The sequence below is a fragment of the Caretta caretta genome, chromosome 8 (assembly GCF_965140235.1).
Source record: "Caretta caretta isolate rCarCar2 chromosome 8, rCarCar1.hap1, whole genome shotgun sequence".
NCBI classification, from domain to species: domain Eukaryota; kingdom Metazoa; phylum Chordata; order Testudines; family Cheloniidae; genus Caretta; species Caretta caretta.
Genome location: NC_134213.1, coordinates 7,922,438 through 8,036,745, shown reverse-complemented (window position 1 = coordinate 8,036,745; position 114,308 = coordinate 7,922,438). Strand labels below are relative to the sequence as shown.

At 43.0% G+C, this 114,308-nt stretch overlaps 4 protein-coding genes across 8 annotated transcripts; 2 read left to right on the top strand and 2 right to left on the bottom strand.

Moving 5' to 3' along the window:
- Window positions 1-622: 622 nt before the first annotated feature.
- CBY3 (chibby family member 3) lies at window positions 623-1,757 on the bottom strand. Its single transcript, XM_075131962.1, has one exon. It carries the CDS (start codon window positions 1,444-1,446, stop codon window positions 961-963), a length of 486 nt encoding a protein of 161 aa, XP_074988063.1. The 5' UTR covers window positions 1,447-1,757; the 3' UTR covers window positions 623-960.
- A 14,950-nt stretch (window positions 1,758-16,707) lies between these two features.
- Window positions 16,708-81,713, top strand: CANX (calnexin). Of its 4 annotated transcripts, none has more exons than XM_048859973.2 (15): window positions 16,708-16,945; window positions 62,268-62,453; window positions 62,913-62,986; window positions 63,803-63,861; window positions 64,116-64,257; window positions 65,157-65,238; window positions 66,947-67,139; window positions 69,528-69,717; window positions 72,004-72,117; window positions 73,870-74,026; window positions 74,519-74,734; window positions 75,459-75,578; window positions 75,684-75,828; window positions 76,013-76,104; window positions 78,301-81,713. In XM_048859973.2, exons 2-15 carry the CDS (start codon window positions 62,271-62,273, stop codon window positions 78,334-78,336), a joined length of 1,803 nt encoding a protein of 600 aa, XP_048715930.2. In that variant the 5' UTR covers window positions 16,708-16,945; window positions 62,268-62,270; the 3' UTR covers window positions 78,337-81,713. The 4 variants fall into 4 exon arrangements, with proteins under 4 accessions (XP_048715930.2, XP_048715929.2, XP_048715927.2 ...); XM_048859972.2 differs by lacking the exon at window positions 16,708-16,945 and adding an exon at window positions 50,187-50,331; XM_048859970.2 differs by lacking the exon at window positions 16,708-16,945 and adding an exon at window positions 50,920-50,940.
- LOC125640880 (leukotriene C4 synthase) lies at window positions 24,284-32,328 on the bottom strand. Its single transcript, XM_048859975.2, has 5 exons — window positions 32,109-32,328; window positions 27,644-27,743; window positions 26,253-26,323; window positions 25,931-26,012; window positions 24,284-25,280 (listed from the first exon to the last, which is right to left on the bottom strand). Exons 1-5 carry the CDS (start codon window positions 32,164-32,166, stop codon window positions 25,154-25,156), a joined length of 438 nt encoding a protein of 145 aa, XP_048715932.2. The 5' UTR covers window positions 32,167-32,328; the 3' UTR covers window positions 24,284-25,153.
- Window positions 81,714-86,271: 4,558 nt separating the features above from the next.
- MAML1 (mastermind like transcriptional coactivator 1) lies at window positions 86,272-113,882 on the top strand. 2 transcript variants are annotated; one of them, XM_048860781.2, is made up of 5 exons: window positions 86,272-87,019; window positions 97,700-99,118; window positions 103,455-103,715; window positions 107,508-107,619; window positions 111,034-113,882. In XM_048860781.2, exons 1-5 carry the CDS (start codon window positions 86,645-86,647, stop codon window positions 112,020-112,022), a joined length of 3,156 nt encoding a protein of 1,051 aa, XP_048716738.2. In that variant the 5' UTR covers window positions 86,272-86,644; the 3' UTR covers window positions 112,023-113,882. The 2 variants fall into 2 exon arrangements, with proteins under 2 accessions (XP_048716738.2, XP_048716736.2); XM_048860779.2 differs by having other exon boundaries at window positions 97,697-99,118.
- Window positions 113,883-114,308: the final 426 nt, after the last annotated feature.

The following is a 114,308-nucleotide window of genomic DNA, read 5'->3' as shown; positions in this document are numbered from 1 at the left end:
GCAAATGGATCCCTGAATCTGGAGGATAGCCAAGAGGGTGGTCTGGAGGGAGAGCTCCAAGGGAACTCTCCATCTTACTGCCAGGCTGCTCAAACTGCACTGAAGACAGTAATTTGGCCTCATTTTTATATATATATTACAGTGGACCTGCTATGGTTCCTGAAAATGCCTCTGAACTCAGAAGATGACAGGGTTTTTTTTAATTCTGAAATAATTCTACTTGGGGCTTGATAACACCCAGCAGATCCTAAGGGAGAAGAGATGGTACCACTGACCCAGACCATCCGCAGGTGATTCAGCCTGAAGAGTATCATAAAGGCTGAGCTCCCACTTCTAAGGAATCCTCATTGCCTTAGTACCTCACCATCTTTAAAAGACCTCACAACCCACTGAGAGGAAGGGAGGTATCACCCCCATTTATGTAACTGAGACCAAGGTCATCATGCACAGGAAGCCCCTGGCAGAGTAGAAAATTGAACATAGGTCTCTTGATTCTTAGGCTAGTACCCTAACCACTGGACCATCCTTCCTCTCTATCTGCCATCAGTTTTGCAACTGTAGTATTGAGGTAATGATATTTCCTTTAAAGTTCTTTGAGGTCTATAGATGAACAGTACCATAAAAGTGCTAAGTTTTATTTTATTATACTGTTAGTTAAAAATGATTTTAAGTTCAAGAATATTTTTAAATACCAATTTTGGCATTTGAATAATGGGTAAAACTGCTTTTCTGTTGTTTTTATGACACAATCCATGAACAGTCAGGTTTGGTTTTGAAGTGTAATGAACTGTAGTGACCGATTTCTTGCTGTCTATTTGGCAGTCATAAAATATATTCTAATTTACTTAATACATACAATTAAAGCAAAAATCACTCTACAAGTTAATTTGATTCAGGAATTTTTTAGACTTCTGGAACCAAGCAAGTGTAAACTCCCTGGTCTTGCATCCAAGGTTCCTACTAGGACTTAAGCATCAACACCTTATTTGGCTTCTTCATCTTGGTATGCCATGTGGGGATGTCCATCTTTTTCTCCACCATGTGTAGTTGGGCCGTGGTCTCTGTCAGCATGTCCATCAACAGCTCGAGCTGCAGCTTCAGGTAATTGTTCTCCTCCAGGAGAGCCTTGTTCTCCTTCTTCATGACCTTACAGGACTGTTCCCGGTCATGAGAGGAGAATAACTGCAGCAGTGGCGGCCGATGAGAGAGGCGACTCTCACCTTGCCATTTGCCATCCTGGAAGACAAACTTGGTATCACTCAGCTGAGCCCGTGGAGGGCCATAATCCAAACCCAGTTCAGCCTGCCGGGTTCTGTAGTCCAGGAGGTAGAAAGTGGAAATGGAGGTGATTCGGCGAAGGGGAGGTCTCTTCGGTAGAAATCTGCGTGAGAAATGGTCTGCCCAATAGTCACGCAGCTCCTGTATTATGTTAGCAATGGTATTCATGGTGAGGCGGGTTAAAAGCAGGGGGATCAGTCAAGAGACCTAAAGCAGAAAGTTGTGGAATACAAATCCAACCTGCAGCGTGAGTTACAAAGCTGAGAGGACAGACAGGATAGCACTGAATTAGAACCAGTAGTTAAAACGTAGGCTCGAGAGACTGCCATCTGGCCAAAGTAATTGTGTCTAGGATAATCATAAAATTATATCTGCTAGCTTTTTATTTGTCTCTTTACTGAGCATGAAAATCATACAGGAACCATGGAGCTCTGGTGCACAGGTTGATTAGGCATCCAAGCATATGGTGTTCATATTCATAGATTCCAAGGCCAAAAAGGACCATTGTGATCATCTCATCTGATCTCCTACATAACACAGGTCATAGAACTTCCCCAAAATAATTCCTAAAGAACATATTTTAGAAAACAGCCAATCTTGATTTTAAAATTGTGAATGATGGGGAATCCACCACCACCCTTGGTAAATTGTTCCAGTGGTTAATTTTTCTCACTGTTAAAAATTTATACCTTATTTCCAGCCTGAATTTCTCTAGCTTCAACTTCCAACCATTGAATTGTGTTATACCTTTGTCTGCTGGACTGCAGAGCATGGGCAGTGGGTATAACAGACCAAGGGAGACTCTCTGCCGGGGCCGCCCCAGTTGCGGGGTTTGGCCGCAAAGTTTTTGTTTTATTATGCCCCATGCAGGTTCCAGGGCGGCTGAGGAGGCACTTATAGACTGTAATCAAGTCACCCCTTAACCTTCTCTTTGTTAAGATGAATAACTTGAGCTCAAGTCTATCACTATATGACATTTTTTCTAATCTTTTAATAGTTTTCGTGGTTCTTCTCCGAACCCTCCCCAATTTATCAATTTGAATTTTGGGCATCAGAACTGGACCCAATAGTCCAGCAGCTTTCATCAGTGCAAAATATGTAAAATAATCTCTCTGCGCCTACTCAGAATTCCCTAGTGATATCTTCCAGGATCACATTCGCCCTTTTGGCCCAATGGGAGCTCATGTTCAGCTGATTATCTACCACGATCCCCAAATATTTTACAGAGTCTCTGCTTCCCAGGATAGTCTCCCGTTCTGTAAGTATGACCTCACTCTTTGTTCCTAAATGTATACATTTACATTTAGCCATATTAAAACACATATTGTTTACTTGTGCCCAGTTTACTTAACAATCCAGATCATTCTGTATTAACGACCTGTCCTCTTTGTTATTTGCTACTCCCCCAATTTTTGTATCATCTGCCAACTTTATCAGTGATGATTCTATGTTTACTTTGAGGTCTTTGAGAAAAACGTTAAATAGTATAGGGCCAAGAACTGATTCCAGTGGGACCCATTGGGAACATACCCACTCAATCATTCCGCATTTACAATTACATATTGAGACCTGTCAGTTTTTAATGTGTGTCATGTTAATTTTATATCATTTTAGTTTTTTAAACAAAATTTCATGCAGTACCAATTAAAAAATTTTACAGAAGTCTAAGTATAGTTACGTCAACACTATTACCTTTATCAACCAAACATGTAATCTCATTTAAAAAAAAATCAGATTAGTTTGTTCAATGTCTATTTTCTGTTAACCCATGTTGATTTGCATTAATTACATTACCCTTTTTTAATTCTTTATTAATCGAGTTCCATATCTGACGCTCCATTATCTTCCTGGGATTGATGTCATTCTGCCAGGTCTATAATTTACCCTTTTTAAATATTAGCACATTAACTTTTTTCTACTCTTCTGGAACTCTCCCAGTACTCCAGGACTTATTGAAAATCAACATAAATGGCAAGCTCCGCAGCCAGCTCTTTTAAAACTATTGGATGCAAGTTATCTGGACCCGCTAATTTTAAAATGGCTAACTTTAGTAGTGTTTGTTTAATATCGTCCAGAGATACTAGCAAAATGGAAATAGTGTTATCATCATCATATGATGAGACTATATCGTCTGTTTTTCCCCAAATACAGAACAGAAATATTGAACATTTCTGCCTTTTCTGCAACTGCATTATTATTGATAATTTTACCATATCCATCTAGTGACAGATCAATATCATTGTCAGGATTCTTTTAGTTCTTAAAATATTGAAAAACACTCTTTGTCCTTAACTCTGCTGGCCATAGATTTCTCCTTTTGTCCTTTGCTTCCCTTATCAATTTTCTACAATTCCTAACTTCTGATTTATATTCATTACTATCCACTTCCCCTTTCTTCCATTTGTTATATATAATTTTTAAGCTGCTTTCACTTCCCCAATGAACCAGCTCTCTTTTTTTTTAACCAGTAAGGCCTTCTTCCTCGATTCTGAAATTGTGGCTTTTGGGGCATCTAGTAAGATGCTCTTAAATGATTCCCAAATAAATTTTTCTGATTAACTTCTTCCCAGCTCATTTGGATCATAATTGTTTTCAGCTTTGTGAAATTGGTCCTATTAAAGTACAAAGTGTATATATTAGTGGTCTGAACTTTATTCTGCTTGCAGACTATAACTGTGATCAAGTCGTGATCACTTGTACCTAAGCTACTATTTTATTTTGCTGATCAGTTCCTCTTTATTTTTTAAGACAAGGTCTAGTATAGAATTCCCCCCATGTTGGCTGCGACACTTTTTGAGTCAGTAGATTGTCATCTATAATATTTAGAAATTTCAAGAATGTTTTAATACTGGCAGCATTAGATGTCCATATGGTAAGTATTACACAGACTGCACCTTGAAGTTAGAAATCACATGCCCAGATAATCCCCCCACTCCAACATCCACAGTCAGGGGGAATCCTCCATCTGTGGATCTCCCCCCATCAATGTGGAAGCAAGGGTCAGCAAAAGTGGCAGTGCGCCCCTCTCCTCTGGAGCTAACCGAGGGTGCTGTGCAGGGCTTCACTGAGGAAGGGAAAGGCATGTGTGGACAGGCATCATCCATCCACTGTCTTTGTGGTGATTGCCTGGGAAAGATAATTCAGCATGAGGCTGTACTAGCTTTTCCATGGAGTTTCTCCATTTCCCAGAGTTGCAGTGGAAACCACTGTGAAGTGGAGATCCTTGGGACGATGGCTGCAGTGAAGCCGCACTGCCAGGAAACTGGGGACCAGAGAGGCAGTGATGAGTAAGCAGGGCATCTGAGCAAATACCCTTGGCCTGCTCCCAGACACTTGGAGATCCACCATGTTCAGGGGGAGGCCTCATGGTGGAGGGATGGGGAGGGTATGCCTTGCTGCCAATGGAACAATCACATCAGAACATGATGGGGAATCTTCGCAGCTATTTCCTCTCTCTAGGGAGAGGTGGGCAAACTACGGCCCATGGGCCACATCCGGCCCCCGGGACTGTCCTGCCCTGCCCTTGAGTACTCAGCTGGAGAGGCTAGTCCCCGGCCCCTCCCACACTGACCCCCCTCCCATGCAGCCTCAGCGCTGCCAGCACAGGAGGGGGCTGCACTGCAGGGGCAGGGGAGAGCAGGGAGGGAGGCTCACTTGCAGCCTCAAGGGAGCAGGCGGGTGGCAGGAGTGCAGCTAACACAGGCGGAAGATTCAGGAGGAGCACTGGGCGGCTGTGCAGCCAGCCAGAGAGAAGTGGCTCTTTGAAGGGGAAACCCCCACTTCTCTCCGGCTGCACGGCTGCCCCTGTTCCTCCTGAGTCCTCCGCCTATGTTCGCAGGGCCGCATTCTGAAAGGGGCTTTAGAGCAGGGGTTGGATAGGGGGTGGGATCCCGGGGGGCCTGTCAGGGGCGGGGGTGTGGATAGGGGTCGGGGCATTCAGGGAGCAGGGGGGGTTGGATAGAGGGTGGGGTTGGGGGGCAGTTAGGGGCAGGGGACCCCTGGAGGGGGCAGTCAGGGGACAAGGAGTAGGAGGAGTTGGGTGGGTGGGGAGTTCTGAGGGGGGCAGATAGGGTTAGGGTTTGGGGAGGCACAGCCTTCCCTACCCGGCCCTCCATACAGTTTTGGAACCGCGATGTGGCCCTCAGGCCAAAAAGTTTGCCCACCCCTGCTCTAGGGTTTCCCATGGAAGAGGGAATGTCTGGGCCAGGACTTGGTTATTAATAGTATCCACAGCGTTAGCACTCCCTTATTAGAAGGTCAAACAAAGTCAGTATAAAACAAGAAGTGAATAAAATCTCACTGGCAGTCTGTCAGCCTAGGGTTGTCTTGAATTAACTAGCAGCTCTAGCAAATCAAGGCCATGCTACAAGTAATAAAGTATTGTTATGTGTAAATCCACCACTCTTCCAGCTCCCTCCTAAAAACCTGCCTCTGCCATGATGCCTTCACATCGTGGCCCTGTGGCTTAGACTGGGAAAAAGGCGAGCCCAGACTGCTATTTTTCTACTAAAACCTGTTAATTTTATTACCTTATCTTCGCACCCCACACCGACTCTGTCTGTTTTGTCCATCTGTCCCACCCTGTCTGACACCTAGACTGTATGCATTCTTGGGGAGGGACTATCTCTCTGTACAGTGCCTGGCATAATAGGGCTCTGATCCTGGACTGGGAATCCTCAGCCCTACTGCACTACAAATAATACATAATGTGTCAGCAACCACCCTTTTGAGGAGAAGAACTGATCAGTGTTCAAAAATCTGCTCCTTAAAAGATGATGGGATTCATTATCTGTTGTCCCCCTTCCCTTTATGTCTTTCTTACATAGCTTCTACCAATTGACTCTCAGTTATGAGAATCATCCCACCACTTTTCAGCTGTGTGCACTAAGTGGTTTTCCCCATTGCTGGGCATCACTTCTAGATTGTGTTGCTTGTTCCCTCTGCTCCCTGCATTTATGTATGAACACTTATGCACAGTTAAACCTCATTAACTCTCAATTAGGGCTGGTCTACACTAGAAAATTAGGTCAACCCACCTACATTGTTCAGGGGTGTGAAAAATCCAAAAGCCGACCCATGGGCCTGTGTAGAGAGCATTTGGTTGACAGAAGAATTCTTCCATCAACCTATCTATCACCTCTCAAGGAGGTGGATTACGTACCTGACAGGAGAACCCCCACCATTGTTGTAGGGAGTGTCTGCACTGAAGTGTTACAGCAGCACAGCTGTGCTGTTGTAGCATTTTAAATGTAGACAGACCATTAGTTAATCTGCAAACCAGATTAATTCTCACCAGAACACTGACAGTCTCACATTGCTCCATCTGTCATGAGAGGATTAAAGCAGAGAGAGACAGGGAGGTCTCTACTCCCGATGCTTTGGGATTTTTCTTTAAATGCTGTGGGCTTGCCCCAATGTCAATGAGTGTCTTTTCACTGAGGACAGTGGGCTTGGATCAAGCCCCAAGGCACATTGTCATGATTAATAAAAGCAAAACCATACTCATAAAAATGTGTATTGTGTGATAGTCTTTTTTTCTTGTTGCTAATTCACAAAACTAGATAATCCAAAATGAGCCTCCCATTCATTTTGTGCAAATGATGAAGGTTCAAGCGTCCATTACATCTTTGTATTCTTATTCTTCCCCTTTTCTTACAGAGTATGTGTTCTTTCTTATTAATTACACTGAAAGTAGTTGTCTGCTTACTGAAGCTGGATGAGAGCTCCCCTGCCCCAATAGTCCTAACCTGAAATTCGCTAATAAGCTAGGCTACTTTTGAGGCTGTTTTCAGGGGGTGACACTCAAATGTTGACTAGTTTATCCAGTCATCTCTCATCTCAGAAACCATTCCTATGCTTGTTGAACCCACAACCCTCCTCTTTACACCATCAGCTTATCTCCAGGGTTGTCTCCAGCATCAGTCTTCACTTGGGACCTGAAGCATCTGAGAAGATCACCTCTATCCACCATGTTTTTTCCCAGGTCTCTCTGCGCTTATTTGGGAGCTCATCTCTTTGGTGCTTCTCTGTTCATTAGTTAAACTGAGGCCTGATCTACATACACATTTTGTACCAGTGTAATAGTTAAGGGTGGGACTTTTTTACTGATATAGTTATACTGGTTCTGCTGCTAGTGTGGACACAGTTATACCAATATAAAGCTGCCTAATACAAGTATAGATTATTCCCCTTCCCATAGGAGAATAAGGCCATGTCTACACTGCACTTTCATCGTTAACACTTTTGTCGCTCAGGGATGTGAAAAAAACACTCCCCTGAACAACAAAAGTTTTAACGACAAAAAGCATCAGTGTGGAGAGCACTTCATCGGCAGGAGCCACGCTCCCATCAGCAAAGTTACAGCCCCTCGTTGCGGGTGGTTTTATTTGGTCACCAGGAGAGCTCTCTCCCAGCAATAAAGACTACACTGCGTGCCTTACAATGGTGCGGGTGTAGTGGCACACCGTGCTGTTGTAAGGTGCACAGTGGGCACATAGCCTAAGATATAGTGATATAAGCCCATTTATACTAGTGTAACCACATCCACGCTGGGGGAGAGGAGCTGTATCACTTTAACTATACCGGCATATATTTTGTGTGTAGACGAGGCCTGATCTCATGTTGTTATATGTAGGTGATCTCTCTGCCGGTGACTCATAAGTGCCTGGTTACTCTGGCAATCCATATAGCAAGCTTTCAGAACAAACCTGTGAGGTCACCAGTCAGCTCAAAAAGGATCCTGAACACACTGAAGTCAATGGGAAAACTCCCAACGACTCCATAGGTGCAGAGCCAGACCTAAAATGCCTTGTTCTAGTTCTAAACACATTCTGTTCAGTAACCAGCCCTTTGCTTCAGCCACTCACCAAAGTACAGAATTGATTCTCGCTTCAGTAAACCCTCAGGAAGAGCTAGCTCAGGAGCTCACCTGCTTGGGGCTTGCTTGTTCGCTGACACCCTAGATGTTTGGCCAGGCTCAACCTCATCACCTTGCTTGCAGTGACTCACAATTGCCCTGTTTCAGCTAGCCATATTTTCACACATGAGGGATATCTGAGTGGTCACTTTTATACATCCCAGTTACCAGCAAGTAACTCAGAGCTTTAAATATTTAGGATTAAGGATGTATCTAAACTAGGTAATTTGATACCAAATTAATGTTTCTGATACAAACAACATGTCGGTGCCTTGAACATCTGTACTTTTGTCAGGCTAATGGAGGCTCTTTCCTCACCCCATTCCCTCTCCTTTACCCTTTTCTAAAAGAACTTTTCTGTAAGACTCTTAATTCTTGCTTAGTGAGTCCTGGTTTGGCAGTTTTGAAGTAATTATTACTTTTAAAGCATTTTTAAAAAAACTAGAAATATAAGAACCCACAGTACAACAGTGATGTTAACTGCGTGGATGGGGAAAAGACAATTTTTCCTAAATTTTAGTGCATGGCTAATTTTAGTGCATGGCATTTTAGTGAATGGCTAAGTTGTTTCAAGGTTCTCTCTCTAGAGGAAATTCACCCATAAACAGAGAGTTCACTCTTTGGTCTTGTCTTTACTAGGGAATAAGATATGTTCATTCTGACCTTATGTTCACTAATCATCATAACTAACATGAAGTAAAATCCTAGCAAAGGCCAGGCAATGCCAGCTACAGTAATAACACATTAGCAGGTCAAGGTAAACCCTGTACTCCCATATAATCTCTACCTTGATCTGCTAACTAGTGTGAAACCTATAAACTGCCTTGTCCTCAATAGGATTTTATCACGTTTTAGCTAGCAGGAGGTAAGAACATCCCTTTTTCCTTGTGTGGTTATACCTTATGTTAAGGGGAGAGCTCACCTGAAAGTGATGGTATAGCCCTCAGCAAGCCTATCTGAAACACTCGGGTTTTAAATCTATAAAATTGATATTGGAATGTGTCTCATAACAGTACAGAGAGTTCAAACCAAGCATGAGAACATTGAAGCCAATATATGACACAGAAGGAAATAAAATGTACATTGCATAACTTCAGCGTGACTTCCTTTGCTTCCTCTGCTCCTTGAAGTAAATTTGATTTAATCAGATAAAAATAAGGCAAAGTTAATAACTAAATTTGGGGGCTAGTCTGCAAAATTTGGGTCCAGATCTGTACTTTATCATCATTTCATGGAGCTGGAGTGTGGGAGTTTTGATTTGAGCCATTAGAGAAATAAAGACCAGCTGAGAAGTTGGGGTCCAAAGTAGCATCCAAATTCCCTTATAGTTTGTGCTCAGGTTTCTGGTGTTTGATTCAGGCCCATCTCTTGTAATAACACAAAAGATATAAATAGCTTTAAAAAGTAGCTCATGGTGTATTTTTCTGATGAAGAGAAATGCACTTTTCGAAGCCATGTATTTTAATCTTGTCTCTGGATTTCTTTTTCTTCCCCTGATCAAGCTGAGGTTGAAACTGACATGTCTGGGTATTATTTAGACCACACTGACCTACTTCTTCCAGCCTCTTGGCCCTTTTGATATGGATGCTGCTACTATGGTAACCTGTGTAACATGCAGGCATCACAAAGGAAGGTCTTCATTAAATGAGCCCTATGCATCAGTTACTGCTTTCAGTTTCACATCAGGCTTCTTTCACAAACACACCCAGTTCGAAAGTTAGCAGTTCAGTTTCCAGGGGAAGCACAGGGATATGCTCATTCTATCCCAGCCAGCTGTGTCTTCAGGGTCCTGGATTGCCGTCCTTTGTTGCTTAGATATAGTCCATCACTAAATCCTGTAGCACAGCATTAGGTAATTGTGTTGCTAGTGACTGTTTATCAACAGGCAGCTGACTGAAGGCTGACAAGTTTGTGTGCATGTGTATATCTGCCTGTTTACACATGCACTTGCATGTTAAATCATATGGGCGTATGAAAATATACACGCACACACATTTTTGAGGTTGAAATTAGGCCCTAGCCATCTCTGAAAACCTTGTGTTAAGTGTTTATGGGGACTGTGGTTGGTGTGTAACAAAGAGATCACAGCATAATAGGGCCTTTCGCAAGCCCTCTGCACTTGGATGAATTTAATCCTCAATGGCAAAATAACCACATTTCCCCTGAGTCAACATGACTAATCATGAAATGCTTTTTACAGGAACATATTTGTCAATCTTTCTTCCCATACACAACAGTAGCCCTTGTGACTTCGTAAACAGCGCCACCTGGTGAGATGCTGGCCCTAACGCAGCCCCAGAAAGGAAAGAGCCGGCTTTGGCCAGAGCATTTGTTGTTCAAAGCAGACACACAAATGCCTTTTGATCCCACCTATCTCATCCCCAAACAAGAGTAGCAGAACCAGCATAAGTAGATTTCTACTGAAACTGAACATGTCCTTTGTGGAGACATCTGTAAAGCAGCTTTTGGCAGTCAGAAGCTGTAGAGTTGGAAGTGTGCTCCCATGGTAAGAACAGAGAATCCTGGGTTTTATTCCCAGCTCTGTCACTGTGCAAACTATTTCTGTATCTCAGTATCCCTATCTGCAAAATGAAGATAATGCCATGGGCAGATGCCTTCCCTGTTCTAAAATGAAGGACACACACTGTGCAGAGTACAAATCTCACCTCAGGCGTTGGCTTTATTATAAGATTGTGTCAGTGTTACCAACACCAGACATTCAAAAGTCGTGAATCTGGCCCCAAAAATCATGAGACTGTTTATTTCCCTTCTGGTCTTTGAGCCTTTAGGGTGCACTTGGGTCACATTTTCAAACTTTTTTCTGCAACCACGAGAACTAGAAACTTCCTTATTTTTAAAATGGAAGCTGAGTTTCTCTGTAATCACTTGACTCTGGAAACTGCAGTTTCGGTTAAAACACCAAACACTACCAGACTCTCAATAAACTTGTGAGAACTGGCAACATTGTTGTGTATCATTATTAAATCCTGTTACAATTTTCAAACACCACTATGTTCCAAGGGTAGAAAGGGCCAAAATGGGGTGAAAGGTCAAACACTCCAGTTCAATCTCTGTGACTTTTTTACATTTTCTGGGGAGAGAGAAGGAAAGAGGGGTTATGCCCCACAATTGATTAACAACATAAAGCCATAAGGAAGGAAGGAGAGGGATGGAAGTACAAGAATGCGTTAACAGATTTAATGCAAAATCTTGATCCCATTGAAGTCAATACAAAACTTTGACATCAGTGAAACCAAGATTTATCCCTTAATGTTCATCATAGACCATCCAGCTAGTCACCCTAGGGCAAACAGTAAGGGCCTGATCCAAAGCCCATTGAAGTGAATGGGAGTCTTTCCAGTGACATCAGTAGGCTTTGGACCAGGCCCTGAGAATGTGCCAAGGAAAAGGTCTGTCCCAAACCCTCAGTGGAACATAGTTTTATTTTTCACCTGTATTCTAATGTAGGCAAATGTCACATTCTCAGAATGCATATCAACTATGATTGGGTAACTGGCTTCTCCTTTCTGCCCTTGTGCTCTCATACCTACTTCTAGCCTTCTAATTCTCTAGATACTGCAACCTGTACAAAGGCTTTCCCTAAAGTCCCTGTATGTCTGTTAAAACAACAAGCAGTCCGGTGGCACCTTAAAGACTAACAGATTTATTTGAGCATAAGCTTTCTGAAGAAGTAGGGTTTTTACCCACAAAAGCTTATGCTCAAATAAATCTGTTAGTCTTTAAGGTGCCACCGGACTCCTTGTTGTTTTTGTGGATACAGACTAACACAGTTACCCCCTGATGTATGTCTGTTGGTGCAGTGTGTAAAGCATGCGGTAAAATACATTATAAAACAAAAAGAAAAGGAGTACTTGTGGCACCTTAGAGACTAACCAATTTATTTGAGCATAAGCTTTCGTGAGCTACAGCTCACTTCATCAGTGCATCCGATGACGGGAGCTGTAGCTCACGAAAGCTTATGCTTAAATAAATTGGTTAGTCTCTAAGGTGCCACAAGTACTCCTTTTTTTTTTTTGCGAATACAGACTAACATGGCTGCTACTCTGAAACCTATTATAAAACAACTTTATTTGATATCAGAGAGACAGGATGGGTGAGGTAATATCTTTTATTGGACAAACTTTTGAGCTACACTGCACTCTTCTTCAGGTTTTGTCCCTTTTAGGGATGGGAGGTGAACCCAGGTGAATGCACTTCTAAACTCTGGGTCTTCGCTGACCAAGAATAACCAACTGTGAGTGGGGTGCAGCAGAGGGCATGGGGAGTGGCATGTTAAAGGGATATTCCTTTGTCAGACTTTCACACCACAAGGTGGGAAAATGAGTAAAGAACACCACCCAACATATTGCAGGATGGGTGTTTGCTTATGGATACATGCTTTCGAATCATGGTTGTGTTTTCGCAGATGAATGCTGGTTTCGCTTTCCCTTGTAATAGAAGTTTTATTTTGTTATATGTAGATTCAGTGCTTGTGAGTGGGGAAGTCTGGCCTCTTAATGGCACCCAAGGTTGTGTTAATTTTTCCAGATTACTTGGTGGGGACTCAATCTGGTTCTGTTTTGTATTGTTAAGAGGAACCCCTAGATATTGAACCCAGCCCTTGTAGTTGCCAGCTCCACCTGAGTAGTTTGATAGCTTGTCTCTTTCACCAACAGAAGTTGGTTCAATAAAATATACTACTTCACCCACCTTGTCTCTCTAATATCCTGGGACCAACAGGGCTACATTGCAAAGAACAATGGAAGATATAAAATTTTATTTGATATAGTGAGTGTCCCGTAATGCTGTACCTAGCTATTAAAATTTACAAGCCAGCAGTTTATGGCATAAGTGAGTGAAAACAGCTCTGAAAAGATATTGTAGATTAAATAGTATTGAAGCATTCAGTCAGTGATAAGACCAACAGCTGAGGAGAACAGACATTTAAACCATGGCTACGCTAGAGATTTTTCAGTGGTGCAGCTGTCCCAATGCAAGCCGCTGTAAGATCTCTAGTGTAGACACTCTAAGCTGATGGGAGAGAGTTTTCCTGTCAATTTAATTAATCCACCTGCAATGAGTGGCGGTAGCTATGTCAGCAGTAGAAACTCTCCCACTGACATAGCACTATATACACCAGCACTGAGGTTGGTGTAACTTATGTCACTCAGGGGGGTGGCTTACTCACACACCCCTGAATGACATAAGTTATACTACAAGGAGTCCAGTGGCACCTTAAAGACTAACAGATTTATTTGAGCTTGAGTATAAAACCCACTTCTTCAGATGCATGGAGTGAAAATTACAGATGCAGGCCTTATTATACTGACACATGAAAAGAAGGGAGTTACCTCACAAGTGGAGAACCAGTGGTGACAGGGCCAATTCAATCAGGGTATGGATGTAGCCCACTCCCAATAATTGATGAGGAGGTGTCAATTCCAAGAGAGGGAAAGTTGCTTTTGTAGTAAGCCAGCCACTCCCAATCCCTATTCAAGCCCAAATTAATGGTGTTAATTTGCAAATTACTTTTAGTTCTGCATTTTCTCTTTGAAGTCTGTTTCTGAAGGTTTTTTTGTAGATCATTGATGATGTGCTGGAGAGGTTTTAGCTGGGGACTGTATGTGATGGCCAGTGGTGTTCTGTTATTTCCTTTGTTGGGTCTGTCCTGTAGTAGGTGACTTCTGGGTACCCGTCTTGCTCTGTCAATCTGTTTCCTCACTTCCCCAGGTGGCATTGTTGTTTTAAGAATGCTTGATAAAGATCTTGTAGGTGTTTGTCTCTGTCTGAGGGATTGGAGCAAATTCGGTTGTATCTTAGGGCTTGACTGTAGACTATGGATCATGTGATATGTCCTGGATGGAAGCTGGGGCATGTAGGTAAGTATAGTGGTCAGTAGGTTTCTGGTATAGGGTGGTGTTTATGTGAACATCACTTATTTGCACTGTAGTGTCCAGGAAGTGGATCTCTTGTGTGGACTGGTCCAGGCTGAGGTTGATGGTGGGGTGGAAATGGTTGAAATCCAGGTGGAATTCTTCAAAGGGCCTCCTTCCCGTGGGTCCAGATGATGAAGATGTCATCAATGTAGCACAAGTAGAGGAGGGGCGCTAGGGGACAAGAGCTGAGGAAGCGTTGTTCTAAGTCAGCCATAAAAATGTTGGCATACTGTGGGGCCATGCGGGTACCCACAGCCGTGCTGCTGACTTGAAGGTATAAGTTATCCCCCAAATCTGAAATGGTTGTGGGTGAGGACAAAGTCACAAAGCTCAGCCACCAGGTGTGCCGTGGCCTCATCAGGGATACTGTTCCTGATAGCATGTAGTCCATCTTCATGTGGAATATTGGTGTAAAGAGCTTCTACATCCATGGTGGCCAGGATGGTGTTTTCAGGAAGATCACCAATACATTGTAGTTTCCTCAGGAAGTCAGTGGTGTCTCGAAGATAGCTAGGAGTGCTGGTAGCATAGGGTCTGAGGAGAGAGTCCAAATAGTCAGATAATCCTGCTGTAAGAGTGCTGATGCCTGAGATGATGGGTCATCCAGGGTTTCCAGGTTTATGGAGCTTGGGTAGCAGATAGAATACCCCTGGTCGGGGCTCTGGGGGTGTGTCCATGTAGATTTGTTCCTGTGCTATAGCAGGGAGTTTCTTGAGCAGATGGTGTAGTTTCTTTTGTACTCCTCAGTGGGATCAGAGGATAGTGGTCTGGCAGCCTCCTGTTCATAATCCGACCTGTTCATTATGACTATAGCACCTCCTTTGTCAGCCCCTTTGATTATAATGTCAGAGTTGTTTCTCTGACATTCTCTGTTGATAAGTTATACTGACATAAATGGTAGAGTAGTCATAGGCTAAGAGTTGTAGTTAAGGAGGAAAAGCATAATGATTCTTATTGCCAATCTCAAGGGCTCAAAAATGTCAGGTTTTAAAAAAAAATTAGATTGTCTTAAAATTAGGAGATTTTAAAAATAATTAATGTTGGGTTCTTTTTATTTGGCTTCTGACTTTTGAGCTTTTAAAGGGTCACATTTTCAAGCTTTCTTCACATCCATGTGAGGTAGAAATTTTTTTTTTTAAATGAAAGCTGTAATTCTCCCATAATCACCTGACTCTAGGAGCTAGGGCTTTAACAAACATCAGCTCTTGCAAGACTTGCAATAAAATTGCAAGTTGGCAACACAGAACAAGTAGATCTTCAAAATACTTTACAAACTAGAAAATCCTCACACCTATGTGTAAAAAGAAAAGGAGGACTTGTGGCATCTTAGAGACTAACCAATTTATTTGAGCATAAGCTTTCGCCTACGTGTGTTAACAAATAAGTCATGATCTTGCTTTACAGATGGGGAAACTGTAAGCCATTAAGTAACTTGGCCACAGTCATACTTCAAGTCAGTGGCAGAACCAAGATCAGAATTCAGGAGTTGCTGACTGTAACCCAGTTCCATGCTCTAACCACTAGGCTTTACGGCCTCTCTATTTTCAAGTAAAAGAACTCAGTGAGGCAAAGAGATACAAGAAAATTATCTTCCAGCTAACTTGTGTCAGGAACTGCAGGGGAGAAAACTCTTGCCCCACCAAATTTGAAGGCATCACGAGAAGGGACAAAGGGAAGACTGGCAATAGACGAGCTTAGGGAAGCAGGAAAGAGATAGGATGCATGCTGTTAAAACCATTTTAAACTGTGGAAGGATGGTGAAGTGGGGAGAATGTTAACTTGGGACATGTGAGAGCTAGCTTGAATTCTCTGCTTTGCGACAGATTTCCTATGGGACTGCGGGCAAGTCACTTGGACCTGATTACTACATGCTGATTTTACTGGTATAACTATTTTGGTTACTGAAATAGTTTTACGTGAAAAACCCTGAGTGTGTATGCAATTATATTGGTATAAAGCATCTTTCTAGTGCTATAACTATGTGAACACATGTATGGGTTGTATTGCTTCAATTTTACCAATACAGTACAACTTCTTTGAGTAGATAAGGCCTTTTTCTCTCTGGCCCAAATCCTCAAAGATATTTAGGCACCTAACTCCCATTGGTCTCAGGGGAATTAGGTGCCTAGATACTTTTGAGGATCTGACCCTCTGTGCCTCAGTTCCCCATGTGTAAAATGGGATCAGTATATTAAAGACTGAGAGGTGCTCGGACAGGCAGAAAGGCCCAGATAGATGCCTAAATACCTTTGAGGATGTGGGCTGTTGCTCCTGAAATGAATGGGGCAGGAGCCACTGCAGTAGCTTGTGAATGGTGCTAAAACACATATTGGTCGCATGATAGCAGGGAGACTGTGTTGCTTTGATTGTACTTTTACATCTATTGGCATGGTGCCTGTCATGCTTTTAGATTGTATCTCAGTCTCATGCTGAGTCCTATGGTTTGATTAAAGATCATTAAGCAGCAGTGGGATGAAACATCACTGAATGACAGGTTTCAGAGTGGTAGCCGTGTTAGGGGGAGGAGCTTTCGTTTTGCACAGAGTACTTAATACACAGGACAGTAAGACACAAATTCCGAGTCACAGCACCTTTAAAGGGAGAATGGGTTAGAAGGTGTTTCCATGGGATTCAGAGACACTCGGTACTTGGTGCCAAAGCCCCTCAGATTCTTATGCTCCTCCAAAGGCGAGAGAGGAGAAGAAGAAAGCTTGCTGTAGTCCCTTCCTATTGCTGAGTCATTAACTTCTTTTTGCTGAGTCATTCTGCAGCTGTGTCTGACAAACCAGGAGACAGACAAGCAGGAAGGCTCAAGGTAGGTAGCATCTGCAGACTGAAATGGCTGGGTTGTAAAACTGGCTGATTATGTGAAAAATGGAACTGGCCTCTGGAGGAGTGGTAAGCACTGCACCTTGAATTTAAATCAGGCAGCAATGCTGTGAACAAAGAAGGGGGAGCTGCAGTGGCAGTCTGGAATTGGCTATTTTGTTTTAACTCTAGAACTGGTAGGTTATTTTGGTTACAATGTGGGGGCGGTGGGATAAAGTTTAAAATATTATGTAGTTTGTTGGTATAAAGAATTAAGAAACATCTCGCCATGTGACAGATGGTGTGAAATGTCTGTTCACCACTTATGTTAAAAAGACACTGTCAGTGTTAACGTCAAGGTCCATCTTGTTTAAGATTTTTATAAAAACTGTTAGAAGAAAACTATCTTGTTGTTTATATTGCTGTACCACCCATTGATCTCCCTCAGGATGGGGATATTGTGCCAGGTCACTGTGCAGCTGTTTTTGTTTGCATTTGAACCTTGTTCTGCAAGTGTTTGCTACCCCAGACACTGCAAGGAGGCGCATGAAAGCCAGGAAGTGAAAGTGATTTATCATCTTCCATTGTTGTATGCAGTGTTGTTTTCACCATGTTGGTCCATGGATATGAGAGAGAGAGAGACAGCTTTCAAGCCACACAGAGCTCTTCTCTCTCACCAGTAAAAGTGGGTCCAGTAAAAGATATCACCTCACACACCATATCTCACTAAAGTGAGTCAGTTTTACCGTTCAAACTGAGTGAAATACAAGAAAGCAGGGACTATAAAAATTTTGAAATGAGTCATTTAAAAAAACCCTTTTGATTTTCATAATCTTTGGTGTTGCATGTTACACAGTCAGGAAAGTGGTTTGGTAGGGGTTTTAGGTAAGATTTATCATTTGGTAGCATGCTATGTTAATGGCTTTTTGCACTGTGGAAATGAGGTGGAGTCCCCCTTGTAACAAATAATATTAACACATATATAGTGCTTTTGTTTTTTAAAGCCACAGTACTGAGATTCAGGGTCTGGTTTTCAAAAGAGCTCAGCACACTGGATGCGGAATTCTTTTGAAAATCTGGCCACTAGTATGAGTGCTGAGCTCTCCAAAATCTGATCCTTTGGGATTCACTTTTAGAGGGGCTGAGCCTCCAGAACTCCAGATGAAGTCAACAGCTGCAAGTGCTCAGTGCTTTTGGCAATCAGGCTGTAATTTATAAAGCCTCACAAAACCCCTCCTCTGGGAGATAAAAAGTAGCCCTGTTCTCAGGTAGAAAAAGGAAGGCAGAGATGTCATGTGTTTTGCCCAAGACCAAACAGCCAGTCACGTTTTTTTATTCTGTGTGCTGCAGGTGGACTTGAAGAATGCACCACAAATTATTTTATTTTTTTCTCCTCCTGTATTTTTATTGAGGCTGGTTTACATACATATGGTTGCATGGTAATGTTTGAAATAAACACAACATAATTGCTATAGTGTTACTCAGTCTGATTTACAGACCTTCCCACCCGGGGATAGGGGTTATTAACTGATGGGGTTATTGTCCCTCTAGAGGGATATTTGTAAACTTACCTTTGGTCTCCTGATATGTACAAGGAGAGGGTGTTCTATTAAAGCTCTGAACACACCATTTCACAGCCATAAATATGCCGATCACCACCTGAAGTGTTCAATATAGATTTTTCTCATGAGCGCACAAAGCTTTTTTTAATCTGTGAGCGAAGGCATTTTCCAGGAAAAAGAAAGGCATTCTCCTTGTGGTCCTTGAATGGCTTTTCTCAGGTGTGGTCCTGGGAGAGAACATGGCTCTCAAGAAATTAAACAGTAAATGCCTAGCTGAAAAACATTCAAGCGACAGCCTCCGCGGAGGAGTAAGAATGTACTGTACTGGTTATTACAGTGGGGGGGGCGGCAGCAGCACTGGAGGTGAGGTTGAGCTTAGTTTACTTTTTGACAGCCAATTTTTCAAAGTGCTCTAAAATCCACACGCTTACTTTGAGTCGCCTTGAAACTTGCTGTGCTTCACCAAGGTCCAGGATCGGGTTAATGGTACAAAGTTTAGATTGTTAGGACAAAGGTTTCCTGATGTAAAACCTTACTTAAATCATGGGACATCAAAATTTTATAGTTTTTATATATGCACACACACACACAAACACACTTTCTATATTATTTATTTAGTAAGGAAGGATTAATAGATTTACAAATCCTTGCCATGTATAAATCAAACAAAACAGCATTACAACAGTGAGCTTTTGTTTAAAGAGACATTCAGGAATGCAGTCACCAGATCTCTCTGGATTTAATATTTTTTGCCTACAACTCGGGCTCACCTATGGCTCTGATCTTCCCCAAACATATGCCAGCTCAGATCACCCTCCTGAAGCTGATCTCAGCTTGCATCTGGCACCCACTGCTCCTTTGGGGAAGCAATATTTTAAGAAGTTATTCAGGGTAGAGAAGTTGGATCTACAGTGTGGTTCAAGCCAAGTGGATGAGCCAGAGTAACAAGGTGGCTGAGGTAATATCTGGTGTCTCTCACCAACAGAAGCTGGTCCAATAAAAGATATCACCTTAATCACCTTGTGTCTCTAATAACCTTGGACTGACATGGCTACAAGAACAATGTAAGAGCCAGAGTAAGTCATTTGTGCACATGCAGCAAGATTGGGGCTCTGTCGCAAGCCAGATGTTGGAGTATGTGGGTGGCTCATGGTGACATACTGTGGCCATTGAACCCACCTGGCACCCACATAAAACAGCAACTTATGTTTATCCTGAAAAATACTCAAGCAGCATATTTAACTATTTATAGGTTTCAGAGTAACAGCTGTGTTAGTCTGTATTCGCAAAAAGAAAAGGAGGACTTGTGGCACCTTAGAGACTAATCAATTTATTTGAGCATAAGCTTTCGTGAGCTACAGCTCACTTCATTGGATGCATACTGTGGAAACTGCAGAAGACATTATATACACAGAGACCATGAAACAATACCTCCTCCCACCCCACTCTCCTGCTGGTAATAGTTTCTCTAAAGTGATCACTTTCCTTACAATGTGTATGATAATCAAGTTGGGCCATTTCCAACACAAATCCAGGTTTTCTCACCCTTCCCCCCCCCACACACACACAAACTCACTCTCCTGCTGGTAATAGCCCATCCAAATTGACCACTCTCTTTACAATGTGTATGATAATCAAGGTGGACCATTTCCAGCACAAATCCAGGTTTTCTCAAACCCCCCCCCTTTTTTTCCAAAAACCACACACACAAACTCACTCTCCTGCTGGTAATAGCTTATCCAAATGGACCACTCTCCTTACAATGTGTATGAAAATCAAGGTGGGCCATTTCCAGCACAAATCCAGGTTTTCTCACCCCCCCACCCCCCCACACACACAAACTCACTCTCCTGCTGGTAATAGCTCATCCAAACTGACCACTCTCCTTACAATGTGTATAATAATCAAGGTGGGCCATTTCCAGCATAAATCCAAGTTTAACCAGAACGTCTGGGGGGCGGCGGGGGTGAGAAACAACGGGAAATAGGCTACCTTGCATAATGACTTAGCCACTCCTGGTCTCTATTTAAGCCTAAATTAATAGTATCCAATTTGCAAATGAATTCCAATTCAGCAGTTTCTCGCTGGAGTCTGGATTTGAAGTTTTTTTGTTTTAAGATAGCGACCTTCATGTCTGTAATTGCGTGACCAGAGAGATTGAAGTGTTCTCCGACTGGTTTATGAATGTTATAATTCTTGACATCTGATTTGTGTCCATTTATTCTTTTACGTAGAGACTGTCCAGTTTGACCAATGTACATGGCAGAGGGGCATTGCTGGCACATGATGGCATATATCACATTGGTGGATGTGCAGGTGAACGAGCCTCTGATAGTGTGGCTGATGTTATTAGGCCCTGTGATGGTGTCCCCTGAATAGATATGTGGGCACAGTTGGCAACGGGCTTTGTTGCAAGGATAGGTTCCTGGGTTAGTGGTTCTGTTGTGTGGTATGTGGTTGTTGGTGAGTATTTGCTTCAGGTTGGGGGGCTGTCTGTAGGCAAGGACTGGCCTGTCTCCCAAGATTTGTGAGAGTGTTGGGTCATCCTTCAGGATAGGTTGTAGATCCTTAATAATGCGTTGGAGGGGTTTTAGTTGGGGGCTGAAGGTGACGGCTAGTGACGTTCTGTTATTTTCTTTGTTAGGCCTGTCCTGTAGTAGGTGACTTCTGGGAACTCTTCTGGCTCTATCAATCTGTATCGGGCATTGGCACCCTGACAGCAGGATTGTCTGGCTATGTAGACTCCCTCCTCAGGCCCTACGCTACCAGCACTCCCAGCTACCTTTGAGACACCACTGACTTCCTGAGGAAACTACAATCCATCGGTGATCTTCCTGATAACACCATCCTGAACACTATGGATTTAGAAGCCCTCTACACCAACATTCCACACAAAGATGGACTACAAGACGTCAAGAACACTATCCCCAATAATGTCACGGCTAACCCAGTGGCTGAACTTTGTGACTTTGTCCTGACCCATAACTATTTTACATTTGGGGACAATGTATACCTTCAGATCAGAGGCACTGCTATGAGTACCCGCATGGCCCCACAGTATGCAAACATTTTTATGGCTGATTTAGAACAACGCTTCCTCAGCTCCCGTCCCCTAACGCCCCTACTCTATTTGCGCTATATTGATGATGTCTTCATCATCTGGACCCATGGAAAAGAAGCCCTTGAGGAATTCCACCATGATTTCAACAATTTCCATCCCACCATCAACTTCAGCCTGGTCCAGTCCACACAAGAGATACACTTCCTGGACACTACAGTGCTAATAAACAATGGTCACATAAACACCACCCTATACCGGAAACCTACTGACTGCTATTCCTACCTACATGCCTCCAGCTTTCACCCTGACCACACCACACGATCCATCATCTACAGCCAAGCTCTGCGATACAACCGCATTTGCTCCAACCCCTCAGACAGAGACAAACACCTACAAGATCTCCATCAAGCATTCTTACAACTACAATACCCACCTGCGGAAGTGAAGAAACAGATTGATAGAGCCAGAAGAGTTCCCAGAAGTCACCTACTACAGGACAGGCCTAACAAAGAAAATAACAGAACGTCACTAGCCGTCACCTTCAGCCCCCAACTAAAACCCCTCCAACGCATTATTAAGGATCTACAACCTATCCTGAAGGATGACCCAACACTCTCACAAATCTTGGGAGACAGGCCAGTCCTTGCCTACAGACAGCCCCCCAACCTGAAGCAAATACTCACCAACAACCACATACCACACAACAGAACCACTAACCCAGGAACCTATCCTTGCAACAAAGCCCGTTGCCAACTGTGCCCACATATCTATTCAGGGGACACCATCACAGGGCCTAATAACATCAGCCACACTATCAGAGGCTCGTTCACCTGCACATCCACCAATGTGATATATGCCATCATGTGCCAGCAATGCCCCTCTGCCATGTACATTGGTCAAACTGGACAGTCTCTACGTAAAAGAATAAATGGACACAAATCAGATGTCAAGAATTATAACATTCATAAACCAGTCGGAGAACACTTCAATCTCTCTGGTCACGCAATTACAGACATGAAGGTCGCTATCTTAAAACAAAAAAACTTCAAATCCAGACTCCAGCGAGAAACTGCTGAATTGGAATTCATTTGCAAATTGGATACTATTAATTTAGGCTTAAATAGAGACCAGGAGTGGCTAAGTCATTATGCAAGGTAGCCTATTTCCCGTTGTTTCTCACCCCCGCCGCCCCCCAGACGTTCTGGTTAAACTTGGATTTATGCTGGAAATGGCCCACCTTGATTATCATACACATTGTAAGGAGAGTGGTCACTTTAGATAAACTATTACCAGCAGGAGAGTGGGGTGGGAGGAGGTATTGTTTCATGGTCTCTGTGTATATAATGTCTTCTGCAGTTTCCACAGTATGCAGCCGATGAAGTGAGCTGTAGCTCACGAAAGCTCATGCTCAGATAAATTGGTTAGTCTCTAAGGTGCCACAAGTCCTCCTTTTCTTTTAACTATTTATAATCGTTCATCCAAATGACAACACAAAGGTTTACACTTGTCACTGTCTCCTTTCTAAGTGCTCCAGTTCCTTGGAAAAAAAGGTGTGAAGGAGGATAGAGCTGGTAGCTGAGGGGCAGTGGGGTGATCCCAAGAAGCCTCCTCATGTACCATCCCTCCAGCGCTCCCTCGCCATGCCCCCTACTACTACCACCACTTCTTCAAAAAGGGGGAAATTTATTCACATGGAGTTAAGGATGACCAACAGTGCCTCCCACCATTCCAGGCATTGAGTGCACCTCTGAAAACCAGGGAATACAGAGTTATGGTACATACCAGCCCCTGCCCCACAAATTTAAGTTTGCCCTCTCTGAGTGGTGCCCCAGACACCCCAGCACTGTATCACTCTGCTGCAATGTACTCCTTGCACCAGTCATTACAGCTGTCCCTAACGCAGTGAAGGGTAGCTGGGGAGTGCCTCTGAATGAATGAGTGAAAACACTTCTGTAGGACACCATACTACATGAAATGCCACATTCCTCTATCATTCCTCACATCTACTTATTATAGAACTGCTCTGGCTGAAGCCTACTTACAGTCAATGTTCCCTCTAATTTTTGACAGGCCGTGTGCGCAAAAAATTTCTTCTGTGCAAATTATTGTGCATGCGTTGTTTTGCTGTGTGTGCAGGGTTTAGGATCTGTGTGCGCACGCACACACGCACAGCTTAGAGGGAACAGTGCTTACAGTATATCTCCAGTGACTCTTGCCAGCTTCAGTGGGCAGAGTTAAGGTTGTAGGGTGGGGCTGGTGTGTACCACAGCTCTCTATGGGCTGGTTTTCAGAGTTTAAATATAGGTTTACTCAACGCTCAGGAAGGGTACAGGCACGGCCAGCCAGTTACCCTTCACTCTGAATTAATGAGTTTTTAGGTAGTGAGTAACAAGTAGCACTTAGCCAGCGCTTTATGTTTTTAAAGCATTGCACAAATATTAAATAATGAAGCTTCACAGCACAAGTGGAAAGTAAGTACATTTTAGGCAATAGCCCCATTTTGTTTATGAGAAAATACGCCTGAGGAGAATAAACAATTTGCCCCAAATCCTGGAGAGTTATTTGGAGAGCAGGTACTAGACATTGGGACTTTGTATCTCAAAGTCCTCAAGACTGAGCCACCTCTGGAGAAACACTCCACAATGAAAAAGGATCCCAAACAGCTTCCAAAATAGCAGTGGATTTGGTGAACTAGACCCAAAACAGAAGAGCACTGTGCCTGATTTGTGAGACTGTAGGCACATAGTAGCCATCTGGGGTTGCAGCCATTACCGTCCTCAGCTACTCACATAGAGTGTTTTCACCCTGGAGCTGGGGTGTGATTCCCAGCTCCATGAGACATACCTGTGGTAGCTCTGATCAAGCCAGCGCTCTAGAACTAGAGAGTAGCTGCCACTAGTAGTGTGAGCAGTGAGAGAAGCCAGCCATCCTGAGGACATAGCTATGGGTCTCTGAAGGACACACACTCAGGATAGCTAGTCCCTCCTGCTGCTTGCACCACCCTGGCTACATTTTAGTGCACTAGGTCAGTCAGAGCTTGTATGGTATGTCTCCTCAAGTTGGGAATCACATCCCCCGCTCAAAATGTAGACACACCCATAGATGCAGAATGCAGCCATGACCATTAGCTGCCACAAACAGGGACACAAAACAGCTCCATTCCCTTGCCACCTGGGGTCAACTGCCATGGATGTTAGTCACAAACTTCCATTGATTTCAATAGGAGCAGGACTGGGCTCTTGGTCAGGAGAGTGAAGTGCTTAGAATGTAGACACTGATTGTGTCTGACATTACACCACTAGAGGGCAGTACTATGCACAGCCATTCAGTTAAAAGAAAAGGAGTACTTGTGGCACCTTAGAGACTAACCAATTTATTTGAGCATGAGCTTTCGTGAGCTACAGCTCACTTCATCAGGTGCCACAAGTACTCCTTTTCTTTTTGCGAATACAGACTAACACGGCTGTTCCTCTGAAACCAGCCATTCAGTTAACACCTATAGGAGGCATGCAGGAGACCGATTATGTGGACCTAATGAAGGGGACACATTCAGAGAGGCCAGGAAGGGATGGTGCTGTCCAAGGAGCTCCTTTCACAAGCTAATGAACAGAAGGACATTCATCCCCACATAGTGAGAGAGCAAGAAATGCAAGATCCCAACTGCTGCGAGTCCAATAAGAATCCAGCGAACTCCAGTGCTGAAATACATTGGGGCTAACCTGGAGGGAGACAGAGTGCGCAGACTTAGAAGCATTGGCCTCTCATAAGGGGAATAATATACCCCGAGAGAGAGAAGTGGGGAGAGAGTATAGTGAAACCCATCAGACTCCCATTCACACCTCCCTATGGCCCCTAGAAGGGAAGGTGAGGTTAGAACTCTCCCATCTGTACTAAGTTCCTTCCCCTTGTGCTAGCTTGCCCCAGGCGCATGCACGCACACACACAAATACCGCATGTGATCAGGGGAAGCTCAGAACCCCACGAAGCAGAAAACTCTCCTTGTGTCTCTTCTGTACACTTAGCCCTAATCCTATATCCAAGCTCATATTAATGGCTTCTGGCTCCCTATAATATTTAACACAGTACTCATCAAACACCTGCCATGACATCGTGATGTTAAAGAGGCCCCTATAAATATCTGTGGGCTCTAATTCCCTAACTGTATTTTTATATTCCAGGGAAGAGAACTCTTGACAGTTCTGACTCATGCTGATCTTTCTAACAGAGGTAGGGATCCTGCTGCATCCTGAATAGGCAGCAGGACAGCAGTCTCAGAAACCAAACTCTTCCACACCCCAAGTGCTTTAAATCCCATGCCCAAGACCCCAAAAGAAGAAGTCCACGCCCCACCACAGCAGGGCTCCATTACCTTCCCAAGGAGGACTCCTTATACCCCACAAAATAGTGGTAGCGGGAATAGAGATAAAGCAGGCCCAAGGCAGCAGTCAGACCTGCAATCGAGAGGAGGAGACAAATTACAGTAGCTGACACCAAAGGCTTTTTGGAACTTTTTGACCAGCCTGTCCCTCTAAGGCTAAAGCCTCTAGGGAAGATCCTGACTGTTCCCTCTCTATTGCGGGTGCAATCTTGCCAGAGAGCTGAGGAAGCAAGTCCTGTTGACTCTGCCCACCGGGCCGGCACAGAGCTAAACAGATCCAGCTTCCCCCACGCCCCCCATTTAACCAACTCACCTTGATGGAAGAAGAGGCCAGCCTGCCAGAGAACAGCCAAGAAAATGGAGAAATACTCAGAGCAATTCACCCTGGAGGAAAAGAGGAAGAATAAGGTCAGCATGCTGCATCTCTCTGGGGCTTTCCAGTGGCTCCAGACTTCTGCTTTTCCATAGACTACTTCTCTGTAAAGCAGTGCTCAGTGGCTTGCACCCATTCCTTTCCTGCCACCGTCTTCAGAATAAATCTCTTATCTAAACCCAGCTAATGGGGTTCTATGGAGTAACTCAGAGCAGAATCTGGGCCATAATACTCAATTACTGTGATTTCTTCCCATAAGTTTTCAGAGTGCTTTTCACTCACCCAGCACCCTGGGCAGTGGTGAGCCTGGTGCCTGAGATTTCTGATACATGCATCCTTCTCCTCACCTTCCCTTATATTTTCCTTGGCAGTTTGGTTCCAAGTTGGTAGAATGGTTGTGTGCTCTGTTCGCCATTGCAGCCATCTTCACGAATGATCTAGTCTGAGATTACAGATCTGAGGACTATCTCCTGCACTGTCAGGGAAGTGGAATAAATGATCCCAGTAGGGTTTTCCCATGTTTCGGATCAGATCCTGCACCCCTGCTCTGGTGATGCAGAGGAGATGGAAACTGGCCACGTCTCCTTAACTAGGGATTACCCCGGTGAGCATAGAGCCTCCTATGCCATTCTCCCTCCCCACTACAATACCTGACACAGGGGCTATGTCAGGGGCACTGTACTCTGGCTATTCCCAGTTGACGGATCTCCCTGGGAGCTGTTACCAGCTGATGGAGTTTAGCGCTACAATTAGGCTATTCTAAACTCTGTTAGGGTTGGTGTAAAACCAGTCTGGGATCAGAGATCTAGATCTGGATCCCCATCATCCTCCCTACTCCATTCTGTGTGCTGTGCCCAAGGCTGGTTTCTGTCATCTATAGCCGAAAGGTATATAAGTGAAAGTCTTAAACTGAACCATAGTGGCTAACTTCTAAGCAGTCCTAACACCGACACTAATAAATGCAAGTGAGTCTGGCATTGTGGGGTCCTCCCTGAGATGAAACCTTGGCATCAGTGCCAAACTGAACCAGCCAGAGTAGGAAGGATGTATAGCAATAATCAGTCCCCTCTGTTTAAAATGCGGCAAGCCTTCCACCAAGACAGCAGGCTGATTGACAGAGCAGGGAGATGGGCAGCATGATTAGTCATTGCCATTCTGTCAGCCATATAGCCCCTACAGCTCCCTCTCTCTGGCCTCCCAATACTGTAACCACCTGCAGTCCTGGGAGAAGTCTTGTGAGCAAACTGTCTGATCAAACTCTGTCAGCAAAGATGACATAGGAGGCTACTATGGCCCCATGAAGCAGGTCATAACAAAAAACAACGTCTTACTGTGCTCGAAAGACCCTCTCAAAATCAGGTGGCCCTGAGACTTTTGGAGGAGAGATCCCGTACGCCCGCCTGGCATAGATCACCTGGAGGGAGAAGTAAGCTGCAAAGAAAGAAACAAGAAAGCATGATCTCGGCAGCCTTCATGGAGACCAGGAGACTGTCATAGATGATGGAGCTCAGTGTTGTGCTACAAGGGCTTGTTAACATTCCACCACCACATGAAAGAAAAGGTTGGTGTAACGTCCCTGCATGCAGTGGAGTCATTTCCCCCCACACCTTATACTGCTATTGTTATATTAGCTCTACCATAAAAGAGTTATACCCAGGACTCAGACAAATATTTCTGAAGAAAAAAAAGTGATGCCTTTGGAAGGGACCAGATTTCTCCACTAGTGAGAGATTTTCAAGGGTTTCCAGAGAGAGGATCTCTCCAGCTCTGACAAAGCTCCACACACATCATCCAGATTTCACAGGACAGACTTACATTACACTAGCCACATATTGGTCTAATTTCAGGAACATGATACAAATATTTCCAGCCTGTGCACTTGATATAGTGTCAGTTACCACTTACATCTCCCATCTTAGTTCTGAGGATGAGAAAAATATTTTTAAATGGAAGACAAATCAATTTCCTAATCCCTCATCCTTCCTTTCTGCAACACATGCACCTCTTGAACAGGTGTTTCACAGACCAAAGAATGAAGAGACCTGATTCTCATTTACATTAAAGCATCCCTGCACGTCTCTGGTTCTGGAAAACGGGCCTTCTAATCCGATTGTAACCTTTAAAGTGGGCTTACAAGACCCCTTTCCATGATAAACGTGGTATAAATTGCTCTTAGTGTAAATAAGAATCAGGCCCAATTTTTTGGTGAGCTGCATACTGGAAATTTGGCAACGTATCAGTGACAAATCTGGAAGGAATTTCCTAGACAGTAAAGTCCAAACCCATATAGTAATGTCCCGTGGACTACTTCAGCATGCTCTTGGTGGCTGTTCCTTTGCCTAATCACTCTTAGGAAGGCGGTTCTTGTGTCCAAACTTCCCCTTTCTCCAGTTTCAGACCTGTAATACACCACCAGCCAAGTTTCCTCCACATCTTTCTGATTACCCCACTCTGCCTCTAGACAACACCCTCTTTGTTTCTATATTAGATTTTTTATTTAGAATGATCAATGGACCAACATTTTTAGGGGCAGGTCCGCCAATCAGACTTGTCCATTGTGAGGTCTGAGGGGGCATAATTTCCTGTGGACTTTCTGGTCTTGGCTATAACTTTTTGCCATGTTTGTCACCTGGTTCTAATATGGTTGATTACCATCATGATGCACATCTATGTCTACAACATGGTAATGGATGGCTCACAATGAGGTGAGCGTAGACGATGCTCAGACTTTGAGACCAAGGCTATACTGTGATTTTTCTGGGAGTAAGTTAAACCATTTTCTGGAGTAAGTGAGACTGTCTTTGCTCTGTTCTTCTGCAGCATACATAGGAGCACCTATGTCTCCATAATTGGGTACAACATTCCACCTTCCTTCCACACAGAGGTGTGGGAGGATACAAAGTGCTTAGCACTATGTGTCAAGACTCAATATGAAATCAGATTCTCCCAGGACTCACCCCCTATGCCAGCTATGTCAGCACAGCTACCTATGTAACCAGAAAGAACCAGCGTGACTCAGTCTCATCTCTTGTCTCTAACCCAAATACCTTGCACTGTGAGAAACTGCCTAGAAAAGGTCACCTGAATTTGAGGCAGTCTTAGGAATCAGTGGGTAGCCACTACAACAGCTACTTTTACAAAGTCTGGACTGTTCATACAACCAGAAGTTCTGAAAGCACTGAGGGACAGCCATTAGTGAAGGAAGCAAACCCGACTATGCAGGCATGGATAAGTGGCCCCAACCACACTGCAAAAACACCACTGTAGAATCCAGTTACTCTTAGACAATCAGCCTGGCCACCAGCAAGTCAACTATGTTCACAAAGGGGACTCATTACAGTCTACTTATAAGCAGACCAAAGAGTGATTATATAGACCAGGCCTGTTATTTTCAAAGGAAAGAGAAGACACAAACATATCTCTCTCATTTGCATCATAGTACCAGATTTTGAAGTCCCAGATTTCCTACTACTGAGGAATCTGATGGAACACACTATTACCTTTTACCTCCTGAGTCACACCACAGCAACCACACACACTCGTGACTCTCATGCTCCCTGGGTCCAGGGAGCTGGCTTTAGGAAGAAGTAATGTGTGTATATGTGTGTGTGTGTGTGTATCCTATGTAGGAGCCATTGAAAGCCTAGGGTCATTAGAAAGCATGTAAAAATGGCCAATGGCAGCAGATAATCCTACGTACTGTTTGCAAGCGCCCGGTCAGACCTGCCAGAAAACCATGCACACGGATTTCTGAAAACCTTTCCAGCCACTCGGTTTTTTACCATGTAGTGCGGAACCAGATCTAGAGAGATTCCCTTCCTACCAGAACCCCTTGCTTCCTGTCTGCCGAAGGGTTTTTTTCCATTGCTTCTGGTCACTCTACTCTTCTGCAGTTGTGACATTGTTTGGTTTTCTTTTTGTTTGCACTGTCCATGGACTCTTTTGTTTGAAGTCCATGGACCCTGCAGGAAAGAATTAGCCTATTTGTAAAATGGAGAGATTCTTCTGTTTCCTGGGGAGCTTTCTACATTTGTAAAGTGAGATGTATCAAGAAATGCCCAAGTGAGAGACTGGGTATATTTGCACTACAAGTACTACAGCTATGCTGTCTCGACATTTCCTATGCTGATGGAAGGGTTTTTTCCGTTGATGCAGGTAATCCACTTCTCTGAGAAACAGTAACTACTTCGACAGGGGAATTCTTCCTTCGACATAGCTGCATCTGGAGCAGGTCAACCTAACTACGTCGCCACAGGCCACAAAATTTTTCACAGACCCAAGCAACGTAGCTAGGTTGACTTAAGTTTTAGGTTTACACCAGCCCTGAGAAAGATGTCCTTCCCTCAGACTCCCCCACCCTATTACTCTGGCATCACTGACAGCCCTTCTGGTAATGCATTTAGAAAACCAGCCCAAATACTCATTCAGCATCTGAAGAGCTACAGGAACAATGGCAGAAATTTAATATACAAAGCAGGACTGTGACAGGGTTTTCTCTACTCACCACTTGGCTCGTTCCATTAGACTAATTCCAGCTAATTCCTCAGATGAGCCACAAGCCTTGTGGCTCATCTGAGGAATTAGCTGGAATTAGTCTGATGCCCCTTCCTGTAGTTATTCAGCCAGGAACTGCAGCAATTTCCTCTTCATGGCTTAGCCCTCTGGCTAAGTCACATTAAAGTTCTCCCCACTTACAGAGTATCATCAAAGTCTGCTTCCAACCACCACCAAATGGGCTATCCCTAGTGTGTCACTGTCACTCCAGCAGTGACACGTAGGGGAACCTAGGTCCATCCTTTACACCTAGGGTTGCCAGGCATCTGTTTTTTTTACCAGAATGCCCGGTCGAAAAGGGACCCTGGTGGCTCCGGTCAGCACTGCTGACCAGGCCGTTAAAAGTCCAATTGTCAGTGCAGCAGGGCTAAGGCAGGCCCCAACCCCGTACCCCAACCCTAAGCTTCCTCCTGCACCCCAAACCTTTCATCCTCAGCCCCACCCCAGAGCCCACATCCCCAGACAGAGCCTGTACCCCCCTCTCACCCCAAGCCCCTGCCCTGAGCCCGTGCCCGTACTCCAAACCCCTCGGCCCCAGCCCTGAGCCTCCTCCCACATCCAAACTCCTTCCTGGAGCCTGCACCCCCTTCCACACCCCAACCCCCTGCCCTAGCCCTGAGCTCCCTCTTACACCCCAAACCCCTCATCTCCAGCCCCACCCCAGAGTCTGCACCCCCAGCCAGAGCTGTCACCCCCCTCCTGTACCCTAACCCCATGCCCCAGCCCAGTGGAAGTGAGTGAGGGTGGAGGAGAGCAAGTGATGGAGTGAGTGTAGGGGACAGGGGTGTTCTGTTTTGTGCGATTAGAAAGTTGGCAACCCTATCTACAATAGGTTTCAGTTCAGGGACCCTCAGCCCAGTAGCTCTCAGTTTGTACTCTTCCAGCCCTTACTGCTCCTTCCTTGGCCTGCTTCCTACAGCATCACTACCGCTTCCTGCTCTTTCCCCTTTGCATCAGGGAGTATAACTGCAGATCTTCCTACCCCCTCAGCCTACCAACTTCCTCTCTATAGATCCTGTCCAGCTCCTCCCGCACCTGGACTTCACCAGCAATTAGGACCTAGCATGCCCTGCTTTTCCTCCAGGTGTAGCCTAAAGTTAATTCTCCTAATTTACCCCTTCAGGCCTTGTGTGGGGTAGACACCCCATCACAGGAGTTATTAATTAATGCAAATAAAAGGAGCGCAGCAATGATGTAAACTGGCTAATCCAATTGTGGGGAACGCATGTTCAATCACTATACCTTGCTCCAGGACTCCCAGGACCGTCACAGCAGCCAGCAAGTGAATCTGATCCAGCATGTTGTCTCTTCCAGATTATGGAGTGTCCGTTTTGTGCTAGAATGGTCTGCTGGTTAATTTCACTCTCCTCTGATCGGGAGGGCAGTATGTGTTATAGAAAGCAGGAAGGGTTGGCTCCTAGTGACCTTGCAAGCTCCAGAGATTGATGCTATCAACTGGACGTTGCTGCCTTTCCTTTTGACTGACACACACACACACACACACACAAAAAGTGAAGCAACAGGATGTTATAGGAGTCTTTAACCAGGTCAGAAATTTCCATTCCCACTCTCTTCCTTTTGAGAATGTATGGTAGGGAAATGGGGGAAACGTGTGGACCAGCAGCTGGGAGCAGAAGATAAGCACTATCAGCCAACAATCAGCTGACTAGAAAGTGTCTGATTAAAACTAAAAATCCTGACCACGTTCACACATACACCCAGGGGTGGCCAAAAGATGCTTTTCTGACTGGTATCACAGATGAAAACGCCGCTCTCCGTGGGATGTTATGTGCATGTATCTTTCAGCTTATTGGACAATAGTGACCCAGCACTGCCAGTGTATTTTCACTATACTAATTAATTTCAGATTACTCATCCTCAAAAATAACTGTCAAAACAAGAACTTCCCAATGGCTGTGACACCAGCATAATAATAATTAATAAATAAAATACCCATGTGATGATTCTGCCATAATGGTGGCATTGGATGGTGGGGGAAGTTCAAAGACAAACAGAATCTATTCTGCAGGGTAATACTTTACTTTGGTCCTGCCTCAGTGCAGGACGTATGTGGACTAAATGACTTCTTGAGGTCCCTTCCAGCCCTACATTTCTGTCATTCTGTTAAAACTTGCAGGCTGAGATTTTTCAAAGCCACTGAGGAGCTTTAGACACACAATTCCCAGTGAAACAAATGGGAGTCAGTCATGCACCTAAATCCTCCAGTCAGCTTTGGAATTCTCACCCACAGGTTTTACACTTTTGGCAAAGCTCCCATTGCCATCAATGGGAGTTCTGCTTGAGTGAAGGTTGCAGGATGCATTGGGACACAGCAAAAAACCCACTGATACTTGCTGTAATTTCCACCTGTGTAAATCAGGAGCAGCTCCACTGAAATGAATATCCTCCCACTAATGTAAAATTAGCATATGTAAGAGCTGAATTCAGCCCTTTGTTTCCTTCCTCTGTGTTATTGCTGAGTAGTTTCCCTTTAATCCAAACACAGAAAGGAGAGAGGAATAAGATAAAATGGTCATTAAATATGACTATGGAAGAAAACAAGGCCAACCCATCCTAGCTGACAGGAATTAAACAAAAGGTCAAGTGACATTAACAGGCTTCTCCTTTTCTAATACATATATTTTTAATGATAGAACTGCAAAGGAAACAAATAAGCTGGTGCCCTTTTTTGCTGCTTTATGATGGATAAAGAATACCAGAGGAATGTCCTTGCTTGTTTTTGTTTTTTTTTAATTTAGAAGTATTATTGTCTTCTAATCTCTGGCTTTTCTTGAGGATACAAGAAGGGGTAGGCGTTTTCTCAGACCTCAGTCCAAGGGGTTGGAGTCTTTTAATCTTTAACAAGAATTTTTCTCCCAAGTGTTGATCACATTGGAGCCTACTAACAACAGGAAATAAAAAACAAATACCAAAAATTGTAGAGCCCTGGTTCTTCTCTCACTTGCTTTGGTGTAAATCATGACAATATGCACTGCAATCAGTGGAGTTCTACGAGCATAAATTCAGTGTAAATGAGAAGAGAATCAGGTCTGAAGAGTTTTAAAGAATCTGAATTAAAAAACCTTTCTCCTCTCAATATCATGTGACATCATAATCCAGTGGTTCTCAAACTAGGGCCACCACTTGTTGAGGGAAAGCCCCTGGCGCGCTGGGCCGGTTTGTTTACCTGCCGCATCCGCAGGTTCGGCTGATCACGGCTCCCACTGGCCGCGGTTCGCCGCTCCAGGCCAATGGGGGCTGCGGGAAGCAGTGTGGGCTGAGGGATGTGCTGGCCGCCCTTCCTGCACCCCCATTGACCTGGAGTGGAGAACCACAGCCCGTGGGAGCCGTGATCGTCCGAACCTGCAGACGCGGCAGGTAAACAAACTGGCCTGGCCTGCCGGGGCTTTCCCTGAACAAGTGGTGACCCTAGTTTGAGAACCACTGTCATAATCCCTCCAATTGTCCAGTCATCCAGCAAAAACAGGGTCTGAGATTTTAATATTAAACAAAAGCAAAATCAATACATTTCTGAGTAGACAAAATTCTTCAGGCCACCTTTATTCTCAAAATGGGCATTACCCCTTTCTTCCCTTTGCAGGTAAACTTTAGCATTTTATTCTTTTTCAGTTCTCACTGTACAATTCAATAGTACAAAGGTCATGCATATAGGGTCTAATAAGAATTTCTGCTACAAACTGGGGGTCATCCCTTGGAAAAGATAAAGGAGGAGAGAGACCTGGGTGTGTAGGTTGATCACAGGATGACTACAAGCCACCAATGTGATGTGGCTGTGAAAAAGGCAAATGTGGTCCTAGGATGTAGTAGGCGAGACATTTCCAGTAGAAGGAGAAGTATTAATGCCATTGTACAAACCACTGATAAGACCTCATTTGGAATATTGTGTACAGTTCTGGTCACCCATGTTCAAGAAAGATAAATTTAAACTGGAACAGGTGCAGAGAAGAGCTACAAGGATGATCAGGGAATGAAGGACTTATGAGAGGAGACTGGAAAAGCTTGGCTTGTTTAGTCTAGCAAAAAGAAGGCTGAAAGGAGATATGATATCTCTCTATAAACACCTCAGGAAGTAAAATAGCTCGTCACCCTCCCTGATATCTAAGCTAAAGGACAATGTTGGTACAAGAACAAATGGATATAAATTGGCCATGAACAAATTCAGGCTGGAAATTAGAAGGTTTCTTATCATCAGAGGGGTGAGATTCTGGAACAGCCTCCCAACAGGAGTTGTGAACGCAAACAATTAGTTTTAAGAGAGCTAGACAAATTTATTAATTCAATTGTATGACAGGGTTGCTTGTGATGGTAGAGGGCAGGGCTCAACAGCTCTGTGGCTTACTTCTGCTTTATCTCTTATGTTCCTAAAGTTCATGCTTCAGGATTTCAGCCAGCCACCAGCAGGGGTCAGGAAGGAATTCCCTTCCCCTCCACCCCAATGTATTGTTGGAGGGTTTTTCATCTCCTTCTTCTAAAGCATCAGGGCCAGCCACGACTGGAGATGGGACATTGGGCAGGGCCGGCCAGGGCTCTGAGGTGGTACCAAGCATTCTCTGTCTCTCAGGTGCTTGGCTGGCTGGTTCTTGCTCACATGCTCAGGGTCTGCCTGAACACCATATGTAGGGTCAGGAAGGAATTTTTCCTCCAGGTCAGACTGGCAGTGACATTGGGATTTTTTGTTGTTGGTTTGGTTTAGTTTTTTTACCTCCCTCTGCAGTCGGGAATTTATAGGGATATGAAACTTTGGGCAACTATTTAGAGACAATCCATATAGATCAGTTGATGAAATACAACAGCTCACAAAATACATCAAAATTGCAGTATATCAGTACCTACCATTGAGACATACCCCACTCCTACAAAAAGGCAGAAAGTTGAAAGAATTTGAAAAACTACTTATAACATCCATGAAACAGAAAGGCTTACTGTCCATTCTATACAAAGTCATCTCTAACTGTTATTTAGAGAAAACAACCTATGTTTATGAAAAGAAGGAAAGTTGACCTGGGCATAGACAAGCAAAACTGAAAAATGTGAGAACATATGGAACAACGGTCCCCCACACCTCAATAAACACATTAATAAAATAAAATTATGTTAAAATTCTTTACCAGTGGGCCCTAACTCACCTTAAAATTAAACAGATTTATGGTACTGTACAGGAGTGGTAAATACAGGAGAGAATGTAATGAAATTTGGAGGCTTTCTCTATATATGGTTGATGGGCCCAAAATGAAGACCTAAATATGAGATTATGAAAGATTTCAATCGACACTGTCAACTGACAAGACAAAAGATGAAGAGTAGAAAAGTGTCAACCGCACAATATGTGATCAATATGATAAACTCTTGAAGAAAGTCACCGATAGCCGGTTTCATCAATACAACTTTAGAAACTTCCTTGGGCCAATTTATAGTTGTGTATATACTAAGATGTAAAACAAGTTTTGTACAATTTTTCTTATTAGAGAATACCTCAGACAATAAATACAAATTTTAAAAAGGGGGCTTGTTAGTTAAAATGTACATGTGTTGTTCTAATCCCATTCATGAGTAAGGATTTGCAGCATTATACAAACTAGAAGGGGTGGGGGACTGATGCGAAATTAAAAAGACAGATAATATTCATGCTTAAAGTGCATTTAATTCAAGCAGGTGTTTGTTTAATTAAGACATCTGAGTTCTCAAAATTATTGTTCCTCTTTAAATAAATCTATAACTTTTACCAAAAAAAAAAAAAAAACCCTAGAAAACACCTAACAAGTCTTTCTGCAGGAAAACTGGGAAGACTTAACTCTAGTAAAAGGTTATGGAATAAAGCATACTTTGTGCATTTTATGAGACAACAAAACGAATAGAACCCCTCACTGCCTGCACATAACATGGCTGAAAAGTCAAAATACAATGTTGAAGTTACTTATAGGTTAAGAAGGATTGTCTGCATCCTTTGAGACATACAGTAAAAACAGTGTTCCCCATTCAAAGCTTTTAAAAAAGCCAAAGTTGTTGTGCCATCAAGAGGGTTTTACATGTATATAGGAGTTTTTGAAAAGGTATGGCAAAGAAAAGGCAGCCTATCTCCAGAGTGCTACAGCTCTACTGGCTAAGTTTTCATAGGATTTTATTCTCTCAGGATAGCAAAAGCCCCTGCCCCCTTTTCCTCAACCAATCGGGAGGCTTGCTTCTCTCCTGGAGGAGTGTGTGGACACTACTACTTCTGGGCTTGGCTGTGTGTGGTAGTGGAGGGAGAGAGTAACTTGCCAAAAATGGGGCAGGGAGTAGGTTGAGCTATGGCTCCATCCCCTACTCACTACCCAGTGAATGTGAGAAGTTTGCTGCACTCTTGAAAGAATTGTAACAAATTATTCCCTCTCCATCCCCATCAGCATTACCAGAGTGTGACAGGTTGGGTCACAGAAACCCCCTTGGGAATTGCCACCTGATGTGCTGAGACTACCTTTCAGCCCGTTTTCCCTGGTAGCCTGGGACTTCAGTGCCCTGCTTGGTTGTGACAGACACACTAGCCTGGCTACAAACACAGACCCAGGTCTGAACCACATCCCCCACCAGCTGCAGGCTTAACAGAAAACAGCTTAAGAAGTGCTCCTGTCTCCAGCACTCAGATACCCAACTCCTAATGGGATCCAAACCCCAAATGAATCCGTTTTACCCTGTATAAAGTTTATACAGGGTAAACTCATAAATTGTTTGCCCTCTATAACACTGATAGAGAGATATGCACAGCTGTTTGCCTCCCCAGGTATTAATAGATACACTGGGTTAATTAATAAGTAAAAAGTGATTTTATTAAATACAAAAAGTAGGATTTAAGTGGTTCCAAGTAATAACAGACATAACAAAATGAATTACCAAGCAAAATAAAATAAAACACGCAAGTCTAAGCCTAATACGGTAAGAAAGTGATTACAGATGAAATCTCACCCTCAGAGATGTTCCAATAAGCTTCTTTTAGTTTGGGTCCAGCAATCACTCACACTTCTGTGGTTACTGTCCTTTGTTCCAGTTTCTTTCAGGTATCCTTTGGGGGCGGAGAAGCTACCTCTTGAGCCAGCTGAAGACAAAATGGAGGGGTTTTTCCAGGGGGTTATATAATTTCTCTCTTGTGGGTGGAAACCCCTCTCTCCCCTGTGTAGGATTCAGATAAAAAATGAAGTTTTGGAGTCGCATGGGCAAGTCACATGTCCATGCATGATTCAGTTTTCTGCAGGACTTCCCCGGAAAGCTCAGATGTGGATTGGTGTCTATGAAGATCCATTGTCAGCTTACGTGTTTCTTGATTTGTCACTTACTGAGAATAGTCTTTTCTCAAGAAGCTGACCAAATGCTTCACTGAGGCTACTTAAAATCAACAAGTACACAGCCAATATTCATAACTTTGAATACAAAAATGATACATGCATACAAATAGGATGAATATATTCAGTAGATCTTAACCTTTGCAGAGATATGTTACATGGCATATGTGGCATAAAACATATTTCCGTTATGTCATATTTATATTAAAAAGCATATTTCTATAAAGCATTATGGCGTGCAACGTCACACAGAGAACTCCTGAAAGCACAGTGCCTTTTCATGCTTCCTCTGAGGCAGTGTGGCTCCAGGCTGCCCTTAGCCTGGGCTCTGTGGTAAGAACATGATCTTGCCCTTTATTTTTAGCAATTTAAAAACTGGGCCTATCCTTCAGCACAAGTGCTTGGTGAGTTGGTGTCCTAGCATACTGCTCTTTCAGATGGGGCATGGAGTTATTCCCTTTCGAAAAGGACATCAAAGTATGCCCTGGCTAGCAACCATCCATACGCTAAAGAATGTTACATAAAGAGAACATTTGTGTAGCATAGAACATGTCTGAGGAATGAGTTGAGTTAGTTGACTCCAAATGATTTAAATAGGTATCCCTGTGACTTCTTGATTCATGACATACTGAAGAGGTCAGATATAGAGTCCATGGTTCTAGAGATTTGTTATGGTCAATTTAAAAAATCCATATATTTTTATGAAACAGAACAGCTTTTAAAGGAGCTGCTACAACCCTCTGCTTGGAGTTGCACCCTCTGTGTGGAAAAGTAGGCAGTGTATGAGCAGTTTGCATGAAAAAGGTAAAACCTGGAACGTCCCTCTGCTAATGTTCTGGTTTGTCTTAACCAAAGATGAAGACCTCCGGTGAAACAGAAATGACAGAGGAAAATAAAGTCTTTAAAAATTATGGAAAAATACACTCATCCAATCTTTTAAAAATGACATCAAAAGCCAGGGTTTTGGAGAAAGAGAAAGATGGGGGGGCATTTAGGGAGCACTTGGAAAGTTTTCTGAAATCTTTTTCTTTAAGCAGTTTTGTATCCTGTTTAAAATTTATATATATTTATTCACATATTAATATTTATTATATAAATTTATATATATTTATTCACATTTGGCATGGTCCATTAAGGATGATGGACCTTAATGGACCGTGCCAAATGTGAATAAATGACAAGTGTTCTATTGATTCAGAGGATATTAAATTAGACTGTTAATGTCTGCTTAAAAAAAAACAGGCAACCAAATGTCTTTCTTTGTTTTGCCCAGTTTCATTATGACATCACATAGGAGGACATCTTCTTTCCCTTTGTTTTTGTCAATTTTCCTATTGCGTTTTCAGCAGGTACCAGAGAGAGCAAATCAAAAATAACACAGTGGTAGCTGCACTTCTGGCTAGGAAGAAACACCCAGTAATATAGTTAAAATGCATCTGCATAATTTTTAGTGATATGTTGTATATGGAAATGAAAAGCAACAGCTTTTTATTATTGTTTTATTTTCAATACAGTGAAGCATCCTGCATTGGTGCTTCGCTGAAGAATTTAACTTTGTCTTTGACAGCTTCTCCCACAGAAACTGCACTCCCAAAATGCACTACAGATTTAAATAAGATAAGACTGCAGCAGTCAATAAAGTGTTATGGTGACTATTCAGAAAAAAAAGTTCTTATACAGAGGGAGTAGGTGAGCATTATAAGGTAGGTGAGGTAGAAGGGGGTGGTTTAAGGTGAGATTTGAAGGTAAGTGCTTGTAATGAGATCCAGAGAATTTCATGTCTGCTGTAGAATGTGGGTCTGAGCCAGGTGTAAACAGAGGGCCAGATTGTGGCCTCTGCGGCTGCCTTTGTATGTAGATCCAGGACAGAGAGAGGAGACAGAGCACACCCCGGGGGAATTCCCCAAGCACAGAGGCAGTGTAGGGTTGTTTGGTGTTACACTGCACCCCTCGGAGCTCCAGTGTAGGGGCATGCTTCAAGCAGCCACATTGCTGTGTGCTTTTGTAGTTCTGAGCTGCAGAGCAGCCCGTAGGTGGCTGGGTAAGGCTGCTGTAAATTAGAACAGCCCACATATGCCAAGGTTTGCATGGGCCCCCAGAGGAAGCCCAGAAACTGTGAGGCACAATGTTGGCTTAAAACTACATTTTTCTCCTACCCCTCCCAAGGTGTGCTGTCTGTACTGCACCTCCTGAGGGGTACAGCACAGACCCTACAGCTTCAGAAGGAAGGGGAATCTGCAGAAGTCCCAATTGTGTTCTAAGTCTGGAAGGCCTGCTTTAGGGTTTCATCCCGTGAGGCTGGATTTTGGGCCTGGTTCACCATCTTAAAAATTACTCCACCCACTGATGGAAAGATGCTAAGTTTTGAGACAAGATTTGAATTGGGAATCAAATGGGAGCAAGCATGGATTCATCCAAGATGCCTGAAGGACCCAAGATGCTCAGCTTCCCACAGTGAGTGCTGAAAGCGACCCATACAAGACCATATACCAGCATCTATCTCTACGACAAAGCAGTCCATGTGTTTAGGCCTGTGTTTGAGCCAGAAGAATGTCAATGAGAGATACAAGGGAGAGCCCACCAGTGTCACAGTCAGCAACCGGGGAGGAAAAGGGGGAATATGTGAGCACCAACCAAGTTCAGAGAGAACTCTTGCTTGCTGCAGAACAGTTCAGTGAGATGAACAGGTCTGAACTGGGTTGGGTGATGAGGTGGATACTGAGGAAAGGCAGACTTGGTCATTTTAAAAGCTGTTTAGAAGTTTCTATAAAATTGCACTGAGCCTAAATGTATTTATATTATTTTTTGATAGAGCAGAAGTGACAGCCTACAAATGAGAGTATGACCATGGGACTGGCGTAGGATACTGAAAGCATGAGCCAAGTGATTTCCATTGAGGCTTCTGGGTGAAAGAGGGGTGTAGACCATATGATGGCTGACAAGCTGATGGTTCAGAGCAACTAACATACCAGATGAAGGAATGACTCAGATAGTGGAACTGAACGTTGCCTCATGCCCCTCTTTTAAAAATTACTGCAGTGAAGGATCTAAATTGTGCATTTATTTTTTTTGCTCCTACTAGTTTCTCAGTAGATGAAATGGACTGAGAGAGCTGGCCCTGCATGAGAACAAAACTTTTGTGCATCTGCTGCTTTTGCTCACGCCTGAAAAAAGGGATTGTAGCAAAGCGTAAGAAGCCCCTAGACCTGAAAACTCAGGGGATCTAACACAGTGAAATGAACAATGTGTTCAGAAGTCAGGGACAGAAATTGCATGGGACCATGAGAAAATGACTGAGAGATTGTGCAAGCAGTTGTGATACCATCGTTAGGTTCTGCTAGAAGGAGACAGTGTTTCAGGCTTGCCGTGAACGTTCAGTAAGACGTTCAGTCCCAAAACCGTTGTGGCTCTGTATTGGGAGGAGTTGTGGACATAGATGTGGCAGTTAGTTCAAAGTTATGCTTGGAGCATGTGTTTAAATGTCACTACGCTCATGGGGTACTGTCACAGGGTGGACTAACCCTATTAGGGAGTTGGGCTCAGCTCAACGTGGGTAGCTAGTTATCTAGCCCCAGAGGAGGGGTTTGGGTTTGTGGCAGTCACAATGGTTGGGTAAAGTGACCAGGATCACCTGATAGCCTCGTGTGTAGGACTTCCTATGAGAGGGAGCCTGCTCCATCAGTGAGAGAAGAAAGACCTGCAGGGAACTCAGGGTTAGAGACGATGGGGCTCTCTATGCCAGCCAGATGAAAATGTCTAGTTAGAGCAGGGGCTCTCAAACTGGGGTTTGGGACCCCTCAGGGGGTCGCGAGGTTATTACATGGGAGGTCGTGAGCTGTCAACCTCCACCCTGCTTTGCCTCTAGCATTTGTAATGGTGTTAAATATATAAAAAAGTGTTTTTAATTTATAAGGGGGGTTGCACACAGAGACTTGCTATGTGAAAGGGGTCACCAGTAAAAAAGTTTGAGAGTCACTGAGCTAGAGTGACATGCAGTGAAGGGCAGCAGCAGAAACTGTAAGAGGAGAAACAGCCTGAAGAGGCTTAAGGAATTGTCAGGCAGAAGGACCTGTGGTTTGGGGAAAGAACTGTTGAGCCCAGCCAGGAGCTGAAGAAACGGTGGAGCTGGGAAAAGACTTGGTTTGGCTTAAGTTATGCATCTGATGAAGTGAGCTGTAGCTCACGAAAGCTCATGCTCAAATAAATTGGTTAGTCTCTAAGGTGCCACAAGTACTCCTTTTCTTTTTGCGAATACAGACTAACACGGCTGTTACTCTGAAACCAATTAAACTGTGTTGTTTTAATAAACCAGACCCCACAAAAGGACGTTATTTGCACAAGAGTCTGGGGACAGTTGCTTGAGAACCCCAAGATGGGGAAACTGAGGCAGTAGCCGAGTCTGATATCTGTTAGGTATGTTTTTATCACAGGTACAAAATGCAATGCTTGTGTTTAACTGAAGAAATGTAAATGAATTGATGGACTTGATAAACAATACAATGTAGCCAGCTTTACCAGCAAATGCAATATCAGGGAGACATTCTTCTGCACCCTGTACCTAACTCTGCTGGCACCCACAGAGACCGAGGGCAGATTGGGACCCTTAGAATATACAAATAAAAAGGCTTGATGCTGCCCATATTCCTCTTACTCACATTGAACAGTGCCTTATTCTGCAAATAATTAAACTCCTTGAGGAGTAAAGGACCACTCAACACTGGCAAAGAAGGCAGAATTAGGCCCAAAACCACATAGAGAAGCATATGCAGTAGTAGATACTGAGGGGGGAAAATGCTTCTCTGGTAGGGAGACATAGGCACATTCTTGACACCAGAAAGCAGTAAGGGGCTGCAAATTGAAAACATTTGGGAGCTGTAGCAGGACCAGTTTGATGCTGATTTCCTAATAGAGAAATGCTAGGAACAGGTGAAGGCCATTCACCCCACCACACTTTGCCCTTCTATTGGCATCTAATTATTTTTTCTCTGTTCAATCCCTCATTTTCCAGAACACCCCTCTAGCCCCCCCCCCCCCCCCCAAGAACTACTAGGGGTTGTAGTTTACAGAGAGAACTTTTTTTATTGTTGTTTGATAAATAACTGTAAAAAAGCCTGCTGGGGCAATCAAACACATAGTTCCTGCCTTGTAAAGCTAGATTGGGTATTTCTGACCCATGTGTCCAAATGCCCCAGTGATCTGCTTTACCTTACAGACACATGCTGCAGGGGGTGAGATGTGCTAGGCGCAGTAAAACCCTCTGCAAGGTACTTCTAGCTTGTGTACATTGCAGCCCCAGAGAGGGTAGCAAATTATGAATGGCTTGAATAGGGAGGGAATCCTAGCCTGTAACAATCTTTCCAAAGATGTTGTGGCCACCAGTTAGAGCAAAATGATATTACACATGGAACCTTCCCTTCAGACTAGATGAATTCAGGTGACACACTGAAAGTAGTGGAACAGAATGAAGACAACACATACCACTTAGGCATTTAAAAGTAAACCTAACAAGACACTGGAAAACAAAAAACTCTGCCCAGGGATGGGGAGGGTTGTATAGCACCAGAAAGAGCTTCCCCACCCTCTTTCACTTTTGTGAAGACGACAATGATACTGGCAAGGTGATGCTAGTTAAAAATAAAAGACTGCAAATCATTCTTTAAAAATTCTGATTTGCAGGCAAATATTTGCACCTCTTCACCAGGAAATATTAAAACATAATAACATTTGATACAAAATGCAAATAAACAAATTTCCCTTGCTGATGGCCAGAACTTTAATCAAGTTAAAAGAACCCACCCAAATCCAGTCTTCCACTTCAGCTGCTGAAACCTCCTCTGGCTGGACTTGAAGTGCCCTGGCCAAATGTATATGCTAGAAAATGTGAATTGTGTCCTTCCTTGAATCTCAAGCTTGGTGGGGAATAGGAGTGTGCAGCTTCAAATTCTGTGGCCTAGAAGGTCCACTTCATTGGGACTGAGTCCCTTCTCCACATTAGTGATTTCCTGTAGGTCCAAAATGAACCACTGCAGAACCTCAGAAACCTCTCTCTAATCCTCCAGCACTAACCACATTTGGTTATCTGTCTTCTTTAGAAGGAGGAAGTGGTTGACAAGGTTTTGATTGGTTTCAGAGTAACAGCCCGTGTTAGTCTGTATTTACAAAAAGAAAAGGAGGACTTGTGGCACCTTAGAGACTAACCAATTTATTTGAGCATAAGCTTTCAATGCATCCGATGAAGTGAGCTGTAGCTCATGAAAGCTTATGCTCAAATAAATTGGTTAGTCTCTAAGGTGCCACAAGTACTCCTTTTCTTTTTGCAGATACAGGTTTTGATTTGTCACAGAGAGCTATGCTAGACAGAAGGCTCAGGGGAATTATTCAAATCCTTAAGTTCTCTCTAAGGCCTTGTCTATGCTGGCAAGTTACTGTGCAGTAAAGCAGCTTTCTGCGGTGTTACTCCTGAGGTGTACACACTGCCAAGCTACTTTGTGTGCAGAAACTCCTCAGTTGCAGCATTGCAAAAAAAGCCACCTCGACAAGAGTCATAAGCCTTAAAGCGCAGACGATCCGGCACTGTATTGGCAGTGTAAACACATTACAGCACAGAAAGCAATCAACTGGCCTCCGGAAGTGTCCCATAATCCCTCAAGTGGCGACTCTGCTCCTCGTTTTGAACTCGGCTGCCCTGGAGACGTGTGCCCCTCCCCTTTCAAAGCTCGTTTCTGACAGCCTTTGGGTGCTGTGCTGATCTGCTCCGGGACACAAAGCAAACCATTCATGTGGAATGCGCCTGCTGTTGAAAACAGAGGGGTGTGTGTGTGTGTGTGTGAGAGAGAGAGAGAGAGAGAGAGATTGCTGTGCAGAGAGCTGGGAAGGGAGGTGGGCGCCTCCCCCTGCCTCAGGACTGGTTGCTTCCTGCCGCTGTCTGAACTTACAAGACAGCATGCTGACACACTGTTCCCCCAAAACACACTGTCTCTTCTCCCCCCCGTACACACACGCACTCCCTGTCACACACTCTGCCTCCCCCCACCCCCACTTCAGTTGAAAAGCAGCTGGCAATGTAGTAGGATGCCCATGGAACAGTGGGAAACCTGCATCATGGGATGCTGTGCCTGCCCCATGAGGCATTGCAAACCCTTCCCAAAGCACCCTGCTGCCAGTTGCACAGTGAGATAGCTACCACAACGCACTACTGTCTTTGCCATTACAAGAGCTGCTACTGGGGATGCACGCCACCGTCACAAGAAGCACAGTGTGGACATGCAACAGCAGTTTAATGCCAGCGCTTTAATAAAAGTGGTATAACTTCTTGTGCAGAAACTTGCCAGTGTAGACATACCCATAGGGCGTCTACACTGCCCACGTTACAGTGCAGCCACGGCAGTGCTGTGACGTGCGCACTGTAGTCACACTTTATTGCTGGGGGAGAGCTCTCCCGGCGACGCAAAATAACCACCCCAAACAAGCTTTATTGCCAGGTCCTGTCTATACGGGCACTTTTCGGCGCTAAAACTTTTGTCGCTCAGGGGTGTGTTTTTTTTCTACAACCTCTTATGACAAATATGCTAGTACAGAAGTACAGTAATGCAGGCATAAGGCCCTCACAGGGAATACCACTGGCCCAGAGGGCATTCTGGAGCAGAACAAGGATGGGCCAGAGGAAGAAGGAGGTGGGAAGGGACATGGATGGAGCAGTCCAGTGCCTTGGGTAGTCCCATGCTGCCACAATGCCCAGAGGAGTCATGAAAGCTAGGGTGTAATTTAGGGGAGTGTTCAGTACTGCCCTAGCGTATGTCTGGGCCAAACTGGCCCCTGGCAGATACAGATTCAGATAGGCACAAAGCAGCCCCCTCAACTCAGTCCCTATGCTAGCCAGAGTGTCTCTGCCAGGATGAATTCCCTTCCTTGTCTCTACATTTGGAAGTATTTAGGATTGTTTTTGTAAGTGTTAATACAACAACTTGGCCCCATTGTTTATTTTAAGCTTTCATATGGCTTGAGTTTCAAGGAGCTGCCAGTTTCATGTTAACTGCAGTGGAGATGTCTAGCTTCAGGGTACGGGTGTTGTAATGACTGCGTTCCACCTCATCCAGTTGCTATATCTGAATATGTGCTCAGAGAGCTGCAGCTGCTGTCAAGAGGCATTGGGGGCAGGATGAGGAGATTAAAAAGGCAGCAAATGGTGATATTCTCCCAGGAACTGATCCCATCTCTCTCTCCCCTCTGCTTGGGTGAGTCTGAAGCATTATGAGCCTAGTGTGCTCTGGGCTGTAAAGTTGTTATTCTTGGGGGTGTCCCTGACCCCTTTAATTATAGTGATTTTTAGACGAGAGTCCCCTATTTCCACCCAGCTGCAGTTGACGACTGCTTTTCCCTATCTCCGCATTTCTGTTCACTGGTGGTTTGACCTTGGACCTCAGTTGCCTCTTCCTTTTAACATCTACCCCTTTCCCTCCATTCATTGTAACTAATCTATAAAATTCCTTGCATCCATCTTCACTGCTTTTAAAATGTCAACTCTTCCTTTCCTTTAGACCTTGTCCATATCTCTTTCTGCCTTCCTGGATCTCTGCCCTCTTCTTGCAAGTAGCTGTCTCTATATTTGCCTGACTTCCTTACAGAAATAGCATGTCATCATGCATTATTCTACATAGAATACTTGCTGGAGCATATGATTATTGCCCAACACATGGAAAGGGGTTTTTCTCCGCTCTCCCAGAGCAAAGTTCAAATGAGCAAAAGTCACTTTTCTCCTCCTGTTCAGTTGTAATTACTTCCTGCTGCCTGTCAGTGCACAGAGCCATTGGTGGCCCCAGAGCTCCTGATCTGGTTTATTTTTCATTTGCTGCCTGCTGATTAGCTGTGGAGTGAATGAGTCCAGGCAGCTTTGTTTCTATCATCTGCAGTGAAAACAGAGCTCAAAGTCTGTGAGGGTGCAGCAATGGTATTGCATATGGTGGGCAGGACACAGGAAATTTATATCGGTAGGAGATCCAGACTTGTAGAGAACTGAAAATAGGAGGCAGCTGAAGGAAAAGAGGTGCTGCTGTTCTCTTTCTGATCTTGGAGGCAGTGCTAGAGAAGAAGTAGTATCAGATGGAGAACCAATTATTCCAGGGGCTGGCTAATCTCTTCTTGCTTTTGAATTTCATGCATTTACAGGAAGATTCTGAACTTTCTGACTCATCCTCAGTTGTGCTCATCTCCCCTCACGACATTGTGGTGTTGCACTACTTATGCTCCTTAGAATTTACTTTCAAAACCAGCAATGATTCCTTTAGACAACAGTTTATCAGTGAACACAGATAACCTTCCTGATGGAAGCATTTAAAAACACTGGCAACGGCCTTATGTCACAAAGTTGTGTTTGCCCTGTGGTCTCTGCCATCTCTCTCTTTCACCACCCTTCTCCCTAGCATTCTTTGGGCTGACCTCAATAACCTGTGCTTGCTTAACCACCAACTCAGCCAAAACTCTGGTGTGTGCTTCTGTTTTTCCCTCCTGTCTTGTCTGCTGCAGCAGGCTTTTGTGTCTACTTTGCATCCATCTTGCCTAAACTCTAGCCTCTCCACTATCATGTCTTGGCAGGTCTCTGAGGATTTGTCTCATATGATTCTGATGGGTGCTCCTTTCTATCTTGTGCTAAAAGGATTGAGCTGGAAGTTTTTTACCTTGGCATTTAAGGCCCCCTAATCTAGAATGCGATCATATTTGTGTGATTTGTTTGCTGCTGTTTCTCTGCACACCTATCAACAACTTGCACTCAGTTTCTGGGAGTAACCACAATGAGGTTTGAAACCATGTTAGTGCCTTTCTAGAGAACCTGGCTTTCTAGAAAAATTTGATAATGAATTAAAATTTTGATTCAGATTGGGATTTGTTGATCTCATTTATGTTGAGCCTGAGCTCTAAATATTGGGCCTTTGCTCAGTGTGGTGGAATTGTCTCCCTGGTGACATTCATCTTGCTGATTCATTATGTCATCCTAAAACAGTTTTACATTTAAAAAAATCATGTTACACCCTCACCTGGGCAATAAAATTAGAGACTACTAGTATAGAACCCACCCTTTGTTAGAACGGACCATTAAATGTTATCTGCCTAGAAGGATTAATGATGCTAGCAGTCTGTGTCAACTCTCCCTAATCTGAGATCCCTATTTGCCCCTGGCCTACACTGACCTTATTATAAGTTATGGAGAGGGAATAGGAGCCAGAGACTCCTTGGTTTTCATCCTTGCTGTGCCAATAATTTGTTGTGTGATCTTGTGCAAACTGCTCACCCTCTCAGTGCCTCAGTTTCCCAGTCTAAACAATGGGAGACAGTACTTCCCCCACTTCACAGCATTGGGAAGAGAATTATGAAGCTATATTTGCAACGTACTTAGCATTTACAAAACATTTTACATCTGCAGTGTTATCTCATTTCAGAGAAATTAAGACAACATTGCTTAGCTTTTTATATTATGCAGCAAAACCTATCTAAAGCAACCAGCAAGAGTTCCAGCACTGTCTCAGTTGCACTCATGACGATAATAAACTGGCCTGTGTATGTACGTCACTGCCATCTACTGGATAGAATCAGAACTGCTCAACTGTGTGTCACAGACCCTGTGTTCTGCTAGATTCTTCTTTTAGTTCATACTCGTGGAATAGAAGGGTGGGAATTCTGTCCTTGCTGTTACAGTAGTGTGCAGCAGTGATACGTGTGGAGTGACAGTGTTGCCAAATCTGGTAATATTTGCAGGTATAAAAATGTCATTTAAAAAAAAAATCACACCCCAGGCCTCAGGTGTAGTTCTAGGATGGCCACTGACAGATCCCCAGAATCTTGGCCATTTAGGTACCTCCAGAACACTGTGGGTGTGCCCTCCACCAGCATGACCTCTCAAGCACAGTGTGCGCTAGCTCATGCTGCATAGAGGACACCGTTTTAAAGAGCACGACCCTCTGTCAGTACTGAAAACAGGACTGTCTGGCTTAAAACGGAATGAATGGCCTGCGTAGGTCATGCACGTCCTCTTTTCAGTCTTGCTCTCACAGTTGGTCACAGCGCTATGCGTTGATGGGCAGGTCCTGGGCCATGTACAGTCCTCAGGATGGAAGGGGAAGGTGTGAAAGACGCAATGAGAAGTGCGTTATCAAGCTGCTATAACTGCCCTGCAGTTATAGGGTGGCAGACTTGGGTCGAGGGAATAGACCATGGACGTAAATGATTCCTTGGTTGTCCCTCCCCAGGCACTAGCCCCTGTGCTGGCCTCTGCCAATCCCCCCGCCCCTGGCTCCCATGCTGGCTTCTGCCACCCCTCCCAGCACTAGCCCCTATCCTGACCCCTGCCAGCACTGGCCCCTATCCTGCCCCCCCAGCACTGGCCCCCTGCCCGCCCCCCACAGCACTGGCCCCCTATCCTGGCCCCCTGCCCGCCCCCCCCAGCACTGGCCCCCTATTCTGGCCCCCTGCCCACCCCCCCCAGCACTGGCCCCCTATCCTGGCCCCCCCCAGCACTGGCCCCCTATCCTGGCCCCCTGCCCGCCCCCTCCCAGCACTGGCCCCCTATTCTGGCCCCTGCCCGCCCCCTCCCAGCACTGGCCCCCTATCCTGGTCCCCCCAGCACTGGCCCCCTATCTTGGCCCCTGCCCAGCCCTCCCAGCACTGGCCCCCTATCTTGGCCCCTGCCCAGCCCTCCCAGCACTGGCCCCACTACTATGGATCTCCCAGGCTCAGGGAGGTCAGGACCCAGGCGCTGCTCCTTTAAGAAGCGCGACACTTCCTTACGCAGGAATCTGACTCTTCTTCTCTCGCACTCCACCGCCTCTCTCCGGTTAGCCAGTCGGAGCATACTTCCGGCGTAGCCGCCCAGCCTATCGCTGCGCTCCACGAAAGGCAGCGCCGTTAGGGCGTGATTTAAGGCGTGAGAACAGGCGAGTGGCAGCTCCGCTGGCCAATCAGAATGCGACATAATCTCCGGCGCGGGAGGTCGGTTGCTGGCTCAGTCAATGGGGATGTCGGGGTGGGGCGCAGCTGGCGCGCGGTAGATAGGCGGGCGGGCGGCTGACCAGTTCTGGTTAGGGCACGTGACGGGGGAGTTGGGCCTGAGGACGGCGGCTGCGGGGGGCGCGCGCGGCGAGGTGAGTGTTGTAACCCGCGCCCGGTAGAAGTGGGGGGCGGGGCAGGGCCTGCATTTCCCCCAAGCCCCTCGGGAGGCTGGGCAACGGTCGGGGGTGCCGAGGGAAAGGGCTCGCCCGCGGGGCATGCTGGGGTATTGGCGGGGTGAGGGCAGGAGGGGCCTGGGTGTATGCGGAGGGGGTTGTATTAGTGGGGCAGGCAGCGGCTGGGAGAGGGTTTGGGGAGGTGTGGGGCGTGGCAGGGCCTGGTATGAGGGGAGCGCATGGGCGGGGGGCAGGTTAGGCGCAGCTTGGGTGGGTCTAGGCCCCTTAGAGAACTGTTGCGGTGCGGGGGGCCTGGGCCTGTAACGGGTGTGCGGGGTGTGGCTAGGCACGCGGGTTGGTGAGTAGGTGTGGCTCAGCCCTGGAAGCATGGGGCCCTGGGCGGTATGGGGAGGGTGTGTGAGGCAGTCCTGGGGTGGGCATGCCTAAATGGGAATACCGTGGTTGGGTACACACTGACTGAGCCAGGGAGAGGCCAGGCTGAATTGGGAGTCCAGAAACGTGAGGTGAATGGTGATTTTAGCACGTGTAGTCCAGTCCATTGTGCTCACAGGACTCTACGCAAGCAGCGTAAGTGACCCATGCACTTCTATTAAACCCTGTTAGACTTAAAACAATTGTGGCGGACAACTACTAGTCCATTCTGGTAGATTCTGAGATTGTCTACTCACCCCAGCCATGAGAACAGGCAGTGTGACTGACACAGACCGTCCAGGGAGAAGCTAATACGGCATTTAGTCGTCCCAGTGTGATATGCAACAAAGATTATGGGTTTGGGTGAGAGGGATGAAAGACAGATGTAGAGTTGTTGGGTTTTTAATATTGGTTGAAAGTGGGAGGTGAAGTCACTAGGATTAGATCTCTTGTAAAAATCAGGATATTCAGAAATGGCTCTTCTGAACAGACAGCTCTGCAGAGGGGGATGTAGAGAATGAAAGATAATATCAAGACTGTGGCAATATGAATGGAGCTAGGGTGAGAAGGGAAACAGATGGAACTTACTGGAAGGGAAGAGCTCAAACAAGAGAAATAAGAGCCACCAGGTGTGGAGGAGGAAATGGAAATTAAACAATATACCTAGTAAAAAGCATGGGAGAACAAAAGTGACCTACAAAGTGCAGACTATTCAACCGCACCTCCTTAACATTTGCAAAATTAAAACGTATACTTCCTGAACTTAAACAACTTTTTTAGCTGCGTTCATCTTTTTCGAAATAGTATGTAACTGGGACCCTAGCTCTTGTTCAACATTGGGTGTGCCCTCATACAAACCTTGGATTGAAGCAGATGCTTTCTATCTTGCTCCCCGCTAATCATTCTGAAAAGAACAAACTTCCCATTCAGAGTTGAGGGAGAGTTCTCTGGACCGTACAACAATAAATGCTACAGGTGATTGGATTATGGAGTAAGCAGTCATCTGCTTTTAGAGTAACAGCCGTGTTAGTCTGTGTTCGCAAAAAGAAAAGGAGTACTTGTGGCACCATAGAGACTAACCAATTTATTTGAGCATAAGCTTTCGTGAGCTACAGCTCACTTTATCTGGAACTTAGCTGAGCTGACAACTGCCTTTAAGTGTCTTGTTTGGATATAGCATGAATTAATTTCTCATGGCAAATACTAGATAGTAATAGTAAATATTCTCTAAAATGTGGAAGGTAGTTGGGTTATCTCTGTTAGCAGTGCTCTTTAGTTGCTGCAGATATTCTTTGCATGTGGTTATATTAAACTGCAAATCATTCTAGCATGAAGATATTTGTGTGCACTTGAAAATCAGGCTTAGGAGTGTTCTTGAATAGAAGACTGTTTTTATTAACTACTCTGATTTGGCAATAATCTTGTTATCTGCCTCTGGGTGTGGTGCCCCAAAGCACTTGAGGCTTGCTTTGTAGGCAGAATGACAGTGACCATCTGTGCTCTAGTGAAATTGGAGAGGTAACACTAAATAGGATTATACATTTTTTTTCTGAATAGCAACCACTGAGAACAATGGAATATTTGACTTTGTGTACAGCCTGATGCAATTAGAACTGACTTGCAAAACTCTCATAATGGTCTCTTCCAAAGAAAAGGTGAAGTGAGCTGTAGCTCACGAAAGCTTATGCTCAGATAAATTGGTCAATCTCTAAGGTGCCACAAGTACTCCTTTTCTTTTTGTGAATACAGACTAACACGGCTGTTACTCTGAAATCTTCCAAAGATGCTACTGTTGGAATCCAGCCATGATATCACCTGGATTTAGCCAAAGCACTTTAACATAATTTTAAAGTAATTTGGACTCAGATTCAGGATGTATGTATAAACTTCTTAAAGAGACTCAATAGAAATTAAGTTTACAAAATAAAACGTATTGAAATTTCTCTGCAGCATCTGTAATCGAAATATGGCAGTAATGGGGTAGGGTCTGAGATGTTCAGTAAAATCGACCTGGTTTCTCATTTTAAGATGAATAATGGTAAATAGAAACCCCAAACTTTCTTAGCAGGTATAAAATCTCTCAAAAGTACTCCTTAATGTGACAGATCCCTACGTTCCTTTTAAAACCTCATTTCAGCAGATTTCTGCTCTTAAGAATTCACTTTTATTTAATATTTCCCAAATAGACTGTTAATGTCGTCACCCCCCCCCCCCCGGTCTTGATCTGTGGCATTTGTCCTCTTGTCTCTTCAGTGCTTGTCTTCATCTGTTTAACTTGGCACCATACTGGAGGAACTCTGTTGTGGCTGGAAGGAAAGCTGTTGCTTTTCATCCCAAGACAAATTTGAGTTGGTTTGTAGACATGACAGCCGACCGTTAAGAATGCTTTTCCCACTAAAGATTTCTTGTATCTTGAGATCTCCATAATTTTTTTTTTAAGTGCTACAAGCCTGTCTGCCTTGGTTTAATGGTCAAAAAGCCTGCAGTTCTGCCACTGATCTCTAAGGGCTTTCAGGTATGCATGAATGACTTTTTTTGCTGATGCAGTAGTGCATAATTCCTTTCCTTTCCTACATCTCCATTGATGCAGCTTATTTTTGGAAGCTGATGTATCTGAAACACTCCTACTAAAAACAGACTTTACTTGGGTGTTGTAGATTTCTTTTTAATAGTAATTTCTGAACTCATTGGTAGGCTCATGATGGCCCAAGGGAAATCTTTGAAGATTCCAAGTAAAGCTCTGGATACCTGGCAGTACTTGTGAAGTTTATTGGAGCAGAACAGCTCCGAAACACATGCTAGGTGGAGATTGCCAGTCTGTGGCCTATTATAGGAAACAAAAATTAAGAGCCTTAAGATATAAAATTTTAAAACTTAAATTCCGGGGCTCAGATCTTTGTACAAAGCAGGTAGAAGCAGGGTCTGTCGGTCTACCCATGAGCATGTTCACTGTGTGTGATGTCCTATAACTGCAGAGCTTTGAACACACACAGTAGAATATAAGGGCAAAATATTGTGTCCTAATCCTTCCCATACCATCATACTCTCTCACCCTTCTGTCATGTTGATTGATTGCTTTTCTCTGCAGGTAAGTACATACAATTTCTGCATCATCAGCATCTTTTGGAATAAATCTGAATGTTCATACAACTAGTCAACATCATATGTTCTTTGTATTAAGTCAAGTAGTCTGGGGGCTACTTATTATAGTAGCCCCCAGAAGCCCCAGCTGAAGTCTGGGCCCAATCATATTATGTGCTATGTAAGGACATAATGAGACCTCTAAATAGACACAATGAACAAAGGGTGGGAGAGTGGAAAATATATTCCCATTTTATAGGTGGGGAAACAAGCCAAGAGAGTAAGTCTTGGCATAGGTCATGTGGGAAGTCCATTCCCAACTTTACTGTGGAACGTAGGTCTCATGAGTCCCAGTCTGATGCTGCAACAATGGGGCCATGTTTCCTCTTTGTTATAGGCTACATGTACAAAGGATACCAAGCAGTGATTAAGCTGATTATAGTCCAAAAATTCACTTGCTATCAGCTCTTCTTGACTTGGTTGTAAAAAGAAATGCTGTATCAAATGGGCAGAACTTTGGGCAGCACAAAAATGCCAGTAAATAAGTTCAGATGCCTTGTAACAGGGAAAATTCTGTCTATTAACAATTTTTAGTGTTGTAAATCTTCACATTGTACAACCATATACAACTATTCCTTGCTCTGAAGAGCTTATGGTCTCACATGCAAGACAGCGAAGACTTGAGTGGTGTTCCATAAGGCAGGTTGCTGAGGCGGGAAAGGTAGGAAGAAAATTGATCTAAGCCACAGGCTGACCAGTGTCCCACTGACAAACTCAGCTGATTTGGTTAATTTAACTTAGGATGGTATTTAACTTGAAGGTTTGAATTACCTGATCATTACAAACTTGACCCAAATTCCTATTCAGTGTGTTCTGTCTTATTTTTCTGGGATCACTGCTCCCTTTAGTCTGCCTGCTTTTTGAGGAGTTCACCAAATGGCTTTATCAGGTGCCCTTGTTTTATGTACATAGCTTAAGAGAAACTTCTACTGCTTCAAGAGTTCTGGAGTAGTACTTTCTTCTCCCTGTCCACATTGTTTCATTTTAACTACACCACTGGTCAGTATTTCCATTATGACACCTAACTCTCTTTTGGAATGACTCTGTTCCTATTTCTACTTACTGGCTGAATAACTGTCTGTGTATGTGGGGGATCGTCAAGTGTTAGAACTCCTTTTATGGTGTTACTATAATTTGCTGTGGTTTAAAATTCATCATTATGGAGCAGACTATGAAGGCAAAGCTATTAACATCTTAATCTTTATATGCATTCATTCTTTAAGCATCTTAATTGCACATAATACAGACTCTCAATACCAAAGACAGATTCCCTCATGGATTGTCATAATGGTTTTAAGAATGTTTTCCTGGCCAGGAAAACAAGACTCCCTAAGTATGGTCTGTGCTTTCATGATTGGGCTGATGTAGGTCATCAGAGATGTTTTTATTTCAAATGTGTATTACAATAAAATTTTTTTAAGCCTCTATTTAAGAAACATTAGGGCTGCTGGGAGACTGTCAGTCAAGAATTTAATAATCCAACATACTCAGGGCCTGTCACTTTCAGTTTTTATTTTATTTAATTTTTCCCAGGAATTTATTCGTGCTTATTACTACAATAACAAAACCAGGTGAAAATTGGTGCAAAAACCTTAATTTCTCTGGATAAGTATCAGGGCTCATTTTGATGGACTGAAGGACGGGGGAAAAAGTATTCAGGAAATGAAGGCTTCGATGAATGGAATTCAGTATGGTTTGCTGCAGAACGAAAACAGAACTCAAAACACAATGCCACTTCTGAGTTTAAGAAAACAGTATATCTAATCTCCAAATAAAACTTTTTTAATTTGAATAAACAGATTGCTGTTGTAGACTTAGAACTATTAGCCTATAAATATTTACATTATTAATTGGGCCACACAATTTGCAGCACATACACTAAACTTTATGCTTCCTGTTCTTTAAACTTTCAAATACTTTTTTGAGTTCTGAAACAGATTTTCACTTTCTTCCTATTTTAGTGTGTAAAATCTTTAAACAGTTATCTGCTAACTGCTTGAAATGTGTATTTGGTAGGCACAAGATTCATCAGTATGTTCAGATGTGCATGCACTTCAAAGCTTGCATGCATGCCAGTTTGTGTGTATCTTCTAGACTAAATACAACAACAGGCACCTTTGCATATACACATAGACTAATGTATTATCATAATACATTATTTCATGCAATGTATTGTATTTTCCTAATAAAACAAGTTATTTTTCACATATTTGAATGATACGGAAGTAGGGTGAAAATCGGGGAGGGGGATGAATAATACTTTTTGTAAAACCTGGGATTTTTTGGTAAAAATTGGTTTAAACTGAAAAGGGGGCTTAAACATACTCCATTCTTCACTCATTCTGAAGTACCCTGGTGTTGTAGAGCTCCCCTTTAAGTGTTGCCTGTGTAGATCCATGCTCCTGGGAGAAGCGCATCCTGATGCACAAGTTCAGAAGCATGTAGCAAGAGGTGTCTGTTTTGACCATTTTCCCCTCACTCTAAACCAGTGGTCTCAACCTTTTTATGCACAAGATCACTTTTTTTGAATTTAAGATCTACCCAGGATCTACCCTGCCTTGCTCACCCCATTTCCTCCATCCCTCGTTGTCCCCCTCCTTCCATCACTTTCACCAGCTGGGGCAGGGGGTTGGGGTGCAGGCTCTGGGCTGGGACTGAGGGGTTTGGAGTGTGGGAGGGGGCTTTGGGCTGAGCCTGGGGAAGGGACTTTGGGGTGCAAGCTCTGGGAGGGAGTTTGGGTGTAGGGGTCATATGGTCACACTGCACCTCATCTCATAGAATCCACTGAACATTTCATGAGTTTTACTTTTTGTTAGTGTCATTTATGGTTTATAGATCCAAAATCCTTCAGGGATTGTCACAAATCAATGTAACATTCTCAACTACTGGGTGTGCATTGGCTGAGCCTGGGGCAGTGGGTTAGGGTGCAGGAGTGAGGGGTGCAAGCTCTGGGAGGGAATTTGGGTGCAGGAGGGGGCTTGGGGCTGGGGCAGGGGGTTGAGGTGCAGGAGGGGGTGTGGGGTGTAGGATCCAGCCAGGAGGCGCTTTCCACAGGCAGCTTGCGGGGCTCAGGCAGGCTGCCTGCCTGCCCTGACCCCACGCCTCTCCTGGAGGCTGCTGGCAAGTCTCTGCAGCCCCTGTTGGGGCAGGGAGGGACGGCAGGTCTCTCTGTGCTGCCTGCGCCATCCTTGCTGCTCCCATTGGCCGGGAACAGGGGGATGTTGTCAATGGGAGCTGTGGGGGCGGTGCTTGCAGAGAGGGGCAGCGCGCAGAGCCACGTGCTGCCCCTTGCCCCGGGCTGCAGGGGCGCATTGGCCCCTTCGGTGAGCGGTATGGGACTGAGGTAGGCAGGGAGCCTGTCTTAGCGGCAGCCACACTACACCAACCGGGAGCTGCTGGTTGGTGGTGATCGGGAGGGAAGTATAAAGAATAAAGAACCACGACCTTTCCCAAAACAGGTAGGCAGTCTTGTGCTTGACAGCCACATACCTTTTTAAATTGGGCATCTTTTAAGTTGGGACTTCATCATAATTCAACTCTGGAAATGTTGAAATTGGAATGATTATACCTGAGGTGGAAACTTGAGAGCTAAAATCTGGCCTGACTTATACCTCAGACAAATGCATTAATTTTAAATGGCATAGCACAGAGGAATTGGTAAGGCAGAATTTGACCCCTAGTAACTCTTGATCTGATTGGTGAAGCATTTCCCTGTAAACTCTCTAGTCACCTGGTGATGTTCAGGCTAACATTCCAAATGAAATGTTGGAGGCTCTTGCTTCTCCACTGGGCAGTATCCTTTGTAAAATCCTGTGGGGCACTCACTTCCAACAGTGGCCAGTGAGCTAGCACAGAGACCAAATTGCTTACCAAAAAAAGAGCTTGAGCTTTTAAGGATAGCAATGTTTGCTTTGTGGTTGTGGATTTATAAACTCTGTTCCTTTGATTTCATATTGTGGTTCTTCAGTCACAAGACAGACACTTGACTCAGGTTGTGCCCCAACCCTAGTAATACCCTTGCAGGGTCCCAGAGACCAGGCTCCAGCTGGAGCCTGAACATCTGTACTGCAATTAAACAGCCCCATAGCCTTAGCCCCACAAACCAGTCAGCAGACACAGGCTAGCATGGGTGTTTAATTACAGTGTAGGCATACTGTATGACGGGTAGTCAATTATTTTTTGCCAAGGTCCAGATTTCTTAGTCAAGGTAGTCGGGGTCCAGACTCCAGAGAAGAAATAAAAACAACCCCATAATAATAAGTAAATAGATTTCAGGGTCTCTTAAAGAGTCTGGTGGTCTGAGCTGGCCTGCAGTCCACCTACTGACTACCCCTGCCCTGTGAGGTCAATGACCGCTCTGAGATTCTGAATGTGGTTTATGCATAGTGCAAAATATATATAGCTGTTGCGTAGTGATGTGTAATGTCTTCTCCCTTTTAGTTGTTGGATGAACTGAGACCTGTTTAACACAGAGCTGCTTGGTGCAGCAACTGTCTGGTTGGGATGTTGCCATAGGTAGAAAGCATATAATACAAGCTGAAGATGGATTTAGCGTAGGACTGTAAAAATACAACGTTGCTATAGTCTTAAAGCTTCCCTTTTTGTTTAAAGATTCTATTCTATTTTTTTCTAATCAGACTCTCTAGATGTTGCGTATGATAGTAAAATCTGAACTTTAGCTTTCCCCCTTGAAAGACTTGACGTTCTCAAGACTTGTTTCTTTAGAAAGTTGCAACATTTTGTTCTCAAAAGCATATATGTGCACCAGATAACATTGTTTACAAGCATACTGTCAAATTGCCCACATATAAGAATTTTCAATATGTAACAACAAATTATTAGGAGAACTTAATTGTGGTCTCTTTGGCCTTGCAGTTGCAGCTCAATTTTAGAAGGAAGCTGAGACATAACTTACTGTAAGTAAACAAGTGCACAGTGTGACAGAGATATTGTATGAGCAATCAACAAATGACATTATGCTGAAACTTGTCATTTGAATCTTTTGTGGTGTGGCAATGATGACCTACAAAATTGCTGGCAGTGCTACAGTACTGTCTTATTTGGAACTGCAGAGTCTCTTGATTTGCTTTTTGTCTTGGGTTTTTGCAACCCAACAGATTCATTGATATAGGTTTGCAGACTTGTTCAAGTAACTGGTTTAGCTTTCTGCACTGATTCAAGTGTTGAGATTTTTGTTGAGGGAGGAGGGACGGGATTTTTTTAAAAAGCAATGTTTAAATTGCTGTACTTGTGCATAGGAATGCATTTTAGGCTCAAACTCTACTGTTCCTGTAATGGAATACCTGCAGATGATGATGGCAATGCAAGATGTTCATCTGCCTTGTATCTGTCCTCAGAATGATCTGTCAACTTTATATAAACATAGGTTTTTTTTGTTTTTTTTTTTTTAAATAGTGGTATCCTTCCATGGAGGGAGACATTTCGTGTCCTTGATTCAAAGAAACAATACTGTCTGTCTGTGGGAGATACTTTTGTACGTGAGCAGCAGAAAATTACAAGTTTTTTGGGGGGAGACTGGAGGATAAGGTGGGATTCATGATCTTGAAGTTGGAATCTTTATCTAGAGAACACCTAGTAAAAACACAATGTAGTAAGGCTACCTAAAAGGAATACTGTACTTTTCTGCTTTGCACTTAGGCACCATAGTAATCGGTAGGGGTGGATAACAATATAGGGTTGTCAGGGATTTGCTGTCAGCTCCCTGTGTCAGTCTACTTATTTGGGAACTGCACATTCTCCATCTCTGTTTCTTCTGTTCAAGAAGTAAAACAATACTTGCAACACCCCAAAATATCCTTCTCAGTGAGTAATATCCTTTGAACTACAGCTCTGAGAGTCTAGCAAACATTGGTCATCACCTTATGCTCTGGTTACTTCAGAGCATAAACTTTAATGAGCTATCTAAAAACGGTTACAGTATCATGAGTCTTTGGATTCTGGATTATTTTTCTTATTACTCTTTTGTGGGGGGTGGGAATTGAAACTACTCTTTAATGGGACTCAAGTGGCTGAGTATATCTGGTGAGCTTGCATCAGCACACAGCCATGTCTAGGCCTCTGTTGGCAGCATCAATTGACCATTTTAATATAGAGTGGAGGAACAAAATATGGGGTAGAGGGGAGCAGGGACAGAAATCAGGGTCTTCAGATGAGGGACAGTGGCCTTCACAAGCTTTCTGATGGTGGGTGGATTGATTTTTAAATCACTAATTTTAATTGACTTAAATCAGGAAGCAGAAAACTTGATTTAATTTTTTTTTTAAATTTGCTTTGTATTTGTACTACTTTGTTTTCCTAAAGAGGTTGATTCTCATTATGGATTTTAATGGTTACCATGTTGATTTGTAACTAAATATATAGCCTTTACACTAACTTGGTGCTTCCTTTTTGCTAACTGGGGAAAAACACTATATCTGTAGTTAAGCAATTACGTTGTGTATGCAGTGTACTTGTAGCCATGTTGGTCCCAGGATATTAGAGACTCAAGGTGGTTAAGGTGATATCTTTTATTGGACTGACTTTTGTTGGTGAGAGACACAAGTTTTTGAGCTGACACAGAGCTCTTCTTCAGGCCTTCAAGGGGTATGTTGAATTGAAGACGAGCTTTGAAAGCTGGAGAGCTTGTCTCTTTCACCAACAGAAGTTGGTCCAATAAAAGATTTTACCTTAACCACCTTGTCTCACTTAATATGTTAATATTTACATTATTTGTTTGGAAATGGTGGATGAACTTATTTACTAGATTAATATTTCTACTTGTGATGGAAATTAAAATTCAATTATGCACAAAACAGCACTTTAAAATGCTTTTATTAAATATACTTGATACATAGGAAAGAAAAGCTTACCAAAACACACTTTTTTAAAAAAATTCAAACTAAGGAAGCGTATGTAGTTAAACTCACTAACTGATTTGTTTCTGGTCACCATGTCATTCAAGATTTTTAGAACTAGTAGATCTCATCCTCTTATGATTAGTTTTTATTCATATATTGGAGAGGAAAACAGTTTTTTCTGTTTTTTAAACTCCTAATTGATTTCTTAATTTTGAATCGGCAAGTCATTGAATTGAACTAGTTGAGTACGTGAAAAGAAAAAAAATTCTATGCACCTGCAGAAGAGGCTACTGGAGTCAAAAGTTGGCTTAGTACTTCAAATTTTGGTTCCACATGTTTAGCCAGTGACTTCCACCAGTTCATTCATTTGACTTTATTTTAAAACTTGTTAGTGAACATGTACTGCTTAATAATTTTATTTTTGTTTGTCACTAAACTGTTATAGTAAATTTAGGCCTTAACATAGGTTGTCACAACTTAAATCTATTTAAAAAATTGATTCAAAAAGAAAATCTGTACTTTTTAAAAAATAAATTAGATCTTTTTAACCACCCTGGTAGGTGATGGTATAAGCAGTAGTTAAAACATGTAACTGCCTATGAGAACTGAGCTGCAGAGCAGTCCATAGTGCTTCATCCTAGAGAAAGAAAGTATCTTTTTCAAGAGTGATCCTGCATGTACTGTGCCTGGCCAGTTGATCAAGGCCTGCATCACTCTTAGGACATGGCTACACTTGAAGATGTAGAGCGCTGGGAGTTAAACCAGCCTTCAGGGAAAATGCTGCCGAGTGTTTACAGTCTCAGCTGGAAGCGCACTGGTGTGGCCTCATTAGCAGCTCTTGCAATGCCACAAAGAGCAGTGCATTGTGGTAGCTATCCCAGAGTTCAGATGGTTGCAACATGCTTTTCAAAAATTGGGGGTGGGGTGGAGTGTGACAGGGAGTGTGTTGTGTGTATGTAGGGGGAGTGGGTTTTTGGGGTGCTGAGACTGTGTCAGCATGCTATCTTGTAAGTTTAGACCCCCTCTCCCCCCTCCTCTCTCTCTCACACTCACATCAAGCAACATTCCACATTAATGCCTTGCTTTGTCCCGGAGCAGATAAGCATGCCAGTAAACACAGGCAGGTGTCTATGGCTCCTATTTTCATGCTGTAGAAGAGTATGTGTAATCCCTGTATAGCAATTGATGCTTCTGTAGCATTTCATACAGTATACTCCAGATGTTTGGTCTCATTAACACTGGTGCAAGCCATGTACAGAACAAGATATGCACAGGACTAAGAAAAGCAACATAAAGTGTACCGAGAAAGAAAGTTAATAGGCTTACAAAGTACAGAGAGTTGAGAAACATAACATGAAGTGATCTCTTCTGGACTGCACTTGCTCATTTGCTATTGGGTACTTGTCACTAAACTACAGAAGACCGTGCCCTTTATCTTGGTAGTGGGTATAGGGTTATAATGCTTGATCTTTTCTGTGTGTACAGACCATGGAACTAAAGTGGCTGCTGTGTGTGACATTGCTGATACTTGGGTTAGTTGATGTCCACACACATGATGGGGAAGATGACCATGGTGGTGATGTAATTGATATTGAGGATGACCTGGAAGATGGTGTTGAGGAGGTAGAAGAGTCAAAGCCGGAAGCCAGCAGCCCTCCTCCATCCCCAAAGGTTTGACTTAAATTTACAATGATAAAACAGAATTACACTTGGGTAGTCTGGTTATTGTAACCTGTCCCGTCTTGGTCTGATCTGGAGGCTATCTTGAGCATAAAAACTCAATATGCCAACAGAGTGACTGCATTCATTTTAAAGAAGCATTGCAATGAAACTTGAGCTGCATTTCTTCCATAGGAAAATTTCTTTAAGGACATTTGAATCTTGCGATGAGATACCAGGATTTTGCAGTGCTAGTACTCTTAGACTTCGGTATTTTTATCTTCAAAATAAAATTATAACTTTCAAGCAATGGCATCCAGATTTTGGGGAGTGTCAATAACTTAAGATGCTTCAGGCAGAAAACTTGTCTGAGTCAGGAAAAGTGGGATGAACTCAAAGCCTTCTAATTTCCTAGGGCAGCAAAGATGTTTAAAGGTCTGTGTAGACTTTTTTCTTCTCCTCCTCCAATAGGTTACCTACAAGCCCGCAGTTCCAACAGGAGAGGTTTATTTTGTGGAAAACTTTGATAAGGGAACCCTGGAAGGGTAAGTGCGATCCTCAAGATGATTTAATAATGTAAATGAATTAGTCAGTTTGGACCTTCAATAAGGTGTAATAAAATACAACATTTCCAGAGTAACCATTCTTGAATAGCTAATGTTAATATGATTAAAGAAAAGGAGGACTTGTGGCACCTTAGGGACTAACCAATTTATTTGAGCATAAGCTTTCGTGAGCTACAGCTCACTTCATCGGATGCATCCGATGAAGTGAGCTGTAGCTCACGAAAGCTTATGCTCAAATAAATTGGTTAGTCTCTAAGGTGCCACAAGTCCTCCTTTTCTTTTTGCGAATGCAGACTAACATGGCTGCTACTCTGAAACCTGTTAATATGATTAGAGTTCAAATGACCCCATATATAACCACCTTACTATACATTTCTCCTAACCTTCATATCTCTTGAAACTTTGGAGGATGTTCAAATAAGCATTTCTGTTAGGTGCTCATTAAGAGGGTACCATGTGCACATCCAGAATCATGTAAACTGGCTTTCAGTAGCCTTTCTTGGTAATATGACAAGATAGAGATAATGGAGCTACAAGCACTATCCCTAGTGGAATACTGATAATAGGATCACCGGTACAAAGCTGCTTTGATGCCTACTTCTGAATTTGCTTCATGTGTTGGAGAACTCAGGGCAGAACTCCCAAAGAGACAGACCAATGATGGGGTTCAGAATACAGTAGGGTCTAGTTAAAGGGTAGCTCTTGCAGGGGCTGGGTATTTCTTTAGAGCTGGCTTTGTATAGAAGTCTGTAACTGTATGTCTGTCCCTTACCTCTGCTGGGGATATCATTTCAGATGGGTTCTTTCCAAGGCCAAGAAGGATGACACAGATGATGAAATTGCAAAATACGATGGTGAGTGCCATCTAGCTTTGGTTCAGAAGGTATATTTTTTTGGTTGTCTGTACTGCAGAGCTAGACTTGAGGTGCAAATCTTACCCTGACTAAATGGTCACGAGAATATCCTGCATATGAAAAGTGGGTGGGCATTTGGGTGTTTTATATTGTACAGAATAACAATTTTTAGTTTCTTGTTTAAAGTTAATTAAAATGAGAAAACAAGGAATTGTGGGTTATAATAGTAATGAAATGATATGTGTTCCTTGCAGGTAAATGGGAAGTATTGGAAATGAAGGACACCAAACTTCCAGGGGACAAAGGACTAGTACTGATGTCCCGGGCCAAGCATCATGCGATCTCTGCCAAACTGACAAAACCCTTCATATTTGATACCAAACCCCTCATTGTACAGTAAGTGGAAAATAACAAGTGTTTACTTGTCCAGAAAGGGCTGATGGCTGTTAGCGGCTTTTTCCAGAATTACGTAAAGTTTGTTGACCAAACGGTAGTAAAGCATGGTAGCCCATTACCACACACAATATTGGCTACCATTCTTACGTGCAAAAAATAAAATAAAATACAATAAAATAAAATTGGGATATTGTAGTGTACAATAACTTTCTGTTTCAAGTTGGTGGAGATGCTGCTTTTTCCATCTGAATAAACTAGCTGTGTCTGAATTTCTGGAAATTAGCTTTTCCTTGCAGTGTGATACTGACAACTACAGTTGGTTCCACTTCTGTGCTGCAGCTCTAATAGTAAGGGCCTAGTGAACTGACTTGTCTGTTGTGATTGACAAGAAGAGTCAAACAGTTAGCAGGGGCAATGTAAAGACAATTCATGAATGAACAGATTTTTTTTGTCCAGCCAATTGTCCTTTTTCCCTGGTAGGAAGGCAAAAACAGTTTGTTAGTGGTCTTCAACTGATTCAGCTCTTTTTTGCCATGGGACACACAGTGTGTCCAGTTTAGCAACAATTCTTAGATGGGTCATGGCAGATATACAAGAATCCAGACTTACTGGGAGTAGCTGATACGTTGGACTTTTCAAGCAAGAAAGGAGGGTAATCAGCTCATCAGTTTGCATGAGATAACGAGTTAATCATTCTGCCTGTTGCCTAGCTATTTACTTTGTGGTTCTTATGTATCTGCCTAAGATCCATTATGAAATGTGGGAAACACTCTTTTATTTAAAAAACCTTTTTAATTTGTATGCAAGCTCCATTACATCCTTATATGAAGGGAATGTTGTCTAGTTTATTCCATGTACTATAATGTGCTCTCTGCTTCTCTGCCCCAAATGAAAATCAGGTATGAAGTGAATTTCCAAAATGGGATTGAGTGTGGTGGTGCCTATGTGAAGCTGCTTTCTAAAACCACCGAGCTGAACCTGGTGAGTGGTGTGCATGCTGTTTAGTTACTACACCCTAAAGACAAGCCTGTCTTTCTCTTGCTCCTCCCCAAAGAAACTCTTATGATCCTAATGGACTGAAGGCAGCTGTTCGTGTTTAGGGGCAGACTTGCAGAAGTAGTCTGCACCCAGCAGCTTGTATTGTCCTTAGTGGGAGCAGATGGTTGCTGAACTCTTCTGAAAATCTGGTTACCACAATTGACTCTGGGATGCTGTAGGGGCTGAGCATTCCTGCCTCTCCCCCATAAGAATCCACAACATTCTTTTTAACTGCCACACACTTCTGGGATATCTTTCTTTCTTTTCTCTCCCTCTTACTATAAGAGTAGCCATCTCATATGGGAGGTCTGTAGAGGGCACACTAAATCGTTTATCTTGTAAATTTCCCTTTAGCTGTTCCACAATTAAACTGTACTCTTTATGCAGAGGGAAGCTAGCTGCCTGGGATTAGACAGTTGTCTTCTAAAGTGTGTTCCACAGAGGGCCTGCAAAGCGAAATAGACTGAGATGATCCTAATTATATTTCTCTGCACCAGACTTCTTGCATTTCAATCTGCTTGTAAGGAGCTTGGTGTCTGAAGTACTAGAGACTTGCTGCTTGCAGCATGGGCTAGCAGGATGCACTATGTGCAGTAAGTGTCTTGGACTAAACACATCTTGTACCTGGCCCGTGGGCCACTTTTCCAGGAGCATTATCTGAAAGATAAAATTGAGAGGATTTTGTGTCTAGCTACTGGATATTTTTAATCAAAGCCCTCCAGTTTTCAGTAGGCTTCCCCTCATGGAAGTAGAAGTCAAAACTGTTGTCCCAACTCTCCTTCCCCTTCACTGTTTTTTCTGAATATTGATACAGATCCACATCTGACCAGGATATGCCATTCAAGATGTGAAAAGCTACTTAGTGATTGTACAATCACTTCTTCAGTTCTTTGTGAACTGAATGCGTGAATAGGGTCAGTGAGAGTAGACAAGCTTGCTTGCAACTATTTTTGTTAAAGGGATGGCGTTTACAGATATCTAGTTAATTCTTAGAGCTTCATATAATACATCAGCCCTGTGCGTGGTACTAACTTCTGTGGTTTTTCAACTAAATTTACTCTAACGCCTTGTATGTTCCCCATTGTGAGAGAACTACCCAGACTGGGAAACTGAATGTACAAGGGAAACTGTAAGACTGACTAGACACAGCAATGTCAAATACACAGTTAAGATTTCAGTTTCTTTCAGTGCTTATAATGGCTGTTGACAATAGCTTTGTTTTAAAAATGAAACTTCTGTGTTATGGGGTTTCTGTGATTTGGAATTTTTTTTTAATTGATGTCTGGCTATTCTAACAGGTTATTTTACATTTGCATACTGTGCGCCCACTTAGGCACAACTTTATGGCTTGATGCTTTAATCTTACCTGTCACTCTTGAAAACTCCCTTCTACTAGTGAGGGGAAAGTAAAGATGGTTGGACAAGATGATGGAAAATGCAGGGCCCATCTAAAGCGCAAGTAGGGAGATGGATTGGATTGTCCTAACTGGCTTCTTCCACTTCAAATTTCTGTGACTCTATCAACCATCTGTTGCTGGTTTTGATCCCAAGTATAATCAAACTGCTTAATGAATGAAGTGCATTGGCAGTGAACGCTGTCTTGTCTAAACCCGAACTCTAGAATGATTTATTCCAACCGTTCTCTTTAAAGGATCAGTTCCATGACAAAACTGCCTACACAATCATGTTTGGTCCTGATAAATGTGGAGAAGATTATAAATTACACTTCATCTTTCGGCACAAGAACCCCCAAACCGGCAAGTATGAAGAGAAGCATGCAAAGCGTCCAGATGCAGATCTGAAGACCTACTTTACCGATAAGAAGACCCACCTCTATACTCTGGGTAAAGCAACTATAAACTTGGGGCGGGGCGAGTGTTTCAAAAAAATGTGTAGATCTCAAAGAAGTTAGAGTGAAAATTTATTTTGTGGTTTTGGTGCAAGAGAAATGGAAAGGAGTCCTAAAACAGTAACTGAATATACCATGTATGTGGACTTCATACAACTAAAACATACATTCTAAATCCCCATATGCGAAAATTGTTCATTCTTTGTTCTGTTCTTCCGTGCAAGAAATCTCATCAAGGAGCATGCACTGCTTTGAGTCTTAACTCTTGCAGGGAAAATATGGGACTCTGAACTTAGTAGGTAAAGGAGATTTGGCTTTCCAAATATGGTCTTAAATCTCTTAACTTTTAGTATAATTATATGCATTCTGTTACTGACCTGGGATCTTACATGTTCTCTAGTTGTATGCATACCTATCCATTCTTTAACTTTTTGGGATGGTAAGCTCTAAACTCTGGAGGAAATAGCAATGCTGCATCTCCCTGGGACAAAGTATTAGAAGCCCTCCTTTCAGGCAACTATTTCAACATAAGTCATTTTAATTGGCTTTCATTTTCACTGGCTGTACCACTGAGGTTTTCAGAACTGATAAAGTCAGATAGGGAAAATGCAATGGAAAGTGAATGGCTGGTCACACCCATGGTTAAAATAGTGATAGGAGCATAAGAATTGCCACACTAGATAAGATCAGTGGTTGTGGTACTATATTCTGTCTACAGCAGGGGTTATCATCGGAGTCCCCAGAGAAATGTTCAAGAGGCCCTACGCTAGGAATAACTTACCTTATAGGGACAGTCTCTTCCTAACACCCATCTGTTGAAGGCTGGCTTATGCCCTTAACTATGAAGGAGTTACTCCTTTCAGAACTCTTGGTTTAGTTCTTAGTCCTGTTATCCTAATTCTGAATGTTCTTATTGGCCATATGAATATTGACTTCTGCTTAGATCTTACACTCTTGGCTTGGGCCTAAGCTCTGCTAGGTAGCTTTCGGCTTTGGAGCTCTGACTGCTACAACTGCACAGCCAGATATTTTGCTGCTAGAGAGGGGACTTATCCATAATCTATATGCAGCTAGTAATGAAACAAGGCTCCAGACTGCATGAATGGAAGCAGTATAGAAACACTGAGCTGCTGTCTCACTGGTTGCAAGATTAAACACGGAGTTTGTTTCTGCATTTCTTCTTTGTGGAGAATAGAATGTGGAGCTGTGCTCTGAGGCTGACTGACTGAAGGGGGAGTTTTCTAAGCAGTGTGGGCAGGTGTGGGATCTAGTCTGAAAAATGACTTAAAAAAAAGAAGCATAGTGGGGTCCATAGAATCATAGAATATCAGGGTTGGAAGGGACCCCAGAAGGTCATCTAGTCCAACCCCCTGCTCAAAGCAGGACCAATTCCCAGTTAAATCATCCCAGCCAGGGCTTTGTCAAGCCTGACCTTAAAAACCTCTAAGGAAGGAGATTCTACCACCTCCCTAGGTAACGCATTCCAGTGTCCAATGTGTTTTGGTTTCAATTCTTTATCAAACATGATGAATATAAGTATAAAAAGGACACTCTCTAATTGCTGGTCCAGATAGAGAGACCCAGTTTCAAACTTCATGTCTCATTGCCAGTAATGAAGATGTCTTTGGTGAACTTATCAAACCTTCCCCCCACCCCCCCATTGACAGTTGGGAACTTGTTAAACAATTCGGTTGATGGATGGGGCAGAATAGAATCCACAGTTCTGCTAGTTTTACATGTGATACCTCTGCAAGCCTAAAGGGAGTAAAAAGCTTTTTAATTTCACAAAAAGCCAGAGATGGGACCATGAATTTATACAGAGCAGATCCATTAAGGGTGGTGCAGTTTTTTTCCACAGTTACTTTTCAAGTAAATAAGGAATTACAGTTCTCAGTCTTTAAAGTACATGTCCTTACTGTTAAGAAAATAGAAGTGGCAAAGCCTGATTATCTTTTTTTGTGTGTGTGGAGGGGGCAGAAGAGGAACCTGATAAATCTCACTATACTAGGTTCCCCTTTATAAGTAGGGTAACAGGTGTGAGTGTGTACAGAGCAGAACTTTTTCCAGATGTAATTGATTTGGGAGGGCTGTGTAATACGCAAGCCTATTGGGTACCCAGAGTAAGACTTTCCATAAAAATCTTTGTCTTTATACCTTGATAAAAGACTAAATAGGTTATTTGTTTCCCTTTAGCAGCCCCATTTGGGCATCATTGTTTAGCTGTGGAGGTAACTTTAGCTAGAAGGATGATTGTTATAGTTTTGAGGTTTAGAAAAGGGTGGTAGAGCAGAAAGTGGCAGTGAGATGTTCTAGAGATCAGTTTTCTCCTTATGTTAACGAAAAAGGCTCCATTAACTCTTCCTCCCTGTCCCTGTTCTTCCAGTCTTGAATCCTGATAATAGTTTTGAAATCCTGGTTGATCAGACTGTGGTGAATAGTGGGAATCTCCTAAATGATGTGACTCCTGCTGTGAACCCACCCCGAGAGATTGAGGACCCAGATGACCAGAAACCAGAGGACTGGGATGAGAGACCCAAGATTCCAGACCCAGATGCTGTTAAACCAGAGGATTGGTGAGTAGCTTGGGTGGTGGAATTGGGGAAAGTTGTTGCTAGATAACCTAGTGCTGGTCTAAAACAGTTCTTAGCTAGTCATTTGTCCATTTTATTTTTATTTTTCAGTCCCCTGTATTCCAAGTTAATTGGCTAGTGTTGACCAATCTAACATTGGACATGCAGTCATTTGTGTGTTAAGCTATTTATCTCTGTTTAAACTATAGCTAAGCTTGGCAGAATTCAATTTTTATCTTTTATAATTTGGGAGGATTATTTTAAAGCTTTTTTTAAAAAAAATTTATTTCAATTTTCCCAATTTGGAAATTATGGGGGTCAGACAACTATTTAACATATAGACATTGAGATTCAAAAAGTTAATGCTTTAACTGTTAAAACACACATTGTCAACATGTCAAAATACAGAGTTTAATTTATTTACTTGAAGTTCTGAAGCAACATTTTTCTTTGTCTGTACATTTTGATTGAAATTTTTTGTCAGTTTGTGTACATGGTAAAATTGATATTTGTTTACATATTTACCTGCAAAAATTTAATTATTCCAAGCCTAACCATAGTATCTGACTGGTGGTAGACTGCAGATTGTGATTCTATGCCTTTGCACTCGAATGAGTGTCCGAATGAAGTTCAGCACTGATTAACATTGGCAAGCCAGGTAACATTTACATGAAGTTCCTTGCTTAGCCATAGATGTGCTTCATTTGATGTCTGATCAAGCATGGGATCAAGTGCTGGAACACTTAAAATAATGAAATGCTTGGAGCTTATTTTGTCAAAAAAGCTCTTGTGATGGGGTCAAATGGCCAGTTAGAAATCTGACACCTTCAATCCAGATAGTTATGAACATGAATGGCCATACAGGGTCAGGCCAAAGGTTCATCTAGCCTAGAATCCTGTCTTCCAACAGTGGCCAGTGGCAGATGCTTTAAATGCAATGAACCTAACATGGCAGTTATTGAGAGATTCATCTACTGGCAGTCAGAGGTTCAGGGACACCCAGAGCATGGGGTTGCATCCTTGACTATCTCCGCTGATAGCCATAGATGGACCTCTCCTCTATGAATTTATCTAACTCCTTTTTGAACCCAGTTATGCTTTTGGCCTTCACAGCATCCCCTGGCAACTAGTTCCACAGGTTTGCTGCGTGTTATGAAGAAGTACTTATGTTATCTTTAACCTGCTGTCTGTGAATTTCATTTTGTGACCCCTGGTTCCTGTGTTTAGGAAGGGATAAATAATACTTCCTTATTACTTTCTCCACCCCATTCATGATTTTATAGACTTCTATCCTCTCTCTTTTCTAAGCTGAACAGTCCCAGTTTTTTTCATCTCTCCTTATATGGAAGCTGTTCCATACCGATGATCATTTTTGTTACCCTTCTCTGTATTCAAGATGTGGGCGTACCATGGATTTATACAGTGGTATTATGATTTCTGTTTTATCTATCCCTTTCCTAGTGGCTCCGAACATTGTTAGCCTTTTTTGACTGCCACTGCACATTGAACAGATGTTTTCTGAAAACATCCATGATGTCTCCAAAAATCTTTCTTCAGTGGTAACAGCTAATTTAGACCCCACCATTTTGTGTGTATAATTGGGATTGTTATACACTTAATATTAAATTCAATGTGCCATTTTGTTGGACAGTCACCCTGTTTTGTGAGATCCTGTTGTAACTCTTTGCAGTTAGCTTTGAACTCTTTGTAACTTCATATCATCTGTAAACTTTGCCACTTCACTGTTATCCATAATTGATCTGGAAAAGGGGGTATGTTCATCATAAAATGCTGAATCAACATGATTGAATTTTAATTGGTGTTCCCTTGTCAATTTGACTAATGACATGGTAAATAATTAAAAGTTCAGGGGTAATAGAATTAGGTCCTGAGATGGAACACATTTTTACTGGGTACAATACATCACATATTCACTCATTAACATGCTTTCCCCGGGCTGCTTCTTTCTGAGGATACATGAAATGTTACCACTTCTCTCCATTGTGTTTGGAGGAATGTGCACTGAGACAGATAAAGGAATAGGAGCTTCATCTGACTAGCATGGTGGGGTAGCAAAAAAAACTCCAACAGTTACTACCTGGCCTTTTCATATTCAAAACATAATTGCTCGATCAGTTGGTAGTCCTGTTCATATACTCATTGTTTTAGGAATCAGTCTAGATGAGGATCTGTATCTAGTACAACAGTGTCTTAAGCCTTGTGGGTTTTTTTTTTGCCAAATCTTTTTGGAAGGAATATATAATAGCAACCTTGTATCTCTTTCCCAAGGGATGAGGATGCTCCTGCAAAGATTCCAGATGATGATGCTGTGAAGCCAGAAGGTTGGCTGGATGATGAGCCAGAATATGTAGCCGATCCTGATGCAGAGAAACCAGAGGACTGGTATGCTGTCACTAGGCTTCCATTTGTCCATCTTGTATGAAAGCAGTAATTGCTGTGCATCAATTTATCAGATACTCACTTCGTGACCCAAAGGCACTGACTGGGTTTCAGGAGCATAATGGGGCACTTGAGCTTCCATGGACCAGACATAAACTGGTAGGGGAAGGTGTTGCTATGATGGACTTCCCCGGGGTGCATCCTGTAACTGGGGTACCGCTGAGCCCTCTGTCTCATCATCCTGGGCTCCCTCACTCACTGTGATGCTGTGACAAGCTGCAAACCCCTCCAGATCCTGCACTTATACAAACATTCATAGACAGGGACACCCTCAGCTGCAGTTACATGAATGCTTTTCCTAGCCACTCATGAGCTAACAATAGAGGCTCCAGCCAATCCCCTTCCTCAGCCTAGGACTCCAGAGCTTTACTGTCTTGCTCTAGTCAAAAGCCCGACCAGTGTAAGTTTATTTCCCAGTCCGCCCCTCTCTTAATGTGGAGAGGACAATGCACCAGCCCCTGCGCTTGAGCAGATTTCCCTTTTTGCACTTGAGACACACTGTTTTAGATACAATCTCTCTGTAGTTAAGAAATCTTTTATATTTTAAGTGATTGAGTTATAGTGTACAGATCAAAGTTGGTTACCTAACAAATAAACAAAATCGCAATGGATTTGAATCAAGCAGTATCTCACTTTGATGGTACAAGCAATTTGCCGATATTTCATACATAGGCTGGGATTCCTTCTTTCCTGCCTGGGACGACATTCCCCAGTTCAGTCTTTGTTCCTAAGGCGTTTCCAGATGTTGAATTGTAGGGGGAGTGAGATCCAGTGGTGATGTCACTTCCCCCTTTTATAGCTTCTTCCATGTGGAGGGAACTTTTGTTTTGACTTCCAAGCAAATTCCCCTGCAGTTTGTGGAAAAGTACAGGCACAAGATGGAGTCCAGAATCACATGATTTAGTCACATGCCCTTACATGCTTTGAGTCATAGCAGCCATTACTCATATATTGGCTGAAGCATCCACAGGAAAGCCCATCAAGTGAGGATAAGCTTTTTCCATGGCCCATTGTGTTCATCCATGGGTCATTATCTTGAATAGTCCACTCCCAATGTGCTGGCTAGACTGAATGTAAACTAACTTGTGGGAGTTACCCAGGAGCAAGCATATTTGAAATACAGATGCATAGTCAATATTCATAACTCCAGATACAAAAATCCTACATGCATACAAATAGGATAATCATATTCCGCAAACCATAACTTTTCCATTGACACCTCACATGACATATTTTGTACAAGATAAATCATAATTATATCCCTATGGTGAATATGGGGTGCAGAGTGTCATTTGGGGGCACAATGTGTTTGTGCTGGAGTAAGACACAGGTCTGAGTAGCAAGAACAGAACATAAAGCTAGTGTCTAGTTTCCTTGTGCTCCATCTGTATCCTTCTGTGGTCTCTTTGGGGCAGGATCATCTTTTTGTTCTGGCACAGTGGTATCCTGGTCCATGGCTGAGGCTCTTAAGTGTGGTTATAATACTAATAACTTTACTCTTAAAACATACGACTAATGCTTAGCCCTTACAATGCTTTCCATCCATAGAACTCTTTACTTCTTTACTTTACTTTGTCAAGTATCATCCCCATTTTACAATGTAGAAGTGGTAAGGAGGCACCCCTCTGCCCCCCTCCCCGTTTTTTTTTAAAGACCTAGAACAAACTTTTTCCTCTAATGAGTTTGCTTTTCCAGGGATGAGGATATGGATGGAGAGTGGGAGGCACCTCAGATTGCAAATCCCAAATGTGAGTCAGCCCCTGGCTGTGGTACCTGGCAACGACCTATGATTGACAATCCCAACTACAAAGGCAAATGGAAGCCTCCTATGATTGATAACCCCAACTACCAGGTAGGTCGCATGTTTCTATGTAACTTGCTGGCCAGAATCAGAACACTGCTCCCTCTTAGGGTATACCAGTTTACTAAGCAATACAGAAAGACAAGAGACTTCTTATAGCATAGCCAGGAATGCAAATCACATAACCTCAATCCTTATGCACTCTAAGGGGACAGGTTCAACTTTTTATTCCCTTGAATAAATAAAATGTCACAACTTATCCATGAAAGCCAAAAAATTAAGCTTCAAGCTGCTGCAGCAAGGGAATGTTTAAATGGGGATGGAATGGAGCTCTTCTAAATATTTTTCCAATATTGTAGTTGGTTTGTAAACCTCTTTACATAAGAAAGATTTACCTAAACTGACTATCCATTGTAATCAATAATGAAACTTTTTTGTTGGTACAGGTGTGGGGAAACACCCCCCCCCCCAAAGTTTTCCAACCCAAATAGAAAAACAGATTTTGTGTGGTGTATGATGCTGAGTTTTCTTTGCCTTCTCCAGGGAATCTGGAAGCCCAGGAAGATCCCAAACCCAGATTTCTTTGAAGATCTAGAACCTTTCAGAATGACTCCCTTCACTGCTGTGGGCCTTGAATTATGGTCAATGACCTCTGACATCTTCTTTGACAACTTTATCATCTGTTCAGACCAAGTCGTGGCAGAAGATTGGGCCAATGATGGTTGGGGTCTAAAAAAGGCAGCTGATGGTGCTGCTGAGGTGAGGAGCAAAAGTTTATTTTTGTATACTTCTAACAATAAAAAATGGTATCTGTTACTTGTCTAGAAGAGCTTCAAGCTCCTCTAGCTTTCACTCTTACAAAAAAAACTATGCTGATAGTCCTTAACTTTTTTTTTCCAAACATGAACAGATATAAGCTTTCAAAATGAAGGATATAATCTTCTCTACCAAAACTAGGCTACATAAGTATCTCTTAAAGATTTTTCCTGTTCAAATGTAATGTATTTTAGTAACTTATTTTTAAAAATAGTTTTTTTGCGGGGATGGCTGCCTTTATCGAATGCCGTACTCTTTCCTGTCTTTTTACTATTGGAAGCATAACTTTTTAATCATGGCCATGACAAATGGCCATCCTCATAGCCTACTGTTGCATGTTTATAATCTTTAGATTGTGTAAATATTGTTCCATGACTTCAGAAGACTAAAATAATTCATAGAAGACTAAGCTTGGGGCAGGGACCATTTGCTTGAACAGTGCCAAGCACGGTATTGTTCTGGTTCATGATTTTGGGCTCCTCGGTGTTACAGTATAGTAAATAATTAGCTTTTGCAATACAGACTAATTCTGTATATATCATGAGGCTGTGTCTACTTGGTATGATGGGAGACAGTTATCAGTCCCCATGGGTAGCCATAAAACTTGCTGCATACAGGAGTAAGAGAGCTAAATACACAAGCCTTCGGGATTCAATTTATCTTCTAGCCTGGTGTTGTGGGCCAGATGATGGCAGCTGCTGAAGAGCGTCCCTGGCTGTGGGTAGTATACATCCTAACTGTGGCTCTACCTGTGTTCCTTGTTGTCCTCTTCTGCTGTTCTGGAAAGGTATGAATTTCCTTCTGAAATATCTAGAAATAGGTCAAAATGGGGTTGTGCAAGAACCTGAAAATGGGCAGTTGTTTATTGCGGGACTCTTCTGACAAATTCTAGAAACAGCCAAATGCTGCAGAGTACAAAAAGACTGATGCTCCTCAGCCTGATGTGAATGAAGAGAAAGAGGAGGGGAAAGACAAGGCAGATGAGGAGGAGGAAGAGGAGGAGGAGGAGGAAGTGGAATCAAATGAAGACAAGCTGGGTAAGAATAATGGAGGCGTCTTGAAATATGGTAGGAACCTGGAATTGGTTTACTCTTTCATGTAGAAAGTGAGAACAGGAGTACTGGTAGACCTAGACTGAAGCCAGTGAAGAACTTAAGGTGAATCATTTCTCCCTAGAAAACAGAACATAAATTCATTTAATTCTTGATTTTGTTTGGTTAGAAGAGAAGCAAAAGAGCGATGCTGATGTTGGAAGTGCTAGTCAAGAGGAGGAAGAGGATGAGGAGGAAGAAGATGGAAAACCCACATCAGAGGTAAAAGCAACGTTTTGGTGCTCTGTGAGTAGAAGTGGTGATCATGCAGGTGGTCAACTAGTGGTATTTAATTATATAGCTTTTAAAACACATGATCCAACTCCACTGGAATGTGACAAAAATATAGTTGAGCTTAGTCGATGGTGGCTAAAAAAATTCTGGTGGATACTCTGCAATTTGAGGCGATGCTAATATAAGAACTTGAGACTTAAAGATATGAAAACAGAAAAAAGGGGATACACCAGTGTCCTTGTCTATACTAGTTTCTATAGTAAAATGGGTTCTAATGGGCTATGATACCTAAAACATTGGAGAAGCCTTAAGAGAGGACACTTGCCTAGAGTTACTGCACTACTACAATGATGGGTAGGATATGAGAACATAGGTAAACTTGTAAAGCTCTTATACTTACATATATCCGTTTCCCAAATTTGGGGGTGGAGGGGCATGCCCCCAACAAGAGCAGTATGATGAGGTTATTGGGGGAGCAAGGACCTGATAGGGCTGCAATGAAGGGGTGGTGGCTTTGTCTGACAGGTTAAACCGTTAGTTCTCTGTGTGGGTGACTTCACTGCAGGGGCCAGGCTCCCTTCCCATCTCACTCATCCACTGCCACAGCTACCAACTGACAGTTACCTTCCTCTGCTGTGAAGGGCATGGGTACTCTGCAAGCGGGGAGCCAGAGGGTACACCCAAGGAGTACTGACACAATCTGTACCTCTCCCAACCCTTCAGCCTGGGAACGTTGACTTCTTCTGCCAGATAGAGCCTGCACAGGGGAACTGAAGGACCAGGTTCAGGAGGTGGGCTCTATTATGCAGGGAGCCCCAGTACTCATGGGGTGCAATTTTCTGAGGTGTTCATGATTTGGCTAGTACAGAATCCAGTAATCTGTAGTAATGGCACTGGGATGGACAAGATGATCCAATATTGGTCCTTAAATCTTTGCAATTTTAAACCATACCAGAATGACTAGCGCAGTGGTTCTCACACTTTTGTATGGTGACCCCTTTCACACAGCAAGCTTCTGAGTGCGACCCCTTATAAATGAAAAACACTTTTTAATATATTTAACACCATTATAAATGTTGGAAGCAAAGCAGGATTTGGGGTAGAGGCTGGCAGCTTGTGACACCCCCCCATGTAATAACCTCGTGACCCCCTGAGGGGTCCTGACCCCCGGTTTGAGAACCCTGGACTAGCGTGTGTATGTGGAATGAAATCCTCCAATTTATACAGAGCAGCAGCAAAGCACTACCCTACCAATATGCTTCATTCCTGTTTTGGGAGGGACCTTTTCTAGAGGTGAAAGAATAGTTGAGCCTTTCTATACAGTGTGTTTGGGTGGCTTTTTCAAAAGCACTCCATATTGGCCTGACCGCTACCATATGGTAGGTGTGGTGTGTACCGAATCTATGGTAAGACTCCCACTGACTTCAGTGGGAGTAGTTAACTCTATTGAACACTCTGGAAAATCTTGCCCTCAACTATCTTGCTGCTCTACTCAGGCAACCAGCAAGGATTCCTACTGCTGTAATGGATTTTTCAAGTACTTGTATTTAATAGCTGACTGAAAGCTACATTGGTACCCAAATATCTCATCGGTAGAATAGTGTAACTTATCCTTTAAGATTGCAAAGAGGTGGGCTGGAATAATGGCAGCAGCCTGCAGAAATTGGAAGTCTGCTAGTAAGTAGCTGCCCTGTAGAGAACAAGCAATTGTGGTTGGCACAATCACAGTAAAAGACAAGTGTACAAGCATAAAACCAGTAAGCCAAGAAATGAGGACACAAACTTTCTGCTGTAGTTACAGGGAATTTGGTGTGCATGCATTCATGGTAGCAAAGCATTTGCCTCTTAGAACGCATCACGGTATAAGAACCAAATTTTAAGGAGAACTTTAATTGTGAAAACAAAAGATCACAGTTCATCTAAACCTCAGAGTAAATACTGTGCATAAGCCCTGAAAAGTGGGCTAGTATGTCAGCAGTTCCAGCGGGAAAAAAACAAGTGGAAGGTTTGCTAATTGTTGTTTTTGTGAAAAGTTCATTCTGTTTGCAGTGTAGCATTGCAGTAGTTTGAAGCTAATTTATGAATTAACAGTTGTAGAGTATTTACTAACCTTAATAGCAAAATCAGAAGAGAAGACCAGACTTTTTTTTTTTTACACACTTTCACTTTCTTTTAATACTGCAGGAGGAAGAAAGCATGAATAGATTGAAAAAATCGTAAGAACTTCATCTATGATTATTTTTCCCCCCCACATGGTTCTGGGAGAGGACCTTGGATACCTTATGTTGAAACTCAGACAAACCTCAAGACTTCACCATCCGCAGGTTCCAGTCACACTATCCAATGTAACTGAGTGTCTAGCAGTAAAATATTTGCAATCATCTGTTTAAAGAGAACATCATTCCTGTAGAAAGATGCATTTAATGTAATGGGCTGTGGATTTTGAAATGTAACAAAACTAACCTTTTATTTTTGTTTTTAAATAGATTGGTAGAACTTTGCCAGTCTCTCAACCTTAGCTTAATTTAATGTATTAATCGATCAATGAAAAATAACAAATCTAGAAAAATGTTAGTTGATGAAATGCAGTTTTTATAACTTTATTTTTTTTTATAAACATGGAAATTCCTGGCAATGCCTGTGTATCCCTTAAATTTGGTCATCATGTCAGTTGTCAGTGGCTACATTGACTTTTTTTTTAAATCCTCTCAAATAAGGAAATTAGGGGTGGGAAGGAAGTTAAAGTCCATGTAAAGAAACTATATAACTAAGATGTGTTAACGTTCCCAAGAAAGCCCTCTCATTTATTTGTTGAGGGAGAAGCATAGGTAGGCCATGAAATAAGTGTTGCCCATGGCTGTTGCCCAGTTAAGTGTTCACAATTGGCCTAAGGTAGTGGGGGTAGGTTTTACTATGGTACTTAGTCTTGCAAGACTCACAGAGGCCGGATGTCTGATTTCTTTAGTTCTTGAGCTTTTCTCAATAGGGCAGTGGGTGTTTGGGTTTAAAAAAATAAATTATACACACTTTTCCCTTCCTCCGGCCCTAGCTTTCTCTGCTACTATGCAGATTCTTCAGAGTGTAGGTTGGCCTCCATTGCTGAAGATTACTTTGTGCTTGGCTCACAATCAAACTTTTATAGGTGGCTCTTTTTTCTTTTTTTTTTTTTGGTGGGGCAAAGGGGTGCTTTTGTTTAAGCTACACATACTTCTTTCCAGGGTCCAAACACTGGATACGACAGTGTCCCTAATCTCCTTATTGTTACCGCTGTATGTAAACGCCTGCACAGAGACAGGGAGGTGGGAAAAGAATAGGCAGGTTGACCTAAAGACTCATATCAGAAGCAAAGATGTCAGTATTTTTAGATGGGGAAGGAGCATGTGGAATAACCTACCTGGTATGTGTAACCATTTGAGTCTTTCATCTGCTCTTCATGTAACAGTTGCATTCTAAATTATATTGTGAATATAGGGGGGTTCCAAATCCAGCTAAATAAATTTTGTTTTAAAATGTCATGTCTAGTATACTATACTGTTCTAAAGTTTTTTTGTTTCGTTGTGGAATGCAAATGACCACCACCAGAGCATACCTCTAAGAGGGTAAACTCTGATGCTTTCATTAGTGTACCAAAATGTATTAGAGAGGGAAGGTTAATGTCTACATAGACTAGCTTTTTGCCCTCTTTGTTCAAAATAACTTTAAATGTCCTAAATTGCTCTCCTTGGACTGAATAGAAACACTCCCATGTTCCATTTGTGTTTTTGTTTCGGGTACAGTAGAAAGTGAAGAGCAATTACCCCAATTTTTTAAAACCATCTTACCAATGTCTAACATTTAAAAACAAAAACTCCGGCTGCCTGTCCTTAACCAAGAGAGTTGTTGTTGTGGTGTTTTGTTTTTTTTTTAAATACCAGTGGCTGTAAATGCATAGCAGGATTGCTTGACCACTCTGTAGTGTGCAAATAGAACATGGTAAGTTTAGACTTCTGTTTAGAACGACTTACTTCTAGAAATCTGACCCCTCTCCAAACACTTTTTAAACACTGCATCTTTCCCTCTCCAAAATAGCTTCTGCTTTGCTGTTGGAAGCTGTCATGTTTTATAGGCACTGCTTTTAATTTAATTCTTCTTGGCTCTCAAGATGGCTTTTATAGAGGAGCGGTACTATTCATGACTTAGTTCCTCCCAGATAAAAATAGTGTAGATGGCCTCTGGTGGTCAGCTACCATCTCGGGCACAATTTACAAACCTATTTTAATGCACTTCAGTTAATGCTGTTTTTATCTTCATGTACAAACTGCCTTAATTTCCAGTACCTTTCTCCTATACACACACACTCTTCCAAAATACTACTAGAGGTGAAATTCTGAAACGCTTTTCAGACATCAGTTATTAAATGGTATTGCATTAAAGCTGAGTGTTCAAGTCTTTTTGCTTCTACTGGACCTCTTTGAAAGGGTCTCCTGTTGGCATGTGATGACTTTCTTTGGTACCATAGTGTAAATTTTGAATAGTCACTATATTAAATGGTGAATCTCCACAATGGATAGAAAAACTTCAGTTTTTAAGATTTTTGTCATGGCATCTAACTTTGCCTCCAGTGTTAAACTGCAAGCCTCTTTTGAATAGATAAAAGGATATGATGCCAGCTTCATTAAAAGGGTTGTCATTGTTAGCTGTCCACTTCCAGGTAAAAAGAGAATATATTTATTAAGGCTAACAGTATTTTCTGAATACCTGAAGCTCCAGTTGTCTCCCACCTGTGACTTGGAACAGTTAGTGACTCTTAAAAGTACTCGGAAAGAAGTCTGTATTTTAGTAAGTGTAAGGGAGTTCGACTGCACATAAAGTGCAGTGGTAAATGGACCTCTTATAAAGGGTGGTCTTTGGCCTTATATAGTAAAACCTGAATTCTCTCCCCTTTTTAAATGAAGAAATGTTGTGTTAGATAACTGGTTCTACAGAGCCAAAAGACTCTCTACCATAGATTTGAGTGTCAGACTGTTCACTTGGCATTTTTAATATCTGAAATAGTAAAGAGTATTTTGGAAATACTGAAAAATAGTTGTCTTGGAATTGTGATCAGTGAAAGGAGGTAAAGGAAACATAGCAAACTTACTAATATTTTCTTAGTAAAATGTAAGTGGGGATGTAAACTGGCCTTTCAGAGTGTTTGGTTATCCAGTGAATTAACAGAACTTGAGAATGTGGATTTTTAAATGTATTTGACAATGTCTAAGATTTGGATCTCTGGGATGGAGAGGGTATTCTTACAAATACTCATTACTGGTAAACAAGTTTTATCTCCTCTACATATGGCTCCACTCAACCTGTGGCAGCAAACATGGTGCTAGTGACCAGTTTCTCTGCACCCCTCTGCCATCCCCATATGCACTTCTCTAAATGCCAGTATTGCCTCCATAAATGGTTTCAAAAGCAAAATCCTCAAGTGTTGCTAAATGAGAACTGTGACTTCTCTCACAGAAAAGTCCTGTCTGTTTGAAAAAGGATAATTGTAGATGCAGTATGCATATATAAATATATTGGATAAGTTATAAATGTAAGTTTACTCTGATTAATAAAGAAACTTAAATCTATACAGTTTTCTTTGTCTAATTGGCTAAAAAATAGCTAAAGGCTTTAATCGCTGGGATTTCAGTATCAAGGTGAAGGGGAGCTGCAGCCTTGCTTAATGGCTACTCTAACAACCAAGCAAAGGGCCACGGTGCCTTCAGCAGGTTCTACAGAACACCTGGTGAAAGGGGTAGCTATTGGAGCTGAATGCCAGATGAGATTTATTACAGGCCCACAGTATGATTAGAAGAGGTAGTAAATGTAGTGTTATAATGAAGCCAGTAGCTATGATGGGTCCAAAAGCTTTGGATTTGTTTAACCATTTTTAGCACTGGATCATGCAAGTAAACTAGTCTTGTCTTGTGGGGTTTTTTATTATAAATAAAACACTCAGATTTTATTTATGCTCTAACTGCAGGGCGTAGGCAGCCCATGATATCTGCCAGCTCTGCTTTAAAGGTTGCCTTCATTGCTAAAAGCTGTGAATCCTAAACATTTAAATGAAGTCTGTAAATTGATCTTTTCAAGATGGTAAAAGTAAAATCTTTGGAGTGTAAATTGTTTAAAGCTAGCTAATACACCGAATCCAAGGATTCGGTATCTCTGGAAATCTGTTAAAAATACTGATGTGCCCCTTGTGGTGTGCATTTAGGATGTTCCAACCTTGTTGACTGATTCTGCTTTTTAATAGTCAGAGCCTGCAGTCTCATTCCATTTTAATAAGCAGGGGGGTTTGGACTACTGCAAGCCCTGGACTTGGAGAGTGGTAGAACCTCATCTCTCTACCTTGCTGCACATGCACTTAACTAGCTATACTTGCATATTTCTCCTACACAAACTAACAACTTGCTTACAACTGAGTTCATGTTTAATGCAGCAATATTCTTTCATATGTACAGTTCAAGTGATGGTCCCTGTTGTATTCTACTGAGGGTTTATACATGTACATCATGCATCTGGAGCCAGAGAATTTAAAAGTAGTAGCGTCCATTGGTCTGCTCATGTGCCCTGAACTCCCCTATGGTTTAGTCATAAGGGCTAGGGTGGACCGACTGCATCTCCCGTTCCTTCTCACTGCCCCATGGTCCAGGTCAGAGTGAGTGGTGTCCATTTGCTTGTGACACACTTTCTTAAACTTGTATATAGTCTTTTTTTAAACAGATTTTTACTGTTTTTATTTTACTATTTTATTAAGTAGTCTTTAGTCGCTTTAGAGTAGAATTGCGTGGGGGCCTGTCTTTTGTCTGTGTGCCCATATGCAGGTATTGTGCCGAAGATCCCTCACTGCCTCTACTGCTTGGGAGAGGGCCATGTTGCATCCAGGTGTAAGCTGTACCTGAAGGTTGATTCTCCACCTAAAGAAACAAATCACGGAAGTTGCCATGAGGCCCTGGATCCAGGCTGGGGAACCTTCCTGTACATCAGCCTGAGACAGTCGAGTGCCCTGGCTGCTACGGAATCAGAGTCCAGGACCAGCAGTACCACCACTATGGATCCTGTGCTGGGGCCTAGTCAAGAGGCAAGGAAGCACGATCATAAGCATTCCTCCAAGACCAAGAAAGGAGACTCTCCTTCCACTTCCTCCAGTCATGGTGAGAGAGCATGTGCCAAGCCCCATAAGCATGAGAAGAGGTCCCACAGGAGAATTGATCTGTTGGTACCAGGGATGGAACTGCTGATGCCAACAGCATTAGCGCCCCATAAAATACCTTTCCACTGTGGGGAAGTCCACCACTTTGGCATCAGTACTAAGTATGAAGAGTGCCCTTAGCTCCTGGGAGACTGGGGAGGGCACCAGATCCCCAGGACGTGTTTGCACTGGGAGACCTAACCTCTCCATGCCTGTCTAGACCTTCCACTTCTAGGAGATTGTACCTTCCCCTATGCACATGCTACACTTGGCCTATCATTCACCTCCCACTCCAGCAATCCACATGCTTCCAGTGGTGCCACCTATAGAACTTGTTTCAGAGTTCTCATCTTCAGATGAGTCAGATAAGGGGCATGGTCTATCCATCACATACTGCCATCAGGACTACTAAAGGAAGCAATCTACACCATGGCACTATATCCTCAGCTGCAGCTGCTTCAGAGCCATTGGTTTCCCACGCCATGGGGGTCATTCTCAGCACCCTCCGGATCAGTCATGCTGGCCCTATTGGGGACCATGGCCACAATCCTCATCATCGGAACCCACACATTCGGCAAGGGAGAAATCTCCAGTTTCCCTGTTCTGCGTGCCTTCCAGCACATGCTCAGAACCGCTGATAGAAGAATAGCTGCTCAGCCTGGTTCTGATGGTAACAACAGAGCAAGACAGAGGTTTCAGTCTTCCCCTCTGGATGTGGCACTTGCTTCGGTGTCCTCTTCGCTCCCTGGTGACTTCTGCCAGTTTCAGGATCTCCGAAGGAGGGTGGCAGGGGAGCTTTACATCCCACTGGAGGAGGTACAGGATACCCAACACCAGCTCCTGGACATCCTTTATTCATTGGCACCGGGTAAAGTTGAGCTACTCATCAACAACACTCTACTCGAGCTGCCCAGGATAGTTTGGCACACACCAGCTGTGTGTACACCTACTCCAAGTAATCATAGAAGAGGGTAAACTGGTGGTGAGGACTTCGCTGCATCCTCAGCTGATTGACGTGGAAACTGGAGCCATGGGTATAGCTTGTGGCAGGAATTGTGGCTCCACACCTCTGATTTCCACAGGGAGGTACAAAGTATTACCTGAGATCTGCCTTTCAACAAATCCCATCTTTTAACCAAAAAACTATTCCTTGCACACCCTCAAAGATTCCAGAGCTACAGTGCATTCCCTGGGTATTTACATGCCTGCATGGAAGTTCCAGTTCTACTACCCACCTACACAATGCTACAGGACCAAGCAGCTCTTCCTCAGAGGCCATATGAACTGCCACACAAGCATCAGAAAACTCACAGATCACACCCTCCGGGACCACCTTTGCATTCTTCCTCCTCCCAGGTGCAACTACCAGAGAACCAATATTTCTGAAAAACTCTTAGAGAGCAGTCAACCACGATGCCTACTGCATACAAGCACCCCACCCCTTTCAGGAGTCATCTGTATTCTTTTCAGCTTGGAGTGCAATAACAGATGAGTGCTAAAGTCATTCACCATGGCTATAAGATAGGTCAGCACACTACCTCATCCACAGCCCCTAATCCTGATCCCTCTCCTGGGATCAATCTCACAACAGCATCCTCACCCAAGAGGTATGCTCCTTGCTGTCTTGCTCCTCTCTGTAGTATGTCCCTCTGGAATATTGAGGAACTGGGTTCTATTCAGCTTACTGCCTGATAGCCAAGAAAAAGGGCAGATGGAGACCTATCATGGACCTTTTTGTTTTCTCAGTCTATTCATCCTAAAGCTAAGATTGCTGCGAGTGTTACTATCTGAAATCATCCCCTCATTAGAAAAAGGCATGTGCTTTACAGCTCTTGATATGCAGGATGCCTACTTTCACATAGGTGTTCATCTGGCCTACAGACGGTTCCTCAGGTTTAGGGTCAGCTCACAACATTTCCAGTACAGAATTTTCCCCTTTGGACTCACCATCACTCCCACTGTGTTCACCAGGGGTTTCTCGGTGGCAGCTCGCATAAGATGTTATGGAGTAGTTGTATTCCCACATCTCCACAACTGGCTTCTGGCAGAACAGTCCAGACAAGAAGCTCTGTTACTGGACTTCCTTTCTTCTGTAGGGGTCAGTATCAAACTTACACAACGCCTCCACTTTGTAAGGGCTACTATCAACTCGCTCATGCCTCGAGCCTACCTCCCATGACTGTGCAAGACCTCTAACTCTGCAAGAACTGATGACGTCAGTCAGGGCCAGGACTTACCTCTGCCTTCTAGGTCACATGGCCTTGTGCACATATACCTCACTGCCTTTGCTCGTCTTCACTTTCGCAACCTCAAGATGTGGCACCTGAAGGTTGACTTGCCCATTCATCATACCGTGGATCTCCGGCTCATAGCTCCTCTTCTCTCCTCCCCATCTCCCCTGACCTATTTAATGCATACTAGCTTAATTTTATATTCTAGCTTTTTTTAAACAGTCCTGTAGTACGAAGACAAATGCTTTATAAAAGTATGAGTATTACTGTACCCCATTACCTCTTGTCAACCAAATGTATAGTCTCACAAGCTCTCGTTCCTTGTGCCAGGCTCAAACCCACTCGTTCTATTCTTTAATTCTTCATTCATCAGGCCCCTTGCAGGGCGGGGGAGGGGATAACGCGCCCTCCTGTCTTCCCCTCCTCTACTGGCTGGAGAAGGAGGGTCTAACCTGTCAATCACACACAACCCCTCCCTTCACTTCTCCTCATTCGCTGTTTCCAAGCCGCCCCCGCCTCTTCCTCGATGCCTTTTAAACGCGGTTAGGGGCACTGCCTACAAGCGTCGTCATTAGGCCACATCCCTTGCTCTCCGCTCCACCAATCCGGTGGGCATGAGAAATTGTCCATCATCTCCAGCGACGCACTTACGTACACGTGACGTCAGACACCACCCAGGAAGCTCCGCCTATTTATTCTGAACTCGGCTCTTAAGGGGAAAAGCAATTTCAAGATGGCGGCCGCGCAGCTAACAATGGGGAGTCGGGGGCTTGGGCCTGAGCGGGGCGGCCGCCGCGCCTGAGGGGAAGTGGAGCGGGCTCCGGCCGGGCAGGACTGAGGAGGCGGGGGCGGCGGCGGGCCGAAGGAGGAAGTGGGGTGCGGGGAACGGAGTCGGGCCGGGCCGGGCCCGAGAGAGAAGGAAGTGGGGGGTGGGCGAGGCCTGAGGGGAACCCGAGTGGGAGGGGGCGAGGCCTGAGGGCTGCTCGGATAGGGTCCGAGGGGAGCCCCGGTCTCTCCCCCGTCGGTGTCCTGGCCATGGTGGGGTCGGCGTGAGGAGCCGGTGAACGGCGGCGGCCCCCTCGGTCCCCGGCCCATGGTGCTGCCCCCCTGCCCCATGGCGGAGTTCGTGGTGCCGCGGCACAGCGCGGTGATGGAGCGGCTCCGCCGGCGCATAGAGCTGTGCCGGCGGCACCACAGCGCCTGCGAGTCCCGCTACCAGGCCGTGTCCCCAGAGCGCCTGGAGCTGGAGCGCCAACAGACCTTCGCTTTGCACCAGCGCTGCCTGCAGGCCAAGGCCAAGCGGGCCGGGAAGCACCGCCAGCCTCCCCCGGCGCCGCCGCCGCCGCCCGCCGCTCCTCCTCCTCCTCCTGCTGGGGTTGCGAGCAACGCCGACAGGACCGGAGCCAACGGCCTCGACACTGATGCCGCGAGCAGCGAGCAGCACGGCCGCAGCAGCACCTTGATCGCGGTAAGGAGCAGCTCGTTCCCGAGCGGGCCCCGAGGTCGGGGTGGACGAGAGCGTGCCCAGCTGGCCCAGCTACTTCCCTGTCCAGGCTGGGAGAGGAGAGGAACCCTCCAACCTTTCTAGCGTTGGAATCGTGGCCCATACTGGCAGGAGGTAGTCTTACATTGCTAGGTCCCTGTGCAGTCCCTACTGAAACTTGGTGGTTGGGTAGTCCTGCCCTGCCTGCCATCCTCCTGCATTGACAGCGCATGCAGAAGCGGCCAGCAACGGATATGGAAGGGACAGGAGTAACTTCCATTTAGAAGAATCACAGATGTTTTAGCAGCTTAGAATTGTGCTCCAGGTAGCCTGGTTATTTGTGGTTCTGGCAAATTGACTCTATAGTTGTCTCTGCAGGAGCAACCTGGGTCGTACTTGTTCTGTGACTGTTTTCATAATTGTATTGGAAGTGAACAAGAAGGGAGATGGAAGCTGTCAGGCACTGGTCAGCGGTTCTAGTTGGTTGATAAAGACGGTTCTTACTAACTAGACGCTTTCTGCTTTTCAAAATAGTGACATCCATTAATGGTACACCACACTGCAAAGAACTAAGTGAAGTGGTACTAAAAAGGCAGCTCGTTATTTGCCACTTTTTCTGCTGGATTTGAGCTAATATTGGCCAATACAGTGATCCCACTCCACCCATTTAAAAATGGCTTGATTTTCAGAAGGATAGCCTCTCTCTTCTCACTAGCACTATTGGTTGTGACTGTGCACTGTAAAATAATATTTTATGTGCATCAGTATAGTGGTGGTTAATTTGTTCTGGGCTCTTTAAGGTGGTCTGTATGATGGGGCCAAGGAACAGGGAAATGCAGTGTAGCAGAACAACTTTTAAAAAGTGACCCAGTGTCTTCATAAAAAAGTAAAGTTTCTAAACTGTACCCAAAGTCCATCATAAAACTATTATCCTGAGCTCCTTTCAAGATGCCTCTTGGCATTAATTGGGTACCTTTCCAGTTATGTGCATATTTAACGTCACTTTATTATGTAAGATAAATGGCTTGGAGGAGTATTCACCAGGACCCATTTATAGATGGTTGATTGAAGTCACAGCCAAAAGCAGTAGTCAGAAAGTTGTCTTTAACTTGCCTTTGGGATTTGGAAGTGAATTCTCCAAGGGTAAAATCTGGCATGTTGGAAGTATCAGTGAGCTGTTTAATGCTTTTATTTATTTTATTTTATTTTATTTATAACAAACAAACAAAACCTTTTGTGTCATGCAGGTCACGCTGAAGTTGTGGAATGCAGTGTAGTTTGTTTGGTTTCCTGAGCACTGATCAAATCTAGATAGAAAAAGATAGAAAAAGAGGACCTGATTCACCATTTTTTTTTTTTTACACCTTGTATAATGACTTATCCAAGTGAAAAAAGGATGTAAAATGCTATCAAATCAGAAATGTCTAGTCGCACCAATGGTAGCATTTTATGCTCACTGTGTACAGGAGTATATGACTACATAAGACAAGAAGAATCAGTCACAATGAATTAGCCTTTAGTATGACTATGATTACAAACTTGCATTTTTCATGGTTCTAGTGTGACCGACAAGTATCACTTGAGTGAATCGTTATTTTATCTCATAAGTGGTGGGGACACATGTCTTTCTGATGATTCCTTTGGATCTTTGTGTATACCTTGCCCCTTCTGAAGGAAAAAATCCTTATGATTGAGTCAAAAACTTCACACAGTAGAAGAGGAGAAAAATCCTTGAAAGAAGGAACAATTTGTACTTTCTTAATGAGAATATCTATATCACTTCAGGGAGACTTTGCTTAGCAGGCTGGGTCTTGAATGAAGATTTTGTGGTGGAACTCAGGATTTAAATGCCTGTGTTGTTGATCATAAAATTAAGGCTTCTGCTTGCTTTGCATCTGGACTTTAAGGATTCACCCTTGTGGCTCGTTCAGTTCATTAGATAATATAGATTAACATACTGAATCCACTTGCTTAGCACACTTCTTCATACTGAACCTCTGAAAAAATGTCTTGATTCACTGCTGACATTTGTTTTAAGTTGCTCTGTATGTGGATTTCATCTCATTAGCTTGCATTATAATGAGGACTCTAAATTCCCCCAAAACAGTGTGGTTTTGAAGTGCACTGCGCATCTGGGGAAGCTCTTCTTGTACAGGAAGCTGCCTCCAACTGTTGATTTACACTACAGAGGAGGCCTTTAGTGTATGAATGACTGTTCCTTGTGCTGGCCTGTTGCTTCTTTCCTAGTATACATGAGTGTAAGATAAGTTGCTGCTAGGGCTTCATCTTGATACTTTGTTTTAGTTGAATTACTAAGTAATCCAACTATATAACCATCTCTTTGTGTATGTTGCTTATTTCAGTTCTTTGGTGTAATCTGTACCACTTTAACCCAGATCCTGATGTTTCACCACCAAATATCAAAATTGAGCATGCTGTGTGTGGGAGGGGGTGGAGTATTGTCTGGAATGTTCACTAAACCTTTGGTTTCACAATAAAATTATTTTGTGTTAAAATATCTTGGGCATGTTCCTTTCAAAATAATGTATGTTAAGCCATTAACCAGGTAATACACCAGCCAATGCAGCTGCTGAGCTACATGGAACTTTTTTGAAAGAGATCCATATAAAACATTTTCTAGAAAGCTTTGCTCTGTATAGTGCTATTTTCATTTAAAGCTAATGAAACATTGATGTTGGTCTTAAAAAAAAAAAAAAAAAAAAAAGCCACACATAATAAAAACGCAGGTGAGCTGCCAAGCTGTATAGCATCTGATGACCTATAATGAAAGGACATTTCTGAACAGCTGTATTTATTTGCTTGTGAATTCCAAGATGCTGTGTGTACTCGACAACAGTTCAGAATAGTAAAAGGGGAGCAATGGGAGCACCTTCGTTTCTTTTTTGGTATTTTATGTGGTGGTGATCCCCACATGGGACAAAGTTAGAAGTCAAGTGCTTTGTCCGATAGTTATTTCTTTATCTGGTTTCAGGGTCTAAAACAATCTTGGGGCATAAACAGAAATGTGGGTCACTTTAATCCTTTGTTTGTTTGCCAGGATGAATATGCTGTGATACAGAAATACTTCTAGCTGAGGGTGTGTGCTACCTAAGCTTGTCCTCCAGTTTAAAAAAAAAAAAAAAGGAAAACCATGCTTAGTTTCCTCTTTTCCTTCATGTGAGGCTTTTTTAAGGTTTTAAAATTTCCTTTAAATAGAAACATCAGATTTCCATTTCAGTCTTAACTATTTTCTGCCTTATGAAGGCAAGTGTTAGTATTTTGATAACTGGGTGTCCCTCATGCTAATCCTGTGTTTCAGAAACCTAGACATTATAGGTCATATAGCACACCTCCTCTTTTCCTAATTTCCAGTCTAGGACTGCTGCTTTCAGTTTCTTCCAGTGTTTTAAGGTAAACTTCCTTGTAAATGTCTATAGTCTGTGTGTGGTGGTGGTGGGGTTTCTTCCATTTCCCTAAAAAGACTTTAAAGTAGACTCAAAATCTCACTATTAGGAAGTTTCTTCCTGATATAGATTTGGGAAGAATTCAAAGATTTGGATTTTTATCTCCACTGCTTATTTCATGTTGTGCTCTCCTAGCCAGGAGACCAACCATCATTAAACAGACCTGCTTACACATTTCTTATGACTTGCTGTCATCAGCGAACAGCTGTTGTACAGGTGATTTACTTTTTCTAGTCTTGCCTCAAAACCTAGAATTGTATTTCTACAGTGGCCAGGAAAGCGCAGTTTGATTGTCTGTTATGGGAAAGATTCTTGTTAAATCTTAAAATCACACAATATAGTCTTTCGCAGCTGAGCAGTTAGTTGGGTGTGATATGAAGAGATGTTGTTACACTTAAAATGACCTCTCTGCTCTGTTTAGCCCCAGTGAAGTAAAGGTGTCCTAGATTAGAGCTCTGTGTGGGATTATTTTTTTTAATCCTGCTCCTGTCCTGCCCTGCAATACCCGTTCCCACTTGCTCCTGCATTGTTTCCTGCATTTTTATCCCACTCCCACCTGCAAAAACCTAGATTCTGCAATGGGACAGATTCCCCCATGCTACTACAAACAACAAGCCCCAGAATGGTCAGTTAATATATTGTGTGTATATATAAATAAATAGAATTCAGACACAAATTTTACCACTAAAAGAATAAAATAAATCTTGCTTAAACATGTTAAAAAAACAACAACTTTAACTCCTGTTATAATAGACATCAAATCTTTCTATGCCTTGCTTAAATTTAAATATTAAAACCTTTATTTTAAAAAAAGAAAAACTTGCTTTACATTGCTGAAATTCTATTTATGACAAACCGAGAGATTGTGTTTTCCTGCAAATTACCACAGTGTATGCAGTATTTTTTTTTTTCTGTTCACAAGAAGGTACATTTTACCTGCTCCTATGGCAGTGGGTCCTCCAGGACTTACGGGATCCAAGTCACACTGCAGGGCTCTATTGCAGGTAAAAGATGAAGAGTTTTAAGCAAAAATAAGATTGACACAAAGTAAAATAAAGTGAGGGAAACTGTATCTGTGTCCTGACTTTCAGGTCTAGAGTAGTAGCAGAAAATAAATGAAGTATTGTCTGGGTTGGACTAGCAAGGGTTCCTACCAGTGTTACCTCTAATTTTTGACAGGCTGTGTGCACAAAAAATTGCTTCTGTGCAAATTTTTGTGTGCGTGGTGTTTCGCCATGTGCACGGGGTTTAGGATCTGTGCGCGCATGCGCACAGTTTAGAGGGAACAGTGGTGCCTAGTGTTGCACTTTGACTTATTTGAAAACTTTTTTTGGGGGGGGACTGCATTAGCTGTGTGTATGGATGTCAGAAATGTGTGTTAATTATTTTTTTGGCCCCAAAATAGCAAAATATGACTAATTCTGCAATACTCTACTATAACAGTGTAGTGCTGTCTCACCATAATTACACCATTGCCATCGTCTGCTGACAAGTCTGATAGTTTGTTGCCAAACAACTCAAGCAGGTTTTTTGTCTGCTTTTTCTTGGCACAAGTTATTGCGGTGTGCTTAAAACACTTTTTTATTGGATTGCTAAGGCCTGCAGTGGTGTTTCCTAAACTGTAAAGAACTGGGAGTGATCAGTGCTGCTGAAGTTCAACTTAGGTGGAGAACCTAGCATTGCTGCTTAAAGCATAGAGGTTTTGATTCAGCAGAACAGTTCCTGTAGCAGAAGCTGCCTTTTGTGAATAATACAGGTGCTTACATTTTTATACATACACATCTGTAGCTGTTCTTCACTACAGCATGCTGCCTCCCAAACATACACATTTTTTGGAATGAAAGTAAAAGTCAAATTAAAATTAGTCCAGTGTTGTGGTTCTCTGACAGCCTGGTAAGCATTCCAGGGTATGGGAACAGATTTGGTAATAAAATGCTTTCTTTGAAAGAAGCAGAACATAGTTATAAAAGCTGTTTATATTTCAGTCATCAAAGTGAGTAGAGAAATTCCTAATGTATGGTATTAACAAGAAAATCATTTTAAATACTCTGTATTTACTCCCAGACCATGACCTCTGATAATGCATCTATTTCCTCCTCACGAGGTTACCTCTTGGGTAAGATTCAGCCATTGCCCAAGCAGACAGGGACTGTCTTATTATATGTTTGTACAGGGCCTAGCACAATGAGACTCTGATCTCAGCTGGAGCTTGTAGGCATTACTAAAATAGTAATACTTCTAAAAATATTTATCAGTTGTTCATAACCTTGGTTTGGCACAGGGAGATAAACACTTACTTATTTCTTAGAGCATGCTTATTACTAACTTGTTGATTTGGGGCAAAACTACATTGTATTTTTTCTAGATCAGTACATCAGTACATTTTCTAGATCAGATTTTTTTCTAGATCTAGGATTGCTGACTATACACACATCAGATACACAAAATAAACACACAAAACCCACAAATTTGTATTAACCTTCAAGTTATAATACTCAATATTAGTATAACAAAGTACAGAATTTTCAAAAATAGGATTTGACTGTCCCTTTAATACCTAATGTAGTTAGGTAAGGAGACTGTCCCTACTATTTTGAAATTACTGTTAAATGTGAGAGCCACACTTTATTTCTAGTCTCCAACTTAATAATGTTGAAGTAAAGCTGATCTACATAAGGGATGCCAATTTGAAATCTAAACAGTTTCAAATAATGATTAAAAGTCAGGTACTACAGTGGGTTTCTGCTAATTTTTGTGACTTTTGCAATAACATTTTCCTGTTTTAAAAAACGCATTTTCTCTGTTGCTGTGACAGACATGGACAAACAGGAAACTGAGTATATATGGCAAATACTATCAAATGTGCGAGGTACATAAACTGAAGAAAGAGGAGTATTTTTCTTAAATCTTTTTGCTGAATAACCCGATGTGATACTTCCAACAATAGTACATAAAATTCGTTCAGCCAGAAGAGAATTTTTTCTCCTCACCATAAGTGATGCTGTTCTAAAGATTTGATCTCTGCAGATGGATGTGTAACGGGTGGGTTTCCAACTCTTCCTACTTCTAGAGTCCTGAGGCCCTCCCAGTTGTCCTTATTTGATTTCTCCATTAGTTTATGATCACCATTCCCCTGAAGGCACTATATACTAGTAGTCTACTTTCCTAGGAGGGCTTGATGAGCCTTGCTTCATTGAAGCTAAACTGATGGGTTAAAGCCTTGTCCATGCTTTTCCTGTTGGCTGTGAGGTTGCTGCAATGGTGCAAACTCCTAATGTAGATGCAGCACACCAATGTGTAAAGTGACGTGCTTGCAGTGGTACAAAAATGCCATTGTAGGTAAGGCCTAAGTCAGTTTAAAGGGGGAGAGAAATCAGACTTAGAAATCCAACTCTGGTCTCATGTGAATGGGAAAACACTGGTTCATATTGTTTTATTGATTAAATCAGTGGTCCCCAAACTTTTCCTCTTGTGCACCCTCCTCCCCTCCCCCGACTAGCCAGTAATGGAATCCATCCACAATGGCATCCCCCCTCTGTTACAACACAGTTGGTTCAGCAGAGGTGATTGGGCTGAAGGTGGAGCTGGGGGAGGATAAGGAATGAGGGCAGAACTGGCTTGAGGGTGGAACTGCGGCTGGGGCCAGAGCAGGGTGGCACTCCCTCCCCCACTCCCTGTGGGGGCTGTCCAGGCCCTGCTGCCTGTGTCGTCCCCCGCCCCCCACCCCAAATTTTCCTCTGCACGCCCCCTAGGGAGGTGCGCCTCACAGTTTGGAGATCACTGGATTAAATGGATTGATTGTGCTATGAACAACTAGCAAGAGCAGCATGCCAAAAGGCCACTGCACTTAACATGATGACAATGGCCAACATACCTAAACAGTCTAAACGTCTTTTCTTACACACCAGCAAACAGTGTTTCTATTCCTTTTGGGCTTTCATCTTAATAGAACAGGATTTTCTTGCTTCAAGATCTTTGATTGGGCTGCTGATTGTTCATGGAGTTTGTTGACTGACTCATAACTCTCAGCTGCCAGGATTTTGTGAACTGGCTGTACTTGGAACTGCACCCAAGTAGCATAGGTCTTGTCACTGTACTTTGATTTGGCAAACATGTCATTTTCTACTCGGCAGAATGCAAGACCTGATATGTGGAAAATTTTGTTTAGTCTTCCCTTTAGAAAGGAGATTACTCACCTTTGTCTTGTGGGGTATCTATCAGGCGACTATCCAACTTTATGAATTGGGAGGACTTTGGTTTTCATTACTACTTTTAACCTTCAAAGGCACAAATATTGACATACAGAAAAAAAGGCTTTTGGCTGTTGGAAACTTTTGTAGCTATGTCTTGTCATTGGGGAAATCCATATATCCAAATGCACTCTTGGTTTCTTTAGAAGTAAAAAATAAACCAGCAAGAAGATGAAGTCAGTTAATAGCTTGTTATAAGCCCAAACCCAGTGTCTTGCTAACAGATCTCTCTCGGGCTTAAACTTTGTGCATTGATGCCAACAATAACAAATATGTAGGCAATTTTTTCTGCAGCATCTGTACAGGATGCTGTATACAGGCCCAGATGTCTTTAGAATGTCCTCTGACTTTGATAAGGGTAAGCAAGATGTTAAGTATCTTGATGAATTCTTAAGAATCAACTTACTGCACATACACACTCTTAGTAATATTATGAAAGGTAAGTTTTTGTTTTTAAACTTACTCCACTTTGGAGCAAAGATGCAAGTACACCTTGAGGTGAAAAAGTGTTTTTTCTTGGACTGCCTCCATGATTGTTCCTTTTTGTGGTCAGATATCTGAGCACTAACAAAATCATTTTAACACTAGTATGCTTTCAAATGAATTGGAAGTTTCTAAAGTTTGAGGAGATACTATGAAAGATGTAAGGTATATGTTCTTAACATAAAAATTTGCTCCAACTATCGGAAGAATATGTTCAGTATTAAAAGTTCAATTACCGCTTTTGGGTTTCAGCTCTTTCTGGAGATACATACATGTGAGTATTGAGGGAGTGGTGTCTAATGGTTTAAAGCAAAGGAGGATCCTATTTCGGATCTGAGCCACTGACTCACTATGTGACCATGGGCAAGTTACTCAACCACCGTGTGCTTCAATTATCCCAGTTGGGAAACTGACTAAACAACAGGAAACATGCTGAAAGGCAAATATTGCATCTGTACTGTGCTTCTTGGTCAATTAAGTACGAAAAACAAAATGAAAGCAGAGCCAGCAGCATTTTCTAAAAAACCCAGATTTTTATCAAATGTATGTTTTTGTTTTCTTTATAGCAAGGCTTGAAAAATTTACCCAACACTTCCTAGCCTAAGCTGTAAGCCTGCTCTTCAAGCCAAAATACACCAGTATCTCATGCTCATCCTCCAGCCTTACCCATTTGTGCCTAGTCTCCCAGTGGTCAGATACCTCTCCCAGCCATTCTTAGGCTAGGGCTGGAAGATCCTGGTCTCCTGCTAGTTGAATTCTGTTCTTCATATTAGAACATAGATCACCTCATCCATGCAGACATTAAAATAATCAGTGTTGCCTCCTAAAATCAATTGATACTTGGCTACCATTTTGATCTATTAACTAATGCTGCTATCCCTAAATCAGCATATGTTTCCTCCCAGATATGTTATGTAACTCCTTTCCTCACACCTCCCCCCAACCCCCAAAACAATTTTTATTGACTCTGCTTGAGTGGTGGGAGACTGAGATTTCCCTCCTCATTATCTGGGCTCATCCTACTCAAGAACAGGGAGGAGAAGACTGAGTAGGGAGGCTCCATTTAGTGTATTTAAAAAAAACCAGACTTTTTTCTACCATATCAGAGAGCTCTTGTTTGGCTGACACCAGATAGAGGTCTCTTGTGGGGATTCCGCAGCCATCCTTACTTAAGGCGGTGTGTAGGGGTCGTCGTCATCCCGGATGACGGGGTGATAGCAGAAGCCTCCCAGCTCCAAACAGACAGCGCTCTGCTGTTGCAGTGTGTTTACACTAGGAGTTTGCATATAATATCCCAGTGTAGATGGCATTTATATTTTTAAATGAAGCTTTGTTTCTGAACAAGGTGATGCTTCTGCTGGGAAGGATTCCTGTTCACCCTTGGTGTGCGCAGGAGACTTTTCAAGCCTTGTTTAGCGTCATTGCTCGCAAGCTTAGAGATCAAGTGCTGCCATAGGAGATAAGATGAACGGAGGGTCCCAAGCTTTTGTAATGACAAGGCTGACTAGATCTGATGCTGTTCCCTCTACTTGCTTCTAGATGGCACTATGAAATAAGAGAACTTGCATGTACAGTCCGATGAGACAAGCTAGCTATATAGGGTTAGTAATAAGGTGTTGGGTTTATCCATGGTGGTAGTATGTATGCTAGGGAATTAAATCCTCTGGGAAGAAAATGTCACTCAAATTCATCCCAGTGTGATATAGGAACACTGATCAGTGTGCTTTGAATCGTTTTTAGATAAGCATGAGTCATGAAGGTATTAATAGAGGGGTCAGTGTTCACACTAAACAAAACAATATGATTTGTGTACAAAGAATTTACAATGATGAGCTATTTACCTTAGCATATAAATGAGGCCACTATATAAATGGCTGCCTAAGAGCATAGCCAGACCTTCTCTCACCCCAAATACTTCTCTTACAGTTATCTATACAACACATCTCATCCAAAAAAATAAAAATAAAACTTTAACATGTATCAGTATGTTGGATTTCTGAAGAGGGAAAGGTTTAATAATTTCTATACACAATTTTTTCTCCATTGTCTCTTAGGTTTTAAATTCTTTAGCTTTTTTGCTTCCGTTGTTCAAAGCAGGAAGTTATGATTTAAGACAATTTTAAAGGTCTAATCTAACAGTCTTTCTTGAGCAGAAGATTTCCTTAGGAAGATGGCTTGCAAAAGAGGTTGTTCGTGGCAGAGGAAAGACCTCTCTTCCATTTTTGTAAGCTGCTCTTGTGTTCAAGAGTTGTTGTGTTCAGCATATCTTGAAGTACTGAGTAAAATTGGTTGGTTCAGAAACATTCATTCATTATGAAGTGTGCCATTATAGCAGAAACTTTAGCTTTTGGATGTTTGAGGGTGGAAAGAGCTGGACTAGCTATTGATATGGTAGGAGATAATGGTCATGTTGTAGTAAAACATATAAAACTAAAACACTTAAAATTGGCTTCTTTTTTTTTCAGCAGCTCCATGAGACGGTGAAAAGAAAACTTGATAGTGCTGCTTCCCCTCAGAATGGAGATCAACAGAATGGGTATGGGGATATGTTTTCTGTGTCCAAGAAATTACGTCGTGAAGATGGTCTTGGTGGGGTAAGTGGCTCCTCCAACGGCGTACCTCCTTTATCCCCACTACACCAACTTGACAAGAAATCTTCCAGTGGCGATACCTTACAGCTCAATGGAAAGCATTCAATGGGACTGGATAGCATCAATAAAAAGTGTCTTCCAGATGCTAACCTTCAGCTGAATGGACGTAGTGATGCTGATGACTCATTTCCTTTGGGTTTGAACAAAGAGCTCAAGCAAGAGCCAGTGGATGACCTTCCTTGTATGATTGCTGGAGCAGGCGGTTCTATATCTCAGAACAACTTGATGCCCGATCTTAATCTTAATGAGCAGGAATGGAAGGAGCTCATTGATGAACTTAATAGATCAGTGCCTGATGAAGACATGAAGGATCTATTTAATGAAGACTTTGAGGAGAAGAAGGATGCAGATTCTTCAAATTCAACTGCACAAACTCCATTGCCACAAGACATTAACATAAAGACTGAATTTTCCCCAGCAGCGTTTGAGCAGGAACAGCAGATGGGGTCTCCACAAGTCAGATCCACTTCTTCAGGTCCAACATTCATTGGAGCCTCCTCTGTACCTGTTAGTGCTGCTTCTCCAGCAGTTGGGGGCTCTCAGACTATGTTCCAGTCTTCCAGTCAGCCAGTGACTGAAAATCCTAACCAGTCCATGATGCAGGCATCAAACCAGTCTCAAAATGTTCAAAGGCCTCTACCAAATGTATTATTATCTGGACAGGGCACAGGAAATGCCAAAGAAATGTCCTCTGCTCACCAACTTCAACAGATAGCTGCTAAGCAAAAAAGAGACCAGATGTTGCAGAACCAGCAGCAGGCTTCACAAGTCCACCAAACCAGTCAGATGTCCAGCTGGCAGCAGTCTGGACCTTCTCATAGTCCACTGGGTGTCCCCTACACAATGGACAATCCCACCAGCCCTTCAGTTTACCAACAGGACTTCAATAACCAGAAACTCATAATTCCTAGTATGGCAAACAAGAGTTCTCCCAGGAGTGGAGGCAATTACCATGTGAATATGTTGAGTCATCAGCCAAACAGCCTGAACCAGAACTCTGTAAATAGCCAAGGCTCCATGCTAGATTATGGCAACACAAAACCTCTTTCACATTACAAAGCAGAGTGTGAGCAAGGAGTTACAGTACCTGGCCAGAACAAGACACCTATGTTGGCATATCTGCAGCAACGCCAGCAACCGCCACTGCCTCATATGAGTGAAGAACAAAATGGGATGTTCCTGATGAAGCAGAAATCTGGAAATATTGCCTATAGACCTCTAGTACCACACAGCCAGGTAAATGTTATGGGCTGTTATCATTGTGAAGTAATAGATCTTGGAGTGCTGAGTGGGTAGGACTAGATCCAATTATTAGTTGCAATTATTTGGAAATACAGTTTACTGAATATCCTAATTTTCCATTCTAAAACAAGCAAAACCAAGACACGACCAAGGAAAAAGCATCTAGAAATAACCAAATTTTTCCTTGAGTATATTGTCTAATAGCTAGGCTGGTAAGATATATTTCCAACTTAATACACCATGTGGAAACCAAATTCCTTAATATAAAAATCACTACAAAGTATTCAAGTATCTTTATGAATAAACATTTATCTAAAATACTTTCTTGTGTAAAACTTAAAAATAATTCTCAAAGAAACCTTACTTTTCCTTTCAATCAATGTCTCCTCTTCTCGGGTGACTTGTTTGAAGACCTCCTTCCTTCTTGACTCCTGAGGGTGTTGCGGCTCATATGAATAGTTGGGGCCATTGGGAGAACAAATGGACTGTGTTTTAAGTGAAATCCCAAGGCTGATTATCTTAAATCTTAGATGTTGGAGAGGTTCGTATCCTCTCCCTTCCTCCATGCCCCCTCTGGTGGAAATTAACAGTGGTAACATTTGTCTACCTGAGGCAGTATTATTCCTGGGAGAATTCTGTGCCGATGTGCAATGCAGAATTTGCACAGAATTAATGTTGTGCTCAAATTTCCTTTTTCCCTCGCAAATATGGACTGCAGAGCTGCTGGCTGCCACTAGGGGTTGTTGGACCCAGCAGAGCACCCAGCTCTCAAATAGAAGATGTTGCTATGGGGGAGGAGGAGCTGGAGGATTCCCAGCAGCTGCAGGAACGAGGCACCATGCAGGAAACTGGGACCCAGCATCAGGCTATTTCTCCCTCACACTCTCTCTAACCCCAGAGCCCAGGGATTTGGAATGTGTCAGCTGGGGGGTGCCACGTGGCTGGGCTCTGGGGAAGAGAGGGGGGTGTGGGTGTCTGGACTGGGGGAGTGGGGAGAAATAAGAACTGGGTTGTTGTAGAGGGTTTCTTTAACTCTCTAACCCTGGGGGGAATTTTGTGTGTCTGTGTTGTTACATACCTAGTTGCTGACAGATATTTTGAAATAAGTTACCAAAATAATTGAAACTGCCATGATTATATAGTGTTTTGACAAATAAAATATGCAGAATTTTAAAATACTGTGCACAGAATTCTTAATTTTTTGGTGCAGAATTACCCCAGGACTACAAAATGCAGAATAAAAGGTGACCTGCAAAGGAAAAAAAGGCGTTATTGTCCTCTTGCTTTATGGTGTACTAATGCTTTTTCCGAAAAGGCTTGTTGTGCTTGTTTTACGTTAAAAATTCCTGACTTGTCTACCCTGTTATTCCTGGAAGACTGCAGAACTAATAGGATACAAATACACAAATGGTATCATAAGTACAAATCTGTGCAATTGAGGGTGACTTGTCAGAATATTTAAAACTGTGGTGTTTAACACCTAGAACACAAATGCTTGTTGAACAGTTGAGAGAAAAGATCTTTTTTAAAGATGTAAAAGCCTGTCCCTCCAGCTAAAGGCTGTTAGAACTCTTAGTCCAGGAGTATGGTCCTTCAAATCATGTCTTTCCTGTTTTTTGATTGAGGTAATCTTGATGCTTCTAAGGCAGGGGTAGGCAAACTACAGCTTGCGGGCCACATCCGGCCAGCTGGCTGTTTGAATTCGGCCCTTCAGCTCCTGCTGGGGAGCGGGGTCTGGGGATCTGTGCGGCTCCCGGAAGCAGCGGCATGTCTCCCCTCCAGCTCCTATGCTGAGAGCTGCAGGGTCAGTGCCTGCAGACAGGGCAGCGCGCAGCAGAGCGGCCTGGCCATGTCTCCGTGTAGGAGCTGGAGGGGAGACATGCTGCTGCTTCCAGGAGCTGCTTGAGGTAATTGGTGCCCAGAGTCTGCACCCCGAGCCACCCGCCCCTGCCCTCTGGAACCCTCGGTCCCAGCCCGCACCCTCCTGCACTCCAAACCCCTCATTCCCAGCCCCACCCAGAGCCTGGAGCCCAGCCCGGAGCCCCCTCCCACACTCTGAACTCCTCATTTCTGGCCCCACCCCGAAGCCTGCACCCCCAGCCAGAGCCCTCACTCCCTCCCACACCCCAACCCCAATTTCGTGACCATTCATGGCCCGCCATACAATTTCTATACGCAGATGTAGCCCTCGGGCCAAAATGTTTGCCCACCCCTGTTCTAAGGTAAAGACCAAGCAGAACGTTTTTTGTAAATCAGAGCTACTTTATGCTTCATAAAAAGCAAAGAAGGCATCATTCCAATTTTTTTCCTTTGCAAGTCACCTTCAACATAGCACTGATAAAATGGGAGGAAGTAACACCTCAACAGCTGTTTTTTCATGTTTGCTGACTTGGGGCGAATCCACATCCTAATGTGCGTTGAAATAACAAAAGAAGTTAATTAAAACAGACCTAGTTAATTTGCTGGCAGTTTGTGTAGACCAGCCCTTATACGCCGCAATACCAATTACTTTTGATTCACAGAATCTGATCAAACTGGGGAGTAGAGGAGCTGGCACCACACGTCAGTATCTGACATTTTAATTAAAAAAAAAAAAAATGGTGTGAAAAATACTATGATCAAGATTAAAGCTGGGGTTGGAAGATGTCCGCAGGTAACCATAGGAACTGCCAATACGATTTTTGATGTGGTTACCTGTAAAACTGTCAAAGCAGACTTAGTATTCGTCTTACTTCTCTGATATTGTTGCTATTTTATAGGTAGCACTTATGTTCATTCAAGTCTCCTAAAAGAGCAGAGTTTCACACTGCAGTTTTCAGCTACGTGGAGAAAATCCAAGAATATCAAACAGTAAATATTGGATGCTAAACTAAAGACCCAAACTTATCTCTGTACTGTTAGTCTGCTTTTTTGTTTTGTTTTGTTTTTTGTTTTTTTGGTCAGCTCTTCTAGAGATCGTCTAATGGCTCAGGACATTTAAAAATCATGCTTTTGGACTATACATTTTGGTGGAAAAAAAAAACTCTTCCCCCTCCCCTACTAAATACCACCAACTCCTTATTAACAATAGTTTTATCTGGTTAACAATAATTCAGTTGTACAATCAGAAATTGAAAGAAGTAGGATTACTGTAATATTTTTGTTGGTATCTGAAATTATACTTAGTAGATTCATACAATGTATCTCAAATTTGCTTTATGCAATCTTCATTTGAAATCCTGCCATCCAAGTAAATGTAGAAAGTTTTGTACTTCACACTAGTTGTGGTATGCTGCGAGTAATTAATGTTGAATTAATCAGAGATATGATGCCTAATCAAGGAAGCAGATGCCTAAGGTGGGGAGAGGATTATACTGGAAAGGCTATCTGCAGAATCAGGGGCTTAGTGGAGAATGCAAATACTTATATGAGTAGTGCTGTAGAATTCAATGGCACTAATAACATGTATAAATTCTTGCAGAATTGGTATCTTGTATTGCTTAATTTCATCCTATAGTTCCTGGTAGTTTACTAAATTAAATTAATCTCTGTGTGCCTGTAATAAATCCGACATTAAGGTTATTTGGGAATACAATTCAAAATGTTTCTTCATTTCAAAAGAAGGTTCTGGGAGCACAGATGCATGTTGTACTTAATGGTTTACAACTTGCTGTTGAAAACAGCACTGAAGTTCTGGAGGCTTGAATAAAGATTAATAGTTAGTCCACTACATGGATATTAGCAGGATGTCAGAGTGGTGATTTGTGGATTTTTTTCTTCCCTTCACCTTTCTATTAATGCCTGGCAGTGTGCTCCTAGCTGTGTAGAAGCATACATAGGGCCATTCATTTGCGTGAGGCGGGGGGAAGTGTTGTAAATAAGATTGACAGTGCAGTCTCCCTCCATGAATGTTGTGTAGCTCCAGATCTTCCTCTAATCACTTTATTCGTGCATGGCCCTTGCTACACATTTCTTCTTGGCCGCCTCGTGTTTCTTTTTGTTTCCCAGGTAGTTAATCTGGCATTGTCACAGGTTAAGCAGAAGCTTTATAGATTGAGAATTTAAAATATTTTGCTAGACTTGTTTTACACTCCATTTTTACACAGAACTTTATTAATCAACTGTGTGGAAACACAAAAATGGATATGGCTTGCCAAGTATCTATTTTCTTAGGGATATTGTTATGACTTGTGTCCTGTAAGAGATAAAGTAATAGTACTTTGCCATTTTCTAGTTATGTAATCATTTGTTATGAGTGATGATCTTGCTGACCTGAATATGTTCATATAGAGCTTGTAGATTCAGTAGTACCCAAGCCACTCCTATAACTGATGTTATTTATATTCTGCAGGATCAAAACCCTTCTCCCAGTGTTCCTCGTGTTCCTGTTTCTGTCCCAGGTCCTGGTGTTAGTGCTCAGGCTTCCAGTGTTTCCATGGCAGGTAATCATAACAACTCAGCCTATCTCAGCAATCAGCAGCAAGCCGTGGTAATGAAGCAACACCAGATGTTACTGGACCAGCAAAAGCAACAACAAAAGCATTTGCTGATGGAGCAACAGAAGCAGCAGTTCCTAATAGGGCAGAGGCAGCAACAACTGCTAGCTGAACAGGTAAGAACAGCCATACTGGGTCAGACCAATGGTCCGTCTAGTCCACTGTCCAGTCTTCTGACAGTGACCAATAACAGATGTTTCAGAGGAAATGAACAGAACAGGATAATTATTGAGTTATCCATCCCCTGTGGTCCACTCTCAGCCTCAGGCAGTTGGACGCTTAGGACACCCAAAGCATGAAATTGCATCCTTGATCATCTTGACTAATAGCCATTGATCAAGTTATTCTCTATGAACTTATCTAATTTTTTTTTTGAGCACAGTTATAGTTTGTCTTCACAACGTCTCCTGACATGAGGTCCCCTGGTTGACTGGGCATTGTATGAAGTAACACTCCTTTTCATAGAATCATAGAATATCAGGGTTGGAAGGGACCTCAGGAGGTCATCTAGTCCAACCCCCTGCTCAAAAGCAGGACCCATCCCCAATTAAATAATCCCAGCCAAGGCTTTGTCAAGCCTGACCTTAAAAACTTCTAAGGAAGGAGATTCCACCACCTCCCTAGGTAACGCATTCCAGTGTTTCACCACCCTCCTAGTGAAAAAGTTTTTCCTAATATCCAACCCTAAACCTCCCCCACTGCAACTTGAGACCATTACTCCTTGTCCTGTCCTCTTCCACCACTGAGAATAGTCTAGAACCATCCTCTCTGGAACTACCTCTCAGGTAGTTGAAAGCAGCCATCAAATCCCCCCTCATTCTTCTCTTCTGCAGACTAAACAATCCCAGTTCCCTCAGCCTCTCCTCATAAGTCATGTGTTCCAGACCCCTAATCATTTTTGTTGCCCTTTGCTGGACTCTCTCCAATTTATCCATATCCTTCTTGTAGTGTGGGGCCCAAAACTGGACACAGTACTCCAGATGAGGCCTCACCAATGTCGAATAGAGGGGGACGATCACATCCCTCGATCTGCTTGCTATGCCCCTACTTATACATCCCAAAATGCATTTTATTTTAAACCTGCTGCCAATTAATTTCTTTGGGTGACCCCTGGTTCTGGTGTTATGTGATGGGGTAAATAACACTTCCATGTTCGCTTTCTCCATACCATTCACAATTTGATAGACCTATATCATATCACCTCTTAGTCATTGCTTTTCCAAGCTGAAAAGTCCCCGTCTTTTTCATCTCTCCTAATATGGAAGTAGTTAAGCCGACAGGAGAGCTCTCTCCCATCAGCTTAGAGCAGCTACATTAAAGAGCTTACAGCAGCATTGGTGCAGCAGCGCTGCTTTAAACTCTCTACTGTAGCCATACCCTTAGTATCTGTTCCTTTAGCCATATTCCCACATTGGCACAGAGCTTGAAGAGTTTTTCTCCCTCACAGGAAGTCTGGCCCCTAAATAGGCATACATGCCCAACTACAGGCCTCAGTCCTGTACTCTTGCTGAAAGGCCTTCAGGGCAATACCTTTAAATGCTTACCTTTCGATGTGAGTCCTTTTTTTGTCCTTTCCTGTAAGCCTCTCCTCTGCCTCACTCCAGCTCTCTCAGCTTTGGAGCCGAGGTAGCTTTTTAGTATAGCCTGTCAGTTGCATGATCTGGGACTACAACTTACATCATTCCCTCCTAGAGACGGTCTCTCAGAATTCCCTGGCCATTCAAGACCAACCCTCCAGAAGAAAGGCCAGCGGTGCTTACTCTCAGATGTGCCTCTGACTGTGGCAGCACCCCTTTGGGTTTATGATCTTCAAAGAAAGCCTGAAAGGACTTTTTTTGTTGTTGTTTTTTAAAAATAATACCCTTCATTCCTTACCCCCCCACGTCCCCTGAATGTCAACTCTTGGTTCCCTGTTTTTACTGGTGGATTTGTTAGATGACTTTGATGTGGACTGGGAGCTTTCTCCACCAAATTGAAGAGGTAGGGTTGTTGAATCTTTAAGGGAGAGCTTTCCTCCAGCTGAGTTAATGGACTGTTAAAACCGTCTTAAATAGTGAATAACATCACTAGTATTAGTTCTCTATCATAGCTAGAGAACTAATAGGTTTCATGGTCTTTTAGGAAAACTGGGGTAGGCAGAGGCAGGAAAAATCTTTAAAAACAACCTTTCAGTCTTCTTGCTACATATTAAAAAGAAGAAAATTCACTTTTCTGTTTTGCTGGGCCCCTTTAAAATGAGACACATTGATAGTGGAGGAAGTTGGGTAAAAGTGCATCTTTTCCCTGTAGTGTTTTCAGAAATGTTACTGAAAATGGCTATTTACTGAATATTAGGGAGGCAAGGTGAGTGAGGTAATATCTTTTATTGGACCAACTTTTGTAGGTGTGTGTGAGAGAGAGAGAGAGGCTTTTGAGCTTACACAAAGGTCTTCTTCAGGCCTATTTACTGAATAGGCATTGATTGAAAGACTGACATTCCAGTTTTCCTAGCATCTGAGAGCATTTAGAGATGCATTGCAGCAACTTCTAATGCGTGTTTCTGTCATCCTGGCTTTCAGTTTGTGCATTTTTTTTCTGAGTTTATCACAATTCTGTCAACTGCTTTTACTAATCTGCTCTCCTGTCCTTTCCTCTTTTAAATAAAAATTATTGCACTTGACTCCTGTAAAGAGAGAGTATTCTTCTGGGTTGGCTATACAGTAACGCCTCGCTTAATGTTGTAGTTATGTTCCTGAAAAATGCAACTTTAAGTGAAACAATATTAAATGAATCCAGTTTCCCCATAAGAATTAATGTAAATGGGGGGAGTTAGGTTCCAGGGAAACTTTTTTCACCAAACAAAAAACCATATATTTTTAATTTATATTTTTATTTATAATATACATATATATGGGGTGTGTGTGTATATGTATGTATAAGTTTTAAACAAACAATTTAATACTGAGCCCTGTCGTGTCCCCACCTGCTCTATATGGAGAAGGAGTAAGCAGGGGGAGGGGTACACCCTGACATTAGCACCTCTCTCCCTCCCCCTATGTACAGCAATTTAATACTGTATACAGCAATGATGATTGTGAAGCTTGGTCGAGTATGGCTACATACTGCTAAATGATGAACTAGCATTCGGCTGAGCCGTAAAGGGTTAACTTGTTGTTAATGTAGCCTCACACTCTATAAGGCAACAGGAATGGAGCGAGGGGAGACAGAGAGACACACCCCTTTAAGAGAGATGAGATGCGCATTGCCCCTTTAAATATGCTGACACCACTCTAAGTACATTGCCTTTTTAAGTATATCAGGAAGTTGAGACAGCAGCTGCTGCCAGCAAGTTTTCTGTCCTGAGCCCTGTCGTGTCCCCACCTGCTCTATATGGAGAAGGAGTAAGCAGGGGGAGGGGGACACCCTGACATTAGCACCTCTCTCCCTCCCCCTATGCACAGCAAGCAGGAGGATCCCGGGAGCAGCTCCAAGGCAGAGGGCAGGAGCAGCACATGGCAGTGTGGGGAGGGACAACTGAACTGCTGGCAACTGATAGCCTGCTGGGCGGCTGCTGCACAGGGAACTTAGGGGAGCAGGGAGCTGATAGGGGGGCTGCTGGTTCACCCTGGTTCCAAGCCCCCACCAGCTAGCGCCAACAGGCTGCTCTTCCTGCAAGCAGTGGACAAAGCAAGTGGCTGCCAAACGACGTTATAAGAGAGGATTGCGCAACTTTAAATGAACATGTTCCCTAATTGATCAGCAACAAAACAACCTTAATTGGGATGACTTTAAGTGAGGAGTTACTGTATAACACTATTAAAGCCCCTATAGTTATCAGACCTCTGAACAAAGCATAGGTAGCTTTGAAGTCACCCTTGAAATTAAGTGTTGATTCTCTTTTTCTAACTCTTGTACTGAACCTTTCGTAGGAAAAGCGGCATCAACAAGAGCAGCAGCTCCAGCGGCACCTGACCCGACCACCCCCTCAATACCAAGATCAGGCACAGAACCCTTACCAGCAGCAGGTTGGACAGTTCACAGGTAAACAAACATGGGATTTGAATTAATAATGGTGAAAAGAGATTGCTCCTTGGGAATGAAAGTAGGGTGTCTTCAAAGTCCCTGGACTTCATAATTTGTTAATATTTTTTGTTCCCTTTTTTGTTACTCTTTAAATTGTTTTGATATATATTCTGACTTCAGTTGCTATTTAACAAAACTGCCTATCCCACATACATTAATTTAATGTTTTTATGCCAACTTAAGTATCCAACTCTTTAATACACCTCTAGGAATAAGTCTGTAGTGCTTGGATAAGGGATGGCATGAAAATTCTTAAATGTCTTTACATTTCCCCAAGGGTCCTTGGAGATCAAGTGACTTTCTCCTCCTTCCTCTTCCCATAGAGGCCCCAAATTATAGTTACCTTGCCTCCAATACATGAAGGATACAGCTCTTTCTGAAGCTGAATGTCATCGCTCCCTGTATTCATCACAGGGCCTCACAAGAAAAACACAAGAACGTTTTTTCCCCATTTAAGAGCCTGAATTTTTTTGCATCCACAGCACTCTTATCCCTGCTGATTTGAGTGAGGAATATGAGCTCTGATCCTCTGCATTTTAGGGTGATAGTCTGCATTTATTTGTGTGGGTGAGGGGTGGAACTCGCTACATCTTTTAGCATATTAATGGTGGTAGCAAGAAGGTGTAATTTCCAGTCAGGTGGAATAGCATAACTGATGTGAAAACATTGGAGGCCAGTCATCACCCATCTTTTTGTACTGGAAAGAGACTTCCCCTGCATTGGGGCAAGAAACTGCTTTGAGTATAAATATGTCTGCAGGTATTGGTCCACTCACTTTCTCTGGAGGTAAAAGAACTTTAAAAAAAAAAAAAAAAAAAGCGAATTTCATTCCTCCTCCTGCCCTGCTCTCCCCTCACCTCCAATATCCCCATTGAAGGGCAACTTCTTAATGTGGAAATATAAACAAGATACCATTATATTAACGATGCTGATGGATGGTAACCTGCAACATCTTAGTCAGTGATATGAAATGTGGCTTCTATGGCCAGGCAATTATTTTCCTCAAGATACGTAACAGAAGTAAGTTGATACAGGAGTAAGAGAGAAATCCTTGTACATCTATACCCGATAGGTATGTAGGATAGGTGATGAGTATTGTCCCTCAATCTGAGCTTTGCAGTACTCATTTTTCCCCACCACTACCACCAGAAATGCAGTGGTAGATCAGTTAGAAATACTGAGCGCATAACAATTTGCAAGAGTTACAGCATTGTTAAAAACACCATTGGTTTTACCCTATAGTCATGCTAACTATAGATATTTTATCACTGTTACATCCAGGCATATGTCCTCCCTCTTTGCTTATTAGCATGGCAAAAAATGGACTTCTGAACTTTTTTTGATGGTATATTTCACTGATAACTTGTTTAATGCTTTGAAAGCCTTACCATTCAAACTATCTATTTTTTTGCACTTGAGTTCAAAACATTCACCCCCAGCTTTTCTGGTAAGAGTGGCTGCCTCAGTTTAACAAATTTGAAAGAGGGACTCGGGCTCTTGGGACTCCTTTATATCTCATTGCAGAAAAGGCATTGGAACTATTTCTAGGCATTTTTTTCTGTACACTTTCTTATGTATTCCTCTTGTCTCTTTATATATTTTGGACTCAAACTGGGGGAGAGGGAGCTGTCATTCTGCATAAATGCTTTTAAGTAGAGTTAAAAAGAAGCTGCTGCCTTGGTGGTTTACTGATCATATTGCTTATTCCTGTGATTATCATGTTGATATCAGTCTTGCATGTTGACGCATAGTGAATGCTTCAGTACGAAAAAAAGGTACTCAAACTCAGATGTATTATCTGGTTTGAAAGTCCTAACATTCAAACTGAAACCGATAAAACAGATGCGTTATCAGTGAAAGAGATGATTTGGCATGTACCCTAATGATGAGTTAGACTTTTTGCATCCAGGCTAGATGAACAAGTTGGAGAGTCTGCCCTGCTTCTCAGCCTGATGCTATATTTCAGCATGTTGGCCCTCGTCTCCCAGTTTAGAGCTCTTCCACGGACATGACCTCTGATGTGAGGGACTTAGATCTTTATCTCATTAGCCCTGCAATAGGCACTTTGGGTCAGATTTTTAAAGGTCTTTAGGAGCCTAAAGATCCAAATAGGCTCCTAATGGGATTTTCAGAAGTGCCTCGATGCATAACTCCAATTGATTTCAATAAGAGATTCCTAGGTGCTTTTGAAAATCCCACTAGGCACCTGTCTGCATTTTTAGGAGCCTAAACACCTTTAAAAATCTGGCCCTTGTGATCTTGGTTTCTGCCTTTTCTAAAAGAAGTGGCATTCAAATTGCTGATGTTCTGTTATAATCACACCTGTGCATGTTGATCAGTAGTGAGCACTGACTTATGGGTAAGGCTACATTTTAGTCATGGGTATTTTTAGTAAAATTCATGGACAGGTCACAGGCAGTAAACAAAAATTCACGACTTGTGACTAGTCCATGACTTTTACTATATACCCCTAACTCAAACTTTGGGTGTGGGTGTGGGGGGGCTAGGGAAGGGCAGCCAGGGTGCTTGGAGGGAGCAGGAGGGCGGCAGTGCTCCCTATCTGGATCCTTGCCTAAACACTCCCCTCCCCCCCCCTCCAGCAGCAGAGTTTGGGTGTGGGAAGGGGCAGGGGGTTGGGGCACAGGATGGGGTGAGGCAGGCTCTGCGTGGTGCTTACCTGGGGGGCTCCCAGGAATAGGCGACATCCCCCTTGCTCAACTGCTTAGGCGGAGGCGTGGCTGCCTCTGCCTGCAGGCACCGTACCCGCAGTTCCCATTGGCCACACTTCCCAGCCAATGGGAGCTGCAAAGCCAGCACTCTGGACTGAGGCAGTATGCAGATCTGCCTGGCCATGCCTCTGCCTAGCAGCTGAGCGAGGGGGATATCACCGCTTCAGGGAGCCTCCTAGGTAAGCGCCACTCAGAGCCGGCCTCACCCTGTCCCGTGCCTCAACCCCCTACCTTCTCCCACACCCAAACTCTGCTGCTGCTGGAGGCATGGTGGCCTGAGACTGCCCCAGCCGCAGTCAGTGCAACTGGTGCAGGAGCTACCTGAGCTGCCCCTGAGCCAGGCGCACCGGCCGCTGCAGAAGTCACTGAAAGTCACGAAATCCATGACCAACCCGCAGCCTTACTTATGGGGAAGTAGTTGGAAGCTTCTTTACTGACATACCACAAGACTGATCATACAGGGGAAGTTGTAATATAGAACTTTCCCATTTATATTCCGTGTGTGTATATGTGTGTTGTTACAATTATATCTAGTTAAATGTATCTACTACATGTATGTGAAATAGCGTCTAAAGGTCTAGATAGGCTCTGGTTAAATTGAAATAAACATAGTTAACGTAGTAAATATTGCTGTGTATTACAGGGTCATCTCCAGCCATGACTGGGGTAAGTAACTTAGGACAGTCCAACTCCAGCAGTCCACGGATGTTTTCTCAGACCCAGAACATGATTCAGATTGGACCTGGACACAGCTCTGTTCCTCCTCTCCAATCAGGCTCCAGTCAGCAGGATCGAAGTGTGACTCAGTACACTAGTATGCAAAACATTCAGCGAGGGGGGCTGTACAGCATGACATCTGGTATGACACAAATGATTTCACAGCATGCAAATCAAAGTGCCAACGGACAACTACAAATGCAAAGGCAGCCCAGCTTGGGTCAGGGCACTCCTGTTCCTGCTGGGTATGGGCAGAGCACCCTGGGAAACCCAAGCATTTCTCAGCAGCACAATAAGGGGGCACTGAATCCAACTATAGCCAAGCCACAGATGGCAAGAGTGCCAGCAGCTATTGGCACCCAAAATCCATCTTGGCAACACCAAGGTATGCCTAATATGAATAACCAGACACAAGGAAGTGGTGGCTTAGGGTCATTTACTGCCAGCTCCACTTTCCACATGCAGCAAACTCACCTAAAGATGGCCAACCAGCAGTTTGCTCCAGGGATGCCTCAGGTAAGCCTAAGCACTGGCAGATCAATGGCCTCCATGAACTCTGCTGTCTCTGGGCAGATGTTGTCATCTTTAGGTGCACAGCAGAGGACAAACCCACCTACACAACAGCAGGTACCCTCGCAACAAGTCTTGCCTAGCATGAGCCAGGCCGTTCCAGATCTGACCGCTTTTGGCCAGAATCCAAATCAGCAACTGCCCAATAGAGCCAATCTGCACTGTACCCAAGGTTACTCAGTGAGGACCACCAGTCAGGAGCTGCCTTTTGCCTACAGTGGTCAATCAGGCAATAATGGACTACAGAGCTTGACTGGTGACACAGATCTGATAGACTCTTTGCTGAAAAACAGGACTTCAGAGGAATGGATGAATGACTTGGATGAGTTGTTAGGAACTCATTAAAATGGGGCTTGAGGGTTTTCTACTCTTATTTTTTTTTAATTTCATGAAATATAAACTACACTTTGGACCAAAAACCTGTGGCATTGAAGAGACTTGCAGGCATTAGAGGTAAATGGTTGGGAAATGGACTGGAGCCGCTTCCCAACAGGCTTCGACACATAATGGTGCACCAAGCAGGTCTGCAATGACAATGCGTTTATTTTTGTGGCATCTGTGGTGCACATTTGAACAGGTCAGGCAAATTTGTGTGCATCCCAGTCAGCCCTTCAGAAATCTCACTTGCAGTGTTTTGAAACTTAGGTTTTTAATTATTTAAAAATAAACAAAAATCCACAACAATGGTGCAGAAAGAAAGCAAATAAAATGGCAAGTATTTTGTGTTTAGGGCTTATTCTCCTGCAGCTAATACTTGAGTTGATTCTTGTTCCCAGCTTGGCATGCCATTAGCTACAGTATTGCCCTACCAAATATTTTACTTCATTTTTGCCGGAGGAGAGGATGTGCACCTCAGTACATTTGCAAAACATTCTTTATTTTGAGTCAGTTCTTTTTTCCCACCAGTGAAGTGTGTGCCTGTACTCTCAACAAGCAAGTGGTATTTCACAATAATATTTACCGCATTTTTTTCTGAATGCTGGTGATAGATGAAAGAAAGTGTTAAAACCTGGCCAGCTGGCCTAGGTTAGTGACTTCCTTAATGGATTGTGGACTCCCAAGCTCCAGTTTTCACTCTGTTGTGGAGGGACAGAGTTCTTGGCTTTTATCTTGCTCAGTTTATAGAGGGACTTTCTTATGGGAGAACTTTTCAAATATATCCGACTTAAACATAAACCAATTTAATTTGCACATTTCATCATAACTCATTTCCAAACTTAGCTGTGTTTAAATGTGGGCTTTGCCCCATCACAGCTCATCTTGTTTTACTGTTTGTTTCTGCAGTGTATTCCTAATGTGGAATTTGTGAGATGAGTCTTCTCCAAAACTAAATACAGTAATGCGATAAGCACAAGATTTTGTCACTTTAGGATCAAGTGCATAAAAGCAGCACTGGGCTGAGAAGTGGAAAGTCCTTACTAAAATGTAAATATCTGCAAGTAATAGCACAGGGAGCCTGGAAAAATACTAACCTTGTTTCAAGGTTGCTCCAATGTGAAAATCTCCCACTTTCACAAACTGGCGGGGAGGGAGGGAGTATTTAGTTAGATCAGGGGTTCTCAAACTAGCAGTCAGGACCCCTCAGGGGATTGTGAGATTATTACATGGGGGGTTGCGAGCTGTCAGCCTCCACCCCAAGACCCACTTTGCCTCCAGCATTTGTAAGGGTGTTAAATATATTAAAAAATGTTGTTTTTAATTTATAAGGGGGGTTGCACTCAGAGGCTTGCTATGTGAAAGGGGTCACCAGTACAAAAATTTGAGAACCACTGAGTTAGATAATCTTTCTGTGAACAGGTGGATTGCCTTCTCTAATCTAACTTAAAGCAGAAGCCCACAGAGACTGTTCATCCTCACCCGGATGTGTTAGGGTCAGTCTCACACAGGGTACGAAAAGCAATGAGAGCAGTCAATGTTCTAAAGTCCTTAACTTGCTACCAAATATTCCCCTCTCACCAACAAACCACCTTGCCTTAACTTTTAATTTAAAATGGAAATAAAGTTTATTTGTTTTAGCTGCACAAATACCTCTTTCCCTCCAAGCCCTATTTAAAAAAAATAGCGGGCCAACTTTTTTCCATTTTTGTAAAGCTCCTTAAAATTTTCCAGCATTATGATGAAAAGGATTTCCTTCAACACAGACTCGTATCTTCAGGAGCCTTTCTGCACTGCAGAAGCATGGGGAGATTTTAAGCTTTTTTTGGGTGGGGGGGTGGGGGGGGAGGAAGATGGGAGGGGGAGTGAAGGATAACAGTGAATGCTAGGAAGGAAAATATTTTACTGTCTCTGCAGCTCATTTATCAGACAACTTGCACTTTTTAAAAACAAACAAACTGCTTTTAACACTAATAGTTTTAATTTAACCCTGTCCAACTACACAGGAACCTAGTTTTGTCCTACACAATTTACCTAATGTGAGTTAATTATGCCCTGTTAAACAGAGTTTGGATGATATAGAGGCTGTTGATAGCTCAGTGGATTTCACCATTGAATAGATAGAGGTTGAAACTCCACTGAAGCAAATTCAATCCCTTGTAGGTTATTTAAAACAAGGTAAGATAGGGAGTTGATCACTGAATGAGAAGTAAGTGCCAGTGACACTGGTATTAGTGACATTGTTTTTAAGATTTT

Excerpts from the sequence above, each read along its gene's own strand:
- CBY3 (XM_075131962.1), bottom strand. The coding sequence starts at position 1,446 with ATGAATACCATTGCTAACATAATACAGGAGCTGCGTGACTATTGGGCA.
- LOC125640880 (XM_048859975.2), bottom strand. The coding sequence starts at position 32,166 with ATGCTGGATCAGATTCACTTGCTGGCTGCTGTGACGGTCCTGGGAGTC. Across the intron at positions 26,324-27,643 it reads GAGAGGGTCTTTCGAGCACA|GGTGAATTGCTCTGAGTATT; the intron begins GTAAGACGTTGT and ends CTTTTCCTCCAG. Across the intron at positions 25,281-25,930 it reads AAGGAGTCCTCCTTGGGAAG|GTTAGCCCCAATGTATTTCA; the intron begins GTAATGGAGCCC and ends GTCTCCCTCCAG.
- CANX (XM_048859973.2), top strand. The coding sequence starts at position 62,271 with ATGGAACTAAAGTGGCTGCTGTGTGTGACATTGCTGATACTTGGGTTA. Across the intron at positions 62,454-62,912 it reads GCCCTCCTCCATCCCCAAAG|GTTACCTACAAGCCCGCAGT; the intron begins GTTTGACTTAAA and ends CTCCTCCAATAG. Across the intron at positions 75,579-75,683 it reads TCTTCTGCTGTTCTGGAAAG|AAACAGCCAAATGCTGCAGA; the intron begins GTATGAATTTCC and ends GACAAATTCTAG.
- MAML1 (XM_048860779.2), top strand. The coding sequence starts at position 86,645 with ATGGTGCTGCCCCCCTGCCCCATGGCGGAGTTCGTGGTGCCGCGGCAC. Across the intron at positions 87,020-97,696 it reads GCAGCAGCACCTTGATCGCG|CAGCTCCATGAGACGGTGAA; the intron begins GTAAGGAGCAGC and ends TTTTTTTTTCAG. Across the intron at positions 99,119-103,454 it reads CTCTAGTACCACACAGCCAG|GATCAAAACCCTTCTCCCAG; the intron begins GTAAATGTTATG and ends TATATTCTGCAG.